The 138,275-nt window shown below is 53.7% G+C and overlaps 4 protein-coding genes and 2 long non-coding RNA genes across 16 annotated transcripts; 3 read left to right on the top strand and 3 right to left on the bottom strand.

Annotated features, from left to right (window-relative positions):
- Positions 1-7,381: 7,381 nt before the first annotated feature.
- LOC103563264 (uncharacterized) lies at positions 7,382-16,918 on the bottom strand. 2 transcript variants are annotated; one of them, XR_011533492.1, is made up of 6 exons: positions 15,952-16,918; positions 15,739-15,848; positions 15,403-15,500; positions 13,922-15,273; positions 13,151-13,272; positions 7,382-12,786 (listed from the first exon to the last, which is right to left on the bottom strand). It is a non-coding gene; the product is annotated as an uncharacterized lncRNA (long non-coding RNA). The 2 variants fall into 2 exon arrangements; XR_011533491.1 differs by having other exon boundaries at positions 15,739-16,918.
- On the top strand, positions 11,291-23,925 carry TINAGL1 (tubulointerstitial nephritis antigen like 1). Of its 3 annotated transcripts, none has more exons than XM_070596026.1 (12): positions 11,291-11,359; positions 13,952-14,243; positions 16,028-16,091; positions 19,718-19,810; positions 20,027-20,141; positions 21,253-21,376; positions 21,462-21,612; positions 21,745-21,934; positions 22,042-22,087; positions 22,348-22,471; positions 23,247-23,292; positions 23,399-23,925. In XM_070596026.1, exons 1-12 carry the CDS (start codon positions 11,306-11,308, stop codon positions 23,537-23,539), a joined length of 1,440 nt encoding a protein of 479 aa, XP_070452127.1. In that variant the 5' UTR covers positions 11,291-11,305; the 3' UTR covers positions 23,540-23,925. The 3 variants fall into 3 exon arrangements, 2 of the variants coding, with proteins under 2 accessions (XP_070452127.1, XP_070452137.1); XR_011533487.1 differs by lacking the exon at positions 11,291-11,359 and adding an exon at positions 14,771-15,088 and having other exon boundaries at positions 14,112-14,243; positions 22,348-22,836; XM_070596036.1 differs by lacking the exon at positions 11,291-11,359 and adding an exon at positions 14,771-15,088 and having other exon boundaries at positions 14,112-14,243.
- A 25,152-nt stretch (positions 23,926-49,077) lies between these two features.
- HCRTR1 (hypocretin receptor 1) lies at positions 49,078-68,271 on the top strand. Of its 5 annotated transcripts, none has more exons than XM_070595986.1 (9): positions 49,078-49,288; positions 50,208-50,261; positions 50,426-50,760; positions 50,955-51,133; positions 52,318-52,561; positions 52,997-53,112; positions 54,646-54,872; positions 55,889-56,010; positions 57,648-58,499. In XM_070595986.1, exons 2-9 carry the CDS (start codon positions 50,233-50,235, stop codon positions 57,836-57,838), a joined length of 1,443 nt encoding a protein of 480 aa, XP_070452087.1. In that variant the 5' UTR covers positions 49,078-49,288; positions 50,208-50,232; the 3' UTR covers positions 57,839-58,499. The 5 variants fall into 5 exon arrangements, with proteins under 5 accessions (XP_070452087.1, XP_070452090.1, XP_070452095.1 ...); XM_070595989.1 differs by having other exon boundaries at positions 49,097-49,288; positions 50,548-50,760; XM_070595994.1 differs by lacking the exon at positions 49,078-49,288 and having other exon boundaries at positions 50,155-50,261; positions 50,548-50,760; positions 57,648-57,968.
- On the bottom strand, positions 60,762-78,670 carry PEF1 (penta-EF-hand domain containing 1). Its single transcript, XM_008538562.2, has 5 exons — positions 78,305-78,670; positions 68,471-68,786; positions 64,054-64,209; positions 63,423-63,566; positions 60,762-61,762 (listed from the first exon to the last, which is right to left on the bottom strand). Exons 1-5 carry the CDS (start codon positions 78,326-78,328, stop codon positions 61,533-61,535), a joined length of 870 nt encoding a protein of 289 aa, XP_008536784.1. The 5' UTR covers positions 78,329-78,670; the 3' UTR covers positions 60,762-61,532.
- Positions 78,671-85,167: 6,497 nt separating this feature from the next.
- On the bottom strand, positions 85,168-136,024 carry COL16A1 (collagen type XVI alpha 1 chain). Of its 4 annotated transcripts, XM_070595956.1 has the most exons (72): positions 135,562-136,024; positions 133,865-133,971; positions 131,834-131,908; positions 131,609-131,726; positions 130,669-130,792; positions 130,094-130,360; positions 129,406-129,486; positions 129,111-129,236; positions 128,276-128,329; positions 127,951-127,977; positions 127,370-127,405; positions 126,291-126,317; positions 125,107-125,169; positions 124,843-124,884; positions 124,673-124,717; positions 124,540-124,575; positions 124,107-124,169; positions 123,707-123,751; positions 123,524-123,619; positions 123,307-123,345; positions 122,649-122,693; positions 122,453-122,488; positions 121,839-121,949; positions 121,395-121,430; positions 121,132-121,167; positions 120,944-121,054; positions 120,530-120,574; positions 118,652-118,687; positions 118,463-118,507; positions 118,039-118,170; positions 117,257-117,292; positions 116,943-117,050; positions 116,506-116,628; positions 116,346-116,399; positions 116,090-116,131; positions 115,725-115,760; positions 115,594-115,647; positions 115,357-115,425; positions 113,230-113,283; positions 113,112-113,138; positions 112,276-112,332; positions 112,040-112,087; positions 111,857-111,910; positions 108,426-108,479; positions 108,189-108,221; positions 105,935-106,051; positions 105,810-105,851; positions 105,630-105,716; positions 104,766-104,810; positions 103,780-103,824; positions 102,004-102,057; positions 101,364-101,417; positions 100,776-100,829; positions 99,176-99,220; positions 99,007-99,060; positions 98,653-98,688; positions 98,248-98,310; positions 95,745-95,816; positions 95,470-95,523; positions 94,816-94,860; positions 94,576-94,620; positions 94,219-94,272; positions 93,705-93,758; positions 91,554-91,604; positions 91,131-91,220; positions 89,562-89,597; positions 88,897-88,941; positions 87,784-87,972; positions 87,354-87,420; positions 86,452-86,628; positions 86,231-86,308; positions 85,168-85,508 (listed from the first exon to the last, which is right to left on the bottom strand). In XM_070595956.1, the coding sequence occupies exons 2-72, from the start codon at positions 133,935-133,937 to the stop codon at positions 85,306-85,308; spliced, it is 4,875 nt and encodes a 1,624-aa protein (XP_070452057.1). In that variant the 5' UTR covers positions 133,938-133,971; positions 135,562-136,024; the 3' UTR covers positions 85,168-85,305. The 4 variants fall into 4 exon arrangements, with proteins under 4 accessions (XP_070452057.1, XP_070452076.1, XP_070452066.1 ...); XM_070595975.1 differs by lacking the exon at positions 112,040-112,087 and having other exon boundaries at positions 135,562-135,959; XM_070595965.1 differs by lacking the exon at positions 103,780-103,824 and having other exon boundaries at positions 135,562-135,946.
- On the top strand, positions 102,347-105,065 carry LOC139079679 (uncharacterized). Its single transcript, XR_011533485.1, has 3 exons — positions 102,347-103,462; positions 103,998-104,139; positions 104,676-105,065. It is a non-coding gene; the product is annotated as an uncharacterized lncRNA (long non-coding RNA).
- Positions 136,025-138,275: the final 2,251 nt, after the last annotated feature.

Below are 138,275 nucleotides of genomic sequence, written 5' to 3'. Positions count from 1 at the left end.
CAACACATTTACTCTACTCCAAGATGCAAGAATTCGTCATTTTATTGTGATTCACTTTATTGGTTTCACAGATAGTGTGTTTTTTACAAGACCCTCCACCAGCAAAACGATTATGACTTGCTGAAGGCTCGGATAATGGTTAGCATTTTTTAGCAATAAATTATTATTATTTAAGATTTTATTTTTTCCTTTTTCTCCCTAATGTCCCCCGGTACATAGTTGTATATTCTTCATTGTGGGTCCTTCTAGTTTTGGCACGTGGCACGCTGCCTCAGCGTGGCTTGACGAGCAGTGCCGTGTCCGCGCCCAGGATTCGAACCAACGAAACACTGGGCCGCCTGCAGTGGAGCACGCAAACTTAACCACTCGGCCATGGGGCCAGCCCCAGCAATAAATTATTTTTTAATTAAAGTATGTACATTGCTTTTTTAGACATAATACTATTGCACAGCTAATAGACTACAGGATAGAGTAAACATAACTTTTATATGGACTAGGAAACCAAAAGATTTGTGTGACTTGCTTTATTGCAATATCCACTTTATTGTAGTGGTCTGGACTCGAACCCACAATATCTCTGAGGATGGTGATACAAAAACATTACAATAATTTAATCCCATTTTCTCACCTTCTGACATCATTTTTGTTACCTATTTTAATTATATATTGTTTTCTGTTTTAAACACCACAAGACATTATTATTTTTTCCTATCGTCATGCTTCATTTAGATTTGCCCACATATTTGCCATTTCATTACTCTTCATTCTTTCCAGCATTTCTGACCTTCTGTCTGAGCTTTTTTTCTTTCTACCTGATGTCTGCAGATGGCACACTCTTTCACTTTTTGTCTGAAAATGTATTTATTTCATCTTCATATTTAAAGGATTTTTCATTGAGTAGAAGTCTAGGCTGGTGGTTATTTTCTTTTAGCTTATTGAAGATAATCTTTCTGCTGTCTTCTGTCTTCCACTGTTGCTCTTGAGAAGTCAGTTCTCAGTCTTTCTTAGTCCTTTGAAGGCAATCTGTCTTTTTTTCTGAAGATTTAAAATTTTTCTCTATGTCTTTGGTATTCTGCTGTTTCACCATAATGTCTAGGTGTGAAATTGTTTTTTTTTTTTAGGAAGATTAGCCCTGAGCTAACATCAGCTGCCAATCCTCCTCTTTTTGCTGAGGAAGACTGGCCCTGAGCTAACATCCGTGCCCATCTTCCTCTTCTTTATATGTGGGATGCCTGCCACAGTATGGCTTGCCCACCAGTGCCATGTCCACAGCTGGGATTCGAACTGGCAAATCCCAGGCCACCGAAGCAGAACATGCGCACTTAACTGCTGCACCACCAGGCCAGCCCCTGAAACATTTTTTTAATTAATAGACTTCAGTTTTTTTAGAGCAGTTTTGGGTTCATAGCAAAATTAAGTGAAAAGTACAGAAAGTTCCAATATGTCCCCATCTTTCACCCTCACACACAGTCTCCCCCACCATAAGCATCCCCCATGGAATAGTGCAGATGTTATAATCAATGAGCCTACATTGACACATCATTGTCAACCAAATCCATAGATTACATTACAGTTCACTCTTTGTGTTGTATGTTCTATGGGTTTTGACAAATGTATAATGACGTATACACCATTATAGTATCATACAAAATAATTTCACTGCCCTAAAAATTCTCCATGCTCCCCCAGTCATCCTCCCTCCCCCCAAAGCCCTGACAACTACTGATCTTTATTGTTTCTATGGTTTTTCCTTTACTGAATGTCTTATAGTTGGAATCATACAGTATATAGCCTTTTCTAGATGCAAATTTTAAAAAATTTATTTTCCTTAGGATTTGTTGGGCTTTTTGAATCTGTAGATTAATGTCTTTCATCAGTTCTGGGAAATTGTCAGCTGTTGACCCTTCAAACATTACTTGTACCTCACTCTTTTACTCCTTCTGGGACTCCAATTAAATACACATTAAATGTTTCTCATCTATTCTCCATGTCTTTTACCCCTTATTCTGTATTATTTTTTCATCTTTATGTCTCCCCATGCTCATTGTGGATTATTTCTTCTGATCTTTCTTCCAGTTCATCAGTTCTCTTTTCAGCTATGTCCAATCTGCTTTCAACTTGCCATTAACTTCTTAATTTGCTTTATTGTGTTATTTGTTTGTAGAAGTTCAATTTAGCTCTTGTCAAATCTACCGTCACTTTTTATAGTTTCCCTGTCCCATGCAAATATTTTCAAGCTGGTCTTTTGTTTAACACGGTTGTTTTATATTCTGTGTAAAATAATTCCAATGTCTGAATTCTCTATGGGTATTTTTTTGTTGCCTCTTGTTTCTTCTGGTTCTTGCTGTGGAGTCTTATTTCCTTGTATGCCTGATTATATTTTACCATGTGCTTGCCATCATACTTGAAAATGTATTTGTGTGACTAATTTAGAGTCTGAGCTGCAGGCACCTCCCTCCAAAGATTTCCATTTCCTTTTTCCAGGAGCCTGGAGGCACAAACAGTCTGGGGTCCCCTCAATCCAAGTTCAAGGCTTGAGGTTACAGGCCATCTAGGGGATACAAACTCGGGCTGCAAGTCTGTCCTAGGGCTGGCTTACTAATGGGAGTACGACTCTTTGGGATCCCGCTTATCGTAGAGAGGGTTTTCTTTATGACCTTTCACCATGTGCTCTGTACTTTTATTTGTGCCTCTTGCCCAGAGGCATCATCAACACAGTAGTTCCAATTGGCCAGAATCAGGAAATGCCCTCAGAGTAAAGGTGACTTTCATGCTTGGTTTATCTGCCTAAGTTTCTGTTTTCTCTTCAGTTTTGTTCTGGTAACTCTTTACCCTCTTGGTTATACGAATACACCAGTGTTTTCAGTTTTCTGTGGGAGAATTAATCCGAGTAACTTAGCCTGGCAGTACCAAAAAAGAGAAGTCGGCCCAATCCCAGACTCCATTTTACAGAGTTGGAAACTGTGTGGCTTTTCCAGGGTCTTACAACTGGTTGGAAATAGAGCCAGGCTGCAAACTGAGGGCTGTCTTATACCAAGTCTAGTGCTCTCATCTCCCCTCCCTGGCAGGACCCCTTTTGAGACTTGCTTTCTCCATTTGGAATGAAGAAGACAGACCAGATCATCTCTGAGGGCCCATTGGACTCAGACATTCTCAGACTAGGATTTCTCGGTTTTCAGTCCTCTGAGGGCCACTCAGCCCCCCCCCCCGCCCCCCCCCCGCCCCCCCCCGGGCCCACCCCGCGCCCACCCCGCCTTCAGTTCTGGGACTGGCTCTTAGACCTGACACCTGAGGCTAGTCACGGAGAATTCCCAGACCGGCCACAAGGGGGCAGTGATGTGCAGAGAGCGCCCAGGTTCTGAGATGCCAGTGCAGCCGACAGCTTCTTTTTTCTTGGAGGTCTTGCTTCGCACTGTCACGGTAAAGGGAAAATGATTTAACCTTGGATCATAGCCCCGTGTCCTTTCTGCTTCACTTCGTTTGCCACACTCTGGCTAATGCACGGAGATAAGCCATACTCTGTCCCTACCCGTGAGGACCTCATGGTCCACTAGTCTTCCTCTCTGGGCTAGACTTCCCGCTGAGTTTTCCACCTCGCTGTATTTGCGCCTGTTATTCCTCTTCCCCCATCACTGCCGTTGCATTTCCCCTTATCCTTAAGGCTCAGCTCAGATGCCAGCTCCTCCTGGAGCCTCCTGAACACCCCATCAGAATCCCCCTCTCTCTCCTGTGCTCCCAGCCCTGGCTCTCTATCTCCAATTCTGGTCTGGCCTCCTGCTCGTCTCATGCTCCAGCCTGGAAGCTCCTCAGGCAGGGCAGGGTGCCCTGAACCCTGGGCTCGCTGCGCCCGCCCAGGACACAATGAGAGCCCGACGAGGGGGAGTGGGAAGACCTGCCGACAGAGCTGACAGAGGCTGGGGCCCGGCACGTAGAGGGCTCCACCATGGCAGCTCCTTTCTCCACCCCAAACCCCAACCTTTTGGGGGTCCAACTTTGAACTTGCTCCTGAAAAATGACGAGAGAAGCTTCGAGTCCAAGAACCAGTGCATAAAAAACGAAACTATAAAAGCACCAGAAGAAAACATGGGAGGGTTTCTGATTAACTTTGGAGTTAGAAAGACCTTTCTATGACTCAAAACCAGGAGCCAGAACGAAAAAGAAATGTAAATGGCTTTTAAGCTTTTGAAGAAATCTCAGCCTTATTCATTAGAGGATAAGCACAAATTTAAAATACATTGAGATTCTATTTTTCACCTATCAAATTGGCAGAAATCTAACATTCTTTAGCAAACTTTTAGACACTGTGGAAAAGCAGGCATGCTCATCATTCCTGGAGAAGGAGAAATCCTTCAGCACGACTGTTGTGGGGGACAAGATGGCAATATCTACTGAAATTACAAATACACCTGTTAGGCGGAATTCTAAGGTGATCCTCACTGACTTTCACCTTTGTGCGATCCCTTGCGTGTGGGTGGAAACTGAATCTGATGAAAATCTGAACTCAACGATTATGTTCCACGAGATAGCAAAAGAGAGTTTGCAGTCTAAGTAAGGTCCTAAATCAGTTGATTTTTAAGGTAGGGAGATTACCCTGAGTGGGCTGAGCTGATCAGGGGAGCCCTTTAAAAGAAGAGAATTTTCTCTGGCTGGTCTCGGAAGGAGACGTCGAGATCTGAAGCATGAGAAGGATTCACTGTGCCATTTGGAGGAAGCCACATGGCGAAGTGTGCAGGCGCCTAGGAGCCGAGGGAGGCCCCCCGCAAGAACCAGAGACCTCAGTTCTCCAACCACAGTGAACCAGATTCTTCCAAGGACAGAAGCGAGCTTGAAAATAGATTTTCTCATAGAGCCTCCATGAGAACTAAACCTTGACAACACCTTGATTTGCCTCTGAGCAGAGAACCCACCCACGCCAGGCCGGACCTCTGACCCATAGGCTGTAAGCTGATAAATGGGTGATGTTTAAGCTGCTGTGTTCGTGGTAACTTGTTAGACAGCAATAGAAAACTATTACAATACCTTCAACCCAGCCAACACTTTGGGGAACTTATTCTGCAAGTATCCTTGCATACGGATGAAACAATGTATACACATGATTATTTGTTGCAGCATTGCCGTGATACGCCCCCTCCAAAAATCTACAAATGACTCAAATGTCAATCAATGGGGCATTGGTTAAATGAATGATCTCAGTCTATACAACAGAATGTTATGCAGTGATATGAAAGAATGAGGAGGCTCTGTTTCCTGATAAAGAGCTCTATGTGTGACTAGTGAAAAAAGGTACAGCACCGTGTGTGTGGTTAGTGACCTTTTATGTACAAAGGGCATTATGAACATATGTTCTTTTTTGTGCTTGCATAAAGAAACTCTACAAGAATACTTGAGATACTAACAAAAACTGGTGATCTGTAAGGGATGGGGAACAGGAGTCAGAACAGGACAGATGAGGCCCACAGCTCAGAGTCTATGCTTTTTATATATATTTTTGAACCAAGAGAATGTGTTTATTAATGAATGAAAAAATCAAATAAAACTAATTGTTTTAAAATAAATCCCCGGGGCATGGTCCTCCCAGCTTCTTTCTGGGCCCCAGCCCGCTCCCTGGCCTTGTCCCGACAAGCTGATTCTGGGGTGTGTCCTCCACGGAACCTTGACCTCTGGCATTCCCTCTCATTCTCCTTTCTGCCCTAGGGGAACTAGAGACAAGGATTCAGGCAGCTGTGTCTGAGCGAGTCACGTCTCGGGGACTCAGTTTTCCCATCTGTGAAGCAGGGATGATAATACCACGGAGGGCTGTTGGGATTGAATGAGATAATCCATGTCAAGTGACCAGCCCATAGGAGGTGCCCAGCCTGTGGCAGATGCTCACGGCATTTGTGCTGACTGCGACATAGGAAAGGCCATTCTAGGGAGAAGGAGTTTATCAAGCACATAGTAGGTAGACAAGAAATGAGAGTTCCTTTCATTTCCCACTCACTTGCTGTGCAGCTGTGGCCCAATTCTTCCCTCTCTCTGTCTCTGTTCATTCGGTTGCAAACGAGAGGGTTGGACTGAATGAGCTTTATCTGATTTATCTGTGTTTACAGCCCTTGGTGACCACGGAGGTCTCCCTGTCATTTCAGATATGGATTCAAGAGGCCCAGACAGAGTGGCAACTCGTCCAAGGTCACGTGGCATGTCAGAGACAGAGCCAGGACTGGGAGTAAAGGCCTCTGACTCCCACCCAGGCCCTTGACCTGTGCGCCTCTCTCTGTCCCAGCACATCTGTGTCCAAGCCGCCATGTGGCGACACGGGGGAGACTCTTCCCTTATCGTCCCAGCTTCTGATTGATACCACAGAAGGGCTGCCACCCACCCAGCCTTGAGCTTAGAGGGCCCAGCGCCCCTGCAGGCCCTGAGCCCCCTCAGGTGTCTCCTCCAGCCCCTCACCAGCGTCTGCCCGCACCAGCAGGAGACATAGAGTGACGCCAATGCATTCCTGGTGTCCCTTGGAGAAAGCACCCCTGGGGGCGGGGTGGAGCCACTAGAGGGTGGGGACTTCCTATGAGTTGGGGCACTTGCCACGCTGGAGTGAGCTGGCCGATATGACAATCTCTAACTTTTGGTCTCTCAGCTGAAACTGCCAACCTCCCAGGGTCTCCCTCACCTCCTCAGGCCGCTCCCGAGCTGCTGGTCTTGAGGGAGTCACTTCCCCTCCCCGGGCCAGAGAGAGCTCCCTTGCATTCTGACGACCTTCCAGATCCCCATGGGCTCCAACTGCACTGCTTGCCCCTGGGGTTCATGAGATTCCTCAGGGTCCTCGGGCAAGACACCCCATCTCTTGTCAAACTAGTGTGAGTTGGTCCGTGGTATCTGAGCCCTGACCTGACACAGTAAGTTGACTGTTTTATTTAGACGTTGACTATGTTTCTGATAGGGAAATATGTCTTGGTCTATCTTAGGTGTGGACTTACTTCCACGGCCCTCTGCCTGCTCGTCACTGCTGGCTCCTGTTACTGCCCAAGCTGATGCACACGGAGACCGGAAAGAGACCCCTTGAGTGTGCAAGCATGTGTGTACAGTTCCAGACCCGCCCTGCTCCTGAGTGATGGATTTATCTGGTTTTAGGACAGGTTGACCCCAGGGGTCTGAGCAGTTTTACGTTAGTTTCACTGATTTGAGTCACTTTAGGTCAGTTTAAGCACATTTGCATCTACAGTAGTCCCCCCTTCTCGGATGTTTTCCATGTTTTAGTTGCCTACAGTCAACCGAGGTCAGAGGTCAATAGTAGCCACGTCATTCACCTCCCTTCATCTCATCACGGAGGCGCTTTATCATCTCGCAGCATCGCAAGAAGAAGGGTGAGTGCAGTACAATAAGGTATTTTGAGAGAGAAAGAGACCGCATTCATATACCTTTTATTACAGTATATGGTTATAATTGTTCTACTTTATTATTAGTTATTGTTGTTAATCCCTTACTGTGCCTAGTTTATAAATTAAACTTTATCACAGGTACGAATATATAGGAGGAAACATAGCATATATAGGGTTTGGTACCAAGCGCGGTTTCAGGCGTCCCCTGGGGGTCCTGGAACATATCCCGCGCGGGTGAGTGGGGACTGCTGTCCTTCACTATTCCGAGCTCATTTGTTCTGTTTTGATTTGGGGTAGTTTAATAATAGCAGACACTTATCTTGTCCTTGTGATATGTCAGCACTGCCGAGTCCAGATGCTTTATATAGTGTCAGGAACCCTCACAACTAACCTGCAGGTAGGAACTGTTATGAGCGTCCTCGTGTTACACATGGAGAAACTGAGGCACAGAGAGCTTAAGAAACTTGCCCCACATTTCGCGGTTACTGAGAGGGGGAGCCGGGATTTGAACCTGCTCCTTCTGGCCCCTGAGTCTGTGCTCCGAACCTCCAGATGAAGCCGTACCACCGCAGACAAGGGTTTGAACCACTTCGAGATAAAGCGATTTTGTCTGAGCCGGTTTGTTCTGCTCTTGCCAACACGAGCTGCTTGGTGCTGGCTCCATCTGCATAGAGCCTCGCATTCGGCACAGTCCAATGGACACAGAGCTCAGGCCACTTCCATCCTTGACATGGAAGACCACTGTGTCAGTCTCCTAGGGCTGCGCTAACAACGTGCCACAAACTTGGCTGCTTAACACATTCTCACAGTTCTGGAGCTGGAAGCTCGAACGCAAGGCATCAGCAGGGCCGTGCTCTGTGGGGAGAATCCATGTCTTGCCTCCTCCAGCTTCTGGTGGCTCCAGGTGTTCCTGGGCTTGTGGCCACATTGCTCCAATCTCTGCATCCACGGTCACATTCCTCCTCCTCCTCTGTCTGTGTCCCCTGTGTGTCTCTTATAAGGACACTTGCCAGTGGATTTAGGGCCCACCCAGATATCCAGGATGATCTCATCTCAAGAGCCTTAACTTAATTATCTCTGCAAGGATGTTTTTTCCAAATAAGGTAACGTTCCCAGGTTCCTGGGGTTAGGACATGGACATATATCTTTTTTGGAGCCTCCATGTGACCCATTACAACCACGAAGGTCACATCACAGGATGTTCCCTCGAGGACCCGGCTCTTAAAAGTGCCTCTTCCTATTGGGTTGGTATTCACCCAACTTTTGGGGTCTGATCACTTTCTGCTCAGGGATTGGAAGGTGAAAGGAGAAAACGCGCTTGCAGCCTTGGAAGAGCCTCTTGTACTTTTCAGGACTATTTATTAACACTGCGGGCTGGGAAGATCAGGACTTCCCGGAAACATCAAGGGAGGTGTGGAATGTTACTGCAAACAGGCACTCGAAGATAGTACCAGCTTTCTAAGATGTTTGCTGGTGGTAACACCAAGCTCACTGTGCCTGGGAGAGCTTTCTTTAGGGAAAGTGATGCTGAATTGAAGAGGGCCAGATAACTCAGAGATGAAGGGGAGCCGTTCACCCCAAGTATCCCTGGGCCTGGGGTTGAAAGAAGCTGGCAATTCAGATAGAGATAGAGAAATAGACTGAGCAAATAGACTTCGCAAAGAAACCGCACTCCGAGGTCCTTTGTGCTCAAATGGCCCCCAAATGCCAATGATGCAGAAATATTACCAAAAAGGGAAAGCTGTGTTTCCATTTTCTGCACTCCCTACTTGCACTGACAACCGACAACCGATGACTAAGGGTGCGAGACAACTCAGTCGTTGGACAGTTGTGGCCTCTGCAGGGGCTTGGGCTCCAGGTCCTGCTCTGCCCCTAACAGCTGTGAGACCTCAGGCAAGCCAGAAAGTCTTTCAGAGTCTTGACTTTCCCATCTGTAAATTGCGATAATTGGATTACCGGGGAAACAGCCCATGTTTGGCACATGCTGTGTCTGGCAGGGAACACACTATCAGACAGATTTGCAGGCCAGGGTCATTACAAATTCATGGTCAGCAACCTCAACTGGGCACCCGCACTGCCGGAAATCCCACTGTTTCTCTATCGGGCTGGCTTGTGATAACTGTGTCACCTCTGATCCTTGGTCCTCTTCCCCTCCTCTTTTCCCCTCTCACGTAGGCTGTAACTTGCTCCCACCCCACTGGAAAAATAGAAGCGGCCAGAGGAGGCAACCTCACCTTTTCAGGGCTGACGCTACAAACCTGTCTCTTCTCTCTGTCTCGCAGACGATTGTCCCTGCTTCTGTCAAAGGCCAGGTCTGGCTTCCTGTGCTCCGAATTCCCTCCCCTCTTACTTTCTCAAGGACTTTTGCCTGGGTAATCCCCTCTCTCTGGATCATCAGTTCCTCCCCTCCTACGGGTCACTGCCATCAGCACAGAGACACGGTTCTGTAGCTTCCCTATTTGGACGAAACCCTCCCTGACCGCTCTCTTCCCTTCCAGCCACTGCCCCATTTCTCTGCTTCCATTTGCACCAACACTTTCTAAACAGTCGCCTGTGATGTTCTCTCCAGTTCGTTGGCTCCTGTTAACTGTTCCGCCCATTCCAATCCAGCTTCCATCCTCACTCTTCCATTAAGACCGCTCTCATCAAGGTTGCCCCAGTGTCCTTGTTGCCAAATCTAGTGGCCACTTCTCCATCCCCCACTTACTCAACCTTTCGGCAGCATCCACAATGGCCAGCTCTTTCTCCTTGAGACACTCTCTTCTGCTGGCTTCCTGGCCCCTCTCTCGCCTGGCTTTCCTCCTCAGCCACTCCTGCTCAGTCTGCTGTACCATTCCCTGCTGACTGCCAAAATTCCACAAGGAGCCTGCCCAGGCTCCGTCCTCCTCCCTCTTTTCCAGTCTGAGCTGGAAAGCAGCATAGGTCCCATGGTACTCTACCAGTCCATGAAGACCCAGAGACCGCCCGGGTCCTGGGGAAGAGGATGGTGTCTGCCTGTCAGTGGGAGGAGCAGCCCACCAGACTGGAAACCCAGAAGTCTTCCTGGATGTCTCCTCTCTCTCATCCTCCACATCGGATCCTTCAGCAAGTGCTGTCAACTCCAGTGGTGGTCTCAAATAGGTCCGCTTCTCTTGATTTCACGGCCACCAGCCTCGTTCAAGCCTCAGCATCTCTACCCTGTAGACATCTGTTCTCTGCAGCAGCCAGAGTGGGCGACTGCACGTGTGGATCAGATCATTTCACTCCCACACTTAAACGTCTTCAGTGCTCAGAAGGCAGTTTGAGCTCCTTACGATGGAGGATCCTGCACAATGGGCTCCAGCCCACCTCCCAGCCTTGTCTTGCTCCTCTGTCCCCCTCATTCACAGAAGTGTGGCCGCTCTGGGCTTTCTTCTGTTCCTCAAAGAGACCAGCCTGTGCCAGGCCTCAGGGCCTTTGCTTATGCTGACCTGGCTTCCTGAAGCACCTCCCCTGGGCTCTAGGAATGGCTGCCTCCTTCTTATCTTTCCGATTTCAGTTCAAATGCCATTCCCCTCCGAGATCTCCTTGACCACTGCATTTCTTCAGGTTCCTGTGCCATGTGCATATCTTCATAGCACTGCACATTGTGGAATGACTTATTGATATGTTTCTTTGCTTATTTATTTGTGTGTCTTCCCATTAGATTGAAGGCTTCATGACAGCAGGATCTGTGTCTGTCTGGCCCAACCTTGAACACTCAGCACCTAGCACAGAGCCTGGCACATAGTAAATACTCAACCCAGTGAATGAATGAGAAAATCAGACAGTGCAGCGTGCCACGGCACAGTCCAACACTCTGCCACGGGGTCCCGAATCGGATCTACCACAAGCTCCAGCATGCTACAGTGGTGCAACATTCTCTCTGTCACATGGCCCTGCAGACAGTGACAATCCAACAGGCCCCAGGCAGCCCCGCATGTCATGACATGGCCCTACATACACAACATTCAGCCTGGCCTGGATCCCAGACTCAGTCCCAGGTATTGTGGCTCCAAGCTCTGGACATGTCCAGCTGACCACAGTGGGCCACAAGGGATCCCAGCCTTAGCTGGAGTGCCACCTGGCACCCAAACATCTGAGCCCCCAAGCCTCAAGTAGTGGGTCCTCGGCCAGGAACCTGGGTCAAGCCGAGCACAATGGGTCTTTGTCTTCCCAGAGGGCCCTGCTCAGCCTCCGGAGGAGAATGGCCCATTCTAAGCATTCGGAGCAGCTGGAGGGTGGGAGGCCTGGACCCCTGGGGAGAAGAGAAAGTCCGGGCCTCTGCTCTGCTGTGTGACTTTAGGCATGTCACTGCCCCTTTCTGGTTTCACCTCCCCTTGTAGAAACAAAAGAGCATCAAAAGGCCTCTAGGGAGCATCCAGGTACAGATGGGAAAGGCCCAGAGAGGGCCAGTGGCTGCCCAGGGTCACAAGGGAGGAAGGACAGTCACTGCCAAGACCCAGGCCGCCTGCCTCCCAGGAGGCTGAAGGGCTTGGAGGGTTAGTCTTGCTGTGTCTCCTCACCTGTTGCTTTGCTCCAGGCCCTTGGACAAGAATGAGGCAAAGAGTGAGTCACCAGGAAGAAGAGGGCCATAGAAAAGGAAAGTGAGGTATCCAGCCCCCCCCCAGAGCCCTGCCCTTTTCCTCTCCTTTGGCGAAGGCACCCAGTGAGTCACGAGATTCCACTGGGGCAGACTCAGCACAAGCTCAGTGATGACGAGGGACCCCCAGGCCACGCTCTTGGCTCTGTTCTCTTCCCTGCTCTGTGTTCCTGCCTTCTATGCACAGACAGACCAGCAAGGACAGGCAGACAGCCAAAACCCCCAAACAGACACCTACACAGACACACAGACACCCAGCCAGCCAGGCAGACAGACAGACACCTAGTAGATAGGCGGACACAGACAGGGAGAGTCACAGAGCTATACACACAGACACACAAGCCAACAAGTACACAAATGCAGGCAAACAACACTCTGATGGACAGAGAGAGACCCATGACCCACACAGAGGCAATATCCAGACAGAGTCACAGGCGCAGAGCAGACAGAAAGGTAAACGGAGAGACAAGGGACTCAGACAGACAGACAGACGCTCAACCAGAAACACCCCACAAACACAGCTCCTCAGATACATACACACACACACATAAACGCACACACAACACAGACTCACATGGATGGCCTACAGGGGGTGATTTGGGGCAAAGGACAGGCCAGATGCCCCTGGGCCAGCCCCAGCCCCCAGCCCCGGAGCCATTCTGCCACGGACGCGTGGAAATGGGCACTCCATGTGCGAGCTCCTCTGAAGGCAGCCTCCGTAGCCCACCTGAGGGTCCGATGCATCCCGATCCTGAGGGGCCGCCTCACCGTGAGATGACTGCACGCTGGGTGTGAAAAGGGCCTTCCCAACCAGGAGGGTGCTGAGACCTGTAGTGGGTGACTAAGGTGACTGGGAGGAAAGGAGTGTGACCTCCAGTGTGCTCTTCTGAGCCTCAGTTTCCCATCTAGGCTTTGTCCTCCCAGGTCCCTGAAGAGAGCAGGTGGGCCAGCTCCTGGGTGTGTCAGAGCCAATGCAGGGGCCCCAGGACATTACTCCCCCATCCTCCACCCCCTCACCAGGGCAGGATCCCCTTGGTGACTCACTGCCCAGTGCCCCCTGGCAGGGGGTAACCCAGTCACAGTTGCCCGTTGTCCTGGTCCCTCCCCTCCCCCAGGAGCTGGCCAGCTGAGGATCCCCCTCGGCTGGGGGAGGGGTGCAGGAGGTCAGAGAGAGGGCAAAGGGAATCCCCACACTTGCTGCGTCCCCTCCCCAGGGGTGCTGTGTGAGGCTCAGGCCTGGAGAGGGGAGGCGTCTGTCCAGGTGTAGTCTCTATCATCCTCCCGGGTGGGAGAATCCTCTGGCCTGGGCCCAACCTGTTGGAATAGAGGGCATTGCGCAATAGGGAGGTAAAAGGTGACGGCAGGCCTGGCAGGACAGAAGCCCCATTGTTTGGGGCCCAGGCCAGCCTGGGCAAAGGAAGGGTTGATGCCTCGAGCAGAAAAGGGGGGCTCTGCAGGGGGCGCCAGCTGGCAGGGCTCTTGCCATTGGGCCCTAGAAGGGGACAGGTGCCAAGCAGGATGCCCCCGGGGTTGGTAGAGGGGGCAGTGCTTGGCAAAGTGCCCAGGTAGCCTGGGGAGGGCGGACCCAAAGAGGGGTCCCCGTGCGGGAGGCTGGCCCCCACACCACACCCACCCCACCCACTCGGGAGGATGAGCCGCCGGGGAGGATAAGGCGTCTCCAGGGTCCTAAACTGTCTTCTCCGGATTCCAATCATTCCTGGGAATGGGGGCGGCTGGGGGCGGCTCCAAGCCCTCCCAGCCTGGGGGGCATTGTGAAGAGGGATGTGCGTGGCTGTTTTTATTACTGAGGGGTCAGAGGCGGGGCTTAGGGACTTTTGCTGCCCACACCCTCGCCATCATTTCCCAATCTTAAGTCTGAAACTCGGAACTCGGCTGTCTCCCCTCTCCCTTTCTCCGCGGGAGACCCTCAGCCCCACGGCGAGGCCCCCTGGGAAGTCCTTACCGGTGTCAGACCACAATCCTTTCTGCTTAGGTTGGAATTCCGCCTAAGGGAACAGCTGCCCTCGGAGACCTAGGAGGACAATCAGGTGCTCCCAGTCCCTCACGCAAGTCCCAGCTTCGGAGCTACGCGACCGCAGGTGCTAACGCGCCGGAGCCCGGCCCTCCCGCAGCCCGGCCGGGGCGGTGCGGCGGGCGGGACGGTACAAAAGGCGGTCCCGCCCCGCGATCCTCACTTGACTTTGAGTGTCCGGCCGGCGGCGGCGCCGGAGCCAGGAGGCGCAGGCGCGCGGGGCAGCCCGGGCCCAGCCCACTCCCCTCACCAGGTAGGGACGCTCCCCTGCTCAGGGGGGAGAGGCGTAGAGAGAAGGAACAGAGAGGAGGAGGGGGGACAAGCAGAGGGACCAAAACGGATGGCAGAGAGGGAGAGTGGAGGGGGGCAGAAGGACACGGAGAGGAACAGGAGAGAGGGCGGCCCTCCACACAGAGTTAAGGACCCTTGTCAGGAGTGGAGGCTGAGGGTGGGGCAGAGGGACCCAGGACAGGAGAGGAGACCTGAGGTCCCAAGTATGGGTGTGGAGTGGGGGCACCAAGAATGCCACAGTCCCCAGTCTGTGATGGTCCCCAGACAGGTCAGGGAGGGGCGTCATTTCTCGCCCAGTCCCCTTCCCCCTGTAAGCCAGGGCACATAAACTGTGCCTCCTCTGCCTGGGGACGCAGGAGTCAGGGTCTCTGACCCTGCTGAACCCTCTTGACTCGCAGCCCCACGAAGCCAAGATCAGTCCCTGGGGTGCCAGGGATTCTCTGCTGCCTACGACCTCTGACCCCTGACCTCTGCCCTCCCTGGGCCCAGGAGGCACCATGTGGCGATGTCCACTGGGGCTGCTGCTGTTGTTGCTGCTGGCTGGCGAGTTGGCCCTGGGTGCCCGGCGGGGTCGTGGGCGCCGGGAGCTAGCACCGGCTCTGCACCTGCGGGGCATCCGGGATGCAGGCGGCCGGTACTGCCAGGAGCAGGACCTGTGCTGCCGCGGCCGTGCCGACGAGTGCGCCCTGCCCTACCTGGGTGTTACCTGTTACTGTGACCTCTTCTGCAACCGCACCGTCTCCGACTGCTGCCCTGACTTCTGGGACTTCTGCCTCGGGGTGCCGCCCCCCTTTCCCCCCGTCCAAGGTGGGCACCACACGGCCAGGAGGGTGGGTCACTTTGTCAGCCCCAAACTCAGCAAGGCTCAGGAGCAAGGCCGATGCAGTGACATTTCCAGGGGAGGCTTTGTAGAATCTGGGAGAGACCCCGCCCCACTCTCTGCACCTCTGGGAAGTCCCTGCTCTGGTCTACCTTGGATCTCTCCAGCAAGACTGAAAGAAAGGAGATCCTTGGTCAGTGGGATTCTAAGCGGGCCCAGGAGAAGGGCAGCCTCCTGCCCTTTCTCCGAGTCCCGTCTCCATTCTGGACATGGAAGGTGCTGGCCCCGCCTGCTGACTCACCCTCAGGCTGATAAAACACGCAGGGGTTGGTCAGGGTCCTCTTAACCATTCCTTTGCCTTTGCCCAGGATTCTCTATCCCTGAGATGGCTGGTCACACCTGGGAGGTGGGTCAAATGTGTTCAGCCCTCACCGCCATGCTTTCCTCTGCGCTTGCCCCAGTTCATTCCAAGAATCACTTGAATTCCTTCCCACAATTCCATGGGGCCATGGGCGTGAGACTGCCTACCTGGGTTGTCATCCCAAAGTGCTGTGTTATCTTTGGGGAGTCACTTACCTTCTCTGGGTCTCAGCTTCCCCATGCCCCACCCACTCCCCATCTCCAAGCCCCAACTCACTTAAATGGCAAAGAAGCCAAGGAATGTTGTGGGCTGCCATCCAAGTGAAGCAAGAGGGATCCAAGTTAGAGTCATTGAAGAACTTCCCAAGTAGCAGTTGGGGTGTGACCCTGCAGGAGATGTCTCAAGTTATAGTTTGGCTTCGGTTTCAGTGAGGGCTGGGGTCAGTGTGCGTGTATACGTGAGTGTTTGGGAGAATTTGGGGCACCTGACCTCTGAGGACCTGGCCATCTCTGCCCATCATCTCCGGTCTCGGTTCCACTTCTCTTCTGCTCTTCTCTCCCACCAGGATGTGTGCACAGGGGTCGTGTCTATCCAGTCTTGGGAACCTACTGGGACAACTGTAACCGTTGGTGAGTGTTTGGAGCTTGGAGGGGGCTTGTCTTGTGGGCCATGTAGCCAGTAGACTTGGTTCAGATCCTATCCCTATCACTTACTTGCTGGAGGCAAGACCTTTCCCTTCTATGAGCCTCAGTTTCCTCATCTATAAAATGGGAATTTTCACACTGACCGTGTAAACTTACATAACAACATTCCCCAGGAGCGGTCAACCGTGGATACCTGGCCCGAGGTGCAGCCCTGACCTGGTGCAGCCTTTCCTGCCCTTCTTGACTCGGGCTGGGCTGCTGCCCCTCCCCACCTTTCTCTGTGTCACGGGAGAGTCCGAGAAGGGGGCGCCAGGAAGGAAACCTCTGACTGCAGCATCCGCTGCCCCGGACCGGACGAGGGTCAGGGATGGCCGAGCTGGAGGCTGGCCCGCCTGTAGTAGGACCTCCCCTGGAATGTGCCCCCCACACCCCTCCCTGGGAGGAAGCCGAAGGGGTCGGGGTGCCCGCTACTCTGATCTGAGGCCTGAGCTGGGAAGTGGAGAAGGGTTGGGTCAGAAGCCTTGAATGCCCGAATGGAGAGAATGGGGACCCCACGACTCAGAGGAGGAAGCCCCGCACCCACTCCACCCCGTGCCCTCCTTGCCTGGGACTGAGAGGCCCCGGGGAGGACGGATTGTTTTGGAATGCATTACGCACAAGCTGTTTCCATTGCCTCGCTGGCCTGAGGGGTGCCTGGGTCACAGGGAGAGTGAGGTCTCATGCGTTTCAGCGTGTGTCTGGGTGAGGGAATGTGTGTGCGGGTGTGTGGCGTGAGTGCATGTATGTTCAGGAAGATGGAGTGCACCAGCGTGGTTCTGCCGGCCCTGACAGGATGCCTCTGGACTCCGAGGGGTTAACTCCCTCCCCCTCCGGTCCCTGGGGCCCGGCCACCCAGGCCCCTTCTGGAATGCTGGGACCTGCAGCCACCAGCCCTGTCCAGACCTGCTTGGGCAGCCCTGGGGACATAGGGGGAGGTGGCAGGAAAGGACTGACCTCCCCCTCCAGGCCAGCTCTGGGCAACTGTGTTCCCTGCAGTGCCCCACACCTGAGTGAGGGTGGGGGGCAGTATCTGTGGACCTTCCAGGCTGTATGAGCCCTCCAAAGTTGTTTAGAGAGCCAGATGGGGAAGGGAAGGACATGGGGAGCCCCCCTCCCCCATAGTCTCCTGGGGCTGGAGAGCCCAGCCATACAAGGTTCCCCTTGAGCCTCCTTAAAAGGCAACATGGGAGGCGGGAGCCTTGGGCAGGCTTGGAACGACACAGTTTAGCATCTTGTAATAGCAGAGTTATGAGCTTGTAAAAGCAGCGTAGAATTCAACTGTTGAGATGACACCTACTTATTAAAGGCCTACTATGTGCCAGGCACTGCACTGCGTCAAGGAGATTCAGCCAGAATGCACCAGACAGTCCCCTCCTTGCACTGGGGCTTCCAGTCTAATGGTGAAGGACCACGCACGCAGATAAACATGTCATTACCACCTGTTAGACGTGTGACGGGAGAAAACAGAAGAACGGGGTCCCAGTTTAGAGGCGGGTGAGGGTGAGGGAAGGCCCCTCGGGAAGAGACATTTATGCTGATACCAGGGAGATGGATGGACTAGGGGACAAGTGGCCCAGGCTGGGAAGTGGGCCCCAGCTCACTTCAGCTGGAGCTGCGAAATGGGGAGAGAGGTCCCGAGGAGGCGCAGGGCCCATCCCATGGGTCTCAAAAGCTGTGCAGAGGACTTTGTATTCTGTTCTGAGTGTCATGGGAAGCCACTCAGTGAGCACACAGTCTGACTCGCATTCTTCAGAGATGTCTCTGGCTTTAGAGGAGGTAGGGAATGGATTGTGGGGGTGCTGTGGGGATCTCGAAGAGGCAGGGAGCCTGGTTAGGAAGCCATCGCCTGGGTGAGGCGAGAGGTGACGCGGGAGCGGAGAGGGGGGTGGCAGGGCAGGGGTGGGAGAAAGATGGATTCAGAGCCTCCTGTGATGTGTGTCCCGGGACCTGCTGATGGCATTGGGGGTGGGGGGTGAGGCTCTGGCTTGAACAGCTGGGCGGTGCCATTTTCTGAGTGGAGGGTGGAGGGGGAGCTGGCCTGGGGGGGACAGTTTTGGCTATTTTCAGTTTCAGATGCCTTTTGCACACTCAGAGAGTGTCAGGAGGCCAGTTGGACATGAGTGAAACTCAAGAGGGGGGGTCGGGGTTCCTGTCATGAGAACAATAATAGTAGATAACAGTTCTTGAGCACTTAAGATGGGCCAGGCCCTGTGCTAAATATTTTACAAGCCTGCTATTTAATTCCTGGAAGGTAGTACTATTATCGTCCTCATTTTACAGCCAAGAACATCGAGGGAGAGAGAGTTTAAATAACTTACCCGAGGACACATGACCGGTCAGCTAAGATCAGAACCTAGGATTTGCATTTCAGAACCCGTGGTTTTAGTCACTTCTGTATATTGCCTCCATTCATTCAGTCATTCAACAAACATTTATTGGGTGACTGCTATATCCTAGGTTTTGTTTTCTAGGCACTAAAGATACCAAACAATACTGGACCTCAAGGACCTCAGAGTGTATGAGGAAACAGTTATAAGCACTATAAATAACTAAATATATACTATGTCAGATAGCGATGACATGCTAAGGAGAAAAATAAAACAGGGAAGCAGGCTAGAAAGGGTGGAAGATGTTGAACTTTAAGATGGGGTGGCCAGGGCAGGCCTCCCTGAGAAGGTAACATTGGAATAAGGACTTGCAAGATGTGAGAGTGAGCCGTGGGGATGATGGAGGAGGAGCCGCTCAAAGGCCCTGAGGCAGGAGCACGGCCGGTGTGAACAGTCAGGGGGCCAGCCTGGCTGGGGCCACAGGAACCAGGACAAGGAGAGGGTCAGAGAGGGAACAAGAGGACAGATCATGCAGGGCCTTGGCAGCACGGAAAGGACTTGGCTCTTATCCTGCGACATGCGGCCAGTGGAGGGTTCTGGGCAGAGGAATGACATGATATGACTCGGGTTTAACAGGATCACTCTGGCAGCGGTGTTAATAATGTACTGGAAGAGGGTACAGGGCAGAAGCGGGGGGAACAGTGAGGAGGCAGCGGCGTAACCCAGGTGAAGGGTGAGAGGACCACGGTGGCTGCAGGAAGGAATGAGACGTGGTTTGGATTCTGGGTGTGTTTTTAAGGGAGAGCCAAGAGGACCTGCCGATGAATTGGATCGGCACGTGGGAGAAAGCGTCCAGGGTGACTCCCAGGTTTGTGGCCTGAGCTCCAGCAAGGATGGAGTGGCCATTTTCTGAAGACTCGGGGAGGATCAGGCATGGGAGGAGGGAGTCAGGAATTCGGGTTGGGATGTGTCCAGTCTGACCTGTTGGTAGACACCCCCGTGGTGAAGACGAGTGGCAGCAACATTCTTGAATCTGGAGTCTGGGGAGAGATCAGGCAGCAGATACAAACTTGAGAATCGTGAACGTGAAGTTGACATTTAAAGCCACCAGGCCACAGGGGATCCGCTAGGGGTCTTCCCATGGACGCTGGTGCAGAATCCGGGGCTCCTGTTGGCCTCTGAGGCCTCCTCCCTTCACAGGGTGCCAGCCCGCACTCACCTCTTCCTTCTCTCCTGTTGTCCCAGCACGTGCCAGGAGAAAGGGCAGTGGGAGTGTGACCAGGAGCCATGCCTGGTGGACCAAGACATGATCAACGCCATCAACCAGGGCAACTACGGGTGAGAGGCCCTGGCGATGCCCCCGGTGGGCATGCATGCACGAGCATGTACCACACGCGTACGTTCCGCCCGAGATGCATGCCCTGCCAGGCACACCCACACTCCCATCTTATTCATCTGTACACTTAGCCAATATGTGTCTCCTCCACCCACATGCGTGTACCTCCAGGACCCCCAACCTTGGCAGGTCTGTGACTTCCATCCCCTCTCTTTCAGTTGGAGGGCTGGGAACCACAGTGCCTTCTGGGGCATGACCCTGGATGAGGGTATTCGCTACCGCCTGGGCACCATCCGCCCCTCTTCCTCCGTCACCAGCATGAATGAGATTCACGTAAGTCCATCCTTGCCCACAATCCTGCCATCTCCCCATGGCCTAGGACCCCAGGGCCCCTGCACTCTGTGCCCTGTTCCTCCAAGGGCCTAGGCCTATCTCCCACCAAAAGGCTGTGTGCCACTGAGCAAGTCACTCCCCTTCTCCGGGCCTTTAGTTCCTGCCTATAAAAAAATGTGCTGCATTGGAAGAACTGATGCTCAGCTTCTGAGATTTGTGGTCCCAGCATCAGTCCCTCCCTGGCCTCCCCAGCCTGGGAAAAATGCTGTTGGTCCCAGTATGGCTGGGTCAGGGCCCAAGGGGCCAGGAGGTCACTTTGGTATTTTGAGAAGGAGGGACAGATACTCCTCCAGCTCTGGCCAGAGAGCAGCAATTCTCGGAAACAAACGCCGACTCAGTGGAACTGAGGGAGGAGGGGGCTTCTTCCTTCCCACCGGGGGACCCTCTAGGAGGAGAAATGAAACCAGACCCAGAACAGTCAAAGGGTAAAGAAGGGACGCTTCAGCGGGACAGGGCTGGGGCACATGCTGGAGGCTCCATCCATCAGTGGTGGGCAAGGAGGAGGCAGCTGCTGGCCGGAGTGGCCCTCCCTGCAGAGGGACTTCAGCTGAAGGCTGGGGTGACCAGACCCTGCCCCTGCCCTTACTCCCCTGGGCCTCTGCTATTTTCTGCCTCCTGCTGTTTACCTTGGCAGCCTGCCTGGTCACGAGACCTTTCTGCTTCTTCCCTCCCCTGCCCTTTGGGGCCTGAAGCCCAAGGTCCTGGTGGGAAGAAGGATGAGGCAGATCAGAAGCCGCAAAGCAGGAATGAGGCACAAGTTGAGGCTGGAAAGTGGGGTGACCTTGGCCTGGCCACTTCCCTGTTCCTGGCCTCCGTTGTCCCATCTTTAAAACTAGTCACCTCCTACCTGACACTAGAGAGGCACTAAATGGTGCCTGGATCTTCCACTTGAGTCAGCGTGGAGGCTGCTGGAATCTCTCAGCAGGAGGGCTCAGGATCAGGAGGGCTGCAGGAGGCCCTGGACTCTTGGTAGCCCTCCCATGCCACCAGGCTCCTGAGGGTCAGGTCGGGTCAGAGGCAGGAGGCAGACAGAATGACCTTTGCTTTGCAGACCGTGCTGGGCCCAGGGGAGGTGCTACCCACAGCCTTCGAGGCCTCTGAGAAGTGGCCCAACCTGATTCATGAGCCTCTCGACCAGGGCAACTGTGCGGGCTCCTGGGCATTCTCCACTGCAGGTCTGTCCAAGGTCGGGGGCTGGCGTGGTGGGAAAGGGGCACCAAGGCCTGAGCCCCCTGATGGCCCCTCTGCCTCCCCCACCAGCCGTGGCATCGGATCGCGTCTCAATCCATTCTCTGGGGCACATGACACCCGTCCTGTCACCCCAGAACCTGCTGTCTTGTGACACGCACAACCAGCAGGGCTGCCGCGGCGGGCATCTTGATGGCGCCTGGTGGTTCCTGCGACGTAGAGGGTGAGCAGCAGGGGGCAGTGGGCAGGGTACGAGGGCACGAAGCGGGGCTCTTAGGAAGCATCCTGCAGGCCAGGCCCGGGCGGTGGCGCACCGTGCTCACTCTGCTGTCGCTCCCTCCTGCTGCCCCACCAGGGTTGTGTCTAACCACTGCTACCCCTTCTCCGGTCGTGAGCGGGATGAGGCTGGCCCCGCCCCCCGCTGCATGATGCACAGTCGGGCCATGGGTCGGGGCAAGCGCCAGGCCACTGCCCACTGTCCCAATAGCCGTGTCCACACCAATGACATCTACCAGGTCACTCCTGCCTACCGCCTCGGCTCCAGTGTAAGTCTGCTCTTGGGTGGGGGGCAGAGGGCGGAGAGCTGGGAGGTTAGCCACAGGCTGGAGCCTCCCCCATGATGAATCCTCTCCTCCCCACCGCCTCCCTCCAGGAGAAGGAGATCATGAAGGAGCTGATGGAGAACGGCCCTGTCCAAGGTAAATGCCCCTCCTCCTGCCCCCTGGTTCCAGAAGCTCGTGCCTGCTTGAGACTGGGCACAGCAGCACAAGCAATCTGTACGGCATTGAGCAGCAGGTCCCCTGGGGCCGGGAGTGGGGGATCTTGTCCCCTTCTCTCGAGCAGCACCGGAAGAGGCACTTCGAGTCTTGCTCCCGAGAGAGGATGAGTGCCCTGGGGCCTGGGCATGGGTGCCTGTGCTAACAGGCGGAGCCAGCCCCACTCTGACCTCTGCCCACAGCCCTCATGGAGGTGCACGAGGACTTCTTCCTGTACCAGGGCGGCGTCTACAGCCACACGCCAGTGAGCCATGGGAGGCCGGAACGCTACCGCCGGCATGGGACCCACTCGGTCAAGATCACAGGGTGAGGGGCTTGGTGGGCAGAGGGGGCTGAGGGCTCTGAGCCTGCCTTGAGTCCTCACCATCTCTCCGCAAAGGCCCATTTCAAAGAGGAGGAAGCCACCCCGAGACTCAAAAAGAGGACGGACTCGTCTTGGGTCGTACCGAGAGTTGGGGGCCTTTAAGGTGTTCTAGGAAGTGTTCTTTCCTTACACACTGGGATAAAATGAGCCCCAGTGAAAGAGACACAAGGATTCAAGAACTGCAAGACCTCCCCCCATCTCGGCACCTGTCGGGACTCTGCCTGACTCACTCCCCCAGCCCTGTTTCCCCACCTGATATAAGGGGAGATGCTAGAGTCACCGATTCCAATTGTCCAACCAATGAAAGGTACTTTGCAGTGGGAGTTTGGGGTTTTAAGATACCCACGTTCTCTGAGTCTCTTCCTTCTGGTCCCTAGCACCCCAAGTGAGGAGGGAGGGCAGGCAAATGTGTGAGTCCCCACAGAACTGGTCCCCAGGGTGTGGGTCCCTGGAGGGTGGAGTCCCAGGGTCCCTCCTTTTCTGCCTGGCCCCTCCAGCTGTCCCTTTGGTGCCTTCCCCCACCCTGGGCGCATACACAGACTTAGAGACATGCAGACTGGGGGAAGTGCAGAGAGGGACGGAGACCCATCCAAGTCCTAAGGGTGTACCCACTGTCGCCAAAGGCAACAGGGGCCTGGATAGGGAAGGCCCCAGGGGGGTTGAGCCCCTGAGAGCTGGTGGAGTCAGCGTCCTTCCCCTCCCGACTCCGCCCCGCAGGTGGGGAGAGGAGACGCTGCCAGACGGAAGGACGCTCAAATACTGGGTGAGTCCCTCCGCCGCGTGCCCGGCCGCGCTGTCGCCGGTCCCGACCCTCCCCTCCTCCTCCCTTTACTCCCAGTCCCCTTCTCACGACCCCTCCTCATTCCCAGACGGCCGCCAACTCCTGGGGCCCAGCCTGGGGCGAGAGGGGCCACTTCCGCATCGTGCGTGGTGCCAACGAGTGCGACATCGAGAGCTTCGTGCTGGGCGTCTGGGGCCGCGTGGGCATGGAGGACATGGGGCACCACTGAGGCCGCGGTCACCACGCCGGGCCTGCAGACAGAAGAGCCCCGGTGGGGCGGCGCCCCCCGCCCCGCGCGCCCGCCGGAGCTGGGGGCGCAGCGGGCGCCACGGGTCTAATCCGCCGCGGGTTCCGCTGACGCAGCGCCCCGCCTGGAGCCCCGGGCAGGCGAGGGTGGCGGAGCCCCCGGACCTCCCAGCGGGGACGGGGCAGGACCTGGCTGGGAGGAGCCGGCCTGCAGATCCCAGGCCCCTGGCACCCCCGCGCAAGACCACCGAAGCCAGGACACCCCCAAGTCTCCAGCCCCACCTCCCTACCCCTGTACTCTTATTCTTCAAAGATATTTATTTTTCTTTTCACTGTTTTAAAATAAAAACGAAGTATTGATAACTATCACACCTTGGGACCTCTGGGAGTGGAAAGCCATCCCAGTTGGGGTGGTGTGTGGTTAGACAGCAGAAAGGACTGCCTGAGGCCTTGCGGGTTGGCAGGGGTGGGTGGACTAGGAATCTTAGCCTCCATTCAGCCTGTCAGTGGCCCTGGGCACTGACCCACTTGGAGGAGGGGCATGGATGGCATAGCCTTTGGCTCCCAGGGAGATGTGGGCTGTGGGAACCACCTTTCAGACGCTGAGTCAGCGCCGCCTGAGGGGGTAGCCCAACCCACCAATCGGCAGAACTGGCGCCAGTGCCCAGCAGGCAAGGGGGGCACAGCCCCACAGAAGCTGGAGCCCCTGTCTCCGCAGATCAGCCTCTCCAAGCCACCCAGGCGAAGGGGTCCCCCCTCTCCTTCCGCTGACCCTGGGCTGGGCTGGGCCTGCCTCTCCGAGCCCTCTCTCTACCCCACCTCCCCAGCCTCTCAGTGCCAGCAAAATAACCCCAGGCCTCAGTCTAGCTTTCAAGGCCATCAGAACCTACCCCGTGGGCCTCCTCACCAGCTTCTTCACCCAGTGCCCAGGCACCTGCAGAGTCCTCACGGCTCCGCCATGCCAGTACTCATGCGGACCATCGGACATTTGCATATGCTGTTCCCCTAGTCCCTGTGCCCTTCCGTTCCACCCACCCCTTGTCCCACTGCTATTTCAAAGCTAACGCCAGGATTCCTTCGTTCAGACAGTACCTGTGGAGGGCTGCTGATGCGCCAGGGGCTGGGCAAGGGACCCGTGCTTCTCCAAAGCACCCCAGCCCCACCCAGCACGGCGCAGACAGGCCCTCCCTGAGCTCATCTGCACCCTGCCCTTCCACCCAGTGTTTCACTCATCTGGGCGTCTACCTACCTCCTCTGTAGGACATCCCTTGAGGGCAAGGACTGGGTCTGGTTCATTAGTGGGTCCTGGTACCCACATCTGTGCCCTGATAGAAGGTGGCATTACAGTTGTGGGATGGTTGAGTGAATGTGACCTGTCTTCCTCTTCCCCTTCCCTCCTAAGACTCGGCCCCAGCCCATCCCTCTAGGAACAGATGTCACCATGGTGTCCCTTCCTTTCAAAAGCCCAGGGAGGGTGTGTGGGGAGGGCTCCCACGGCAGGAATCCTCCTCACCCCCACCCCCGGCTGACTGGAAGGCAGGGGTAGCCTGAGTCACGGAGGGGAGCGGCTCAGAGGTCCTTCCTCCCTGGCGGGCAGCCCCTCAAGGACAGCCGTGTCCCCCGGGCCACTGGGGCATCACCTGAAAGGAATGCGGGGGCTCGATAAGCGACTGCCTTTGTCTCATTTCCTGTTTGCCAGGACGTCCCGAGCCGGCTCCCTCGGAAGGCCCGCCCGTCCCCAAGAGCCAAGGCTGGCCGGGGGCCCTGGGGACAACGACGGGCCTGGAGCCCCGAGCAGGGGCCGTGGGGGCTGCCTGCTCGCCACCCACTCCGGGGCCTTCGCCGGCCGCTGGGACGTGCCCTGCTGCTCCCACCCCACTGGAAAAACCCAGTCCAGGGGCTGGGCGGGCGCGGCTGGAATTTTCTACAAGGACCTTTGACGGAAGCAATGGGGGGTGGGGAAGGGAGGGGAACAGGGGTGCGGCCAGCCGCCAGGCCCTTCCTTAGCCCTGTTCCCGGGCCAGGGAGCCCCAGGCCCGCCTGGGCCCGCCCTGGAGTGGGAAAGGGTGCGGGGGGGGGGGGGGGGGGGCGGGGCTGGGAAGGGCTTAGCTGGTCCCTCAGTAACCTCCATCACTGCTCCTGGTTCTCGGATGCTGGTAACAGACGTGTTGTTATAAAGAGGGAGGCAGACCTCGAGGGCCCCCCACCAGATTACTGCCCTTGAGTCTGGCACCCCAGCCCCTTGCTGTGTGTTCTCAGGCTATTCCCTCCCTCTCTCTGGGCCAAGGGCCAGGGTCCTTAGATAATACTGGGTTTGAACCCCTGCTGTGTTTGTTCCACACAGACTCGAGAATCCTGACCTCTCAGAGCCTCTGTTTTTCTATCTTTGACGGGGATAATAGTACTCTCCTCCTGGAGTTGTTGGGAGGATTCAGTGAGACAAAGCATGCTAAGCATTTAGCACCATGCTTAGAACTTATTAAGGGCTCAGTAAATGGGGAGAGCTATAATCATTTTAAGTGGATTGCATTTGATGATGTCAAGGCTTTGCTGAGCTAAACATTCACTGAGTGCTTAACCACAGCTTTCTGCCAGAGCATTTTTCTGAGTGCTTTACATATATTATCTCACTTAATACTAAAAGCAAATCCCTATTCCCTTTTGCAAATAAGGAACAGAAGCATAGAAGAGTATGAAGATTGGTTGAGGCAGAATTCAAACCCAGGTGGTCAGAATCCCCGTACTCATCAGCTCTGTACTAATAGTAGTGGTTGATTGATAGTGATAGTCCAATGTCCCTTCCCTGTTTAGCAAACTCCTACTCATCCCTCAAAACCCAGCTCAGATGTCCCTTCTCTGGAAAGCCTTTCCTGGCACCCATCCAGAAGATGGGCCTCCAGGGACCCCAGCATACATCCCTGGCACAGAGGGAGTACCTGTTGACAATTTTTCCTTCCACAAATGGATAGGGCAGGAATTTTTTTCTTAGCCCTATCCTTTCCTCTCCACCAAATACTCTGCTTGGGCCTTCATTCTGGTCTCCTTTGGGGCTCTGCAGGGGTCCCAAGGCACCTGATTCCAGTTTCCCAGGAGCTGCTGAGTTACATTACTTCACGAGGGCTAATGCCTCACATCTTCCTGGTGTCTTGCCAAACCCCCATCCTTCCCTGGTGCCCATTAAGGGAAAGGAATTCATGCCCACTGAGCCTGCAGTGGGCCAGGCCTTAAGCTGAGCGCTTCACACACTTTAGCTCATTTTATCCCACGCACATCCTTGTGAGACCGTATATCTATAGAAACCAATGCCAACCAGCGAGGTGACTCTCAGAATCTAAGGGAGGGGTGAACTTCCAGACTGTGGGCAGGGCTAGTGGGCCCAGGCACAGCTGGAACCAGGGACCCAAATCCTGCCAGGACTGCTGACTCTCTCTCTCTCCTGCCTTTCTTTCCACAGACTAACTCTGCCATGAGGAAGGACACGTGGCCGATGACAACTCCTGAGCTTCTCAGCCCACAGCTGTTTTCTTAGTTCTGATTCAAAATAAAACTGAATAGAACAGGGAAGGCTTCTGATTGGCCTGGCTCTAATCAGGTGTCCACCTGTGGGCCAGTCACGTGTAGCCAAGGGACAGGATCATGGAAGCCAGACAGCCCTTGCTGAACCAGAGTTTGGAGGAGAAGGAGATCCCCAGAGAGGGAGAAGGCTGTCTGGAGAAATTGAACAAATGACAGAAATATGTCCACAACAGCCTGGGACTCCTGTTGTTGTCATTTGACGGACAAGGAGACCGAGGCTCAGGGAGGGGTGTGACTTGTCAGTCACACAGCTCGTAAACGGTGGAGCTGGATACAGACTGGGCTTCCGCCGAATGTGTGCGTTAAGCCGGAGAGATCCCCTTTGCAGGTTGAGCAGTGAGGGATTTCTCCTCCCACCCCCCCCCCCCCCCCCGCCCCGGATGACTCATTCCTGAGCCCTGGGAGATAACTTTTCTAGAATTCCACCCACTTCGTGAAAATTCTGTGGCTCTGACACAAACACCCAAGGCAGTCTCTTCCCAAAGCAGAGCAAAGCTGAGTCTGAGCAGCCCTTCCAGGGGAACGTCCCGCCGCAGGGGGCACGGCGTGGTCCCCACCAGGGGATGCGATGAGACGGTTCACAGAACACGCCAGTTTATAGATCAGAGAGATGGGTGCCGAGAGCGCCACACTGGAGACATGCGCTGTATAGGTGAGGACTGTTGTTACCCCCATTTACAGAGGAAACGGAGGCTGGGCGTGGGGGGCGAAGGAAAGGGAGGTGACTCGCCCAAGGACACGTGGCTAGGGAGTGTAGGAACCCCACGTGTCAGGCTCCAGAGCCTGGGCTTTCTCTCCCCTCTGTGCAGGTGCACACTTGGCTCCTCTCCATCTCGCACCCGAGCAGGCTCTTTGGCCTCCAGCTCTGTGCACGGAGGGCTGGGACATGGAGTTCGGGGCTCACAGAAGCTGGTGACCTGGGTGGAGGCATGGGGGTGATGAACACTCAGGGAGACTCTGCCTGGGGCTGCAGGGAGGTGTGAGGGTCTGCAGAGTGGGAGCCAAACCGCCGCTCCTCCTGGAAAGTCACCTTCAAAAGCCTCCTCCTCCGAGAAGCCTTCCTGCCTCCTCTGCACGTCATCGTCCGTCCTCTGAGCTCCCGCTCCCACCCCACCTTCTCCATCACAGTGCCTCTTCCTGACTGTAGGCTTCTCCAGCACGGGCTGAGCCTCCCGTCTCTGCTCTTGGAATTGCCCAAAATGCTCCTGGGTACCAAAAAGACACGAGAGCTGTTTGCTGGGAGGATGGAGGAACGAGTGAATGTGGTGCAGGGCCCAGAGGCGCTGGCGGCCTCGGCAGCAGGGCCCCCTGCTGGCTGCATCCACACTCCGCCCTGCCGCAGCAGAGAGAGGCGGCAGAGAAGGGACCTGTGCAGACTCCCTGAACAGATCGGCTGCGATGAACGCCGCTTTTGCACACACCCCCTGGTTGAGTCCTCTAACTGCTCTGGGAGGCCTGGAGATAGGCCAAGGGGACAAAGCAGGCAGGGGCAGAACTGGGAAAGGATCTCAGAATGTCGGACTTCAGAGGCCAACTCATTGCTGTGGTGCTCCCTCCACACCTCTCAGCCAGATATTGTGCCCTAGCCCAGCGGGGAGAGGGTCCGAGCTTGGCTTTGAGGCTTCCCCACCTGTGGCATTGTCCTCCGCTCATGCCTCCACTCTGGCTCCCCTGTCCCCCGCAGCACACACAGGCCTCCCTTGGAAAGCCCCTAACTCAGAGTCACACAGACCCAGGCTCAAATTCCAGCTCCGCTGGACTCCCTGAAGCTCACTTTCCACTCTGAAGCTCAGTTTCCCTGTCTGTAACATGGGAACAGTGACCTCCGCTATCTCTGTGTCTCTAGACTGAGGATTTCCCTAAGAATGAGGAAATGAGGGAAACAAGCTGGGCTCACCGAGAGTTAGATGAAGAAATTGGGACCTAGCGAATCAGCAGAGGTGTGCAAAGTCACCTTAAAGGGCCAGCCCGACTCTGGGTCCTGCAGAAACTGACAGGCACTAGGTGAAAGTATTGACCCATCTAAAGTAGTAAAGCATCCTCAGACAAAGCCGAGCCCCTCTGGCCCTGAGATGCTGAGCTGGTCCAGGGAGAGGCAGTTCTGGCCACGGACCCAGTGGGCAAGCTGAGCCTGTGTCGAGACAGACAAGGTGGGTGTTACTGATGGGCTGTGAGTAGTTCCTTTCCCCATGACAGGATGGTGCTCTGGAGACCTGGATGTGGTGGCCGTCTTAGCCTGGGGCCTTTAACCCAGGGTCTCAGCCTCAAATGTCTTTGCAGGGAGGCAGATACAAGAGTGAGCCAGGAGTGTCAGAAAAGGCAGGGGTGGGGCCTGTGTCCAGCATGGATTGGAGGGCGCACACTTGCCTAAAGGCGTTCGGAATCAATGACTTTTAAAAACGAGATGCCAGCCTGCATCACTTGGGTCCCAACAGGATGGTGCGCTTTAATTAGGAGACTCTGGGCAGACAAGCAGGGCCTAGAGGAGCACGAGAGCGTGCAGGACTCTGGGCTCGTAGCCACATAGCTCTCACTCCTCTAGGCCTGCAGGGCGAGGGGCGGGGAGGTGACCAGCACTCTGATGGGGAGAGTCGCCTAGAGCAGAGGTGACCTCCTAGTGGAGGAGCTGGAGGGTGAATACCTCACCCTCACTCTCTTCCCTCCCTCTCATCTCCTGGCTCCCGGTTTACCAAATCCCACAGGAACCGTGACTGTGGACTTTTAAAGGAACAAGAATAAACTTCTATCTTATTTAAACCACTGTTATTTTAGGGTCTTTTGTAAGAGCAGTCTGAGCTTGGTCAATACTCTCGTAAAAGGGAGCATCTGCCAAGATATACCAGTCTTGAACTTCTAGGCTTCATGAACTTCCATTGTTTTAGTGAAACAGAGAGAGCAAACCTGGCAGGATTGTAAGGAGAAAGTCACGAATCTATAAACAAATGGGAAATTTTAAGTAAATTTTCTTAAAACCAATGGATGAAGTAGCAAGTCGTTACTAAGGATACGGAAGTTTGAACCATATAAATAAGGAGCTTCATCGACCAGATAAACATGAACTTTACACTCCCACACACAGAATAGCCATTGTTTTCAAGCTCACACGGAACATTTTTTAAAATACCACATATGTGGTCATAAAAGAAGTCTAAAATTTTTTCAAAGAATCAATATCATTCAATCATGTTCTCTAATCCCAATATAATAAAATTAGGAACCAACCATAAAAAGTTGTCCAAGGAAATCTAATATGTTTGTTAACTTAAAAACTCATTTCTAGGGGCTAGCCTGGTGGTGCAGGGGTTAAGTCTGTGCGCTATGCTTCTGCGGCTGGGGGTTCACAGACCCAGATCCCAGGAGTAGACCTACACACTGCTCGTCCAGCCATGCTGTGGCTGTGTCCCACGCACAAAATAGAGGAAGAATGGTGCAGACGTTAGCTCAGGGACAATCTTCCTCACCAAAAAAAAAAAATTCATTTCTAAATATTCATAGGATACAGACAACACTATAATGGAAATGATAAGATATTTAAAACTGAATAACAATAAGCTAAAGTGGAACTTGGAAGGAAAATTAAAGCCTGAAATACATTTATTGAAAACAAAACGGATTGGCGAGAAGTGAGTTAAGCCTCCATTTAGAGACTTTAGGAAGAGATCATCGGAAAACCCAGAGAGAGTAGAAGAAAGGCAGTAAGAAAAATAAAACAGAAAGCAGTGAGGCGGAAAACAACGAAAAGTTGAACTAATTCTTTCAAAAGCCTTAATAAAATAAACAAATCATTAGCACAAAATACACACTATTGAGAACAAAAAGAAAAATATGACTATGGATGCAACCAAAGTACCAGTTTTAAAAAACCATTTAAAGGCACCATGGGGATCAGGCAAGATACCAGATTAAAACAACCTGGAAAACCCAGGAAATAAACCCAGAAGGAAGAAGTAGCTTGCAAGAAGAGTGGCGAGCAAATAATAATAATAATAATTAATAATAATAATAAAGCTTGGGAAATTCAAACAAGCATAGACTTTATTAAAAAAAATTTTAAAGACTAATTTGGGTGATGAAATAAACAAGGTAAGACTAAAAACTGGGAAACAATCAAGTTACAGGCAGGAAGCTATGATCAGAGTTCGAAAGCATTCTAAGGTCCTGGATTGTTCTAGAAGAGGACGTTGATTAACTTTAGACTTTGTTAACTGAGGTATGCATGTTAAAAATTTAAAGACGACTAATGAAAGAATAGAACTTCATAGTATTTGCAGGTGACCTACGCACAGCCTCCCATACCTTAAATCATCTCCAGATTACTTCTAATACCTAACACAATGTAAATACTATGTAAGTAAATTTATGTAAGTAAATGCTATGTAAACTATTGTTTAGGGAATAATGACAGGGAGAAACAAAAAGTCTGTACACGTTCATTGCGGCAACCATGGTAGGCCTTTCAACCTGTGGTTCGTTGATGCGGTCAACCGATAAGGAGACGCGAATGTGTTCGAAACCAGCAGAGAGGAAACGAAGGGAATGAAGACAGTCCAATTAGTCCACCTCCAGTGACAGATGCCCGAAATGACAGATTAAAAAAAGCAAAGGAAAAGCCTGGTGCAGTTGCCAGTTTCCAAGATGGCCCCAGTGATGGTTGCCTCCAGGGACCCATGCCTTTGTGTAGTCCCATCCCATAATGGGCCGACTGAACTTAGTGACTTGTTCCTGTCCAATAGAATAGGGTAGAAGTGATGGTCCCTCCCAAGCAGGGCTGGCTTTCTAGGAGTGCGACCTGCACTCCGGCAGAGGGCCCCGTCCTCAGAAGGGTTGTGCTTGATTTAAGGGTCTGCTCTCTCCGACTTGAAATTCCTAACCATTTTTTAATTATGTACAAATTACGTAGCCAGTTTTGCTTCCAAGATCGGGTTATAAATAGGGTTGCCAGATAAAAAATTCAGGAAGCCCAGTCAAATTGGAATTTCAAATAAGAATGAATGATTTTTTAATATAAGTCTATCCCATGCAAATATTGAAATATTACTTGAAATTTAAATTTAACTGGGCATCCTGTATTTTTGATTGGCTAAATCTGGCAACCCTATTAGAAGAACTGTGGCTTGCATTTTGGTTGCTCTCTGCCTGAGCTCTCTGTCTCTCTTGGGTCACTTACTCTGGGGATACGCGTCGGGAACAGCCCTGTGGAGAAGCCTTGGGTAGGAGCTGAAGCTTCCTGCCCCAGCCAAGTGAGTGAACTTGGAAGCAGATCCCCCACAGACGCTTCAGGTGGCTGCAGCCCTCACGGATGGCTTGACTGCACCCTCCCGGAGAGCCGAGCCAGCATCCCCTAGCTACATGGCTCCCAGCCTCCTCACCCTCAGACATTGTGTGCAAGAGTAAAGGTTTGTTGTTTTGAGCTGCTCAGTTTTGGGGTAGTTTGTTACATAGCAATCAATAACTACAGATTTTACACATGGTAAATGGAATGCACAAAATAAGATTTAGAAATAAAATTTTAAATGCTGGTAATCACAAAAAATGTAAATAGACTGATTTCACCAGTTACTAGATTGTCAGGGTGAGTGAAAATACACAGTCCAGCTATATGCTGTTCATGAGAGATACACCTAAAACAAAAATATGGAGATACTGAAAGCAAAGATAGGAAAGAAGATACTCCAGGTGTAACAGACACTGCCCACCGTCTGATCAACAGCGTGCCCCAAACCTTTTGCACTTTGCTAGAGAGTTCTTATTTTTTTCTCAGGCAGTAGGCTGAAATCTGTTCGTCCCAGGAGGAGTGCCTTTACCCCAGGCCTAATTTATTTCTCGTAATACAAAAGTACCAGCCCCAAGGGATGAATTATGATTTGGTCTAAGCCTATCACAGAATCTCATTTTTCTTGGTCAATGATTAGGGAACATGTGCTCGTGTGACCCAGTTCTGGGAACTGAGATGTAAAGAGAAATCTTCTGAAAAATGTTTCCTTCTGTTTTCCTTTCTCCTGCCTGGTACGTGGACTCAATGCCTGAAAGGACAGCAACTTTTTTGCAGCTTGACGTGACACATGTGAGCACAAAGGCCCACCAACTAATGCTGATGAAGAGGAAGCACAGAGCAAGCCTGGGTACCTGATGACATCGCAGAGCAGCTAAGATAATGCCTACAACGGTCTAACTCTGGAATTTTTGTTATTTAAAGAAAACATACCCCAATTTGTTTCAGCCGCTGAAGTTGGGTTTTGTCACTTGCAGCTAAACGCATTCCTAATTGGCACATCAGGCAAATAATAAGCCAAAGGAAGCTGGCATAGCTTTATAAATATCAGACAAAATGGACTTTAGGTCAAAAGACATCATTTTGGATAAAAAGATTATTACATAATGATTAACAAGGAAAATGTTACCAGGGAGATATAATTCTGAACTTCTTCCAACCTAACAGCATAGCCCCCAGATTATATGAAGCAGAGTTGGCAAACTTCTCCTATAGAAGGACAGATAGTAAATATTTCAGACTTTGCCAGCTATACAGTCTCTATCCCAACTTCTCAATTTTGCCACTGTAGTGAGAAAGCAATCATAGATAACACATGAGCAAAAAAACACGGCTGTGTTCCAACAAGACAGACAGAAACAAGCAATGGGCCACATTTGGTCCACGGACCGTAGCTGGATGATCCCTCCTGTGAAGCAAACTGGAGACAATTTCAAAGAGAGAAGGATGGATCTACAATCCTCCTAAGGATTTTATCTTTCTTCTCTCCGATAGTTACTAAATCAAGCAGCCATAACATTGGTAAATATACAGAATATTTAAAAAAGGCAATTAAGAAGTTTGATTAATCAGAAAATTGACATTCTTTTCCTGCAATAAGGTAAAAGTTGCAAAAATCGATCACATATTAGGTCATGAAGCAAGCTGCTCCCAGAATGCAGAATTGATATTGTAGGGACCAGCACCGTGGTGCAGCGGTTAAGTGCACAGGTTCCACTTTGGTGGCCCAGGGTTTGCCAGTTTAGATCCCGGGTGCAGACATGGCACCGCTTGGCAAGTCATGCTGTGGTAGGCATCCCACATATAAAGTAGAGGAAGATGGGCACGGATGTGAGCTCAGGGCCAGTCTTCCTCAGCAAAAAGAGGAGGACTGGCAGCAGATGTTAGCTCAGGGCTAATCTTGCAAAAAGAAAAAAATTTGATATTGTATAGGTAAACTTCTATGACCACAATACAATAAAATGAGAAAACCATAACAAAAAGACAACCCTATGTTTAAAAACTAAAATCATATCTCCAAATATTTCATAGGACAAAGAAAAAAATACAAAATGTTAGGAATTGACTGACAATGAAAGCATTGCATTTTGAAATTTGAATTCAGCTAAAACAATCCTTGAGGGGATATGTATAGTACTCTTAAATGCACATATTAAAGGTTAGACATTAATAAAAATTGCACACAATAATGAGCATCCAGCTTGGGAAATCAGAAAAAGACAACATCATAACACTCTCCCCAAAGAAGAGGAAATAATAAAAGTAAGAGAAAAATCAATAAAACAGAAAACAAAGAAACAATACAGATGGTCAATAAAACAAATTACTAATAAACTAGATATATTTCTAGCAAGATGGATAAGAGAAAGGAAAGAAGGCCCATCTAAATAATACTAGGAATGAAAAGGGGAGTTAACTATAGATTTTTAAAAATCATGACAAACAACTTTATGCAAATAAATGTGAAAATGTAAATGTAATGGGTGTCTATGACATACAACTTATCAAAATTGACAAGAAATGGAAATGAGAAATAAATAATAAGATTAAAGAAATAGTCATTCCGATTGTTCTGTTTTTATCTCCTGAATTGCTCCTAGATCTGTGTTTATTGTATCCGTTTCATTCTTCATGTTTATTTGTTTGTGCCTTTCCCTTTTCATAAATCAGTCTCAGAGTGTTGATTGTTAATCTTTTCAAAGAACCAACTTTTGGCAACATTAATCTTCTCAATTATATCTTTGTTTTTGCTTTTTTAAATTTTTGCACTTATCTTCATCATTTCTTTGTCCTGTCGCATTCTACTTTTTATTCTATTGTTCTTTTTTATTTTCTAAGTTAGAGGGAGATATAGAATTTTTCAGCAGCCCAGTCAATGATCACCCCCATTGCCCCAGAGGTAACTACTATTCTGACTTTTATCACCGTTGATTAATTTCCCCTACTTTTGAATTTTATGCAAATGGGATAATAGAGCATTTACTCTTTCTGGCTTCTTTCACTCAACATTCGGTCTGTGAGGTTCATCCATCTTGTTGCCTCTGATAACAGTTGTTCGGGTGTGAGGTATTTTGGTGTATAGCACCCCATTGTATGAATACCCAACTTAGGGACCCATTCGACTGTTGACGACCACTTGGGTTGTTTCCAGAAGTGTGTTTTTAAATTTCCAAAGATGTGGGAATTGTTTATTGTTACCACTTCCTAATTGCATTTTGGTCAGAGAATATGGTGTATACGACCGATTCTTGCCGATGGCTTGCCTTATGGCCTGGTATGTGGTCAATGTTTGCAAATGTTCCACGAGTGCTTGGGAAGAATTCGTGCTGGGTGTTGGTTTCTCCTTACGTCAATAAATCAAGCGTGTTCAAATCTTCCATACCTTTGCTAATTTTCTTCTGATTAGAAACACCAGTCAGTAATGAAGAGAGGTGTTTTGAACTATCTTGCTTCAAACTGCGTGTTGCCATTTTATTATTATTACTCATTATTTGGCTGGTCTCTACCACTTTGCCTTTTGCTTTCTATTTGTCTCCTGTTTGCTCTGCTTTTGCTCTCCTTTCTTACCTTTTTCAAAGTAGACTAGGTTTTGGTTTTCTGATTCCATCTTTTCTGTCTACTGGTTTGGAAGTCACTGACTTGACTATTCCTGTTTTTAGAGTGGTTAACCTTAAAATTTTACGTTGCACGCTTACCAAAGCTTAAACTTAATATCCCAACCCTCCTTCCAAACAATAAGGACCTTGGGACCCTCTAACTTCAACGGCTGTCCCCTTCCACCTTGCACTCAAGTTCATTGTAGCCTGTCCTTTTTTTTCAGCCCACAGATTTGACATCATAATCATTATCATGCAACGTTTGTTTAGATTTATCTACATGTTTATCATTTTCTGGTCTCAACAATCCTTCTTGCATCTCAGACTTGTCTTCTGATCATTTTTCTTCTTTCTAAAGTACGTAGAAGTTTTTTTAATGTAGGTCTGTTGTTGATGATATTTAAACATCTTTATTTTGAGATAATTGTGTCTGGGGGCTGGGGAGAGCCTCGGACCTGAGACTGCTTTAGCACACTTCCAGGATCCCTGTCCCACCTGCTGTGGCCCCACCAGCGCTCCTGATTATGGGGCTGAGGAGGCATTTACCTCTAGGCAACATTCCTCTCTAAACGTGTGCCTCTCGTAGCTCCGGGCTCAGCTCACAATTTTGTTTTGTTTCATCTCCTTAGAGATTTCACGTCCTGGAAGACCAGCAATAAGATACAAAACGATGGCTTTTTTGCAGCCTCTGGTTCTTTCGGAGTGGGAAGGCCTTTCAGAGTCACCTAGTCCACTATGCTACCAGAAGTGGATGTCGTTTCCATGCAAGTTTTTATAATTTTGCTCCTCTTGTATGTACCCTTGAGCAGTTGATAGTATTATTGTGCCTCCTGTAAAACTTCATGTAATGTATCATATGGTACATACCTTTCTGCCTTTTCTGTTCAATATTGTGTGTAAGCTTTGTCCATGTTAACACACAGCATCTCACTTAGACTTGGGCAACGGGGGCCCAGGGCCCCACCCTGGCCCTCCTCCACAAGTTAAGGAGTCAGGACCCACCCAGAACCCTTCCCTCCGTCTCCTAAACCAAAGTCTGGGTACCCAGAATCCTGGAAATCCCCTGCCCCAAGGGCCCAGAGCCCGTTTCCAAGGCCAGAGCAGGCATTTTCCTAGAGTTCCTCCTGAGGGTGACCACGCAGCCATACACACCCTAATCCTAAGGCGTGGCCCCAGGTGCCTGTCAGCAGGAGACGGGGTTAGTGGACAGAGCTTGGACAAATAGGCTGAAGTATCCACAAGCATGTAGTTGAGGTCCCTCACTGTGTGGGATAGAGCCAGAGTGGAAAGAGAATAGGAGTGGGCTCTGAGCCTTCAGATTGCTCTTGCCTTGGGCCTCATAAATATTAGGGGTAGGCCTGTCAAAATATATATATGTCTCCAGCGCATTCATCTTAATTATCTACTTTATAGCTCCAACACGATTGATTTATGTATTACTCTACTGTTTCTAATTTTTCACTATACGCAGTGCTGTAATGAACTTTCTTATATTTGTCAAGAGTTAGGATTTCTTTCCAGAAGTGAGTTGCTAGGTTAGAAGGTATGCACGTGCTGGACTTTACTAGATTTTGCAAATTGCTTTTCTAGGTGGTTATAATTTAAACTCTCTCTCACATTAACAAGAGCGCCCACTGTTCCACATATTTTGTTGTTAGTGCCGTCAAAATGCTTCTGACTCACAGCGACCCTGTGTACAGCAGAGCGGAACCCTGCCTAGTCTTTTCACTCCATCCTCTCACCTGACGGCACTACTTCAGGCAATTCTCTGCTGCTCTTTACAGGGTTTTCATGGCCAATTTTTGCCGAAATGAGTGGCCTTCTTCCTCGTCTAAGTCTGGAAACTCTGCTGAAACCAGGTGGGTGACCCTGCTGATATTTGAAATACCAGTGGCATAGCTTTTAGCATCACAGCAACAGGGAGCCACCACAGTATGACAACCAACAGACGATGGTGTGGTTCCCTGACCGGAAACAAACCTGGGCTGTGGCTGTGAGAGTGCCGAATGTTAACCGCTAGACCACCTCCACACATTCACCTCCACGATACAGTCAGATCGGAAATGTTGCCAATCATTGCATTATCAATTTGAGGTATAAAATTATATCTCGTTGTTTTAATTGGCATTCTAATAGTTACAAGTACAGTTAAACATCATTTCATACATATTTGTATGGTTTGCCTATTTATATCTTTTACTTGCTTTTCTGTTGGGTGTTTGTAATGTTTGTATTGATCTGCAGTTCTTATGTAGTCTGGATACCAATGCTTTGTCTGTTGTGTGCATTACATACATATATAATATATATATATGGGAGATATATCTATCTTCTCCCAGCCTTGTGGCTTGGCTTTTAGTTTTGTTTATCACATTTTTGCTATAGAATTCTTTGGAATTTTAATGTCGTCAAATCTGTCAGTAGCTTCTTAATTGTTTATGCTTCTTATAGCTAGTTTAAGAGATCTTTACATCATAATGTCCAGAAAAGTGTTACTTTTCATATTTAGTATCCTTATTTAGAATCCCCTGCACTGACTTTTGTGATCAGAGTGATATAGGGGGTGATTCTCTTATTTCCACATGGAAAACCAATTTTCCCACCACCACGTGTTGGAGGGAACTGATTTAAACGCCACCTGGGACAGATACTGAATTTTTAGTCTGCACAGCTCTGTCTCTGAGCTCTCAATCTGGCCCATTTATTAGCGTGTCCCTCTGCCAATATGTCCCTGTCTTCTACGTCTGGAGGGTCATCCGCCTCACTTGTTCATTTTCTTTAAAGTTGCCTTGGCTACTCTTGGCTATTTGTTCTTTCATATAACTTAAGGATAAGCTTGACATGTTTCCCAAAACACTAATTTAAAAAACCCCGCATTTAACTCTTTACTGAAATTGAAGTAAGTTTATAGATCGATTTGAGGAGAACTGACATCTTTACAATTAAGCTTTTCCTTCTACCAGCAAGTTACACCTCTCCATTTATCTGTGTCTCTTGAATGACCATCAGTCAAGTTTTTAAATTATCTCCATAAAAATTTTACATCTCTGAGATTTACTCCTAGGCACTGAATAGTTTTTTGTGTCTTTATAAACAGTACCTTTAATAAATAGCATTTTCTGTTTGGTGCTGGTATTTAGAAATGAGATGGCTGAACTCTCAAGAATGTAAAGAGTCAGGGAGAGTCTGGCCCAGTAGCTGAGTGGTTAAGTTCATGCACTCCACTTTGGCAGCCCAGGGTTCACCAGTTTGGATCCTGGGCACAGACCTACACACTGCTCATCAAGCCATGCTGTGGTGGTGTCCCACATTGAAGAACTGGAAAGACTTACAACCATAATATACAACTACGTACTGGGGCTTTGGGGAGACAAAAAAAAAGAGTCTGGGAGTTTGCCGTACTCAGATTCTTAGCTATCACAGTGTCATGGATGCTGGCAGAAGACATGAGACTCCCGGGTCAGAGACAAAGGACTTTATTACACACGGCTCAGCAAGCAGCATGAGCTTCATGTTTGAGTCAGCAGTTCCACTTGTCCCCTAAGTCCCACAGGGATGCTGCACATGCAATGAATGAACTTGCATAATCACTGAGGAACCCTGAGCTTAGGGGGCCCAATGCCTGATCTTTGCTGCAGAGGGAGACATTATCTTCATTATACTGGACAGAAAGCAAATCTGCCTTCTGCTCTAGAGGGAGTCACTTTATATTCTGAAGATGGTTGACATACAAGCATCCTTTTAACAATTGCTCAAAAAATATATATATATATACATATATATAGTCCAGAACGAAAGGGCAGTTAGTGCCTCTGTTTGCAAGGCATCCAGAAATGCAACAGATTCATGGAAAATTGTCTCTCAACATGACTCCTCTCAATAGTTTTAATAGTTTGTCTGTAGAATCGCTTAGATTTTCCAGGTAAACAATCACATGACCTACAAATGTATACTGGCCGTTTTGTTTCTTCCTTTCCAATGCTTTCTACCATTTACTTCTTTTTTGTTTTCTTATTACACAGGCTAGGAAATCCAGTACATCTTTGATCCGAAACAGGAATAGTGATCATCCTTTTTAGGTTTCTGACTTTAAATGGAATGCTTATAACTTTTTACTGTAAGTGGAATGTTTACTGTGAGCTTTAGAAAGATATCCTTTATCCTGTATCACATTAAGGAAGTTCCCTCCTATTCCTAGTTGGCCAAGAATTTTTATAAATTGTTTAACTTTATGGAATGCTTTTTCTCCATCTGTTTTATTCTGGGCTTTTAATCTGTTCATGTTGAGACTTAAAATGACAATTTTCTAATGTTGAAATACTCTTGCATCCCTGGAATAAATGCAACTTGGTCATTACGTATTTTTAAAATACATTGTTGTATTCAGTTTGATGTAGTTTGATAATATTGTATGTAGGGTACCTGCACCTATAGCCAAGTTAAGATTGATCTAAAATCTTCCTGTCTCCGACTGTCCTTGTCTAGTTTGGATACCAGCATTATGCCAGCTGCGTAAAATGCAATGGGTAGTTTTTCCTCTTTATTTTTTTGGAGCAATTTGCTCTAAGAGATGGACTGTCTGCTCTCTGAAGACGTACCTGAGCCCACACTTGACCATCATAGCCACATGCCACCAAGAGTGGACAGGAGGGGCAGGACTGAGACCGTGAGCCCACGCCATGTGAAACGGGGTCAAACCGTCTACTTCCCCAGGCGGTGATGGCCGCAAGGGCGGTCAGGTTAGAGGATCCCTGAGCTCTCCCCCTAAGCTGAGGCCTCCCGCTTCACATCACCAATAACAAAAGTGACATTTTGTCTTCCACAATTACTCTTGCTTCATTTCCCAGCGTGTAGAATCGGGCCCGGGAGGAGAGGTACTATCTAAAGGAGACCCCCTTGGAGCCCCAACCTGGCAGGCACACACAGAAAGCTCAGGCAATCGATTAGAGGGAAATCATTGCAGTAATTAATTAGAGAACTAGTCTCCAAAGTATGGTACAGGCACCCCTGCTGTCGATGATATTTAGTGGTGGATGAATAAACTTGTTATTTTAATAGTTATATGTCTATTTTAATATAGATTGGAAAATATAACTATACAATTACAAACAATAAGAGATGGAACTATCACGTCCAACTTGCAATTTTTCAAGTGTAGTGTTGGACCGGGATAGTCAATTTAGAGAAAAATAATACCATAAGTAAATATTAATACAGGTAGTAAGAAGACATGGCAAAAATTGAGACGATGGTATGAAAATAACCAAAGTTTGGAAAATATTCAAGAAAAGGCCTATTCAGTGAATAACTAGCCAGCATCAGCCAGTAGCTCCCCTTGCAAACACACCTACTGGGAAGACACAGGGAGGGGACAGATTTAAAAATGAGAGAGAACTACTTTCTACAGAGATTGAGTGATCTTTCTCAAAAGGACTAGAGTTCCTACTGGGGTGCTGGAGTCAAGAGTAAATCTCGGGGCTGGCCTGGTGGTGCAGTTGTTAAGAGCGCACATTCTGCTTCTTGGTGGCCCATGGTTCGCCGGTTCGGATCCTGGGTGCGGACATGGCACCACTTGGCAAAAGCCATGCTGTGGCAGGCGTCCCACAGATAAAGTAGAGGAACATGGGCGTGGATGTTAGCTCAGGGCCAGTCTTCCTCAGCAAAAAGAGGAGGATTGGCAGATGTAAGCTCAGGGCTAATCTGCCTCAAAAAAAAAAAAAGAGTAAATCTCTCCTTATCGTGGTCCAGGGTGGGAGTCTGAGTGTCTGCTTGTCTGTCTGCCTCCCTTCCACATGCCTGCTTCTTGATCTCCCCACCCAGTAAGTGTAAGGACAAATTAAAGACGTTTTCAGAGGCACAAAGATTCAGAAAGCTTTCTTTCCAGGCACCTCTTTTTAAAATGTTATATGAAGATATAGTCCAGCAAAACAGAGACAAAACCAAAGAAAGAAAGAGAGAGAACAGATTCACGAAACAGTGGCATTAACCCAGGAGCGCAATGAATAGAAATTCCAGAGGTCCATAAAGCCATCAGTCAGAATTAGAACAGGAAGTCAGAGGATTTGGAGAAGAACATTTTTAAGAAGAAAATGGGCTTCATTCAACAAATAATGTAATTAAGAAGCTGGAAGATTTTAATGACCTGATTAAAAAGGCATATGTTTCTTTTCTCGAAAAGAAACGAGAAAAGCAATTAGGAACTCCAGGAGAACAAAAAGTTGTATAAGAAAGTCATGGTCCAAGTATGAAGGGAATTAAAATATTCCATGACTGAGTGTCTGAGGGAGAGAAGGAAAATACATTTGGACTTGAAGCCTGCAGCCTTTCCCTTGAAGCAGCATTTAAACCACAAGATTATATAGTTCTTTCTTTATGGGTCACGGGATGCTGGTTATCTGCGCAGAGAATGATGTTTACACATCATAATATTAAAAAAAATACTTTATTGATTTTCAATTTCTGAAATTTGCAGATAGACAACACACAAAACCAGAACCTTTGAATTATGGATACAGAAGTAGATGCAAATGTAGTGGTTTAGGGAGAAGAGAGGAGGAGAGAGAGCGAGAGTGATAACAGATGTCTCCTCTCATGCAGCGGGGAACCAAGACGTGCCGCACAAAGTTAGCGGCACAAAAAAGAAGAGCTGGAAAATGCGTAGCTGACCAAACTCCGGCGGGGGGCTACCTTTGCTAAACTTCTCATCGTTCATAGTAGGCCATGTACCAGACGCTGCTAGCTCTTTAGTAACCACCTCCCCTTCTGCCTTAAGTCATAGAACCCTTGGATTTCACTGAACACATGGCTACACACAGAAAAATTGTATCCCCTAGCTTCCCTTCCAGCTACCTGTGACCAGGTGCCCAAATTCAGGCCAGCTGGATGTAAATAGAAACAATGTGCCTCTCCATTAGCTGGAGTATGGATGAGATCGGCCATCTCTGACCCAGGCCAAGAGTTTTTGCCATAAATAATAATAGCTGCATTGATATATATGCTAACTATGCATCAGGCCCTTTTCTAAGTGCTTTGCGCATAATAACTCATTTGACCTAATGAGGATGTGTACGTATTAGTTTCCTGTTGCTGCTGTAACAAAATGCCATGAACTTAGTGGCTTGAAACAACACGAATCTATTCTCTCACGGTTCTGGAGGTCAGAAGTCTGAAATCAACATGTCAGCTGTGGCTGCTGCTTTCTGGAAACCAGGGAGAACCCACTTCCTTGCCTTTTCAGCTTCTAGCAGCCACCTGCCTCCTTGGGCTCATATTTCCATCCTCTTATCAGCATGATCTCTTGCCTCCACCACGACATCTCCTATTACTACTTTGCTTTCTTGTCTCCCTCCTAGAAGGTTGCTTGTGATTATATTGGGCCCACCTAGGCAATGCAGGATAATCTCTCCATCTCAAGATTCCTAATTTAATCACGTCTGCAAGTCCCTTTTGCCATATACGGTAACATTCACAGTTCCCAGGGTTTAGGATACAGACATCTTTGGGGGAACATTATTCTCCCTACCTTAGATTGGTACTATATGAAGATCATGGGAGCGCCCTCAGGCCACACTAGTGTTACTGTGGCCCCAGAACAGACCTTCAGCCACGCCCGCCCCTCGCCTCTGCTCACGCTCTCCCCTCAGAATTCCACACCTAGAATCTCACCCCTTCTTCCTCTACCACTCCTGCCCAGCATCTCACTCAAAGCCTGTCTGTGAACTCCTATTCATCCCTCAAAATCCAGCCCAAGTTACCTCTGGAACTTTTTTCTGCTTATCCTGGTCTTTCTCTGTCCTGTTAAAGATTTTCCTCAAATGTTTGGTGATCCAGGTCATAGTTAGAAATCCTCCAGTCTAGACACACACACACACACACACACACCCCCCTCCAGGAAGATCAGGCCTCTCCTTCTTTTCTTTCCCCTTGCGTGTTCCTGTGTTGAAGTAACCACAGCAGCACACATTTACTACGATCATTGTTTGTTACTATCATTACTTATTATTTTAGGATTTAGATCTTAATGGCCTCCAGGACCAATGTATGACTCAAAATAAAAACAATACAAATGACAAGCACAAGGAGTTCTGTCAAAGTCCTGGTTCTTGCCATGATGACCATTCTGATTTTTTAAATATTAAATTATTTTTAATAATACATGTGTACGAATGAGGGAGTCTCCGTCTTGCTGGCGCTCAGCGCCTCCTGCTCTGTACACCTGCCTGTTCCCAGAGTCCTTACACAGCCCTCCACGGCAAAGGCTCCCGTTGGTCTCATTCTGTGCAACGAGGCACAGAGAGGTTGCACGCATTTCCTATGGCCGCTGTAAGAGATGACCACAGACTCAGTGGCTTAAAGCAACAGAAATTTTCTTCTCTTCCGCTTGCAGAGGTTTTGTTGTTAGTGCTGTCAAGTCGATTCTGATTGTTCGCCACACCGTGTACAGCAGAGCGGAACCCGCCCGGTCTTTTTGCGCTATCCTCTGACCTTCCGGCACTGTATCAAACAACGCTCCACTGCTATTCCTAGGGTTTTCGTGGCCATTTTTTTCGGAAGTGGGTGGCCAGGTCCTTCTTCCTAGTCTCTCTGATCTGGAAGCTCCGTGGAACCCTGTCCACCATGGCTGACCCTGTTGGTGTTTGCATTATCAGTGGCATAACTTTCAGCATCACAGCAACACACAGCCACCACAGTAGGACAACTGACAGATGGGTGGTGTGGTTCCCTGATCGAGAAATAAACTGGGGCCACAGGGGTGCGAGGACCGAATTTTAACCACTAGACCACCAGGGCGGCTGGTGTCCAGAAGTCCAGAATAAGTCTCACGGGGCCAAAATCAAGGAATGGGCAGGGCTGCGTTCCTTCTGGAGGCTCCAGCGGAGAATCTGTTCCTCACCCTTTCCAGCTTCTACTGGCTGCCATCATTCCTTGGCCTGTGGTCTCTCCCAGCATTGGCATCTCTTCAACCTCTGCTTTGCCATTACATCTTCTCTTTCTGACCCTCCTGCCTCCTTGTTAAAAGGACTCTTGTGATTACATGGGTCCGACCTGGATCATCCAGGATACTCTCTCCATCTCGAGACCCTTAGCTTAGTCACATCTGCAAAGGCCCTTTTGCCAAGTAACATGTTCACTGGTTCTTGAGACTAGGACCTGGACGTCTTTGGGGGCCATTATTCAGCCTGTTACAGAAGTAAAGTGACTAGTCCAAGATCACACAGTAGCAAGCGCAGAGCCAGGAGGCTCACCTTGGCCCCAAAGCCTGTACTCCTAACCTCTTTTCAACACGAGACTGAACGGACTGAGGGGTTCGTTCTTTCTTTGGGTTCACATGTGCTACCACTGTTGGTCCCATCCCGCACCCTGCCCTTATTCCACAGGCTCCCACCCTAATGTGTTCGATACCCATCCCCATCCATTTGTTTACATGGGGGTCTCCCCAGCCAAACCAGGAGGCCCCCATCTCCGCAGTCTACCTGCCATCAGTGTTTGTTGAGTGAATACATGAATAAGTGAAGACAGAAGACTACTGTCTCCAGCTCCTCCCCTCTTGCTCCTGCCCCTGGCTTAAGATGCTCTGTAGCTTGTGAAGCCACCAAGGATGGCTGCCTGTGGGCCCTGGGCCCCCTGTTCTCCCAGTGGATATCAGTCCCCTTCCAGCCACCCAAATCCTGAAGGAGGGCTGGCCCTTCCCAAGGAGAAAAGGCAAAAACGCTGAGTGCCTGGCTTGGAGATGGAGGTCATGAGGTCCCAGGGTCCCTCCCATGGGCATGACACTTTGTTAGGAGCTCCAGAGGTCAGTGCTGTTGGGCCCAAGGACCAAAACACTCCTGCTGCCTCAGTGTCCTGCCAAGACTCAGGCCTCAGAATCCCCCTTTCTGGGCCCACAGCTCAGCCACTGCTGGCCCTCCCCTCACCCCACCCTGCTCCTCTGCTTGTTTTCTAATCTCTGTTCTTCTAAGAAGCACCTCTGCACTGCCCACAGTGTTCCCATCCACGTCCCAGGCCTGTGGCAGCATTAGCAAGTTGAAAACCCAATTACATTTCGATTACTCTAGTCCTAGCCAGACAGAGGTTACTGTAAGTCACACTGGAATTGGGAGGGAGGGGCAGGTAGCAGCTGGGGCCAGTGCCCAGGCTGACACTTGAAGAGAGATGTGACAGGGACCTGTGGCTCAGAGGCTCAGGATTAGATCAACAAGCCTGGAGCTGGCTGGTTCCAGGAAAGAGGTCTTACGGCCACCAGTTGACTGACAGCGTGGGCAAAGCAAAGGCTTCAGGCTGGCTCTCCCTGGGCGCAGGAGGCGCCAGGGCTGAATGCCCGGCCTGGAGATGGAGGACACGAGGTCCCTGGGTCCCTCCCCTGGACGGGGGGCTTTGCTGGGAGCTCCCAGAGGCACTGCTGTTGGGCCAAGGAGCAAATGACCATAGTTCCTTTTGGGTCTTCCAGAGCACCCGTGGCCCCCGGGGACCCCGGGGTTTTCTCTGAGCATGCGCCCTGGGGTCTCTCCCTTGTGCTTACCCAGACCAAGTAACCAGCCTCTCCCATTCTCAGGCCACCGCTGAGAGAGACCAGAGAGACCTGGGGCCCAGACCTCCTGCCTGCCCAGGGTCTGATAGGAGAGGAAGAAAGATTTGCTGCTTTGGGGTGGAAAGAATCACTCATAATCCCTGTCCTGGGGAGCAGCCATCTCTAGGGGACCAAAGGGGGAAGCGGTGGTGTGACAACTGGGAGAGAGGACAGGCTCCAAGAAATTGGATACTGTGGATGTGGGTATGGATTCTCAGCTACAACTCCTTCCCCACAGACACATTCACCCCTATGCATAAGATTTGGGGGGACCTGGGGAGCCCCTTGCTCCCTCCAGCCCAGAGTGTCTGGGGGGCCCTCAATGACACCATGCTGAGCTCGGGACTGGGTTCTAAGTCTGGGCTGTGCTGGGCTCAGCTGTTGCCCACCGCCCACGCAGACACATGGCTCTGTACCTTTCGAATCACCGGCTGCACCTTGCGTGCTGCAGCTGTCATCTGAGCGTCCTCGCACGCTCTGCTTCCCATCCCCCACGTGCTGCAGCCCCCTCCCCAGCCCCAACATTGCAAACCGTCACAGCTCTAGATGGGGGGGTTAATGTGGAGGGATTAGATGAGTCATCGCTGTGGGGGCAGATGCTCCAAGTTCCACACATACACACTCACAGAGCCAGGGACACAAAGGCAGGCCCACACTCCCATTCTCACACTCACAGGGGAACACACTAGCCAACGCTACTCAGAGTCACAATTGCACATTCAGACACAGACACAGATCCTACACACACACACACACACGCACACATGCATTCCTCATAGACACAAACACCAACACACAGAGACAAATCAAGACCCATACAGACACATCCTACCCAGGGTGACCACCTGTCACCAACCCAGAGCCTGTCCCCTACCGATAAGCACACTCAGAGACACAAACACACACACAGCCAAATGTTGTATTCCCCAGACACACACTCAGAGCCCTTACTTGAATACAGACACACACACACTAACCAGCCTCTCCTCTCTTGAGTCCCCTCATCCCCCCTCCCTCTGCCAGCTCTCCGGCAGGCAGCACAGAGCTTTGGACCCCCAGGGATGCTATGATCCATCGTCCGCTGTGCAGATGCCGTACCTGCCCAGGGACAGCTCTGCCTTAGGGCGAGCTTCTGTCCTCCCTCCCATTCCGAAGAGGTGAAGGAGTCGCTGACCGGTCCCCTGTGCTGCCCCAGCTCCCCTCCCACACACTGTAGGCCTAACAGCGCATCTCCAGCTCCTTTGAAGAAGGGCTTTGATTTCAACAGTGAAGACGGACATCTCAGGAATCACCTCCCAGGAGGGAGGGAGTCTCCGAGGTAAGAGAGGAGGGTGGGTCTGATGTGTTAGAAAGACCCTGTCCTGAGGCAAGGGACAGCTAAGGCCACTGCCTGATGCCCAGGAGGTCACCCTTCCCTACCTGTGCTTCCTGAGGGGCCCAACCTTTTCACCTGTGCACCTGCTGCTTCCTCTCCCTTGCATCCTACCCCACATTCTTCAGGTCTCCAGGTTCCTGCTCTGGGAAGCCTGTCCTGATGCCCTGGCTGAACTGATCTGTCCTTCTGGGCCCCAAAGCTCCCTGGGCCCCCTCACGGCTCTCCTCACACCACAGAGGATTTGCCTGGCTGTTAGCCCACCTGCCTCCAGCCAGCCTGCTCCCGTCTGGAGGGCAAGGCCCCTCTGTCTGACAAGGGAGGCAGGTCGACCTGGACAGGAGCACAGGCTTCACTCCCAGCTCTGCCTTTGCTGTGTGACCTTGGGCAAGTCACTGAACCACGCGAGCCGAGTATGCTTATCTGTAAAATGGAAATGGTAACAACCACCTCACGGGGTTAATGTGAAGATTAAATGAGATCATGCGTGGCGGGGACTATACAAGTGGCAGCTATATTATTATAGCTCACTGTCTGGCACACAGCTTAGCAAATGTTTGTTGAATTAATCAGGCCCTCTGGCTCCCTCCTTGCCTTCACCTATCGTCCCTGTCTTGGGAGAGAGAAAGTAGGTATGACCAAACAGGATTTGGGGGCAGATAGACTTGCCGGCTGGGAGATGGGCCAGCAGGGCCTTGTGGCATTGCTGGGCACTAGCTGCTCCAGCAGCAGCTGGCGCTTGGCTGGAGGCGGCGCGGGCATCTCTCACCCCTACGACCCACCTGTGCCATCATCCTCATCAGCTAGCGAGGCAGCGAGGAGAGGTGGAGCTGGGATCCACCTCTGCACTGAGGCTCTCCGAAGCTGCCCAGGGCCCACTGGCACACAGTAGGTGCGCTCTGAATGCGGAGCGGCCAGAGGCATAAATGTTGAATGAGGGCGAACGATGTGAATGAACGGATGGACGCATGAATGGAGGTGGGATGGAAGCGTGAAGCTGGGGGCCAGGAGGAACGAGCCTCTCCCTCCGCCCTCCTGGTCTCGGGGCTGGGAGACATGAAGCCGAGACCGGCTGGGGGCTCCCCTCCCCGCCCGGCCCCTCCCGCTCCGGCCCCCCCTCCCCACGGCGCGCAGCCCGGCGGAGCCCGCGCCGAGCCACAGCCCGCGGTGGAGCCGGGGCTCGCGTCCAGCCGAACGCGCCGAGGCAGCGCAGCCTTGGGAGGGGGCTGCCCCGGCCCCCTCCCCGAGCCCCAGCGCCCAGGAGCCCGGCCTTCGGGGCAGGGGGAGAAGTCCCCGGCGCCAGGTCCGGGTACCAGCAGCCGAGGACGCCGGGGTCCCGGAGCCAACAGGTGCGGGGATTGGGGGACCCCCAGGCCTGGGCGGGGGTTCCAAAGGACCCACAGCGGGAGACAAGAGTCTCGGGGGATAATCTGGGTGCTGGGAGGCTGGGTCCCCAGCAGGCTCTGCCCTCCTCCCTACAGAACCCCTAGCGCCCTCACTCCCCCAAGCCCCTGCAGCCCCCCGCAGCCCCCGAGGTGCAGGGGGATCCTGCTTAGGGAGTGGGTCCGCCGGCGCTCGGTGGGGATATGGAGTCCCCTCCCCCTCCCCCAGGGCACCGGCAACCCGCCTACACACGTCCCGGGTCGCCCCTGCCCAGCTGGGGGCGGGAGGGTCGGAGCTAGCGAGGAGGGGCGGGGAGTGAGGCCGGATTTATGAATGGAGAGAGAGGCCTGCGCGCCGGCCCAGCGACCCCTGGCGGCCGCCGGGGCGCACCGCGGCCCCGAGGACTCACGGGGGGACCGGCCGGGCCTGAGGGGCCTGGCTGCTGGGCCTGGGGCTCTCGCCTGGCTCCCAGGGAGGTCTTCAGTTCCTCCCTGCACCCCTCTCCTCACCGCGCACGTGTGTGTGTGTCTCACCGGCGAGGGTCTGGCCGACCTGGTGGGCGGGGTCTGGGTCTCCAACACGGCCCTCGACCATTTTTTCAATCAAAACTTCAGGCCTGTGAACTGACTCGGGAGAGAACATATGCAATCGGGATGGCTTCCCCTCCCAATCTGTGGTGTTCGGTGGATTCAGACAGACCTGGTATAGCAGCTTTGTGGCCTTGAGGAAGGGGCTCAACCTCTCTGAGCTACCATCTCCCCGTCGGAAGGCAGAGTTCCCTGATAAGGGTAACCAGCAACGGCCGGGAAGCCGGCGTCCCGCGCCAGTTTCTGGGCAAAGCACTTGGTGTGCTTTAGAGCTCATTATTCCTCACCGCGGCCCTAGGTACAGTTCTGACTCCATTGGACAGATGGGGAAACCGAGGCTGAAAGGGGCGCGGTAAGTTACCCAGGAGTAGCTTGTGTGGACTTGGGATGCAAGCCAGGTCTGTCTTTGTCCACTGATAACCCACACCACTGTGAGAATTAAGAGGGAGCTTATATGCAAATACCTGGCGCACTCCCTGATGTTTCCTGTCTTCCTTCCTCCCTCCCTTGCTTCAGGAGGTTTGGGGCTGGGACCCCAAAGACCTGGGTGCAAGACTCTGGGTCCCCTGAGGGAAGCGGGCTGAGGCCGGTCCGGGCTCCCCTCTCTCCGCGGAGCCCAGGATGCCCCTCGTCCGCAGACTCTCCTGAGCTCATGGAGCCCTCAGCCACCCCAGGGGCCCAGACGGGGGTCCCCAGTGGTAGCGCGGAACCGTCCCCGCTCCCTCCCGACTACGAAGACGAGTTTCTCCGCTACCTGTGGCGCGATTATCTGTACCCGAAGCAGTACGAGTGGGTCCTCATTGCAGCCTATGTGGCGGTGTTCCTCGTGGCCCTGGTGGGCAACACGCTGGGTAGGTGTCTGGGTCCCGGTGGTGCGGGGGGGGGGGGGGGGCTTCCCCTGGGGACTGGCAGGGGTCCCGGGCGTCGCCTCTCTCCCCCTCCCCCCAGCCCCTACCTCAGGCCTGCGCTGGTGGTGTGGGGGAGGGGGCTCGCCGGTGGGCGTGGCTCTGCCCTGGCTTCTCCTCATCGTCGCCCCTCCCCGCAGTCTGCCTGGCAGTATGGCGGAACCACCACATGAGGACGGTCACCAACTACTTCATCGTTAACCTGTCCCTGGCCGACGTGCTGGTGACGGCCATCTGCCTGCCGGCCAGCCTGCTGGTGGACATCACTGAGTCCTGGCTCTTTGGCCATGCCCTCTGCAAGGTCATCCCCTACCTACAGGTGAGCTCTGCCCAGGCGGCCCTCGTCATCCCGCTGGCACATCAAGTGTAAAAACCATGGCCTTGCATAGGTCTCAGTGACCCTCAGACTTGCCTTTCAGACAGGACCTGGTGGCTCAGTACCTCTGCAGTGTCATCCTTTACTGTCGGCAAGGGCAGGCCACTAGGCCTGACACTCGAGGACACAGACACAGCCCAACATACTCACACAGAGATCCCCTCCTGGACCACAGACATGCACACAGGCACGTGTGGGCACGTGCACAGTCACCTCCAGGTACATGTACACACAGCGGAGGACAGAGGCACAAGCCTGCAGTGACAAACACAATACACACTGGGCCTGCTTCCTGACCCCAGGGGGGCCGGATTTGAGGGGTCCTGCTGCAGAGTCTCCTCCCCTCCCCTTCCACCCCTGGCCGGGGCCGTCCCTCCCCCCCGCCACTCCCCGTGGTGGAATCAGGATGTGCAGACAGGCTAGCAGGGTGGCAGGAGAGCTGGCTAGAAGGGACCCTCACTTGCATTCCCCGACCCTTTCCCTGTACCCCAGAGGGCAGGGGGGCACTCCTGGAGGCAATGCCCACCTATGCCTCTGGCCTACACTCCTCTCTGCCTCCCAGAATGAGGACTCTTTTTGCTAACAGTCTGGGGAAGGGCTGGCACCCAGGGCAGAGAGAAATGCCTCTTGGATCTCTCAGTTTTGAGGATTTCCACTCAACTGATTAACTCTGGCCCCTCAGAATAAAGACAGGCAGGTGAGGAAATTCACCTCAGGCAAGTTATTTAACCTTTCTGTGCCTCAGTTTCCTCGTCTGTAACATGAGGGTAAGAGTACCCACTTCATGGGGTCATTGTGAGGATAATGAGAACAGTGTCTGGCACATAGTAGGTTCCATAAATGTAAGTTAGTATTCATAGATGTGCCAGGTCTCGAGCTGGACCTTTGCCATCCGTGATTTCACTTCTTCTCACAAGCATCCTGTCAGGTGGATGGTATATTCCCATTCTGCAGATGAGGCTCAGAGAGGGGGTGTGATTTGCCCAAATCTACACAGCCAGTAGCCGGTGGAGTCAGGATTTGCACTGCACCTGGCTCCCTGCTGTTTCTGGGCTGTGAGCCTCATCACTCATCCCACATCTCTGGGTGGCCCCCAAGAGGACTGACCTTATGTCCCTGTGGGGCAGGCCGTGTCTGTGTCAGTGGCAGTGCTGACTCTCAGCTTCATCGCCCTGGACCGCTGGTATGCCATCTGCCACCCGCTGTTGTTCAAGAGCACCGCCCGGCGCGCCCGTGGCTCCATCCTGGGTATCTGGGCTGTGTCACTGGCTGTCATGGTGCCCCAGGCTGCTGTCATGGAATATAGCAGTGTGCTGCCCGAGCTAGCCAACCGTACCCGCCTCTTCTCTGTCTGTGACGAACACTGGGCAGGTAACGGCGGGAGGCTTGGGCTGGCATCGCTGAAGGGGCCCCTCTGGGGCACAGACCCCAGGGCAGGCATCTGTCAGGGTACTTCTGGGGTGGGCACCCCCAGGGTGGGTATCTCCCAAAAGAACACCCTAGAGTGGGCATCTACCAGGTGCACCTCCAGGGTAAGTAACCCCTTGATGGACACCATAGAGCAGGTGTCTTCTGGGGAAACCTCTGGGTGGGCACCTCCTCTAGTGTAGACATCTGCTGGAGTCCCCCCAGGATGGACACCCCCAAGTTGGGCAACTCCCGGGTCTCTAGGCCATGGGGCCTGTACAGGCCCAGCTGCCCCTAGGCCTTGCTTTGGCCCTAGTTGGGGCAGGGTGGCATTGCTAAGCAGAGCAGGCTGCAGGCTCCCAGATTGGGCCCAACCCTTTCATCTCTTGGCCCCTGCAGACGACCTCTATCCCAAGATCTACCACAGTTGCTTCTTCATTGTCACCTACCTGGCCCCGCTGGGCCTCATGGCCATGGCCTATTTCCAGATCTTCCGCAAGCTCTGGGGCCGCCAGGTGAGGCCCACTCTGGTGTCACTGTCTGGGCTGGGAGGGGATAGGGGTCGAAGGGAGTAGACAGTCTTCTGCCTTCAGAACATGCCATCCTGGCTGCAACCAGAGAGAGGCAAGGCTCAGGGACACGTCAGACCTGAGGCAGAAAGTGCTAGCACCGAGCCTGGAACCTAATGGTGCTTGAGGCCATTCTGATATGGGTCACTGCTGTTTCGGGTACCATGCACTCCCAGCTAGTCTGGCATCCTCTTAACTACCATAAATTACCCCCAACTTAGTATATGAGAAAACTGAGACCCAGAGAGGCAAAGCAACTTCCCCTGAAGCCCTCAGCCAGCGAGTGGAAGATCGGGGACTGAAACCCAGCTGTGGGGGATTCCGCTGCTCAGTTCAGTGCCACAGCAATAATAGAAATAGCAGCTCCATGTGCTTGCCAAATTAGGCACTTTGCACGCAACATCTTCACAGCTGTCTAACCAAAGAAGCAAGACTACTCACTTTACAAATGCTGAGTAAGGACAGCCAACTTGCCAAAGCTGACGACTGGCAGAGCCTTTTGGGTTCCAGGGTCTGCCTTCTTTCCTCCATTACGCACTAACCCACAGCAGGTTTTGTGGGTTTTGGTGTTGTTTTTATTTGCAGGGGGAGGGGGGTTTAGGGGCCCTTGGCACTAGCGGGAGTGAGTCCTGGGTCAGTGCCCGGGCAGCGAGAGGATGCAGGCCAGAACATGACCAGCCTTGTAGTCCACTAACACTTGCCATCTGCTCCTCATAGACCCCCAGTCAAGATGGCAGGAGTCGCTATCCTCATCTGACAGACAGGAAACTAAGTCTCAGAAAAGGAAAGTGAGTTGACCAAAGTCACATAGTTCATGAATGGCTGAGCTGGCCCTAGACCCCATCTCCTGAATTCTAGCCCCGTGCCCCTCTGTTGTGGGGTGATTCAGGTGTCCAGTGCTGGGAGGGGCTTCCAGGCTATCTGTGGCTGTTCCAGGAGCCTGGAACCATTGTAGGCTTATGGGCACCAATCTGGGCTGTGCCCTGTGCTCTGAGGTCCAAGCCATTCTGCTGCCCACCTGCTCACCCCTTGCTGAGGCCTCCCCACAGACAGCCACGGGCCAGGGTGAGACAGAACTGGCCCCCTGCCCCCACCCCCAAGCATGGAGGTGGTGATTAAAGGAGGATGGACGGAGAGCAGGAAGGATGCTCAGGGCCCCCTGTGGCCTGGGGCCTTGTCAAGGGTCCCCTGCCTCTCTCTGTTGCAGTTGCCTCCTCTATAACTAAGGGCCAATAACAGCTTCCCAGAAGGCCCACTGGAGGTGGTCTGAGAGTGAGCTAAGGGAAAGTAAAAGAACATTGTTCAGTCTCAGTCCAGAGTCTTGGTCTTTATCGTGAATACTAGGTTCCTTCCTACTGCAAGGGTTTGTTCCCTTCACCTACCTTCTGCCCCAGGGTCCAGCCCAGAGCAGGGCCCAGCAAAGAACCATTCCCCCAGGAAACTCCACCCACCGCTGCTGTCTCTGTGTGCGCTGGACAGATCCCCGGCACCACCTCGGCCCTCGTGAGGAAGTGGAAGCAGCCCTCAGACCAGTCGGAGGACCAGGGGCAGGGCCTGAGTGCGAAGCCCCAGCCTCGGGCCCGCGCCTTCCTGGCCGAGGTGAAGCAGATGCAAGCTCGGAGGAAGACGGCCAAGATGCTGATGGTGGTGCTGCTGGTCTTCGCCCTCTGCTACCTGCCCATCAGTGTCCTCAATGTCCTCAAGAGGTGAGGGCATGCAGAGAGCTCGGGGGTGGGGTCAGAAGGAGGAGGTCTCTCTGCTTTGGAAAAAGACCAGGCTCTATCGCTCATCCACTGTGTAACCTTGGGACAGGTCCTTTCTCTTCTCTGAGCCTCAATCTCCTCATGTGTAAAATGTAAATAATGACAGTCCTGGCCTCCTTGGGCTGTTGTGAAAATGCATTCACTCAATCATCAGATGGCAGGGGCTGGGGACACAGTGCACAGGAGCACAAGTCAAGTCCCTGCCTTCATGGAGCTTACACCTAGCAGGAGAGAGAAATAAATACACGTATCATGATGTCAGGCAGTGATAATTGCTCTGAAGAAAAATAAAATGGGGAAAGAGGTTAGAAAGTGACAGTGACAGAGATTGGATTGTTTTTTACAAATCTTTTTTTCGATATAATGTTTTTTTTAAAAAAGGCCTCTCTGAGGAAGTGACATTTAAGACGTGAAGGAAGGGAGGGACCAAGCCCTGCAAGTGTCTGGAGGAACAGCCCTCTAAGCAGAGGGAACACAGGGCCTAGCAAGTGAGAGGCTACCAGGTGCCAGGAAAGAACGTGGGCTAGTTGACATGAGACGATGTCAGTGTGAGTTTGTGCTTGGCTACTTTCTGGCTGTGTGATCTTGGGCATGTCACTTTACTTCTCTGAGCCTCTGTTTCCCTATTTGAAAAATGGATGATGTCTGTGACTCATCATGTTGCTATGAGGATGGATGAGAAAGTGGATGGGGAGCCCCAGGGGATCCGAGAGCAGTGACTGAGCAGATGTACTTGCTGCTAGATACCCCTGGGCCCACTGAGTCATACTGTCTGTGCTCAAGAACCCAACTGTGGTCAAGACCCCAGACCCAGAGGCCTAGGAAAGGGCCTCCTGGTGGACGGAAGTGGGCGGTAGGAACTCTTGTACTTTGCAGCCCTGCAGCTTGAGTTCTATGAGCAACACCACAGAAACACACACATGGACAGCACTTCTCACTGTCCTGCCTCCTTGTCCTAGGGTCTTTGGGATGTTCCGCCAAGCCAGCGACCGAGAAGCCGTCTACGCTTGCTTTACCTTCTCCCACTGGCTGGTGTATGCCAACAGCGCCGCCAACCCCATCATCTACAACTTCCTCAGCGGTGAGTGGGCTGGGCAGGCAGAGGGACGGAGGGTGGCCACAGTCCCTGGGATAGTGGTCTTCCCATCCGCAAACCAGGCTAAATAAAGGATGGGGGGAAGGATATACCTGCTCCCCCATGGGGGATCATGACCTTCCTCTGGGAACTCCCACTCAGGCAGAAGACTCGGCCCCACCCAAGAGGTCTGGTCTGAGTGGGAGACAGGCCACATTCCCAACAGTGGCCAAAGAAAGCGGACCGGCACCTAGGAGCTAGTGTTGCAGATTATGCAGACCAGTAAGCGGGTAGGAAGGGCAGGGAGTCGGCCAGCTCATCCCCACCCCTGCCTGGTGCATGCACAGCAGGACCTCCAATCAGCCCGTCTGGTCAACACAGGCTTCAGAGGGTGCCAGGGCCAGGAGCCCCTGCCTAAGGGGATGACTGCATAATTGAGGCATCAGGGGTAAGGGAGGTCACCAGCTCAGGCAGCCAGGACCAGGAAGGGGTGCATGGTGCATGCCCAGCTAGACATGCACTGGCAGACTGGCCAGAATTTTGGGGGCTGTCCCTGACTTCACCTGCCTCCAGCAGCAGCCCTGACACTCTCTCCTCTGGAAGTCCAGGCATCCCCGGTCCCCCACCCCACCCCAGGCCTCCTCTCCCAGCTGTACCACGGCTCCCATCCCCTCCCTCCACCTCCCAGCCTCAGGGTGGTAATGCCCACCCTCCGCTCGGCTCAGCAGAAGTGTGACTCACCAGACCTCTGACTTTAGGACTAGGCCTAAAGAGCTGGTCCAGAGGACTGTTCAAGCCTGGACACAATCTTTGAGCAAAGGTTGAAAGGTTAAAGAAGGGGCCAGGGGTCAATACTATAACCCTCACTGAGACTCGAAATTACTCAACAAAGGCTAGCCAGATGGTTTCCAGCTCAGAGGAGAGAACAGAAGAGATGAGCGCTTTGGGGGAGGAAACGTCAGACAGACTTCCTGATGTGCGCTCCTCTGTTGGGTCTACATTTACTGAGCACCTACTGTATGCTTGGCTCTCCAGAGAGGCTGGCAGGATGATGAAACATGGAGGAGGTTTCAGTTCCAGACAAAATCTCTGTCTCCCTGGTGTCCCTCGGCTGAACCAGGCAGCTGTGGTCATCTCTCCTTCCCCACTCTGTCCTCCCCTTTAAGCAAAGGGCTTTGGAATTAGAACCGGGTCCAACTTCTGGCCTGGGCAAGCCACTGCACCTCTGTGTGTCTCATCTGTGAAGTGAGGATGAAGGACTCCAGCCACTCAAGGGGTGGGGATGAGCTGGGAGACAAGCTCAGGCACCTGGCATAGTGCCTTATGCGAAGGCTGCTGCTGCTGTCATTTTCATCACCCTGGGGCAGAGACGGGGAAAGCCTAGCCACAGATGGTGAGCCCTGGGCCCCTCCACGTACACGGCAAGGAGGGCAGAGGCGACCTGAGGCCCTAGAGCCAGACACCACGTTTTGAGGCAAAGAATCAGATGAAAATTGAGTTTCTCCTTGGGAGCCTGCTCTGGGGCCTCTGTCCTCGTTCTCCCGGGCAGCTTGGGTGGAGCTGCGTGGGTGTCCCTGGGCCCAAGGGACAGCCCTCCGTGCTGCATCCAGCTCCTTATGGCTGTCTTCTGTCTCCCAACCAAGGCAAATTCCGGGAGCAGTTTAAGGCTGCCTTCTCCTGCTGCCTGCCTGGCCTGGGTCCCTGCAGCTCTCTGAAGGCCCCCAGCCCCCGCTCCTCTGCTAGCCACAAGTCCCTGTCCTTGCAGAGCCGATGTTCCGTCTCCAAGGTCTCGGAGCATGTGGTGCTCACCAGCGTCACCACAGTGCTGCCCTAAGTGAGGACTGCCCTGGTGGCTCCAGGCAGTACAAACTGTTCCCAGCTGGGCTGTTCCTCTGGCTCCTGGGGGACCCATCTCTACTCCTGTGGAAAGACTGCTGGATGTAGTCGAGGCTGGGGCTCCAGTCCTGGTTTACTGCCTGTTTGACTCTGGGCAAGTCACTTCCCTTCTCTGAGCTGTGTCCCCTAAGCAGGAGTGATGTGAGGATTAAGCGTGCTCAAGAAAATGGAAAGCTCTTTGTAAACCGTAGAGTATGGTGGACAAGATTCTCACTGTAGTCGTCTTACTTGGCCATCCCTCACAGTACTATCCGTCCCCATCATCCTTCCAGAGCTTGGCCTTCCTCCCAAAGACCCTCTCCTACCCAATTACAGGCCTTCCCCTGAGTCTGCTGTAAGGGTCCCAGCAGGCATTTCCATCTGGCCCAGTGGCTCCTTAAAGCTCGGGCTGCACTTGCCAGCTACTCTGAGGTCTGTGTGAGCTAATCTAGGCTCGGCCCATCCCCAGGGGGAACACAGCCCCACCCTCACCAGGTGCCAACTGCACGCACCATAGACTGAACCCTGTTGGCTTTGTGGTGTGATAAAACTCTCCATGTGGCCATTTGGCATGGAGGCCAGCAGCCTGACGCAATTGTAATTAAAAGCCTGGCACCGAACGTTCCCTTTCCTTGTCATTGCACAAAATCTGTGCTGCTTAGGTTAGGAGTGAGAAGGTAGGGATGCTGGGGAGGGGAGAAGACATGGCAGCACTGGGATGCTGTTCTCTGCTGACCACTCCCGCCTCCCATCCCCAACACTCCAGGCCGATGGGCTGCTAGCCAGGCCTCAGAGTGTACGTGGGGCTGCCTCCTCAGGCAGTGCCCAACCTCTGATCCCAGGCCCTCGACCTTGACACATCTGTCTGCTCACCGGCCCAGCAGCCTATGGAAGGTAAGGGGGTAGGGTGGGCACACAGTGGGGTTAGAAGACTGATTATCACCTTCACCTTCTTGGAAATCAGGGCTTGCATTTATTTTCTACGAACTCACAATATAAAGACAAAGCCAGAGACTTGGCTAGACATGCTCCGCCTGCCACCAAGAGGATTAGGGACTGCCAGAGGCCCTGATCCTTGGTGCCAGAGCAGGAGGTGCAATGAAGCACTACTCTTCTGAGAGAAGCGGGAGACATCTGGCAGAGCCAGCTTGGCCATGCGCACCACCCGGTCTGCTTAACTTGATTAATGGGGCTGCGGGTTCCTTCTGACCTCACCCGTCAGGAAGTGGGGCAAACCATGGTCCTGGCAGGGGCCCAGCCCAGGAATGCATAAGCACCCCTCTTCTTAGGCACCACACTTTATCCAGAGCGAGTGGAAGGCGTGGTCTAAGTATGTCATCCCACTCTCCACATGGCTCACCAGCCCAGCTCTCACGGACACTTCTACAGATGTGCAGTTGGTGCCAGGCAGGATGGGCTGTCCTGCCCATACCACACTCCTGCTGACCTTAGGATCCAAAGCTGTTGGGAAATTTTGTAGCCAGGCTTGCAGGTGCAGAGTGCCACATGAGGTGAGGGCTGGTCCCAAGCTCAGAACCAACCATGCCCACAAGGACCAACCCAGGCACTGGGCTCCTCAGGCCTTGCTGGGCACAAGGGCGAGAGACGATGATGGGCACAGTTTTAAAGACAGATTTCAGTAGACACTGGGCTCAGTGGGAGCAAAGAAATAACAGAAGATTCCCCTAAGGTTACAGTGCTACTCTGCTCTGCTGGTTGAACCCAGCACCACAGTAGGCCTCAGGCTGCCATTTTGGGGGACTGGTGAAAATTCAGGGGAGGTGATCAGGATGCCAAGGGGAGTGATGCCCAGTGAAGAGTTGCTGAAGAGCCTGGGACTGTCCAGCCTAGGGAAGGGAGGACTTGGGGGGAAATGTGGTGGCAGGTTCTAGATATCTAGAGGGTTGACATGCAAAAAGGGGTGATGTATGTTCTGGATAGCCCAAGAGAGAAAACCATAGCAAATGGGTGGTGTTTTCAAGGTGGCAGGATTTGGAATCCACATCAGGAAGAAATTTCTACCAGTCAAGAGGAAGTGGGCTGCCTGGAAATGCACTGAGTTGTCACTGGAGCCTGGCAAGCAGAGGCCAGATGCACTGGGGGGCCATGGAGAAGAGTCTGGCTCCGGATGGAGGCTGGCCTCTGGGAATGGATGCCATCTAATTCTAGGATCCCAGCACTACAGAGAATGGGGCTGACGTGGCTGAGCCTGACAAACCTGGTGGGCCTCACTGAGCTGCCAACAGTCATAGCTACTTCCCCGGACCCCCCAGTGCAGGGAGTGGTGCCGTGATCAGGGCCCGGAGTTCTTATCTTCACCCCCCAAAGCAAAAGGATTCTCATCACACCATTACCCATATAAGGTCCCCCAGGCAAACCGGAATGTCTGGTGTCTTGACTTTTGATTGAAATTTGTCAGACCACCATAGACATTCAGAGCAGACTGGTTATCATGCCGATCTGAAAATCCAGCTGGCAAGTACAGATGTCTGTGCTTAATAAAAATGGGGGAGAAGTTATGACTTAATAAATGCAGTTGGTCTGGGAGATAAAACTAGGGCTTGAGATAATAAAAAGGCCATGCTGTAAAAAGCGTGGGGTGGCTACTTCCAGGCCAGAATGCCAGCCCGAAAACTGTTATAAAACACACAATCAGCTTCTTGTGCTGACCCCCAGCCCGTACTGAACTGAACCTGGCAGACCCCTACTTCACCCTGGTAAATAAGAGCAGCCCCGTGTAGACCATGTCCCCCGGAGCTGCTTCTTTCTGCATGGCGTGGTATACAGTATGTACTTAAATACTTGTCGAACGAAAGAATGGTGACTGAATGGATAAGCATATGAACCTGTGGCTGGGAAGGTGTGGTGGAAAAACACGGAACTTTATATTTTTTCTATTTTTATTGAAGCTTACAGTTTCACTGAACTTTTGGCCCCAAATGGAAAAACCACAAATAAAAAAAAAAAGCATTGGCAGTGGGAGGTGGCAACTGTCCCTGGGGACGAAGTCAAGCAGAAAATGGCAGGCAAGAGAGGGGTCCAAGCTGCAGAGGGCAGTAGCCTGGCCAAAGATACCCAGAGAGCAGACTGTCCCAACTCCCCAAGCAGGGACAGCCCCCAGGCAGCTAGAAGTGAACACACACACGGATTTATGGGCATGGGGGTGGCGGAATCCAAGCCACTGGTCCCGAGAGCAAACCTCTCTCATGCTTGGTCAGATTCTACCTCTGGAGAAACTGGGTTCATCTGACAAGACAGCATGGGTGAGGGAACACAGGTGGGAATGGTAAGAGGCCCATGAATACTCACCACTGGCCTCAGGGCACAGAAGGGAAAGCTAGAAGCTGGAGCCCAGCCTAACACTGGACATGAATGCCATTGCAATGACTGGCATCTCCTGCTCCTGGTGCAAGGCTGTGCCATTTAAATGCTCAGGACTGTAAGGAGACTCAACTTCCAGGCCTCTCCTAGGTCAGGCCCTACCTGTGTGGCCTCCACTCAGGTCCCCACTCTGTGGCAGCTATGACGCAGGGCTCCCAGCCTTCTTTGGGAATAGTGCTGCATCAGGCAAGGGAGAATCTTTTTCTAGGAGAGGCAGGAAAAGAAGAGAGGCCCACATGCTTCTCCCACTCTAAGGAGCCAGATGGGCTGGGTCATAGCATCCGAGAAGCTGTCATGGTGACGAAGTCCTCAAAGCTGAGCCGAATGTTGCCCTGCACAGCTGTGTCCTTCTCCCGGAAGGCCTCGGTCAGCACCTGCAGCTGGGTGCACACCTGGATGAAGCGATCCAGCTGCATGGCGGGATTGGCGGAGCGCGGGCAGTAGCGGGAGACCAGGAGCTGGGTGAACTGGGGGCTCAGGTTGTAGCCCATTTGGGTCAGAGCTGGAGAGGAGGGGCACACAGAGCACACACAAAAACCTGCCATGAGCACCGCCATCGACCAGCGCCATGGAGCACCGCAGCTCAGGGGACTTTGAGGGAATGGGATCAGCATGGAAGCAGAAAGAGGAAAGGAGTCCTGAGGGTCTGTCCGAGATGGCAGGAGCACAATACGGCCTCTGTCTGGATGCTCCTCTCGGCTGGTAGGTCCCCATCCCTCTTTCTCCACATCTCCATTAAACCCCGTTCAACCAGGGGCCCATGGGGTCCCAGAACACCAGCCTATCTGTGCTCATCCCTGACTCGTGTGCACTACACAAGGAAGTCTGAGACCCCTAGGACCACCTTGTCCAGGGCACACATCAGAGGTGGCCCGGCATAGAGGTTACGAGGGCCTGCTCTGGAGTCAAGACAGCCCCTCAGCAAGTTGCTTACCCTTGCTAATCCTCTGTCATCACCTCTAAAATGGGGATAATACCTACCTTGGAGCTTCTAGTAAGGATTAAAGGAAGTGATCATGTAAAGCACCTGGGACGCTGCCCAGCACATAAGCACTCAGTAAGTGTCATTTATTAAAAATAATAAAATCATCATCTCCCCAGGCAAGGCTGCTAGGCAGCTCCAAAGTCACAGCCTACATGTTGCTCTGCCTGTCCCTCTAGCTGGGATGCCTCCTCCCTTCCTCTCTGCATAATCTACCAGCTCAGGCTAAAATCCCAGCTCCCCTTTTGCTATGTGGCCCTTGGGCAAGCTACCTATACTTAGCCTGTTTTCTCATCTGTAAAAAGGCAATAATAAGAGACTCTTCATTTAAGGGTGAGGAATAAACAGTACCTACACACGGGGAGAATGAACGAATAACATATTCAACAAACATTCGTTTTGTTGTGATTGTATCACCCTTCCCAATCTCCACGACAGCACCCGACAAGAAAGCAGGGTGATCAGTACAGGTCATCTCCTTTCTGGTCTACCAGGGTACAGATACCATGAGCTCACCCCCACCCACAGAGCCCCTCGGTCTGATGGGAATCCATGGCCAGGGCAAGGGGCTGGGTTCTCTGGGGAGCCCTTTCTCCCCTCTAAGTGGCAAAGCTCCTCGTCAGGATCTCATAACCCCACGAACCACCCATCCCCTAGAGTCAGAATCGGAAGCAGACCTGGAGCTGTGGCTTCGGGTCATCTCACACAACTGCAACTTTCAGAGTAGTCTGCAGCCCAGAGTTGGGAAGAAAACTGCCTTCTAACAGAGCTAGCAACAGAAATCATCTTTTTGAGCCCCTACACAGGGGCATGCTAGAAACTAGAGAAAAAAGCGCCACAAAAGTCACACATACTGGTCTCGATGAGCACTGGGTTGCTGCGTCTCCATCCCCAAGGATCCCTGCCAGCTGGGCCTGTCTCACCAGAAACTGCCAGGAGTCCCATCAGCAGGGAGTCCAGCCCTGAGCCTGATCCCAGGTGTTTCCTTGCTCTGGATCTTGGCTCAACGCCCTAGCCCGGTCATGGAAGGGGTGGGGAGTGGGCCTGTGCTGAGGACAGCATTTTGTAATGCAGCTGGACGTTTGGTAGTCAGAGACTAGAGAAAGCCCCTTGTTCTGTCTCAGGGAGTAAAGAGAAAAGTCTAGCTCTGCCTGTGCACGGGCCCTAGCCCCGCCCTCACCTTGCTGCAACTCTGTGTAGCTGATGGAGCCCGAGCGGTCCCGGTCATACTGCTGGAAGAGGTTCTTCCACTGCTGGATGAACTTCCACAGGGCCGAGAACCCGTAGACATCGATGCGGCCTGACTTGGTCTTGTCAAACATGTCTTGGTGGGGAGGGAAAGGAGGGAAGGAAAGTTTCAAGACCGAGGGCCAAGGATCCTTGGGTACCACTGAGGCAGCCCCTACTGGAGGAGACTCCAGAGAACCAAAGGCCTGAGGCCTAGATGCCTGTCCCTAAGACGCACCCTCATCAAGTGTTACACCAGCCCCACCCTGGCCACCCTAAGCCCCACCCCTTCCTTCCAGAACTGCATTTTCTCTGCAGGCTTGGCAGCTGACACCCTCCCTGCCCTCTCCTACAGGGCAGGGAGTCTCATTCTGCAGAACAGGAAATGAGTTAGCCTGTGATGCAGCGGGGTCTAGAACTTGAGAAAAGATCTAAGGGAAAGAGCTCTCAGTCTAGCGGATCTCACCTTGAACCCAGTTTCCTGGCCAAAAGATCTCTCCTCAGAAGGGTTGACCACCCACCTACTATCAGGTATCAGGTCCCACTGGCCCAGCTCGAGCCCAGGGGGAAGGGCAGGGACTCACTGATCATCATGAGGCATGTCTCATCATTGAACGAGGACCAGTTGGAGTTGACCAGGGCCTGCTTCAGCTCCTTGATGGAGATGTAGCCACTGCGATCAGAGTCCACTGACTGGAACCAGGAGTAAGCCTCGGGATCCACATTGGGAGGGGCGCCACCTGCAGGAAGGGGCACAAACCAGGGGAGTCAGACACAGGTCTCAAGGCCAATCCACAGAAATGCTGGGAAGGGCCAGCCTCAGTGCCACCCTGGCTACAGGTTTTTCTTACCCACCAAACCCCACAAATCCACCTACCCCCATCTTCCATCAGGCCAACATTCTTACTCTGATGGAAGAGGACCTTTGGTGTCAACTCACGAGTATCTGCGTTTGATGTCTACTCTGTGAATCTGTCCCGCTATAGCGTTCTGGTCACATCTCTATTTGACTTTAAGTTTTTAAGGAACAAGGACTTGTCTAGCTAATGAAGAATTCTCTGAAAAGAGAGATTATCTCTTCCCCACAGACTGGGGACCCAAAAATGTTTGCTGAGCACCTAACACACACAGCCCAGAGACCAGTATTCCGAGTCACAGGAGCAGGCAGCTCTCTGGGGTGGGAACTAGGTCTGGTCCATCTCTGATTTCCCTGGCCCATATTCTATCAGGAGCTGCCAGAGTGTGGGTGGCCATGGAGCTCTACCTCTCTTCCTTCCCCATCACCTCCCATGCACCTCCCCATCTCCAAACCTCCCTGGAGACATCTGTGACGCCTCCTCATCCCACACCTCCAAAGAGCTGTCCAGTTCTGGCAGTTCCACACACAGGCATCTCCTCCTCCCTATTCCTACTGCACCTGTCCTGGCTCAGACGCCTCTCACCTGGATTGTTGTAACAAACCAAAAAGCCTAACCAAATCATCCTCACAGCTATTCTCCTCCACTCTTCACTTGTTACTGAGCAATCTTTCTAAAATTCAACTCTCTTCTCATCCATTTTCCCCCAACTCAACTCAAAACTCTTCAAAGGTTCCCCATTGACCACAAAATAAAGTCCAGCATCCTTAAAACAGCATTCCGGGTCCCCCCACGATGTGGTACGCCCATCTCCCTCTCACTCTCTTCCATGCTGTACCTCGACACCTCTGTCCCCGCCCAGATGAAATATTGCCCTGCTCTCACCCACACCCACGCAGAGCCTCCACTCACCCCCTTCCCTCTGCTTCGGACCCCTTCTCCCTCATCCCTTTGCATCCATTTCCTGTCCACCCTTCAAAACCCGAATAAAATGCTGTTCCTGCCTCAAAGCCTTCCCTGTTCTTCCGCCCCAAGACAGGCCTCCCTCCCCTCTCCTCCGTACTCCTCTCTCGCAGTCCTGATCACTCCGCTGTGATCCTTCTCCCCTTCCAGGTTAGACTTGGAGTAACATGCAGGCAGGATCCCAGACTAACCCACCGCTGAATACCCAGAGCCTAGCACAGAGCTGGACACAGAAAGGGAAGGTGCTCAATTCATGCTAGAGTTGAGCTCACGGTTCAAGTCCCAGCTCCCCCATTTTGCAGCCATAGTTACCGAAGTTTTCTGATTTGGTTTTCTTATCTTTAAATTGAGGACATAATAGTATCTACTTCATTATTGTAAGGATACAATTAATATATGAAAACCCTTAAATTAGCACCTGTGCAATCTGCGTACTATCTGATTATTAGCATTGTTGTTGTGTTTCAAATAGCTCTGTGTGTCTGTCTGGAGTATGTAAGTAGCTTTAAGTATGTATGTAAATCAGGATCATTCATGCGGAAAGACACGCAGGGTAAGCTGGGGGGTAGAGGTAAAGGCTGGGAGATGAAAGTGGAGAAGCACAGAAGATTGTCTGTCTTAGGAAAAGCCAGAGTTACACAGTATTGTAAACCTTCTGAGTTAACTGGCCACAAAAAGGGCCCCTTCACACAAGGCAGTATCAGACAGCCACGGGCAGCTGTGGAGCATAGAAACCACCATCCCGTCCCAAAGCTGAGGCCACAGGAAAAAGGTCTGCTGCACTGACGGGCTAGTCTGACCTCCTTAGATGCGAAATCGAGGCAGGCCCCACTACCTTCCTAAAACAGCAGCTGTGCCATGGGGGAGCGCGGGCCACAGTGTCTCTAATACATGTGGTCTGTGCAGTTTGCATAGAAGAGTTCAGGCTCTGGAATCAAAGAGCAGAATTCGGATTCAAATCTCGGCTCTGATCCTTACTAGCTTGTGTGACTTTAGGCAAATTAATTCTCTGAGTCCTGATTTGCCCATTTCTAAAATGGACCCACTTCCCAGGGCTGTGTGATGATTAAGTGAGATGATAGCAAAATGTTTTAGCCAAGGGCCTGGAATGTGTGCAGTCACATTTTCACAGAGGAAGGGATATTTAAACTGGCTCTGAAAGGATGATAAGGAGTTGAGATGGGGGAAGAAAAAGCACATGGCAAAGACACAGAGTGTGTTCAGAGCACTCCAAGGGGTCTTGGGTTGATGGGGGAGGGGCGGGGGGATGGCAGCTGAGGAGGCTGGAAAGGCCCTCTGGGTCTCGAGTGCCTTTGGGATCTTTCCTTGAGCAGCACGGCACCTTTAAGGGTCAAACCTGCCTTGCAGAGTGCTGGTGCTCAAAGTTGAGATCCTGGATTCAGTGGGGCTGAGGTGCCACCTCCAGGGGACTCCGATGCAGGTGACATGGGGATCATGCTTTAAGAAGCACTGCCCCAGGGGGTCACCAGATGCACTGGAGGAGGCAATGGTGGCCACACGAGGGGAAGCTGCAGAGGGTGAGCAGCTGAGAGTCTGAGGCACATCGCTCCTCTCCTCTCCAGCCCCAGAGATTACCTCTGGCCCCAGGCCCTGGAGGGATAAGCCTCATAGCCAGCGGCTCCCTTCCCTGCAGTGACCTCATGCAGGCTCAGAGACAAGATTTTTAAAATATGAGGAAACTCACCATGAGGCTGCTGAGCTGAAAGCAAACACCCGGCAGCTCTGGGCTCTGACAAGATAAATGCCACTGCTCACAGTGTTTAGAACCCCCAAGGTTTGAGCATCTCTGTCAGGGCCACCTGCCTGGGCATGTATGCTAAGATGCTGCAGCTTCCCAGCAGTGCCCTTCTATGCAGGCGCTTCAGGCGCACAGGAGTGGTTCCAGGCTGCCTTGCTGCTGGCTTGGTCTTCTGGGAACAAGCATTCTGAGCAGAGGCTAACTGAATGAGTTTGGGAGGAAGTAGGGGGCTGGGCACTCACCTTCCCTGACCCTCTACGACAGCTCAGCAATCTTCTTGAGGCCAAAGCCCCTACCCAGGATTTTCTGCCTCCACTGAGTCTCCAAGCCCCGGGTCCCTCCCCCATCTTGTCCAGTACCTCACCTTTAGCATCTCTGCTCTTTATCCTTCCCCTATGGGACCATCCCATCATTCTCCTGTCCACCTCAGCATCTTTCAGTGGTAAGGCCCTTGGCACATCTGTCATCACATTAAATGCTGAATACCTCTTTGCTGAGAATGCTCCAGAACGAGTCCTTTCACAGAATATTGTTTATTAATCCCTTCCCATGTGCCAGACACTGTGCCCAGTGTTCCCCTGCACCTTCTCACTTAATCCATATCAACAACCATGTGAGGTAGTGACACTGCCCTCATTTTGACACTGCCAGATGTGGACACTGGGGCTTAAGGAGGTGAAGTAATCTGGTAAGGTCAATAAGTGATTGCAAAAAGCCCAAGCTTTCACCAACTACACTATCTTGCCTTTCTACATATAGCAGTCAGTCTCCCTTCTGCAGGATGGGGTTTCTCCGCATGGCAGACTGTATTATTATCTCCAATTATTTGCTAATTCTGCCCCCCTTCCCTGTTAGAGCGCTGTACAACCTCACCACTGCCTGGTGGCTGGCAGAGCACCTCCATGGGACAAGTATTATTCCTATCCTATAAATATCGGGTTTGATCAGATGAGGATTAGCCAACAGAATGTGAGTGGAAGACAGATAAAGTACTTCAAAGCAGAAGCTTTAAGAGCATTGTGCATTCCTGTTAGCTCTCCTGACCTTTTTCTCTGCCACAAGAACAGCATATCCCTAACAGAGGCTGCTCCTTCAGCCTGAATCCTGGAAAGAAAAGACTCGTGGAGCAGAACCTCAGTCACCAAAGCCACAGCTGCCATCACATAAGCAAGAGGAAATACGTGTGAGCAAGCAATAGAAATAAATGTTTGTTGCTGCAAGCCAAAGAGATTTTGGAGTTGTTGTTACCACAGCAAAGCTAACTAACAGACTTCTCATTCTGCTGATGCAAGCTGAAGCTGGAAGCAAGATGCTAAGGCACCAAAGACCAGGCTGCCTGAACATCCACCAGAAGGGTCAGGATGGGCCCTGGGTAACTCAGAACAGGGTCAGAGGCACCTGGAGTCCAAGATCTCTGCTTACCTGGAGGAGGGCCCTGTCCATAAGGCCCGGGATGCTGGGCACCATAGGAATTTGGAGGTGGCTGACCATAGGGGGCCCCTGGGGCTGCACCACCATATGGTCCTCCTGGAGTTCCAGGGGGGAGGCCCCCAGGGTTGGGGTGTCCATAGGGCCCTCCACCAGCTGGTGGTCCATAAGGCCCTCCAGGGGCAGGACCTCCTCCATAACCACCACCAGGGGGTACCCCACTGCCATACTGCCCTCCACCATGGGGGGATCCAGGGTAGTAACTCCCCGGAGGGGCTCCGGGCGCTTGTCCTCCAGCTCCTGGGCAGCCCTGCAAGAAAAGCAAGACATCAGTCAGAATGATAAGGCCAGAAACTAGCCACAGTACGGCACTTTACAGTTATAATACACTGCCACTGCCACTCTTCCAACTGATCCTATAGGCAGAGCTGGAATTATGATCCCATTGCTCAGATGGGGAACCTGAGGCTTCTAGAGAAGATACAACTTACCCAAAATCGCACCACCAGTAACCTGCAGAGTCAGGGCTGGAATCCTGCCCTCCTGGCTCACCTTCCCTGCACACCAAGGGGCTCCACGAGGTCTGGGATCATGTTTGGTTTGCCACTTTATCCCCAGCCCCCAGTGCGGAATGGATGCTCAGTAAATATTTACTGTATAAATGAGTAGGCAAATGAATCAAACCATTCCACATTCTCCCCCTGTGCTACCTCATCTCTATTTGTGGAATTCACGTGCAAACGTGACCTCCACCACACAGCCCTGACCCTCTTCAATCACAAACAATACTTCCAGAGCATGGAGTCATCCAGAGCATGCTTTTCTTAGCGCACTCGAGCTCGTGATACAAAAACACTTTCCCCATCCTCACTCATGGCTCTGTGAGATGGGCAGGGGAGAATCAACTCCTAAGGCAATATAGTACAAAGGCTAAAGTCAAAAAGACCAGTTCAAGTTCACGTTCTGCCACTTACTAACTGGACTAATGACTTACGCTCTCTAAGCCACAATATCCTTTGCTCTAAAATGGGAATGAAAAATAATAGTGCCTACGTCCCAGGTTGGTTTGTGAATGAAATGAGACCAGCCACATGAAGTGCTTTGACACAGGCCCTGGCACAGAGAGGTTAAGCACTCACTACACATTAAAATGATTAGTAACAGCACCTTCTACGGAGGAGGAAACTCGAGTCCAGAAAAATCACACACAGGCTGCATGCAGGGGCTGGCCCCAGAATCCAGGTCTCCCGGCTGCTAAGCCCAATTTGTACACTAGGGCATACACAGGAGCATTGCCTCTCTTGTCCAGGTCCCCACGCCACGAGCCAGGTGTCCCCAAGGCTCAGAGTGCTCGGCTGCATCTCCCTAAGCGGCCAGCAAAAGGCCTGGCAGAGCGCAGCCCGAGCAATACGCAGACAGGCTGAGGTAAGGGCACGGAGAGCCGCTGGGCCCAGCTCTGAGGACGGGACCAGCTAGACATGTTCGGGTCAGCCCGTGAGGCACAGCAGCCCGCGGCCTAGGCACCGAAAGCCTGGCCTTTCTCTTTTTACCGTGTTTGACAGCTTCTGGAACAGCTACCCTCAAGGCTCTCCCAAATTCACACTTCATCTAAAGGGGGTGTGCTTGCTCCAGGAGGCGAGGCTTCTGGGGGGAGGGCAGGAAGCAGGCCCTCCACCTTCCCCATTCACCATCCTCCGCCCTGGAAGCTGCCTAGCCAGCGGGAGGACTCCTTCACAGATAATGAAGTCACAGCCAAATCTCACCGCAAAACTCTGCTCTCACCAGCTGAGTTCACGACCGGGGACCAGGGGCTTAATCTCTCGAAGCATATTTCTTCACAAATAGAATATAATAGTCGCTTCTTCACTGAATGGTTTTGCAGATTACAAGAAATAAATGCAGCAGAATTTCATTAGTTTAATTTTTAGCTAAAGAATCTTTTGATAAGATAAAATTTTTAACATTGATAAAAGAGGGGCCGGCCCAGCGGTGCAATGGTTAAGTGCACACGTTCCTCTTCGGCAGCCCGGGGTTCGCTGGTTCGGATCCCGGGTGCAGACATGGCATCGCTTGGCAAGCCATGCTGTGGTAGCCGCCCCACATATAAAGTAGAGAAAGATGGGCATGAATGTTAGCTCAGGACCAGTCTTCCTCAGCAAAAAGAGGAGGATTGGCAGCAGACGTTAGCTCAGGGCTAATCTTCCTCAAAAAAAAAAAAAAAACCTGATAAAAGAAAGTCACTCTAGCTGAGGGAAGGTGGGGGTTCCTGAGCCCCGACCATGTGCCACTCCCCACCCCCACCCCCCCGCCCCCCCCAGATTCTGAGAGAGCTCTGCAGAACTCTCATAGTGACTCAAAGGCAGTTTGAGAATCATTAATATAAGAAAATAAGTTCTTATAACAGTGCCTGGCATAAAGCAAACGATCAATAAATCATAGCTGCTATTGTTATATTAATTATCAGCAAAGCCCCGGGCCAGGTAAACAGGAGGGTTGGGGGCAGGCATATAAAGGAGAGTAAACCCTTCTGAAGGAGCTCACAGTCAATAGGAGAGGCACAGACACACTGTCTGTAACATCTAACAAAACAGCATAAGGAAATAGGCATTTAAAAAGGACATGTATCACAGGACCATGAAGGAGAGAGCGTGAAATCGGGGAGCGTTTCCACGAGAAAGCAGCATTTCCACTGGAATTTAAAGAATAAAAGATTCCCAAGGGAGCTGGAGAGGCGTGATGGCAGAGGTGTGCAGGAGGCCGGTCACCGAACCTAACCCTTCAGGTTACAAATGGGAAAACCAAGGCCGGGAGAGGGAAGGGACTTGCTCAATGACACTGTGAGCTGGAGGCGGAGGCAGACCTAGACCACCGCCCCCCGAACCCAGTGACCACCACAGCCTCCTGCTCCAGTGCTCTTTCTGTAGGCAATAGGGCACAGGAGCCCAGCGGAGGCCAGGAAAGGGGTAGGGACTCCGCAGAGGCTGGGCACACCCATGAACAGGGTGGACATCGAGCCAGGAAGTGGCCGCTCCACAATAAGCCCTGTGAGCCATAAACTGAGCCTGGCCTATGGCACCTGAGGCACGGCCCTTCCTCCGGGGAACGCCCTCAGCCAACAAAGCAGGTGCTGCCAGGCAGGTCTTCCGACCTGTGCTATCTCATTCCAGGGCTCTGGTGCAGCCTGGCAGCAACTAAACTCTTTCCTCTCCGCCCTGCATTAAAGCCCTCACGTGTACGGCTTACAAAGCACTTTCACATGCACAGAAACACTGCTGGCAGAGTCCTGCTGACAATCCTCTAACAGAAAAAAGGAAGACGTTAGTAGGCTTATTTTCAGATGAAGACACTGAGGTGCACAACTGTTAAAAGACTCCATTCAGCAAGCGTTTACAGAGCGAAAACATTGTGCTGGGCTCAGTGTGAGGCCTGGGGGCACAAAACTAAACAGGGCCTGTGCTTGAGGAGCCCACAGATAATCTGATCAGTGCCATCAGAAAAATCTACTTAAATGCTATCAAAGAGGCATAGGCAGAGGAATCTGTTGGCTGTTGAATGATAAATGAGCAATTAAATGAACAAAGGCATGAAGTGGGTCAAGGAAGGCTTCCTGGAAGAGGCAGAAGTAATACTGGAGCTGGCACTGAAGGATGCACAGGCATTCTCCAAAAGGAAGGCAAAGAAGGACATTCCAGACAGGAGGGAGAAGAAAGACAAAGGCGGAGATCTATAAGTGAACACGGGATGGTCAGGGAACAGGCTAAAAAGCAGGGGGCGGAGGCAAGAACACAGTGTGAACTCAGAAAGGCAGGCTCTTTACACATCCCCTGTCCACATGCCTCTCCTGATGCATTTCAGCTAGCCGGCGAGTACAAGTGTCTCAAAGTAGTTTCTGTCTATGGTCTTCTCTGCGGAACAGTGAGCTCCCCAAGGGCAGACACTGGGCCTCCTGCATCACGGTACCCCAGGGTCCAGCACAGTGCCTGGCGCCTGCGTGCTGCCATAAATATTTGAACAAATGAATGCCACTCCAAAGCGTCTGGGCTTTATGCTGGAGGAAAGAGAGCGCCACAGAAGGGTTTCCAATAGGGGAAGAACGTGATCAGGGCCTTATGTGGAGAATGAACCCGCGGTGGGGTGGAGGATGAGCTGGCGAGGCGGGCGGCAGCCCAGGTGCAGGGCAGGCAGGGCTTGAAGGAGACAGCAGACTCGGAGATGGAGAGAACAGGATGAATTCTGACACTATTTCAGAGAGAGACTAGACATGACTTGGCAACTAATTAGGTAAGGGAAGAGATGGAGGGGAGAGTGAGGAAAGGCAAGTGTTTAGAATGACTCAGGTTTCTAGCTTGCACGAGAGGAAGGTAGCAGAGCCATCAACTGAGGCAGAATCCAGGCTGCGGAAGATGGTTCTCTGGGTCACCGGGTTGTTAGTAAAGGTCCGAACCAGAAAAGAAAACCAGAGTCCCTGACTCCATGTTCTTTTATACTACTCCACGCTGCCAACTCTTTTGAGAGTTTTCCCAAGTGCATTTCATGCAGACAAACATAAGATTGTGAAAGAAAAAAAGACAGGAAGAGTTAAGTAACCATGGTTTCCAAAGCATCACAGAAAACTATCCCTAGGTCTCTACTGATTGCAAATAAACTACATTTGGTATATTGGGTTGGGGGAGGGAGCAATTAACACTTTACTGAAGCTGTGCTAGATGCTTCCAGTTCAGCTCACTCTCACCGATCCTCAGTCCTGTGAAGTGAGTGTTATTATCCCCACTGTACAGAGGAGAAAATTAAGGTGCAGAGAATTTAATAATGTGCCTGTGATGATGCAGCTAGAATGGGTGAGTTAGGATTCAAAACACGGTCTGCATGACTCCACTCCACTCCCCTCCCCTCTGCTGTGTGTTCACTCAGTAAATGAGTGAGCAGCTCCCACGTGCTGGTGCCAGGGACTGTCCTAAGTACATCCGTCAAATATGATGGATTTCTACGGTGGACGGGGGTGAAGGGTGAAGGGTTGGGATTGGATGATCTTTCAGAGGCTTCACGCCCAGAAATCAGGGAGACTCAGAAGAATCTTATTCTTTTTTCCCCAGCACCTAGACCCAATTGAGAGCTGCAGTATTGCAGGAGACCCCAAAGACCCTCTAGGCAACCGCTCAGTCGACGATGGAATCTCTGTAGCCCTATCTGGAATCTGTTTGCATTCCTGCAAGTGGTGGGGAGCTCACACCCTCCCAAATAACCCACTCAGCAAGTCCCATATTTTCTTTTGGCTCTGAGGGCTCATTCTTCCACTGCTAAGACCCTTGTGAAGCTCAGAGGTGTCAAAAGTTGGTCCATGCTGAGTCCTGATGGGGAAGAGAGCAGGCTGCATTGCAAAGACAAGCCTGTGCTCCAGAACTACCCCTCCAGTGCCCGCTGCAGCAGGCTAGAGACCATTCCAAGGGTCTAAACCATCACAAGAAGACAGAGGAGTGGCTTGGGCATTCACCAGCAGAGGCTCCTAAAATATTTAAAGGCTGGAAACCTGCAGCCAATAAACAGTGAGCCAAGAACTGTCCCAAGACTTCAATTACCACCTCTGTGCTGACACTCCAAAATCTCTCTCTCCAGCTTTCTCTCTCCTGAGCTGCAGACCCACATATCCAACAACTTCCTGACCTTCCCTCCAAATATATCCTCCCTCTGTGTTCCTATCTCGGTGAATGGGAAACCCTAGTGGCCTCCTGGGAACCTCCTCTTTCCTCCCCTCTGTCACCTCAATTAGGCACCAAGATTTCTCAATTCTACTTCCCAAATGCTTCTCAAGTCCATTTTCACCAGCTCACTGTTCTCTCTAACTGACATTACTTCAATAGCTTTGAGACTGGTCTCCCTGCCTCCAGGATCTCCCACTTCCACCCATTCCCACAGTGCCCCACGGTAAGGGCTCCAAAGCACAAACAGGAGAAAGCTCTTCAGCGGCGCCCTCATTACTCTTAGGATGAAGTCCACACTCCTCAAAAAGGCATATAAGGCCCTATCTGCTCCTTGCTTACCTTTCTGGTCTCATTTCTTACCCTCTCCCCCTCTTCACTACAACTAGAATGATCTCCTTAAATTCCTCCAAAATACTGGGCTCTCTTGCTTCCTGGCCTTTGAACATGCTATTCCCTCTACTGGAATACCATTCCTTTCTTCACCCAGCTAACTTCTATTAGAGATTCAGTTTTTGGCTTAATTATCACCTCCTTTAAGAATGTCCTGGGGCTGGCGCCGACCCTGTGGCCAAGTGGTTAAGTTCGCACTCCACTGCAGCAGCCTACAGTTTCGCCGGTTCAGATCCTGGGCGCGGACATGGCACCGCTCATCAGGCCATGCTGAGGCGGCATCCCACATGCCACAACTAGTAGGACCTGCAGCTAGGATATACAACTATGTATGGGGGTAGATTTGGGGAGATAAAGCAGAAAAAAAAAAACAGATTGGCAACAATTGTTAGCTCAGGTGCCAATCTTTAAAAAAAAAATCATTAAAAATAACAATTAAAAAACAAAAAGAATGCCCTGGGGCTGACCCCATGGCTTAGTGGTTAAGTTTGGGGCACTCTGCTTTGGTGGCCAGAGTTCGGTTCCCAGGTGCAGACCTACGCCACTTGGCAGGGGGCCATGCTGTGGTGGCAACGCACATACAAAATAGAGAGATGCAGATCTTAGCTCATGGCAAATCTTCCTCAGGAAAGAAAAAATATCCTTTCTCCCTGAGACTCAGGTATCCCTCTTGTGCTGTCCTAGTACCTTACACTTACTCTCATTTAATACTTATCACACTGATTCTACATTTTATACATATATATCACTCTTCCACTTGGAGTATTTATCATATGCCAAAACAGCATATCAAGCACTTCATATGGATTATCTCATTTAATCTTTACAGTAACTCTCGAGGTAAGTACCCATTTTAAAGAAGGGGAAACCAAGCATCTGACTTTTGTAAGAAATTTCTGCAAGGAAATGGCAGAGCAGGGATTTAAAGCCAAATCTCTCTGGCCTCAAAGACCATGCTCTTAACCACTGAAACCATCAGGCTGGCTCCCCTACAGGACCAAAGGGTACTTAAGTTTCACTGCTCCAACTCCCAGTCCATGCTTGAGGACCCTGGGGCTGGGGCAGCGGAAAATTACAGGAATCTTGACTCCCAGCAATAGGCTGGAATCCTCCATGGATATGTACCGAGTGGAGGGGAGGCAGCACTGACAAGCCTTTGGATGCTTTGAAAAAAATCATCTCCTGTGTGGGCCCGGTGGCATAGTGATTAAGTTCGCGCACTCTGCTTTGGCGTCCCAGGGTTCACCGGTTCAGATCCTGGGGGTGGACCTACGTACCGCTCACCAAGCCATGCTCTGGCAGCATCCCATGTGAAAAATAGAGGAAGACTGACACAGATATTAGCTCAGCAACAATCTTCCTCAAGCAAAAAGAGAAAGATTGGCAAGAGATGTTAGCTCAGGGCCAATCTGCCTCACACACACACACACACACACAAATCAGTTCCTTTCTTGGAAAACCATAGACCAGGAGCTGGACAGGCAGACAGGACATAATAGGGGGAAAAGAAGCATTTCTTCTTCTATTCCAGACACGTGCTCCTTTTCAATATTTCACTGAGCATAAGCCCAGGCAGCATGGCATGATAACAGTAATCGCAGCAGCACTGTGCACTGGCACACACTATGTATTAGTAATGTGCCAAGCTCCCCATAGAATTTATCATATTTCATCCTCATTTCAGTCCTATGAAGTACTATTCCTCCCTTTTTACAAGTGAGGAAACTGAGGCTCAGAGCCTTTACATGCATCCAAGGGCATGTAACTATTAAGTCGTAGAATTAAGATTCTAGCCCAGTTGTGTCTAACCTGGGAGTTCAGGCTCTTAATTTCTATGTCACTGCTTCTCGGATGCATACAAATTACCTCCAAAAGCTGATTAAAATATAGATGCCTGGCCATTCCCGGGTGCAGAACACATCTGAGGTGGAACCCAAAAGCATGCTTTTCTAACAAGCTGCTAAGTGATTCTGATGCAGACCATCTACTGAGAAACAATGCACTAGGGCAATATTTCCCCAAACAGGGTTCCTCAGGAATACCAGTGTTACTGAAAAACGACCACTTAAAAAAAGGGGGGGGGGGAATTCCATGGTTAAGTAAGTTTAAGAAATACGGCATATTCAATCCCTCCTTGGCAGATTTACAATGTATATTTACAAAGCAAGAATTCTGAGACAGCCAATGGCGAACAAACTTAGCTTTTTCTAACAGAGCATTTCCCAAATTTACTTAACCACAAAATCTTCCTCTATTAGTGATAACCTATTAACAGCTCACAAGACGCAGCAAATGGAAGGGAGCTTGGGAAATACTGCTAGGTTATACTTCCTCCTAACTCTAGCCTAGGCCGGCCTCTCTCTTCTCTACCTCTGCTAAGCATGCAATGAAAGGATTTCTAAGTTCTAGCCCTGGCCTCACCCGCTCACTTGCTATATGCCACCTTGGGCAAGCCACTTAACTTCTCTGGGCTCGTTCCTCAGCTATAAATTGGGGGTTATAATCCCAGGAAGCATGCCTCAGGGCCTTGGTGATTGAGATAACAGAATTCCATATCGTGTACAAAAACTGTACAGGGCTGCATTCCCTCAGAAGGCTCTTGCCACACCTTTTGGCATGTGACTGTACTCAATCGAGTGCTTTGTAATGTCCCATATGAAGTTGTCTTCCAATTTTTCCTGCATGGGTTTTATCTCCTAAATTAGCATGATCTTGGGCAACTCAGGAGCCCTCTCTGGGCTTCAGTCTCCTCCTTTTACAACGAAGTGACTATTCTGAGGGCCCTCCCAGCAATGATCTTCTAGGCATCTGGTAAAAATCAAAATACCAAGAGGGAACACCTGTTACACTCTCAGTAGTACCAAATACTTTACAAGCATCACTTCCTTATTCTTCATAACAGCCCTCAAGGTAGACCCTATTATTTGGCCCTATTTTACAGAGGAAGCTTCAGCTCAGAAAGGCAAAATCCGTTGCTCAAGGGCTCAAAACTATTTCGGTGATGGAGCCAAGGTGTGAACCTTCCTCTGACTCCAAACTGCACTTAACCCCTCCATCGTTCTGTCATCCCACAAAGGCTTCTGGCCACAGAATCACCTTGCTGCGGTGTTCTTGGCTGGATCAAGATGGGTTGGCAAGCGGGGAAAATGCATTGGCTGACAGCTCCGGGATCTGCTGCCTAACTGCTTGGTAACTTCAGCTAAGTTCCGTGTCTTCTCTGGGTTTCATTTTTCCTATGTGTGAAATAAGGTGTTGGACTAAGCCAGTAGTCAAACAAGCGCACTTGTGGAGCCTGCTAAGCCACAGATTATCTCCTGATTATCCGGATGCAGTACGTCTGGGGTGTATTTTTATCCGACGCCCCAAATGATACCGACGGAACTAGCGGCCTAAACGCTCTATTCGCGTTTATGACCCTGCTCAGGGTCCCCGCGGGAGCCCTGGGAAGGTGTGGGGCCAGGCCGAGCCCAGCCAGGGTATATGGGGTCCAAGGCCCCCAAATCCTCGCGCGCGCCACGTCAAAGGGGGCGCGACACGACCTCCCAGACGTGCAGTCCTGCGTGACGTGAGACAGGCGCGACCGACCACCCCTTTTCCCTTTTGCTCCACGCGACACCTCGCGGAAGCCAGCCTCAGCGTGGGAATGGCGCGGAGAAAGCGAGGGCAAACTCAAATGCCGGTCCTCAGCCTGAACTTGGCGAGGCCCCTACCTGGATTCGCCCGCCCCTCACGCACTCACCTGCCCATACGGATAGCTCGCCATGGCGACTCTGACGTCACACGTCGACGAGGGGCGGGGCTTCCTGGTCTCAAACCCGCCCTTCGTCTGGGCCTGGGGGCGGGACCGCTTCTGATTGGAGGTCCCTGGCTATCAATCCTGGGCGCATGTGTGGACGGAAGTGACGGTGTACGGGGGCGGGCAGGTGACTCCAGAGAAGCTCGAGGAGCTTCTTTAAGCTGGATTGGTTGGCAGTTTGTTGTGATGGCGCGGATGTTCGTGCTGCTACTGCTCTAGAGTAGGCGCCCAGGCTGGTCAGGCCCGGGTATTTAGTGGGAAGGTTGGGTGGGGTGTTGCAGCAGTGGCCATGTTATAACCTGGCAAATGGGACGCACGATAGTGGCGTAGTTGCTATCATCACTCAAAGTTTCCGCCCCAGGAGGGCCCTAGCGGTTGCCGTGACAACCGGGAACCGCCCGAGCCCTACTGCAAAGGCTAGAGGCAACAGCGGAAGTACAGATGTTCCTGACTTGTGATGGGGAGCCCATCCTAAGTTGAAAATGCATTTAATACACCTAACCTACCTAACATCATCGCTTAAGTGTGCTCAGAACACTTACAGTAGCCTACAGTTCGGCAAAATCATCTAACACAAAACCTATTTTATAATGAAGTGTTGAATAGCTCATGTAATTGATTGACTACTGTACTGAAAGTGAAGAATGGAATGGTTTTATGGGTACAGAATGGTTGTAAGTATGTCGGTTGTTTACCTTCGTGATAGCGTGGCTGACCGGCTGCTCCCCAGCATCATGAGAGAGTATCATACCGCATATCGCTAGTCTGGAAGAAGATCAAATTTTTAAGTAGGGTTTCTGCTGAATGCGTATGACTTTGGCAACATCGTAAAGTTGAAAAATCATTAGTCAAGCTGTGATAAGTCGGGGACCGTCTGTGCTTACACTCTAATATTGAGACACCACATGCCAGTTAGTAGCATTGGAGTAGGATCTGTGGTCTTTGGAAAAGAAAGTGCCAAACCATCAGAGTGGGAGGAAAATTAGATCATCTAGGGCCTCTTTCATAAATGGGGAAATTGTGGTCCAGAGAGACAGGGACTTGCCCTAGTTCGCGGTGGGTTAGGGCAGAGTGTGACCTAGGACTGAAGTCAGTGGATGCCCGGTTCTCAGCAGAGAAGTCTTGGCTGGTCCCCAAAGAAGGTCAAATCCTGGTTACTAAGTGACCTTCTAGACAGGTGTTTACTTGCCTCTTGGTAGTTCAGGCTCTACACTTGTTTGAATGCTTATTGACTAATTTGTTAAGTTCTTTCGTGTGGGCACAGATTGTGTCTGTTTTTGCCTGTCATTATATCCCCAGTTACCTAGTACAGTGCCTGGCACTGTATTTTTTAAAAAGAAATAAGTGAATAGTGTTATGAGGTGTTATCCGTTAGCCGTCTTTGTAACCATCTAGCCAGGCACTTTCCAAAATCGCATTACCGGTCATGATGCTTGCCCACTGGTCAGCCTGCAATGGCTCCTCTTCATGTACACCTACAAAATAAGGCCCAGCCTCTTTATTCTGGCACTCCAGGCCCTTCACCTTTGGCCTGACCTCACCTTTCCAAACTTATGTCTTACAGCCCCTGTCTGTCTTCCCCTCTGTACTCCTATGTTCGGGTCCACCAGTCAGCACCCTTGCTTTGGAGTGAGGATCTTGATTTACCCCTTTCTAACTGTGTGACCTTGGGCAAGTTATTTAACCTTTCTGAGTCTCAGTGTCCTGGGCTGCCAGAACAAATGTGTAAGGAGATTTGAAAAAATGAGCTTATTGTACCTGCTCATGGCCAGGCTTTTGCTCAAACCACTCCTTTCACCAGACCAGCAGCCTTCCCATCTCCAGGCCTTCAAAGCTCAGTTCTGGTCCCATCCCCCAGCTACCCCTCCCACATTCCCCCCAGCTCCAGAGTTAGCCGCTCTCCTGTCTGCCTCCCTTTGCACTTGGTACTGTCACTGTGCTATATTCCAGCCTGCCTTGTGTAAGAGTTCTCTTTGATATTTTTCCTAAAACCCATTCCTCTCTTTCATCTCAGAAAATCCACCCCGTCTCTCAGGCCAAAGACTAGGATCATTCTTGTGTGGCCCCTGTTTCTCCACTCACTCCCCCACCTCCATTTGCTCTGGTTCAGAAACAAAGCCGCATCTGCTCTTTTCTCCCTGTTTGCGCCATCACCCTAGCCCAAGACACCATCGTCTCTGGTGTGGATCCCTGCAGTAGCCTCCTGACCAACGGCCCTGCTTTCACTTCCTGCCACACTCTGTTTTTCATAGGGCAGCCAGAGTGATTGTCTTAAATGTAAATCAGATAATATCATGCCTGGGCTTAAGCCCCTCCAGAGGCTTCTCGTAACTCTTGTAATAAAATCTAAAATCCTTATGACCTTCATGGCCCTATATGACCAAGACCCTGCCTGCATCTCCAGTCTCACTTCCTGCCACTGCTGTCCTTCTCAGTTCACTCCAGCCACACTGGCCTGGTCCCCAGCCCAAGCTCATTCTCACCTCCGGACTTTTGGATTAGCTCTTCCCTCCGTCTGGAATGCTCTTCCCTTGGCTCTTTACTGGCTGGCCCCTCCTGGCCATGTAGGTCTCAGTTGAACTATCACCTTCTTTGGGGGGGGTTCCTTGACACTGCATCTAAAGTAGCATTGCCCCCACCACCGCTGCATTCTAGTCATCATATCAATCTAGTCACATCATATTTTTTCATAATAATTATCACTACTTGAATTGTCCTCTTTAAAGTTTACATGTGTATTGTAGGACTGTCCTTTTCTTATCTGCGCCCCTATCTGCAGTGCCTAAAATAATGCGTGGCATGAATTCAATAATTGTTAGTAGTTATTATTATTATTACCCTGTATTGAATGCTTACTAGGTGCCAGACATTGTGCTGAGTACAATGTGTTGCTTCATTTTCACCACAATGCTTTGAGATAGATCCTATTACCCATTATAAGGAGGAGCTGAGACTGAGAGAGATTAAGTGACTTCCCTAGTATCAAAAAGACAAGTGGAGAAGTCAGGATTCGAACCCAGGTCCACAATCTTTTAACTGCTCAGTACTTAGTAGGTCTTGTCCTCTTTACCTTTGTAACCACTCCCCCCGCAAGTCCAAAAAATAGGTAGAATCAAAATGCAAAATCTCCAAAGGGAAGAAGTCCTGTAGTCTGGGCTGAAGGTCAGGGGATATTTGCTGGGAGAGAGAAGCGTGACCCCTGGCCTGCAAACTGGGGTAATATGACGCACGCTCATTTTATTCCACAAACATGTTAACTTACTGAGTTCCCATCACTTGCCAGGCTCTGTTCTAGGTGCTGAGGATTGGATTCCTATGAGAATTTCACGCCCCCAGCCCTCTCTGCTCAGCAAAGGGCTCTTAGGAGAACGGTCTGTGGGATATGTGTGCTATCCGGGGGCAGGGCATCCGAGTCATCTCTCAGGCAGTCAGAGACCAGCCAAAGCCAACGTCCGGGGCTTGCTGAGGACCTGCAGCAGGCCCAGATGTGTTTACTTTGGAGAGGGCTGGATAAGAGGGAGATGAGGATCTTCCAAAGACTGAAAAACTATCAACTCATTTCCAAAGCCCCAACTACCTGAGGCAGACAGAGGTGGGTGGGGAGGTTCCTGTTATTGTTTCAGCTTTAGCCAAAGGGGAAAACTGGGATTCCAGCCCTTTTTAGAGCACAGAGCACTTTCCTGAGTTCACAGAAGGCCTGTGGTTGAGCCATTAGAGGTGAGGCAGAGCTTGGTAATGGAAGGACCATCCACTGGAAAATATCGCCTCCCCTAGAGACACAGCACTCCTCCCAGGCATCCTGGCTCCGCACCAAGCTCCGGTATTGCTTACTGAGAAGGAATACCAACACCCACTTAATTATTGTGGAATTAATTCTCTTTGATTCTGACTAGCTCCAGTTCTGAAATTCAAAATCCACTCGGATGCTGTGGATCAGAGGGTGATTTTCAGTTTTCCACAGAACCAACAGAAAATGAGAACAGCAGACATGGCAATTTGGCCACGCTCCCCTTCCATTATGGGATCATATGGAGAGTACATTGATACGTTCTATTCCCATGGACTATTCAGGACAACAGCAAAAAGATCTAGTCTTGTAAGGGGTTAACAGACCACATGTGAAGGAAGAGTCTAAATAGATTCTGTTGAATTCTGGTGAGAGGGGAAAATATGACAAAAAGGAAGATTTAAATTCCAGAAGGCATCAAATTTTGGGATTTTTCTTTGCAGAATAAATATGCAGCAGCTATTTCTCCATCTTACAGTGCAGAGGGCCTCTCAAATTAAGGACCCTCCAATCCACTCTTCCCGCTGTCATCGGTGAGTTCTCCGTGAGGCAAACCTGCCCCAACACACCCTCTCGTAAAACCCTGCTTCCCTTTGTCTCCCCTGCTCACGCTCCGCATCCCGACCACACTGCACTGTCTCATCACTCAGCGTCCTGTGCTCAATCACCTCTGGCCCTTGGCACATGCTGTTCCCTCTGCCTACATCCATCTCTGTGTAGACAAGGTCAGGTCCCTCAGCTCTGTGCTCCCCTGGCACCTGTACTGCCCCATCATCCCGCTTTATTGTAACTGCCTTTTTAACTCTCGGGTCTCCCCATAGACACTGTGGGGGCAGGGACCATATCTGTCTAGTTTGCTTCTGAATCTCCAGAGCCTAGTACAGTTCCTGGCACAAAGGACAAGGAGGAAATGGACTCAACAGGTGAGACGTTGCCAATCTGAATGATCTGCGTGTTGCTTTCAAAGCCTGGAATACACTAAGAAGTGAAGACAGAAGAATAACAGGGCGGGAATGTGAGAAAGCTGCCTAAAAGGAGTGGACGGCTTGAGAGCCTCCTTCCTTTCTCTCCAGCTCACCCAGTACCTGAATTTAGGAGGAAAATCCATGGATTTTTTGCTGACCGCAGTAAGAAAAGAGACTATAAAATTCAGCTTTCCATCTGGTTCTTCATGGTCCAAGAAGATACAGCAATTTTAAACTCCAGGGAGACAAGTGCTCAAATCATGAAAGCTTAAACCCAGCCTGTCGTGGAATCCCCTAAGAGTGGTAGGAATTTGACTCGGGAAGAAAGTGAAGAAAGCATCATTTACTCTGGAATGCTCTTTTCCCTGGGGGCCCTCAAAGAGGATGAGTTTGATGCTTCCTCATAGCAATTTTCCCCTCTGGCCTTCAAAGCCAACCTACTCAATTCAACAGCTGGTCCTTGCTTCTCTTTCTTTCTACTCGTGCCAACCACTCCTTACCACGAGGCCAATCATCAGCTAGCACTTTGCAGACTGGGCTGAAAGAGAAAGCTGGCCTTCCAATGGGAGCACTTTAACATCTGTCCTCAACCACTGTCCAAAACTGGCTGCTACTTCAGTGCAAAGATGATGCGTTTGCTTTTTAATGTTTTATGTTAGAACCAGGGTTCGCTGAGAATCGCTGGTGAGACTGAAAATAAGAATTCCCTCCTCCTTTATCTAAAAACATCATGTGAGACACCCAGGCGTGTTTGGGAGTCCGCCTGATTTCATGCCACTGGCACACCTCTGCTCCTGGCAGGCGAAAAATAGGGCAAAGGTTCTGAAAAGCGATCAGTAGGCTGGTCGCCTGGTATTTGGGGCCTAACCGCCCCAAAGGGAATTTTCTGAGCTGTGCTGGAAATGCCAGCTCTGGAAGGATTTGACAGGCCGTTTGAAGACTTCAGGCATTTTGGATAAGCATTTAGACTTGGTACATTTCTCAGCCTGCTCTGTGATCCCTTTGAAGTTTATCCAACTTGAATAAACTTTCCAGAAGGCTCAGGCCAGTAAAAAGGCTTTCTTCGGAAGTCTCTCTGGATGTGCCCTGTTGCTTTCTCATGGGGCAGCCAGCCCATCAGGACAAGAGATCTGAAAAGTAGAGAAGGAAGAAGCTTGAAACAGAATGTTTCTATAATATTCAACTTGCTGTCTTTTTTTTTTCTTAGCCTTTTTACATATGGAGGAGACAGCAGATAGATCACCAAATTCCCAGTGGACTTTGAGGACCATGAGCTTAGCTTGGAGCCTGGCTTGCCATGACCCCTTGGCACTGATGCAGCCTGTCCCTGAAAGCCTAGGCTAAGATGGACAGAAAACCACGCATGTTAGATCAACAAAGAATAACAAAAGATGCCATTTGCAGTCCAGGCGAGCTGGTGACAGGGCCATGCAAACAGGAGGTTCCATCTCACTTCCCGGAGAAGCGTTGCCTGGCTGCCTAGGCCAGGGGCTGGAGCCTCTCTTTCCTCCTGTTTGCACAGGCTGTGTAATCACAGAATTACTGGAGCAGCAAGAAGAGACTGTGCACTTGGAGGTGCTGCCAGGCAGGTGAGCACACCTCAGCACTGGGCCGCAGCTCCCAGGGTGCCACCTGGATTGGCTTTGGGTCACATTCAAGAAGTGAAGAGGGTAGGCAGAGGAGAAGTGTGGTACCAAACACTGATTTCTTTAGGGAAGCGACTACGGAGGGGCCTTTATGAGCTGGAAGTGGGGTCTTCAAACCTGCTTTTGGCCCATTGTGGGGAGGGGCTGAGTGATTCCCCTTCTCTGACAGTGTGCTATGAAGGACAGGACACAAGGTCCAGAGGACCAAAGGATGATTCTGAAGCACCTGGAGAGGAGAGCTGAGCTGGGGGACACCCTATACAGCGGCATCCCACAGCTCCACTGGGTGACCACAGACAATGAGGGAAATGCCCTTTTTTGACCCTGGGACCAAATGACAAAAGGAAGATGACAGGGAGATACAGCTGCAGCCCCAGAGAAACCCCCTGGAAGTAGGACTGCAGATAGTTTTGTTTCTTTATTTATTGATAAAAAAATATTAATAGCAATTAAAAAAAACCCAAACATTCACAACCCATCACAGAGTCCTATAAGTTTTAGCCATTTGTGCCCAATGGAGTCCTTCATCTGACGGAGATGGGGATTTCAGCCAAAAGGCCCCTTCATGTTTTTCATGGGTGGGTACTGCTGCTCCATTGGCATGGCCCCAAAGCAGTCAGCGGGGCTACAGTGGCCAGCCTTGCCTGGCTGGCCCATGGGGCCTGGGGGACCAGGGATGCCAGGAATGCCTTGCTGGCCCATTGGTCCAGTTGCCCCCATCTTGCCATACCCTGGAGGACCTTGAGGACCTAGGGAGGGAGGAGTCAGAGAAGGACAATCAGGAGACCCAGATCATAAGAAAAGACAAATAATGGTCATAGTAAATAATACCTGACATTTGATGACTATTTCTCAGGTTATGACACGTTTCATGAAGACCTGACCGGATCCTTACATTAATTTGACAAGAACAACAATACTACTGGCTAGTGCTATTGAGAGCATCCCTGGGCCAGGTGCAAGGTGAGTGCTTTTAATGTGTTATTCATCAAATCTTTACAACAATTCCGTGAGAAAGGAACTAATCTCATTTTGGAGATGGGGACAGAGGCTCAGAGAGGTCGCACATGTGGTGAGCAGTGAAGCTGGGTCTCAGAGCCAGGCCATCAGGCTTTGTTCATTCTCTTTGAGGTTATACGGCCTGGCTTAATTTGACCTTATCAAGGTCATACAGCCAGTAAGATGCAGAGCAGGACTTGAACTCGCATTCCCTGGCCCCACTACGGTCCGCTGTCTTCCATTGCACCATCCTAGCCCAGTTTAGGACTTGAGGGCAAGCCCGGAGTCTTCCACTCCCCTCCTCCCCACATGGCCTAGTAGAGTGTCTTGCACACAGTGGCATTACTATAAAATGTCGGTTGATAGGCCTGTAGTTATTTGAGGTTCTACACAACTCTGTTACTGGAGGAACAGAAAGAAAGGAGATCTCTGCCGCTCTAGATTCATGGTCTCAAATGTTGGCTTCTCCTACCTGGGGGACCAGGGAGACCATTTTCTCCTGCGATGCCAATACCAATGTCCCCCTTTTCACCTTTGGTACCGGGCAATCCTGGGACAAAAGAAATAAAATAAGAAGTCCTATCCCAGAGCAGAAAATGACACGCCCAGTCGGATTATTTGAAACACACATGTACACACGAATATCATATTCACAACAGACCTGAAATGCTCATATTTGCCCAAAAGAGCTACCTCTCACTCCTGGCAAGCCCTGCCGTCCTTCTCTGCCAATCTGACCAGGGAGCCCAGGTGATCCTGGAGCGCCTGGCCGGCCTGGAGCACCGTCCTTCCCTGGGGGCCCCGGTCGTCCTGGAGCTGCCACCATCTCCATGGGGAACTGCATCCTGGAGGTGTAGTAAGCCATCCTCTCTGTAGGAAAGGACAGGGACAAGTCACAGAGCACCCCAGGGACTCAGAATGACTGTAGATGCTGCAGACAGGCCGCCAGCATGGAGTCTGAAACAGCCTTTCTTCAGAGGGACGTTAAAGCAAGGAACGTGGGGGTTCATCTCCTAAGGGGTCTCCTGTGCCCTCGCCTCCTCACTGCCATCCACGGTGATCTTTCTGAAGCACAGATCTGATTACAGCCTCGCTCACCTCCAGCACCCTTCATTAGCTCACCACTGGCTTCAAATAAAGACCAGACTCCTTATCTAGCATTCAAGGTCGTCTGCTTCCCAAGCAAGATGTCTGGCCCCTTCAGCATACACTCCATGCTTTCCCCAGTCCCTAGCAGCCATAGCTGGATGGACAACAACAGGAAGAAAACCTAAACTGAAACCCCACCAGCCATCTTACGGCTGCTGCTCGCCCCTCTATTTAGAGCTCGCTTCATGCAGACTCGTTTGATGTCGATTTTCTTGTCTGTCTCCTTTGCTCCAGTGGGAGCTCGGGGAGGGCAGGAGGGAGTCATTTTATCTCTGAACAGAGCCAGTGACAGGAAGGTCTGCAGTCAAACTGAACAGACGCCTGTAAGTGAGGGGCGGGCGAGTCGGGGAGTATCCTGAGCTCAAGGAAGAGGAGGCCAGGGCGGGGCCGGAAGCAGCTGGGAGGGGCAGGCGGTCCCCACTGCCACCCAGCCAGCTGCCAATTACCATCGAACATTTTAATGATCTCTTGTCTGATGAACCTCTTGATTTCATCATAATTCACCATGTCTCCCTGAGGAAAGAGAATAAAACCTACCTCAATTATACTTTCAAGCCTGGTGCTTTCCCCCGGGAATAGACTTTATGAAAATAAAGGATGGGGAGAGGGGCAAATGTCCCAGAAGCCTTCCACAGATACTTAATCCAAAATCCTAACCCCCCTGAAATGGCACAAAATATTTTGTGCATAAGGGTATCTTTCTGGAGAAAGGATCCACAAACCCCCCAACCTCCCCCACACAGTTAAGAACCACCCATATGGGGGTCATGCTCTTTCCCAGAGAATGTCAGCAGGAGCGTCTAAAACAGTCCATGCTCCACCCCACATGCCTGCTCTGTGAGACAGTGCCCATGGCTGCCAGCCCCTCCCCCTTACCATGGAGCCAGGCACCCCGGGCAATCCAGGGCTCCCTGCAGGCCCCGGAGATCCAGGGTGGCCTCTCTCTCCTGCGGGACCCGGTGGCCCAACAGGCCCCATGGAGCCACTCTTGCCGGGCCCACCAGGTATGCCAGCTCTTCCCTTCTCTCCTGCCTGGCCCTTCTGTCCTGAAGGTCCCGGATCACCCTACAAGGACAGGAAGACACAGTCTAGCATTGCCAAGGACTGCCAAGTCTACCTCATGCCATCTCAGCAATCTGCCCCTTCCTCTCCATCCCCCTGGCGGGCCCCCAGCATCTCCCTCTGGGCTCTGGCCACAGCATCCTGAAAGGTTGCCCTGCTTCACTGCCCCCTGGGTCAGTCCTTCTAGAAGACAGCTCTCATGGTATTACTCCCTGCTTAGAAATTCTGATGGTTCCCAACTGCCCTCAGGATAAAGCCCTAATTCCTTGGCCAGGCATTCAAGACCATTGGTGATATGGTCCCGATCACATCCTCTCCAGCCTCATGTCACTGCAAGGAAGTCTCCAGCCAGACCTCACTGGGTATAACTCTCTGATTCGGCCAGGCTGTCTTAGTCCTCCCTGCCTGGAACGCCCTTCCCCTCCTCTCTACCTAGGGCACTCCTCCTACTCAGCTGAAATGTTCCTGTTCTTTGCACAGCCTCCCTGGTTCCCCAGGCCGAGATGCTGGCTCCCTCCCTCTGACCCCACAGTGCTATGTCTAACCTTCCTCTGGACTTGCCATGCTCTAGGGTAAATGTGACTGGACTAAGTGAGCAGCGATTGTTCAGGGACCTCTGTTTACCCAAGACTAGGACAGAGGGCCTGGAACAGAAAGAAGATCAGGCAGATGCTTGCAGAATGAATAAATGAATGAATCAATCAATCAATGAACTGGAGATTTCCATTCTCCCAACCATAGCAAAGAACCCCGAAATAGCTCCATGTGAGAAGTCTTCAGAGATGAGGTTGTTCCAAGTTCTGCCCACTTATTTTCCCTGCCCGCTGGCCTTCCTGTGTCCCCTCTCCACGACGAAAGTCATGGTTTGGTGCTAGGCTTAACCAACTCATGAGCTTCTTCTCTCAAACCCAGCCAGTGCCCACTCACCTTTGGACCAGGAAGTCCATAGAGTCCCTGTTTTCCAGGGGGTCCCTAAGAGGAAAGCAAAAGTCAGAGGTCAAGTCTAGGCAACATCTCTGAGCTGTCCTGGGGAAGCAGGTGCCGTGAAAGGGCCACCTTCCACAGCCCCAGGCCCCTAGGCGGTGTCCAGCTGGGCGCTGTGTGAGAAAGGATGGCAGCCTCCCTGCCAACAGAGGGGTGGACAGGTGGAAGGGAGAATGATGTCCCTAGGGCATGGCCTTTGTAATCAGATTGGTTAGGTCCCTTGTCGCAGACAAAAAGAAGCGAGAAGTCAGAATGAAAGGGCCCGTCTGTGGCATATTGGAGGGCCTGGCAAGAGCTGGTGCCCAGGAAATGTTTGTTTGGAATTTATTATTATTATTATTATTATTATTATTATTATTATTATTAGCTCTTTCTCACCAGGTACATGGTAAACAAAATTAGTGAACGACAAGTCTCACTCTCGTCCTTGTCCCCTAGTCCCCAGTTCCTCTCCCCAGAGCAACAAGGGCTACCATGTCCTGCACATCTGTCCAGAGCTGATCTGTAAATACAGGGAACATTTACCAAATGAACAAAGAAGGGTCAGGGCAAGGGAAGAGCAAGAAGAAGCAGCCCCAAGAGAAAAGGAGAAGCCGGCACATCGGTACCTCTTTGCCAGCTGCACCATCGGCACCAGGTTCACCCTGGGGAGTAGAGAGCGATGGAAATACGATGAGTGCCAACCCAGCTTGCCTCACCTTGCCCACCAGACATGCCCAGCCCCCGTTCCACCAAGGAGCCATGATCCTCCCCCGCCCCCCCAACACTATGGGCACAGGCTGTGGAAACTTAGGCCCCCACCCCACACTCCAGCCTGGTTCTGGAGCCCCATGCTGATACTCCACTCAGCTCCCGGAGGCCCCACGCTGACAGCTCCCGGCCACCTCCCTGACTGAGCTCTATGAGGAAAGAGTAGACTGCGCCTGCCTTGCTCCTTGCTTGAGATCCCAGCATCTTGCACCTTCCCTGGCTCTGAGTATATGTTAAATGTTTGCTGAATGAAGGCGTGAACTGTGAACCTCTGTCCTCAGTGAGGTCCCACAGATTGGCCAGGGCGAGCCTGAGCCTGCTCCCTCCCCAGGATAGGAGGCTGTCTCCCCCGTCCAGCCCACTTCCAGTGGCGTGCTGGGGAAGAGGAATCTGTGACTGCAAAGCAACTGGCAGCTTCTTCCAGGGACCCTGGAGGCTTCTGAGCCTGTAGGCAGTGATGGCGTGGGGTTGGAGAGACCTGCCTGCCCAGATTCCACGGCAGAAATCAGAGTGAGTAGGAGGCGACACTCAACCCTCCTGGCAGATGGGCCCACAGATCGCCCCTGCACTGGCTGGAGTCATCCACCCATTCCAGGTCCCCAGCCCCAGGGTCATTGCTACTGCTTTCAGAAGAGAGTCTGCTTTGATGGAAGGCACCCTGAGCTGGGGGCTAGGAGACCTGGGCTCCTGCCTCAGCTCCCCAGCAGACTTTTCATCCCTGAGACCGGCAGTCAGTTCCACCTGGTGTGGTTCACCTGTCTGGAACCTTTGAAAGAGGGAGTAGTGCAGAACTGCTAAGGATGCAAGTTCTGGAATCAGGCAGACTCCTCCACTCACTAGCTGTGTGACTTGGGGCGGCCTACTTAACCTTGCTGAGCTTTTGGTTTCTTCTGTAAAATGGGGGCAATCTGACCTACTCAGTAGGGTTGTGGTATAGATTAAACGACAAAACGTCAAGCACTTAGTTGGCCGTTCAGCATGTGGTCAGTGACCAATATATTAGAGCTCTTAGCATTAAACAGTAGCTGAGACCAAGGAGCGGTTTCTGAGCCGCTGAGAGAGCTACAGTAAAGGCACTGCGGTTCTGGTTCCTGACATTACTGATTGTCTGTGGTTACCAACAAGTGCCCCTGGGGAGGGGGCAGGGGGAGGCAGGCAGAACAGAGCCAGGCGTCCCCTGTCTGACACCTAGTGGAGGGATCTGCACCAGTGGTGCTGGTGCATGGTCAGGCAGTGGCCTGGTGTACAGCTCTCTTGCAGAGCTTGTCTTTTCTTCTAAATATGATGCAATCCTCAGGCACAAGCTCCATGCTACCATCTTCCACCCTAACAGCCTCTCCTTCCCTGGAGACCCAGACATGCAGTGCTGCGCTCCAAGCCAATTGGCCCCTCCCCCTGGGGCTGTGCCATAAGATGTGGGGTCTTACCGGGGGCCCAGGGTGTCCAGGTGGGCCCGGCTGGCCTGGAAGGCCTAAAAGGCCCCTTTCTCCAGTGGGTCCCCGGTCTCCTTTCAGGCCCTAGAGAAAAGGAAGGGGCATGGGGAGAGGGAAAAGTGAACCCCACACAGCAGAGGCAGACATCCCATCATGTACCAGGGCCCACGGCCCCCACCCCCAAGCCCCACAGGAGCAGATGGCACTGCCTGAACTTGGGGCAGGGCCCTAGAATGGCCTCGAGTCCTCTCTGAAGGCCTTCACCACATGCCGGTTGGGGACCTCTCTGGAGCAGGAGAAGCTGATGACAGGGAAGTGGGGGGATGTTCTCCATCCCTCAGCTCCCTCTGAAAGGAGCCCACAGCAGAGCAGGGCCAAACGCCTTGGAGGGAGGGATGAGGGGAGTATGTCACTCACCACTACAGAGATCCCAGCTGGGCCTGGCTGGCCGGGAGGCCCCGGTGGCCCCTAAAGAGAGGCGAAGTCAGTGGGATGGAAAGGGCTCCAGTAATAAGGCCCCTGGGAGGCAGCGAGGGACCGACAGCAAGAACGAGCCCTGAACTTTGGCAGCTCCATTCTCTTCCCTAAATCCTCTTTCCCTTCTGGTCTTGCACTTGAGCTTCTGCCAGAAGATCTGGGCCAGAGCTGAGGCCTGGGGTCCCTGAGCACACGGGGCCCTCACGCCAGCCGCACACTGAGTGGTACCCCTGGGGCTGTGCTGAGGGGACGGCCTGGGAGCCATAACCGGAGCCAAGTGCAGAGGGCACAGGCCCGAGGGAGCTAACTACGTGGGCCTGGGTCTTCTGAGGCCCCTCACTTCCTTCTGCTCTGTGGGAGGAGCAAAGACCGGGAGCTGGGGCTCTGCGTGCAGCATGGGATGGGGGGGTGCGCTCAGCACCAACCCCAGCAGCCACAGAATAAGCTCCCAGCCGGCACCCAGGCCTCCCTGGTCTCCTGCAGCTCCCCAGCACTGGAGGGCGATGAGACTAAGAGGCGGCAGTGCTCCGGCCTGCCTGCGCTGCGCGGTGTCTGAATGCCCTCCCGTCCCTCTTCACATCCTCACCTCTGAGGCACCGCTCAGACATCACCTCCCTGGTCAGAGCTACACCTTCTCTGAACCCCAGGGCACACAGGTCTCTCTCAGAGCACTTCCCTCCACACTCCCAGATGGAAAGCTCCAGAGGCACAGACTCTGTGCTACTCATCTCAAGTCTCCTGGGGCAGGAATGTCCTGCTTGGGGACTGGCACACAGCAGGGGGCTGGGCTGGACAGACAGAGGTGAGAAGAGGAACCTTGTGCTCCCCTCGTCCCCAGGCCCTCAGTGAGTTTCCAATGGGGACACAGTTCAGAGTGTGTGACTCCTTCTTTCATCTGTAAAACGAGGCAGGACTGGGCTAGACCTGGGGTCCCCAGTCCAGCACCTCTGGACCCCTTGAGATCCATAAAAATAGTGAAGAGGCCCTGAGAGTTCCTTTTATTGGCCATGAACTATTTTTAACATTCCCAAAAGCCTCCTGGAAATTGTACAGCCAGCTGCAATATGTCTGCAATAAAATGCCAGTGCACTCGCTTCTCTCTGGAACCCCATCAGCTCAGCGCATCGCACTGATCAAAGGTGCCCATTGGCAGTTGTCTACGTTGCTGATGAGGAAAGTAGATGGGAAATCCATTAGTGCTGAATAAATATCCTCTCCAAGGCATCCTACCTCAGCAAACATGCCACCCACTTACCCAGTTGCTCAAGCAAAATCCAGGAGTCACCCTTGACTCCTCTCTTTCCACCCCCCGCCCCCTCCCCATCCAGGCCAGGAGCAAGTCCTCACCTCCAGACACATGCGGGGTCTGTCCACTGCTACCCCGCTCCACCACCACCATCCTCCAGTGCTGCCAACGCCTCCCGGGCGATGTCTCTGCTTCCACGTGCACGCCCACCCCTCTCTCAGGACCCCGCCTCTGAGGCCCTCCACCCTCTGCATCATGTCCTTTCTAAGGTCAGCTTTCCCATTCCCACATTGACCTTGGAGTTCCCCAAACACACCAAGCCCCTCCCAGCCTCAGGCTCTTTGAATCAGCTCCCCCCCACCCCAGCTGGCTCCTTTTTAACATTCAGGCCTCAGCTCAAATGCCACTTCTCCAGTAAAGGTTCCTCTAACATCACCTCCTAGTCCCTCCTGTGACATCACATCACTGCCTGATGCTTTTGTGTTAGTTTCTGTTTCTTGTCCCTGCATGGAAGCCCTGGGATCAGGGGCTTGTCCACCTCGCTCACTGCCATAGCCCAGTGCTTCGAACAGTGCCTGGCATGGAACAGGGCTCAAGAATTATTTGTTGAATAAGTGAGTGATCTTTGTTTGATAAGTAAACTCTAATATGCCCAGAAAACAACAAAATGGCAAAAAGCCTGGGAACCACTGGACTGGGTGAGCCCAAAGCCCCTTACTGCCCCACGTGGCTGCGGCTGCTCCAGTGGCCAGATCTTTCAGACCATCACCAGCTTGCCCACCACCATCCAGCCCCAGTGGAATCCTAACTCTCACAGAGGCAGAGATAGAAACAGTTTAACTCACAACATGGCCGGGGGGGCCGGGTCTTCCCTGGGGTCCCATGGCACCGGGCTCACCCTGCAGGAGCCAGAAAAGGGAAGAAATGACACAGAAGAGCCTTACACACATGGGCTGTTCGGTGGGAGAGGGCTGAGCAGGGCAGATGGAAGGCCGGTTGTCAGAGGAGCGCAACAGAGCCCTGGCCTCCAGGCTTAAGCCTTCCAGGGCCTGAGGGACCAGCCATGCCCAGGGGTCTTGTTGGAGAGAGAAAGCAGGAGCTCCCGCTGAGAAGGTCAGGCCCTGCCTTTTACATCAGTGACCCAGTAGCCTGGAGTGAGGGGAATCAGTTATAACCCTTAAGAGGAGGGAGACAGTCAAGATGTGCAGTGTTGGGCAAAAGCTCGCCCCCCACCCCCGGCCCAGAAGGCCAATGACAGCACAGCCCCTCGGACAGTGAGCAGGAGGAAGTGGCTGCGTGCCAGACTCAGCAGAGCCCAAGGGCTGTCTACAGGCAACAGTGCAGACCCCAGGCCCTTACCTCTGCTCCCGGCCGGCCACTGCTGCCTGGGGGGCCTGGTTTTCCACAGTCACCCTGGAAGAGAGAGGGGCAACTGGAGCTCACCAGACCTCCACTTGACTTCCCCCACACCAAGTTGACCCCACATCAGCGGGGTCCGGACACCTGCCCCGGCTCTGGCAGCAGCCCTCTGATGTCCTCAGGTTGGTAGACGGTGGAGGCCAGGCGCCAGTGGCCTCGGAGGCTTGGAGGCTGGGAGGGCATCTCAGCCAAGGGTCAGGTGGCACATCTGCTCAGGCTAGGCTGCCACGTCTGCCTGGGGTCAGGCCTCCAGGGGAGCTGAGAACACTTGCTTGGCAGATGGCACCAGGGCCTTACCTTGGGCCCTGGAAGGCCAGGATGTCCTGTTTTCCCCTTGAAGCCCTGGAAGGAAAAGCAGGGCTCAACCAGAGTCCACGTCCCACTCCTCCTTCCTCAAACAGATCAAACCCATCCAAAGTCAGAGCGTGGTCCACGGAGGATCTGGATTCGAGCTGCCCCACCCGCCAAGGCAGAACCTGCACCTACTCAGCTTTGGGACCCCCGAGCCCCCAGCTCCTTCCTGCAGCTGGCACTTACCGGGGGTCCCATGAGTCCAGGCGGGCCAGCAGGACCAGGGTCCCCCTAGGGAAAGAGACCAGGGGCACTGTGACAGGAGCTTTGTCTGGCTTGTACCCATCTCATTCACCACTGTCTTCCCCTTTCTCCATCTCCTCCCCCAGCTATCCTAGGATGGAGGGAATGTCATGTGGGGGCAGAGGGACGAATCCAGGCTGGGCTCAGCCTGCCTGCCTGTGGACCCTGAGTGAATCCCAGGCCCTCTCTGAACCTCAGTTTTCCTTTTCTGGGGGGCTGAAGGGGGTTGACCTTGGTACTCTGCTCTTTGCCATGTTCCATCCCTCTTGGATTCTCCAGCAAAACCAGACACAAGGAGCCAGGGCCACTCAAGCCCTTCCATGTCTGCAGCCTGTTCTTCCTGACACCAGCCTAGTTCCATTAGTTGCCTGAGTTTCTAGATATAAATTTACTCCCTTCACCGTCCTGCCTTGGTGAGGCCCAGGTCATCCAACCTGGCTAAGGCTGCCAGGAGAACTGAGAAACCAAGGGGCTCTGGGGCCATCTGGGAGGTGGGGTGTGCTGAAAGGCAGAGGGCATGGCACCCCCTGACAGAGGTGGGCGGTTCCCTTGACTTTGGAGGAGGAAGGGGGTGGCCTCCTGAGCCCGTCTTCTCACCCTCAAGCCAGGCTTGCCATCCTTTCCATCCAGACCATCCAGGCCAGCAGGGCCCTGAAAACCAGAAAAAGGCATTTGTGCAGGCCTGAGCTGGAGCCCTGGGAGGTGGGGTACCTGACCCAGCCCCTCCACCCTCTCTACCCCACACCCAACTCCCACCCCTACCACACACACCCAGGAGCACACACACACATGCACACCCCCCCACACACACACATATGCCCCGCCCCCCCCCCCCCCCCCACGCCTGTCAGGCTAAGAGGGCACACACGCACCTGAATCCCAGGAGATCCTGGTGGCCCAGGGGGACCAGGCATGCCTGATGGGCCTCGCATTCCTTCACTGCCCTGGAAGCAAGCCCCCCAACAAAGTCAGCGGGGCCTTACCCCGCCCCGGGAGATGAGGCCCTGGGCCGCAGGTTCTGGTGCCTACTGGAAGTCAGGACAGCTGGCTTCTAACCCCGGTTCTGTTCTGGCCTAACCGGATATATTCCACACACCACTCCCCCAAGAGGACCTGTTTTCATCTGCAAAGCATCCCCCTTTCTTCACTGCTCCATGAGGAGGAGACTGGGCCTACTCAGTCCAGCATCTTCTTCAGGGTTGACCAGGGACTGGCATGGTGGGTGCTCAGGAACATGTGCTGAACTGACAGCACACATTCAGTTCATATTGGTCCCAACAAGGCGCCCGGCACTCTGCGGCTCTGATTCCCCAAGGTGAAAACAAGGTGGCCCCTGTCCTCAAGGAGCTCCCAGTCTAGTGAAGGTCACAGACCCACCACAATCAAGGGAAATACAACAGTCCATGTGCTCTGTGTGAATAAGGAGCTGTAGGAGCTCAGAAGAGGGAGCAGCTTGCTCTGGCTGGGGTCAGGGAAAGTGCCACAGAAGAGTCACCAGATGCTAGACTCTGAAGGCTGTCCGGGATTAGGGCAAGTGGAGGAGAGAAGGGCATGCCAGAGGGAACTTCAGAGAAGGATGAAGATTTGGAAATGGTCCCCTGCCTGGCTGAGCCGGGGTGTCTGAGGGGCCTTGTGATGGGCGGGGTGGGAGAGGAGGCAGGAGGAGCAAGAGCCTGGTTGGGGAGGGCCCTGAACACCACACTAGACTCTATCCAACAGACCAGGGGTTTTCAGACTGTACTTCTCAGAGCCCTGGGGGTTCCTGGAGGAGCCTCGGACATGGGAGTACCAAGAGGAGGCCCAGAGGGTGGGACTCCAGAACCCCTACCTTTGCCTTGGCCAGAGCAGCTCCACTTGCATCTGTTTTATAGATCAAGGATTCACATGAGCTTTTGTGTGATGAAAAGGCTCAAGGACTACAAAATAAAATCTGAAAACCACCGCTACAGGCACTGGGGAGCCATTGATGGTTCAAAGCAAGGGAGTGATGAGAGCAGATGTATGAATTAGAAGATCTACTAGAGAAGGGAGGGGGAGGCAGGCAACTTAGTTAGGAGGGCTGTTGCATTCCCCAGTGGGGAGAGGGTGGCTGCCCTGCCACAGTGGCTGTGGGGGTGGCAGAGGGGAAGGGATCCAGCTAGAGACCCCACAGGGGGAAACAAAGAGCTCTGGATGGCACTGCAATGCCACCTCCTACCAGGAGGGGTCAGCACAACCCCAGGAAATGTCAGCCCCACAGGGAGTTGGCATGGAGAACCACTGGCCAGAGGTTTGGGATTCTCTGCAATGACCAGCCCAAGGAGAGCAGGCAGCACTGGGGTACAGAGCCAGCACAGGGGCTCTGGCAGGGGCTGTTCCTCAGGTGCCCCACCAAGAAGGGAAGGGAGGTGGCACCCCCCACTGCCTCAACCGTGGCTGATAGGCACCAGCTCTGGGGAGGCAGCCAGGGGCCTGGGGGCTCTCCTGGGCAGGGAAGGACGTCTCAGTTCTACTGCTAACTTGCTGTGTGCCCCTGGGAGGCCCCTGACCTCTCTGGGTCTCAGTTTCCTCACCTAAACAGTGAGAAGTTAGACCAAGATGGTGCTTCTATAACCTATTCCAGCTCTGGAGGCTGTGCTGCATGCATCCAGGGGAAAGAGGCGCCCCGAGGCTGCAGGCCTCCTGCCTTTCCCTCTGGGCCATGATCTCTGCCTACCCCAAGCTCAGAAGTCAATCTTGGGGCCTCTTACACCACCTACTTGTCACATCTGGGGGGCCCAGAGGGTGAGCTGAGACAGGAAGGCAGAGCTAGTCTCTAAAGTTTACTCAGCCAAGCCCAGGGGCAGCCAGGGTGAGAGCCCCCCAGACTCTGCCTCTTCCCACCCTGTCACCAGGTCACAGGCTGCACCTGCCCTCCTGGGTCCTTGGGGACCACCTGAGCACGGCTGCCCGAGAGGCCCATTCCCCCTTCCCATGTTGTCAGGCACAAAGGCAAAGGCCCAGAGCACCTCCTGCTGTACGGCTTCCCCCCACTCAACTCCTCGCCCTCCCCTCAAAGAGACGAAGCTGGCCTGGGCTGGCCGGTCGCATTCTAGTCACCCACCTCCCCTTACACCCCTCTGCCTCCTCCCCACCCACCTCTCCCAACAGGCAGGGCCCTCAGCTGCACAGAGGCTGGCGGGCATCCTGGTCCAGCTGCCATCCCTAGGGGCCCATGAGTCCACCCGGCCTGTTGCCCTAAAGCAGTTGCTGGGCCCTTCCTGGAGGTCTCCTTCCCCACCCTTGATATGACGGAGTCAGTTCCTGAATTTCCAAAGGCCTGATGCTGGGGTGGCCCAGGCACGGGAACTGCATGGCTCAGATCTGTGACTGTGGCCAGCTTGGGGTTCTTCTCACCTTCTCTGCTTGGGGGCCGGGTGGTCCAGGTGCTCCAGCTTTGCCTGGGAATCCAGGGGGACCCTATATCAATAAAGGAGAAGGTGGGAATGAAAGTGGGGCCAGAGGGGGAGCTGCCTTCCTTCTTCCTCCTGCTTCACTGTTGTTAATGTGATGCATTTTGACTTCCTGGAAACACCACCAGGAACGTTGAGTCTGGCTGGCCTGTGGGGCTGAGGCCCACCCAGGAGGCCCTGCTCTCCAGGTCCCAGCTCCTGGAATGAGGCCTGGCCACCCAGGCCGTTCCTCCCATGCTTCTTGCCTCCCCTCCCCTCCCCAGGCCTGTCCTTGCTCAGCCTGGCCTGGTCAGGCCTGCCCCTCCCAGACGGGATGGCGTCAGACAGAACTGGCTTTGTGTTCACTCACCGGAGGGCCTGGAAAGCCTGGCTGGCCTTGAAATCCCTAGGGGAGAAGCAAGGGACAGTTGCTGTGCTGCCCCCTCTCTCCTGCTTTCCCGCCCAGGTGGAAAGAGTGACAGAGTGAGGCCGCCTCAAGCCATGTGGCCTTGCCCTCCCCTCTGCTCAAGATGGCCAGCAGGCGAGGCTCCGGCCATGAGGTGGGAAGTCACGACTCAAGGATGGGTGGGGCCTGGGAGGCCAGAGCTGGTCACCCCTCCCCACAGGAGGGTGACCACCAAGAAAAGGACCCAGTCCCTTCCCTGCCTCCCCCCAGCCATCCACTGTGGTCAGGACAGCCAGGTAGGTCTCTGTCGCCACTCACCTGATCACCCTTCTCACCCGAGTTCCCTTGGGGTCCTCGCTCTCCTCGGGGACCCTGTCACCACAGAGAATAATGCAGCTGGAACCCAATCTTCCTGCCCTCAGACCCCAGGGCAGGACCAGGGTCAGGCATCCCCATGTCCACAGCTCCCTGCCCCTCCCTCACTCACCGCTGGGCCTACGGGACCAGGGAGGCCTTCGGATCCTGGCGGCCCCTGGGGACACAAAGGGGCAAAATCAGTCACTGACTGGGGGAGCCAGGAGATCAGGAGATGGGGCAGGGAACAGGGCACAGAGCAGAGGCAGGGGACGTAGTGGGAGGCCCTCTAGGCCAGCAGGACTCCTCCCCCTGCTCTGTTCAGGCCTCCTTTCTCTTGCCTGAGCTACTGCCCCAGCCTCTTAGCTAGTCCTGCCACCTCCTGGCTCACTCCGATCCAGCTGGCAACTGGCTGCCATCTTCTCTCCATCAACACAGCTCTGATGATAACACTCTCTTGCTCCAAAACCTTCCATGGCTCCCTTCTGCCAACTGAATGACCTGCACACTTTCCAGCAATGCTGGGTTTTGAGGCATCCTGTAATCTGGTACCAACCACCCTTCCCACTTCCCTTCCCTCTCCCTTTCTTACCTTCTGCCTTGCTTGGTCAGACTGCTGTTCCCGGAACATACTCTATACATCCATACCTCTGAGCCTTTGCATGGCTGTTCCCTCTATCCAGAATGTCCACGATTCCCCAACCCTTTCTAGGTCTTTTGAAACCTTACCAAGTTGTTAGGTGGCTCGAATCTGTTCCTGAGGTGCCCTCACCCATGGTTTCTCCCTCCACGATTCCCTAGTACAGACAACCATGTGCCTCCCCAGCCCCATTCAGGTCTCAGCTCAGTGCCACCTCCTCAGAGAGATCTCCCTGACCCTCTAATAGTGTCCTGCACACTGCCCCAGCCCCTTAACCCACTCTATTTTCTCCATGGGTCTTATCTCTCATTTACATATATTTGCTTATTATCTGTTATCTGCCTCCCCCAGTGGAATGTGAGCTCCATGAGGGTGAGCGGTACGAGAATGTTCTATTCATCACGGCATCCTCAGAACGGAGCCTGGGACCCGCAGGCCCATGGGAAACATTCGTTACTGAATAAACGCACAGCGGGGTTTGCTGCAGCCCCCAGGGCCTCACTGACATGCGTGAGGGGGAAGGTAAGACGGTAAGATTTGGGAGGTTTGTCCCAAAGGGACTTGGGTTCAAGTGCAGGCTCCACCCTAACTCACTAACTAGCCGCGGGACCCTGGGTGAGCCTCAGTGTCCTCATCTGATAACAGCCCAGCACCTGTGCTCAGCACAGGGCCTGGCACACCTGGCTGCAAAGGGCAGCTCTGGCCTTGCCCGGGACAGGCCAGGGGTGAGCTGGGTCTGGAGTCCCAGGCCTGGCTCTCTCTGGCCCACCCTGGCCCACTCGCCTACATGGGGGAGGAGGAAGAGGTTCTGCTGCCAGCTGACTCTCGGCCCCCCTCCCCTTGGCAGCCCCGGCCAGCCAGGGCTCCACGAACCCCACTGGGAATCTCCCCACAGGTCCCACCTCCGCAGCAACCAGCCTGCGCTGACTGCCTGAGACGCAGCTGGAGCGGCTCTGGGGGCAGGCAAGCAGGGGTCATGTCGCCCCCCTCACAGGCTGCTGGGAAAATCTCCCGCCTGCGGTGGTGCAGGTGGTGGGGCAGGGAGCGGCGCGTTTGAAGCCCTTCCTTCCGCCCCCACGCTGATGCAACTCACCGATTCCCCCTTCTCTCCTGGGGCCCCAGCGTAGCCACGCTCTCCCTTGATGCCCTGACAAGCGAGCAGAGAGAGTGGAATTAGCCCCGTGGCCCGCCTGTTACAGCGCTAATGCGAGGGGTGGAGACTGCAGCTGCCACACAGACTGGCACGTAGAGGCAGATGGCGCCGAGGATGAGAGCTGGGGAGGAGAGAGGTGGGCTGTTCCCCACCAGCCACTGTGGCCCTCAGTGGAAAGCGGGGACACGCCCACCCAGCAGGCTCCTGCAGGAGGCGGTGCCCCAACACTGTCCCCCCAGCTCTCCCAAGCCCCGCAGGAGGCAGATCTCAGTCCTTGCTGGGTCTGGGCCTCTCAGGGTGCTCTGAGAGTCTGCCCCTTGATATGCAGTGACGGCAGTGGGTCCCCCAAAGCCACACTACCCATGGGGCTTCCAGTGGGGGTTCTGCACGGATGGCCTGGTGGAGCCATGGGCTGAAATGCTTGGAAAGAAGGGAGCCCGATGAGGGACGCCCAAGTCTGGTCCTGTCTCGACTACTCCCCCTCCCCCCCAACTCTGGTACCTCCAGAGCCAGGGTCCCCTTACTCACAGGCAGTCCTGGGGGGCCCATGGCACCTGGGTAGCCAGGTTGCCCTGGAGGACCCTGCAAAGAAAGGTAGACATGATGGACCATCCCCCCAACATTTCTGTTCCCCCCTCCCTGGGTGAAAGGGCAGTCAAAGCCAGAACGCCTGGAGCTGCCATTCAGCAGGTGCCCACTCGCCCGCCCCCAAGTACAGTCACCACTTTTTCCTCCAAGGTCCAGGTTCCCTCGGTCATGACCACCACCCGCAGGCCTAGTGACAAGCACCAGCCTGACCAGGACCCTGGGAGCTGAGCCAGAGAAGGCCCAGAGCAGGGGAGGTTGAGGACCAGGGAGGGGCTGGAAGGGGCCTGTTGAATCCTGTGGTACGAGGGCAGGAGGGAGAAAAGCCCCCAGGGACACAGGCGGAAGCCACGGGCCAGGGGTGTTTGCCCCTCAGAGGGAGTCAGGCACATGGAGATCGGTCACCTTCTACCCTGAGGGGGGTGTGAAGACCTCCATATCAAGGGAATAAGGGCTGAGGGGTAGAGAGTTTCAAAAGAAGGAGTCCACTCCCATCTCCCAGTCAGCAGCCATCCCTGGGGGCCCAACCTCTGTCTCCCCAGGGCTCTTCATCTGTCTCCATCCCCCGCCAGCCTCCTCTTACCGGTTCCCCTTTCTCCCCTGTCGGGCCCCTGAGGCCTCGCTCTCCTTGAAGACCCTTGGAGAGAAAAATCATGAGAAACTGCCGGGGAGGGCAGTCCTCACCCAGCCCCTGACTCCTCCTCCTGCCCAGCAGTCCTCTGTTGCCATTCCAGGCAAAGGTGGGGGTTGCTGGTGGCCCCCCCTAGTGTCCCTGGCAAGGTGACCATAGGGGGTGTCCCCAGAAGAGTAGCCGTCAGAGGTTTCCACTCCCACCTATGGGTGCCTCTCAGGAGCAGAGCCCCCAAGGCAGGTAACTACAGAGAAACGCCCCCAAGGTGGGTGACTCTCAGAGGTACCCCTCAGGAGGGTGACTGTCATTGGTGTGCCCCACTGTGGTAACTGGGATGCACCTTTAGGAGGGTGGCACGTGTGCTCCTCTGAGGGACAACTGTCAGGAGAGGTGTCCCGAGAGTAACGCATCTCGCCAGAATGTATCACTGGAAACCCAACACTTACCTGTCCAATCCCCACCCCCCCAGCCAAAAATCACCTTTGTTTACAGATGCAGGGGAGAGACACGGGAAGGCTCCCTCCAGAGCGGTCCCTGTCACTTTTTAGGGTGGAAATGGACATCAGTGGCAATCATAGCCAGAGCCCCCACCCCTCGCTCCTCATCCTGGCCTTCGTAGATTCATCACACCATTGAGGGGCTGTGTCAGACCCCTCTCCCTTGTGCCCTCAAGAGATGGCGCCCAAACCTTTCCACAACACAAGACAGATGGCTAGACGGACAGATGGCCCCTTCACCCAAGCAAGCAGAAACAGACAAGGTCCGGCCAGGATGAGGACGTGGGGACAGATGGAGCTGCGACAAGGAGGGGCCCTGCTCCCTAGTCTCCATCACCAGGCCTGGGAGGAGAGGAGGCAGGCCCCAGGAACACGAAATCTGACAAACAGGAGGTTAGTTTCCGTGACCCGGGAGGGAGCAACAGTGAGGATGGGGATGATTCAAACACGCGATGATGATGATGAAGGCAGAGCAATTAACGACACCTGGCAGACGGAGCAGGCCAAGACGCGGGGCACAGAGGGGCAGGGCCCCACGACACCCAGAAACCCAACTGGCTGGCATCACATGCCCAGCCTTGGAGCAGATTGGGACCGGAGCCAAGGAAGAGGAAAGAAAGAGCAAGAAGCTGAGAGTTCCCTCTAGGACGATGGGAAGGGTGCGAGCATGGCCGCCTCTCAATTCCTGGGGTGCCTCTGGACAGCCCTGCCAAGCAGCAGGGCAGCAAACCTGTGCCAGCCTGCAATGTGAAGCCCTAAAGCTTTGGCATCTCTGCCGGGCTCTCTGCCAGGTGCCTGGCAGGGCCCCAAGAACTACTTTCAGCAAATCTTCAGTCAACACCAAAGGTGGGAGAAGCAGGAGGCAGAAGGGAGGGATAAAGAGACCCCTAGAGGCACCAGCTTAAAATAAGAAGGTAAAATAGCTCTGGAGGGCTTAGGCGGGTGACGTGTGATTGTGGGAGAGAAAAGGGAAACGGAAGCGGGGAGAAGAGAGATGAGATAAAGAAAGCAGGAGAAGAGGGAGACGGGAAAATGGAAAGAAGTCAGAGATTGGGAGGATGTCCAAGCTGCTGGGACCTCAGGGAACCTGTGTCGTTAGCTAGCGTGCCTGCAGGGGGACAATGACAAACACGGAGGAGGAAGGGAGGGCACGACAGGGAGGGAGACAAGCGAAAGCCACAGAGACCTGGCTGGCGGGGGAAGGGGAGGTCGAGCAGTGCTAGGTTCTTACAGGCAATCCGGGGGAGCCAACAGCACCAGGAAAACCTGGGGGGCCCTGGTGGGAGAAACAGGCAGGTCACATCTCACAAGCACAGTCACCCTGGGGCCCAGTCTGGGGCTGGGGGGTCCTGGGAGAGGAGGTCACGGGAATATTTTCAAGGCAGCTGGAAAAAGAGACTCATTGCAAATCTTGGCCCAGAAGACATCTGCTCCTCCCCTTGGCTCCAGGAAGAAAGGCTCCGCCATCAGCAGAGACGCGAAACAGCACCCCGAGTCAAACAGCCTTTCCTGCGTCTTCCCAGTCCAAGTGAATGCCCTTGCTGGAGTGGATGCCCCTCATGCCTGTTATCTGACCTCCATGTGCCCCCAGGTGGGTAGCTCCCTGCTTCTAAGATGGTTCCCACCAGCCTTTTTTTCTCCATAGAAAGCATTTTCAGTTCTTCCAGTCTTTTCTAGTCACTTCTATTTTCCTACCATGTCAACATCACAGAGGACTCCAGGGTAGATGCCCCTGGTCTGGCCTTTGCAGACTTGTCCTAGAGATGGTCCTACAGAGCAATGGAGGGCAGCTCCATCTTAGCTCCTGGCCCCTCTAGGAACTGGTGTCACGGGGGCATGGAGAGACATGGCCAGGCTGCCACGTGCTTCCCTGGCTGCCGAGACCAGGAGCCAGAAGCCTGGGCTCCTCTGCCCAGGACAGCCAGGTCTGCTGTGCAAAACCCTGCAAGGATAGGGGTGGGGAAACAAGGATGGGCCCCTGAGGGCCTCCCCTAAGCAGGACCACAGGCAGAGCAGGGCGGAACAGGTCAGTTCCAGGGGATTCGGTGGTGGGAGTCCACAGTCCCCACAGATGCTCTGACGAGGAAAGAGAGGGCAGTGTATGTTCCCACTTTCTACCCTGCCCAGCTTCCTGGAGACAAGGCAGCAGAATGGTGTCCGAGCATCACCACCCCTTTGCGAACTTCTCAAGTGGGCCAGGAGACCAAAGATACTTACAATAGGGCCTGGAGGACCCGGGGAGCCCCTCATGCCAGGTGGACCCTGCAAAGGAAGCCAAGAGACACAGATGAAGAGGCTCAGGCCCCACAGAGCCCTGGGGTCTCTGCAGCCTTCTTCCTGGCTCACCACAGCCAGAGTCAATGGAGGGCAGCTGATATCAAAGCAGGATGTGAAAGCTGATGTTAAACCTTTCATTCAGTTGATTCGATCATCCAGCAAACATTTATTGAGCAGCTAATATGTCCCAGGCACTAGCCCAGGTGCTGGGGACACAGCAATAAAGAGAACATGAAAATCCCTGCGTCGTGGCCCTTACAGTCTAGGGGAGAGGTGGACAGCCACAGGTAGAACGGGGGCTGGCACATGGTGCTCAACAGACAGCTGTGGAATTTTCCTAACTGAAGGAAATACACAGTATTCAGAGGGGATGAGTGGACACAGGGAGGGGGATGGGGGTTCCAGGGATGGGGTGGGGGTTCAGTTCAGAGAAGATGGTCAGGGAGGGTCTCCCTGAGAAGGTGATATTTGAGCAGAGGGCTGAAGGGGTGAAGGAGTGAGCCCTGGAGCAGAGCTGCAAGCAGAGGAAGCAGCGAGGCCGGAGAAGGGAGAGTGTCCCGTGGACAGAGAGCAGCCAGGTGGCCAGTGTGCCAGGAGAGCAGATGAGGTCAGAGCAGTAAGAGAAGCCAGGGCACCCGAGGCCCTGAGGCCTCTGAAGGACTCTCAAGAAACAGGGAGCCACCAGAGAGCCCAAGAGGACATTTGGCAGGAATGAAACTGCCCTCAGGAACTGAGAGCCACTTAGGTGGGGACACCAGCTCCCGCGGGGCCCTGCCTGGATGAGGGCCCGGGCCCTGGCTGTACCTCTTCTCCTCTCTGGCCAGGCAGTCCCGGAGGACCAGGCCGGCCAGGGCTCCCGACACAGTCTGGATCTCCCTCATTGTTGTCTCCCTGGAGTGGGATGGAGATGGTGAGAGTGAGTGGCCAGGGCCCCTCTCACAGGGCTCAGGGCAGGGGGTGAGGAGGAGGCGAGGGCCCACTCACCCGGGCCTCCTCGGCTCTCGGGCGCTCCCGCTCTGCGAAGCACTGTGGAGGATGACAAAAGGCTGTCAGGGGAGGCGGTGGGAGCTCTCCCTGCACCCAGGCCGCCCCTGAGCCCAGGCTCCTACCCGGGCACAGCTGTCAAAGCCTGGCACGCCGGGGATGCCCCGGTCTCCCTTCTCTCCTTTTTCCAGAAGGGCCGCTGGGAGGGCCGTCTGCCCCTGGACACAGTCCCCGCAGAGGCTCTGATGAGAAAAATGGGAGGGCAGTGCAGCTTGGGTCTGAGAAGGCCAGGATGGGCTGGGTGGGGGAACCCCACTCTGAACTCAGCCCGGGGCGCCCTGCATGGCAGTCCTCCACCCACATCCTCTCTCCCCGCAGTCACATCCCTGCAGCAGCCCCGCTCCATCCTCAGGGGACCCAATCCCAATACTGGCTCTGAGTTTTCTCCAGGAGGAAGCTCTGATAGGGCCAAGCCAAAGCCACTTTCCAGACAGGCGTGTGGGAGGAGGCGGAGGGGCCCGTGGAGGGACCATCTGTCCCGGCTGTTCCTGCAACCTGCACCCACTGCGAGGACACGCCATGAGGATCTGGGCTGAAAAGGCTGGCTCCAAACACCAGCTTCTCTGCCCAAGGGAGCAAAGGCAGCAGCTGCAAGAAGAGCCAGGCCCTTTGCAGACACCCTTGGGGACGGGGCCTGCCCTCCGTTCCCCAGCAGATCGCACCGGCACAGACTCCCTGTTCACTGGGTCTGAACAGTCTTCCCGAAGAGAAAGTCCTCCTCCTACCTGGACGTTTTAACCTCTTTGGGTCACAGACCCCTCTCAGAGTTTAGCGGAAGCTATGAGTCCCCTTCCCAGAAAAATAAAACCCACTAATGAAAACTAGACTACAATTTCAGAGGACTCGGGAGCCTGGAGTCTATCCAGGGCACGGTGTCCACGGCCCCCAAGGCAGGAGTGCCTGCTGCATCTTCACCCTTCACCGCAAAGCCCCATGATAATGGCGGCCCTTTCCACCTCGCCCATGATGCCAGCCATGGTAACAGGCCTTTGCACATTATCACATCCGATCCTGACAGCACAATGAGGCAGGTCGTCTTGTTAGCACTCTGGAGATGAGAAAGCCGACGCTCCAAGAGACGGCATGACTTGTCTAAGGTAAGGGGGAGCCCGGACTGGACCCTGGTCTGTCCACAGGCCCAGGCTTCCTCTGGGCTGTGGGTGTATATGGTGGCTGGGGTTCCTGGTCAGAACCCCGCGGGGCACCATCTGACCCCTTCTCCAGGCCACATTTATTCCTGTTTGGGGCCCTCCATGGGGCCCCAAACACTTGATTAAGAAGTTGTCAGATGAAATGTTACACAGAGAAATGTCAAATTCTGCATGTGGAGTCACACATCACTTGCCCAGGGACGGGGCTTGGGGGAACCTCGGCTTGCCGGAAGCCTCGGGGAGAAGAGCTGGGGTTTCATTGCCACACTCCACTGTGATTCAGCCTGTAACTGCTGCCAGCAGGTTAACTCGACCCCAGGCTGCTTCTGGAGACGTCTGCTGTCCAGACAGGGGTGGGGCAGGAAGTCCCCACGCTCTGTCCTGACCAGCACCTGCTGGGGTAGTGGGAGGTCCAGGGCACTGACTAGCCAACGCTAGACAGGGGTGACAAGGACAGGGGGGCTCTGGAGGCCAAGGCATGGGAGGGACCCCAGAGGAAGCTGAGCTGGAGGACAGAAGAGTCCAGGCCTCATCTCTAGGGGTGACTGGGCAAGGAAGGACTTGTCACCCTTGGTGCCCAGCTTAGGGGACCAGGCCAGGCCACAGCCCTTGGTGTGCTCTTGACACTATCAGCAGGCCCTGTCACAGGCCAACTCTCTTACCAGGCCCCAAGTCCCCTTTCTTGCAAACCCCATCTCCTTCCTGGGTTCTTTTTGGATTGACCAGAAGACGGCTGACGCCTTCTTCCAGGCGCCCACCCAGTCTCCTCAGGGAAAATAACCTCCACAGCCCCCTGCCTGACCGCCCTCTGATGCACTTTCGCCCTCCCCACTCTGCTTTGGAAGCTGCCGGGTCCTGCCCTGGCATGAGCAGGGTGGTGCTGGGCCTCCCTGGCAGCTGCTGTGGGCAGGCTTCAGGGTTGGAACTGCCGACAGCATCCATCATGTGGGTACCTTCGCAGGATTCCTTCAAACACTCATTCAGCAAACACTGAGGGTCCATTATGAGCTGGCACCACACTGGGCCCTCTTAGACCAGGCGCCTGGAATGCCCCACGAAAAGCTCCATCTGCAGCTCTCTCTCTGCGGGGCCACGCAGCTGAGCACTTACGAGAATCCCTTTAGGGGACACCCCCGCCCGTTCCTACTCCCTCCCTTTACCCCCTTACCTTCAGGAGGTGCTGTTCAATGGGTAAGGACCCCTGCAAGAGATGACAGGAGGGCTCAGACAGAGGAGGGGAAAGGGGATGGAGGCTTATGACATCAGGTGGAAGCTTAGGAAGCCATGTGCCAGCCAGGCTTCTCCCAGCCTCCGAAGACGGAGAGAAGGACCCCCACTCCAGCTAAGGAAGCTGAAATGGCAAGCTGAGCCGTGGGGAAGGAGGGAGGGGGCTGGCGGTACCTACCAGCTCCGCAGTCAGCCCAGGCTGTCCTGGCAAGCCGTTGTTTCCAGGTACTCCCTGCAGCCAAGGAGAGACACGAGTGAGTGGACTCCCCTCTCCAGCTCGTGGGTCACCCACCATCCCCACTGCCTCCTCCCCTCATCCTACAGAGCTGAGAGCCCTGGCTGGCACAAGGCTGACGTCGATTCTTAGCTCAAAATCTCCAGACTGTTTGTAGGGAAAGCTGAGGAGGCCCAGAGGGGTGACCCCCAAAACCTGTCCGACAGGGAGTTTTTCCTCACGTGTTAGGGGAAGGTCAGAAATTGGGCCGAGGGTCTTCTATTTGGAAGGTAACTATTGTTTCTTTCTGTGCTAAGCACATTTTCTATATTTTCTCATTTAATCATCACAGTTATTTTGGTGAGTAAGGCGTTATCTCCATCCTAAAAACAGAACAAAAAATGCAGAGAGGGTACCTAATTTGCCAAAGGTCACAGGATGAGCCAGGCACAGAGGTGAGATACAGAGTGAGGACCACTGGCTTCCAACTCCTCCCTTAACCACTATTTCAGCATCATTCCTCAAAAGACACTTCCAGAACACTCACGTACACAGCAAGATGGAGGCTTGGGAGTCAGACCTATCTAGGTGCAAATCCTGACTACCCGCATAACTTTTGGCAGGTTACTTGGGGAAAGAAATCTCTCTGCCTCAGTTTCCTTATCTGTAAAACAAGGATAGTTTATGGTGAGGCTTAAAGGAGATCATGGCTGTGAGGAGCTTGGTACGGAGCCTGGCACGCAGGATGCTCATGTTAAATGTTTGCCACCCAGACTCTGTTCCCCTTGCAGACTCACAATGCACATTTGCATATTAAATACTCCACGGAGGCAGGGAGTATGTTCCGTTTTAAATCCCCGGTGCCCGCCATGGAGGGGGCACGCATTAACCACGCACTGAGTGAATCACAGCTGCTCACCTTGCTCTCCTCGCACGGGATTTCCTTGGCCCGCTCCGAGAGCTGGCCTCCCTTCAAGTCCCAGCTCCCAGCAACAGGATACACCACCTTCCCCCACCTGGAGTCCGCCTCCCCCACCCCCTCCTGCACCCCCACACACTGTCACCCTGCCAGGATCATTCTGCGCCTTAAATGAGTAAATGCGGTAAAGTGCTTAGAACAGGGCCTGGCCCAGCGAAAGTATTTTGAATGTGTTCCTTATAATTATGCCCCTAAATTATTACTCACCCCCTGCTCCACAATCATTGCCTGTGTGTTAACTCAAGCCTGACACTTGGTGATTTTCTTGGCCTGATCTTCCTCCCAGAACTAAACATCCCATCTGTTGTTCTGAGGAACTGAAGGGCTACCAACTCACTATCTACTAGCTATCTAGCCTCAGGCACATTTCTTAACCTCTGTGCCTCAGTTTCCTCTTCTGGGAAATGGATGAGGATTACGTGAGATTGTATCACTCCAGCAAATAAGAGCCGTCTATCTCTGAACCTGTTTCTGCGCCTGGAGAGAGTAGCTGCTGAGCCCTCCTTTCCTTGAAAGGACCGCAGGAGGTGACCTGGCGCAGAGGACACGCACCCTGCCTGGCACGAGCCGGCCTGTTAGTGGCAGTCTCGGCATGGTCTCCGGCACTGGCACCAGGCAAGGACTCTGGTGCCCAGGACCAGGCTCGGCAGTCACTCTTTTCTGCCTCATTCCCCAGCGTGTCTTGGCAGGGCTCACACTGTATCAGCGTGTGCTTGTTAACAGGTCACTTTGAAATGACTCTCATGCTTTCCCGAGCAAACGGCAAGCCCCCTGCAGACAGAGTCCTGCCTCCTGGCAGTGCCGCAGGAAGCTGGGACACTTGGAAAACGTGTGGCTGGCCCATGGGGGACCGAGAATTGGCTCTACTCTGAGCTCTCGAGGAGACAGAGAGAATTAAGATCCCGGCGGAGAGCCCCATTGGCAATGGGGGCTCCCCAGAGCAGATTCTCAGCCCAGGTGGCAGTGCGGGAAGAGTGTTTAAAATTGTCGGGCCAGGGGGAGTAGTTTGTAAAAAGCTTCCATGTGATTCTGCTCTGCTCCTTCAGATGGAATCACTCTTCCAGGAACTGGGAGCCAGACACGTGGAAGCCACTGTCTGTGCCTCCCAGGACCTCTGGGAAATGGGGCCTGGAATGCAAATCATTGGAAAACAGTCCTGAAAGGCAGAGGAGGGGACGAGAAGGCGTTCTGGATGGGGAAACCCCAGTCCAATGCTGCCAGTTCCCAGCCGGATGACCTCAGACAAGATGCTTCACCTCTCAGAGCCTCAGTTGGCCCAGCTGTGACTTAGGGATCACACCATCTTCCTACTGGAGTTGACATAAGGCTCAAGTGAATGAGAGAATGGATGTAAAATAATAACAGTAGTCAGCATCCTAATGACAGCTAATGCCTTCCAAGCATTTACTATGTGCTAGGCAGGGTTCTATACAATTTGCATGTATTAACTCGTTTAATATTCACAAAAGACCCACGAGACAGGTGCTGTAATTATCTCCCCTTAACAGATGAAGGAACTGAGACACAGAGAGGGTAAGTAACCTGCCTAGCACCACACAGCCAGCACATAACAGAGCTGGGATTCAAAGTCAGGCTGCGTAGCTTTGGAATGCACACTTCAATCACAATGCCACGGGGATCTCATCTCCTCCTGCGCTCCCCTCACTATCTCGGGCCTCCCTGCTATTCCCCAAACATCTCATGCACATTCCCACCTCTGGCCATTTGCACCTGCTGCTTTCTCCCTCAGGGATACACTCCCTCACAGGCTCACTCCTCATTTCCTTTAAGTCTTGATTCAAAAGACTTAAAAGTCTTTTGTCACGTTCTTTTCAACCCTTTCCTCAAATATCTTCCCTGCCCTCCTCCAATTCTCCATCCCCACGCCCTGCTTTAACTTTCTCCTTAGCACACATCACTTTCTAGCATACTATATTTTATCCATTTATCTTGCAATTGTCTGTCTCTCCTGCTAGAATGCAAGCTCCAACAGGATGGGGATTTTTATTTGTGTCCACTGCTGTCTTGCCAGCACCTAAAACAGTGCCTGGGAAAGAGCAGATGTGCAAAAATATTTGTTGCATGAATAATGTGGAATGCTGCTCCAAAACAGTGGAGCTCTGTTCCAGTGCGGGGGATTTTTGTCTGACCCAGATTCTGGGTCCCTGACAGCTGACCGGGGCATGAGCTTGGCATGGCTGTCAGGGGGTGCCTGGGCTAGCACCCAACAGGGCATTCCTCGAAAAAGGGCTGGGAGTGCACACAGCCAGCCCTAAGGGGTCAGTGGGTCCCCCACGCCACTCTGCCAAGCAGAAGCACAGGGGAGTGAGAAATGACCGGTGCGTGTGTGGGGCAGGGGAGGGGCACGAAGCGTGAGCCCTGCCTCCCAAATTCTGTTACTCTTCTCCCCCTTTACCTGCAGCCCAGGCACTCCAGGGGGGCCTGGTGGTCCAGGAACACCGGGAGGACCCTGAGGGAAGAAGAAATAATCAGACCCAGAAGCAAGCTCTGCCCCATGGCTGGGGGCAGCAGCATAAGGCTGGGCAAGCCGTGGGGTGCTGGCAAACAAGAGGAGTGACAGAGGAGACAAGCGACACACCTGCGGGCCCGGCTGCCAGGAGCTGCCCATCCAAAGTCCCGGAGCACCCTGGGTGGGAGTGGGGGTCGCAAAAGAAGGGGAGAGGTTATAGGCAACGTCCACACCAAGCGCAGGGCTGCGTGGGGAGGCAGCTGGCTGGGGCGCAAAGCCCCGCGGGGCCCTAGCACGCTGGGCTGAGGCAGGAAGCCTGGCCTCTCCCCCAGGCTGGGGGGAGGGCTCTCGGCACCACCACTTACCGGCATGCCAGAGAAGACCAGGTCTCTGGAGGGGCAGGAGCACTCCCCCGCCTCGCCCTGAAAAGACAAGAGTCTTTGTCAGAGGGGGCCAAGGATGGAGAACCTTCTGGAAACTGCTATCTGGGAGGCAACGTGGGCTCTAGAGATGGAGAGGCCAGGGTTTAAATTCGGGATCTGCCTCTCGTGATTGTACCTCTGGGCCATCTGTTTACCCTCTCCGAACCTCAGTCTCCTCATCTGTAAAATGGGGATAATAATGCTGAATGCATAGACTGTCATGAGGATGGGCTGGATTAACGTACATAGAGTTTCTGCTACACGGCAAGTGCTTGGCAAACAACGGCTCGTGAAATTACCGAGGTTTTAGTTCCACCATCGCCTGCTGCTGGACAGGTAGTCTCACATCCACTACAGTCACAGCTCACCCCGGCTGCAGCCCCACTCTCCTTGGGCCAGCCTGGCTTCCATGCCCTTCTCTTATGGTCCCATACATCTCTGCCCTCTCACCACTAGTCCTTCCCAGCTCAATTCCTGTCCCTGTCTGCTGACTCAGGGCCCATTAGAAAATGCAGCTGCCCCCTACGGAGGCCTTGTCGCTCTCTGGGTCTCCTGGGATCCTAGCTGAGCCCTGAGCCTGCAACCAGGTGAAGTGGGAATGCGTGGGGCCCCGGCTCCCCGGATCCAGGAGCTGGTGGGTGGCAAGAAGCCCGGGATGACTTCTCAGCTCCCATCCTCCAGTCCAGAGTGACTACCACGTGCACAGATTACCCTGGGTGGTAGGGCTGTAGGGGCTGCTAATTTCCCTACAGTATCGGTCACAGGTCTTTGGGACTTACCTTCTCTCCCTGGGATCCCTTTTCACCCTGCAGGGAAGAAACACAGGGAGCTGAGTAGACAGGGCTGTGGAGGCAGGGACAGATGTGGCTTCCTGCTTCCCTGAGACACTGTACTCACTGGCATCCCTCTGGCTCCTGGAAGGCCAGTCTGTCCTCGCTGCCCCTCAGCGCCCTGAAAGGAGAGAACCTGGGCTCAGTAATCGAGGCTGGATGGCAGCCAGCCAGCTGGCCCGCCTGCAGGGGAGGACGACAGGACAAACAGAAGCAGCGCCAGGCTCTCCTGGTGCCCGCGTCCCAGAGACCATGTTCTAGAGGAGGAAACTAGGCACAGGAGACCAGGAGAGGAGGAGGGGGATAAAGACTGGCGCTTCCTGAGCTCCTCCCGGGTGTCAGACACCATGCAACGCACCCGTCAGAGAGCACAGAACCAAGTCCCCACTGCCCGCCGTGCAGGACAGTATTGCTCTGTTCTACAGGTGAGGAAACTGAGGCTTAAAGAAATTTTGTAACAGATCCGACGGCACAATTGCACCCAGGTCTGTGCGGCTCTCCTCTCGCCCTTTTGTGTGTGACACGCGTTCTCTCTCACAAGTTACCTCAGTTGACTTCGTGAGGAGAGAGGAAATTCAGCCCCTATTTACCAACAAGGAATTGGAGACTCCGAGAGGCTGTCACTTGCCTAAGGTCACACAACTTGTGAGTGTGGGGCTTGGGCTGGGAAGCCTCCTGGATGGGACTCAGCTTGAGGGGAGAAGGTTTAGAGAGGTTAGCCCGGCCACACAAGGGCTTTCCAACAGACGCCTTCCTGTGGGACGTGCCACCTTTGCCCACGGGACTCGACGCTTCCCCAAGGAGCAGGCCCACGTTCACCTCCACCTCTGATTTACCCTGGGGTTCCCTGGGACAGGCAGGGACCCTGACTGACCAGCTCCGCTGGGCAATACAAACTGGTGGCGTGGACCTGGGCAAGTCCATGGCCCCTCTGGGCTCGGTGCACCCTCAGGAGGAAGCCATCCATGATTCCCAAACTAGAACTGGAATTTCTCTAGGGAGCCATCAGGATAGAAAAGATGTGGTTCCCTGGGCTATTTCCACATTACCAAAAGCCCAAGAAAAATTACACATTTGCCCACAACCTGGCACAGCACAGGCTGGCTGAAAGGCAGCCTTTCTTTGATTTAGGCTAGAACTATATCATCTTGTAAAATTCTAGTGGGCTCATGTGGAGTAGGAGCTGATTATTATACAGATCTTTGATGAATGAAAATGAGGAAATGTATTTATTATGACTTAATCTATGCAATTTGTTCAACAGACACATCTTTTAAAACATGGGAATCACGGGTTAGACAGTAATAAAGGGAGGTCTTTGAGAGCAATAAGATTGAAAATATCCAGGCCGGCCCCGTGGCCAAGTGGTTAAAGTTTCACGCACTCCACTTCAGCGGCCTGGGGTTCACGGGTTCGGATCCCAGGTACAGACCTATTCCACTCATCAGCCACAGTGTGGAGGCATCTCACATTCAAAGTAGAAGAAGACTGGCACAGATGTTAGCTCAGGGCTAATCTTCCTCAAGCAAAAAAAGAAAAAAGATGGGAAGTATTGCTGGTCTAGATAGATCTGAGCTGTCCGGTATAGCAGGCAATAGCCACGCGTGGTGATGTAAACCAAAATTAAGTGAAATTTAAAATTTAGTTCCTCTGTCACACGAGCTACATTTCGAGTGCTCAATAGCCACGTGTGGCTAGTGGCTACCCCCTCAGGCGATACAGAATACAACATTTCCATCATCCTGGATAGTTCTGTGGGGCAGCACAGTTTAGATGAGCCCTAATGGCTCCGAGGTTTGAAGCAGTCGGGGGGCGTTAACCAGTGGGCTTTGAGGCAGACAGACCTGGGTTCAAGTTCTGGCTCTACCTCCTCACTCTCTGCCTTTCGATTTCCTTGTCTATGAAAAGGAGGCAATAAAGGCTGTGCTCTGAGGATTAAGGGAATCGCTGTTTAGAGCTGAGCACAGAGGCTCAGCGCAGTCACTGCTCAAAAGATGGTAGTGATCAGTATTGTCATGATTCAGTGCTCCCCCCAAACAGTGCAGTCTTCTCAAGGCTGGACCAGCCTGAGGCCTCTCTCCTCCCATCCCTCCTGCTGCTGGGATGGGCAGGGTCAGCCCTGTGATCTCTTCCCAGCAGCAACGTCCTTGGTCGCAGCAATGCTTCCACCATGGAGCACAGAGAAGACCCTTACCGGAGGCCCAGAGACACTGGCACCAGGAGGTCCCACAGGTCCAATGGCTCCCTTCACCCCTGGAAATCCCTGTGGAAGAGAGGATACAAAGGTTCTGGGGCAATCCAGCAGGTGGGATGCATCAGACCAGGTCTTGGGCAGCTTCTGATGGCTACCACGCAGCTCCCATGTCCCCTGCACCTCCTGCCAGGGCACCACAGCACTGCAGACCTAGTGCCCAAGGAGGAAGGGGCTCACCTTGGCTCCCTTCTGTCCAGTGGGGCCAGGTGGTCCCCGAGGTCCTGGAAGCCCCTGCAGATGGAAGCACAGTTAGTTATCTCTGTCCTAGAGTGGCCCCTTCCCCTGCCAGCTTCCTCGAGCAGACGTACCTGAACGCCAGGCAAACCCTGGGCTCCAGGCTCCCCCTGCAAGTCAGAAAAGGCAGACTGGGCCACAACTGTCTAGGCCAACCTACCCCACTGGCAGACCTGCTCTGGGGTGGGGTATCTGCTAGCCCAAACTCAGGAGAGCTCCCCAAGGAGACATGAGGGTCAAAGAGGTGGGGATCAAAGATATGGTCCCCAACAGAAGCAACAGCAGGCCAGGGATGCTGCCCAATCCCTTATCCCAAAGCTGAGCCCTTGAGCATCTAGGGGCAGGCAGAGCTCTGTGGTTTGGGGGGCATATGGGAGTAAGTAGTCGGCTAATGGAAGTTTTAGGGGGCAAGTAGGCAAAGTTACGGCTGGAGACTCACCTCGGGCCCTTGGACTCCCATTCCTGGAGGCCCAGGCTCTCCCTGAAGAGGCAGAAGGACAATCCTTGGCTTGAGATTCCTACTCACTCTGCACCACTTCCCCAGCCCTTCCTCCTAAACCTCTGCCACCTCCGCCTTCTCCCCCCTCTATAGCTGATCCCCAGTCCCCACTCCAGGCTCACTGCCCCCATGTATCTCCCCACCCTCAACCTCACCCACACATACCTGCAGCCCAGGGCCCCCTACTCACACATACCTGTGTGCCCTTCAGTCCTGGGGGCCCTTGAACTCCTGGTAGACCAGGCTTGCCCTAAAAGACACAGGTGGCCCATGTGTCCCCCAGGGGAAAGGGGGCAGGAGGGAGCAAAGAGAAGCCCAGGTCGGGAAGGACTAGAGGACAGGCAGCCAGAACTCACCGGTTTACCAGGCCGGCCCACACCTTCAGGGCCCGGCTCTCCTTTGGGGCCAGGCTTCCCGGGCAGTCCCGCAATGTTGGTCAACGCCCCCTGCAGGCTGGGGCAGGCAGTGCAGCCATCGCCCTGGTCAGAGATGGGCACAGCCAGGAGCCCGTGAGCCAGGGCTGGCAAAGGCCAGGAGGAGGAATCGGAAAGGGGGTCTTTGTGCCCCTCTGAGAGCTCTGCCCCTCCACTGGCCCCACCTCAGCCTGGGAAATCAAAATAGGCCCCTGACCCTCCTAGCTCTTCTCCCTGCCTCGGAGAAGAGCTGAGGCACCTCCACCCAGCGTTTCTGACATCCTGTAAGGCTTGCAGCCTGACTCCGCAGTCCTCTCCCTCATTAGCTCTCAGCCTGATTTCTTTTTGCTCATGCAACAAACTGCCCCCACCGGACTGACCTTTTCGCCTTTTGGCCCTGTGGGGCCCCGAACCCCAGGCTCTCCTGACAGTCCCGGCTGACCCATGCTGCCCGGCGTTCCAGGATCTCCTGGATTCCCAGCATCACCCTAGAAGGAGTAGGGTTCAAGGAGGGCAGAGGTGACCCAGATAGGGACAACTTGCCCTCTTGGGACCTGCAAGCACTCATGGCCCTTCGCTGGGGCTGGAGACTGGACAGGGAGTGGAGAGTGGGTACAGAGGAATCAGGAAAAGGAGGTGGGGAGGGCATCTGAGAGGAGGTGGTGCCCACCCATGCCCACCGAGGTTCTCTCACCTTCTGCCCCTTCAATCCACGCTCTCCAGCCTTGCCCTGAGGAGAAAGCTTTTCCAGCACCCATTCATTCGTCCTAGATGCCCCTTAGTGTCTGGCACTGTCTTAGACCCAGGAATACAACAGTATACAAAACAGACCAGAATCTGCTCTCGTTCTAGTGAAGCAATATTGTATAGATTAAGAGAAGAGACTTGAGCCAGAGTCCTGCCTGGGTGACTGTGGGCAAGTTACTTATCTGTGCCTCAGTTTCCTCATCTGTCAAATGAGGATGACAAAAATAGCACAGGCTTCTACCCTCTAGGGTTCTCGTGAGAACAGATTAGCTAACAGAAGCGAAGTGTTGCATGGCACACAGTGCACGTTCTGTTCGTGTTCGCTATTATTGCTGAAGCAGTAATAATAATCATTACCACAGTGGGGACCGTCATTTCCTGGATGCCTAGCGTGTGCTGCTAAGGGCTGCACACACATCATTCCTGGGCTTTACAACACACCACGCACAGGAAACAGAGGCACAGAGAGCAAAAGGAACTTGCTCAAGTAAAAGGCAGAGCTGGATTTTGAACCCAGGTTCGTCTTGTGCCGGTCGTGCCCATTCTGCACACTCTGCCAGGCTGTGTCCCAGGACAAAGGCAAAGGCCTGTCAGGCCAGAGACAGAGACACTGACCCCTCCACACTCCCACCTACTCCCCACTGTCCAGGGAGCCAAGGCACCCAGGCAGGGTCCCTCCCGTCTCGTGAGCCCTGCCTGCATCCCGGCGCCAGAGGCCTCGGAACTTACCTGTTTTCCTGGTAGACCGAAGCCTGGAAGCCCAGGCTCTCCTTTCTCTCCAGGAGGGCCAGGCAAGGCCACCATGTGGCCGGCTCCATCCTGAGGCTCGGACAGGGCTGGGCACAGCTCACAAGGCTCCCCCTGTTGAGAAAGGACACAGGTTAGAGGGCCCCAGGCCAGGTTTGGAGTCTGGGGCTGGGGAATGTAGCCGGCCTGACACAGCTCTGGGCAAAGGATATCTCAGGAAGATCGTGAGAGGTCAGGTAAGAGATGAAGGTGGGGGCCAAGTCATCAGGGGTCTTGACTGCCTTGCTAAGGGGTCAGATGTTACCCTCAGGCAGTGGGGAACCTCAAGGGTTTGAAGTGGAGCGAAAGGAGGGTGTATTCAGGAAGTTCACCCCAGCTGCAGAGTGGAGAACGTCCCCAGACTCACCTTCTCTCCTTTGATGCCTGCTGGTCCCACCGGCCCTGGGGGCCCCTACATGATAAAAAGCCATGTGTGATGCCTGGCATCAGCCTGGGCCATGCCAGAGCACAATCCAAGCCTATCATCTCCCCAGCGCAGGCAGCACCTCCCACCTTGTCCTTCTCCGGGAGCTGTCGCCATCTGAAGCACACTTACCACACTGCCGGCTGGCCCTGCCTCCCCGAAATCACCCTGAGAGCAGAGCAGAGAAAATAGGGTCAAGAGGGGAGGCAGAGAAGAGCTAGGTCAATCCCAAACCCCAAGCTAGAAAAGTAGCCCCTTGGGACCTCTAGGCTACTCCCTCATTTCCTAGCTAGGGAAACTGAGGCCCAGAGAGGGAAAGGGATTTCCCCAAGGTCCCCACAGGAGTCTACGGCCAGCCTCTTTCCGCCCCCAGCCTCCCTTCACAGACTCCCAGCCCCACCCTCAGGCCTGACCCAGCACACAGAGATCATTAATTTGTTTATCCAGCAGCTATTCCTGGCTGTCCATATGCGCTATGTGCTGGGCGAGGTGCTGGTATGTAACAGTGAACAGCACAGACAAGCCCTGCGGAGCTTACGCACTTGTGGGGCCAACGGGAACTTTTTAAATAACAGTCACTGTAAATTATGATGAGTGTTATGAAGGAAATAAACAAGGTGATGAGACAAAGGAAGCAGGGGAGGTCATTTCAGAGACAGGGTGCTCAGAGAAGTATCAATGACAATGATCAGAAAGATGACTCTAAGGCCAGCAGTGAAGGAACGGGGGAGGGCAGAGAGGAAAACGTTCTAGACAGTGGGAGCCACAAGCACAAATCTAAGAGGTGGGAAGAATCTTGGCAGGATCCAGAATGGAAGGAGGGCGGTACAACCACAGTACAGGAAACGGAGAGAGAAGAACCAGATGAAACTGACAAGGCAGCAGGGCTGGTCATCCAGGGTCTTGTCAGGCAGAGCAGGACTTTGGCACAAAGACAAGTCATGGAAGGATTTTAAGCAGGGAGATAATGGTACCCTGAGTTCTCCTTACAAAGTCACGTTAGCCACTGGACGACAAATGGACTGCTGAAGAGGTGCAGCGGCTGCAGGCAGGCCAGACAGGGGCTGCCAACACCGTCCAGGTGAGAGATGATGGGGACCAAGACTAAGGTGAGTTGTGGAGGTGGAAAGAAGCAGCGGGAGTTGAAAGATGCTGTTGGCAGAACTGTCAGATGGAGGAGCTGATGAGGGAAAGGGAGGGATCAAGGATGACACTGGGTTTGGGGTCTGAGGAGCTGGGTAGATGCCCTTCACGGAGACAGAGAAGCCTGGAAGAGGGAGCAGGTGTGAGGCAGCGTGGCAAAGCTCCATTTGAGAAATGACAGGTGTGGTTTACCTGGCAGAGCTGGGTCTGAACACTAATTTCAGTGTTTTTCACACCTGAACGTCCATGTACCCACAGAACCCCTCATCTGAGTCGCACTACATTATAAGTTCAATGCTGTCATTTGTCTCCAATGCAATCATCAATACAAATGTGAACAAGGGCACTGAAATCGAGTGACCCAGCCAAGTACTGATTACACACTCTGGAGCTAGACTTCCTGGGCTCAAATCCCAGTTCAGCACCAAAACACCTGTGTGACTTTGGGCAATTTACTTGGCCTTTTGGTGCCTCTGTTTCCTCATCCGTAAAAACGGGAATAATGGAGTACCTACCCCATAAGGCTTTGGGAGGATGAAACAAGTTAATATGTGTACTTGGAACAGTGCCTGGCACATGAGTGGTAAAGAGTGCTAAATATTATTATTTTATTATAAGGTTGTCTCGAATGTGCTTAATTGTTTTAGATTATCAATAAATTAAAAATATAAAACTAAAGGATTCTCTTGGAGAACATGAGGGCTCTCAGAAATAAATTCCTTGACTCCAGTCTGTAGAACACTGATGAATGTATTTCCTGTGGAGGTGCAGTTTGATCTCTTATCTATATTTGCTGCCCAGGGCCCCCCTTTCCCTGCCTCCCTGCCAAGAAGCCCCGGTGTGCCTGACACGTAACCCAGATCTCACCTTCTCTCCTTTTAGCCCTGTTGGCCCCGGAGCCCCAACTTTCCCCTGAAAAATAATCAAGTCACAGTCACAGCATCTCCCCATTCCCACCCTTCCAAAACCCCATGGGTCCCACTGTCTACCCAGAAAGAGAAAAGCAAGCTCGGGATTCCGAATCCCACAACCTGTGAGTGGCTGGACAGTTACTTCTGTTACACAGCTGGGCACTTGGAGGTTCTAAGAGGAAGTCCCAGGACAAGCAACCTGGGGCAGTGCAGGGTTGGAGGGAAGGACCAGGCTGCATGCCTGGGACATCTGCCTCAGGGCCTCCCTCCTGGTCTCTGCCTTGAGAGTCGGGCCTAAGGAGCCAGGGAGGCCACCAGTGTGGCAAGGATGGGCTGGACTGGACTGGGCTAGGAGGAAGCGGCCACTCACCGGAAGGCCTGGCAAACCGAAGCCAGGGGAGGCCACGTCTCCTTTGGCCCCTGTAGAGGGCTCAAGATGCTGGGCCCCTACAGCTAAGCTGCAGGACAGGCAGGACTCCCCCTGGGAAAGGAAGAGAAGGGATCAGAAAGGCTCCCAGTAGTCAGAGGGGGGCAGCCAGGGGACCGGGGCTCCCTCACCTTCTCTCCTTTGAGGCCTTGGATGCCAGGGTCTCCCTGCAGGGAGAAGAGGTTTATGGGCTGAGGCTAGGCATTTTGAGGTACCCCAAACTTCCTAGCCATATATGAGGACAGCAACGTCACACATCACAAAACCTTCCAATGCCCAGGGGTCCCAGGAGGTTCAAGGTCAGCATCCCAGTGCCAGGGCTTATCAATTCATGGAACATATGGAGGCAGTGAAGCCAGGCTACGCTGCCCCACAGGAAAGTTCGTATACATACCCGATCACCTTTTTGTCCAGCAGCTCCCAGGACCTCCTAAAAGAAAGGGTCTGTGAGGGAGAAGGGTGGGAAGTCCAGGCATGGACCCTAACCTAGCCCTGCCCACTCCTTTCCTCCACCCCCAACCAACACCCAGTCCCTGGAGGGCACAGCCTCGCTCACTATAAGGGTTGGCTCTACCCCAGCTTGCCCAAAAGGCATCTTAGCCTCTGTTCAAGAACCATGGGAGGTTGCCATGGAGACCTGGGGTGGCCTTCTAGCCCAGCCCTAAACTCTATGGTTCAGCAACCTGTTCCTACCCTCCCAAGGAGCTAAGAGCCTAGACCCTCTGCCCACAATCTCTCTACGGCTGTGAGAATTACACAGTCCCTCTGCCCAGTCGTCTCTATGATCAAGCCCCCAGTTTTTTTGTGCAGTTGGTTAATGGCCACCCTGGGCACTCACCCTGGCTGGTGCAGGATCACCCGGTTCCCCCTTGGGGCCTGGCTTTCCAGGGAGGCCCATGAAGTTCTGGAACCCTTCAGGCAGCGTTGGGCACACTTCACAGGGGTCACCCTAGCAGAAGGGAGAGACCATGAGTAGACAAGGTGGGGCTGAGACCCCGCAAAGGCAAGGACCTCTAGACATTGGGTGGGCCAGTGCCCTATCCCCAACATCAAAGTGGACAGTAGGAACCCTGGAGGGGCTGTCTGTTCAATGGACTCATTCATTCAAATTGAGATTCCTGGACATCGCAAAATGACCTCACAACAAGCCGTAAGAAATGATTGTGTCTCATCTACAGATGTGGAAACTCCAGCAAAGAGAGAAGCTAATCGATCTGCTGCCTTCATAAATCACATGGGTGGCCGAGGCGGAATTTGAACCCAGCTGTGTCACTGCCAAGCCAGGCTCTTTATTTAGTAATCACATATGTACATCCTAGGGACAAAGAAGGGGTGGGGGTCTCCTGAGGAAGGTCCAGCCGCCTGTGCCCAGGGCCCCTGATGCTCAGTATCACCTTCAAAGAGGGGCTCCCACCCCCAACCCAAGCTGGGGCAACCAGGCCTGGGCCTCACCTTCTCTCCCTTCAGCCCTGGCACCCCAGGCTTCCCCTGTTGGAGAAGAAGCGATGGTATTAGTTCAAGGCAGACAGAGTGGTGTGCCAAGAGAGGGCCCAAGGACCCAGCCCCCCTCCCTCCGGAGGCCTTGAGAGAGCAGACCTGGGCATGGTGGGTGGCAACCCCCCACCCCCACGAGATTGGGGTCACTCACAGGTTTCCCACCAGGACCTTCCTTTCCTGGTGCCCCGGAGCTGCCCTGCGGTCAGAAGAAGGGTTAAGGGGGAGGCTCCTGGCTGGGCCCTCAGCCCACCACCCCCTCCCCATCCAGTCCCCTCTCTGGATGGCAGGACAATCTCTGCCAAAGCTCCAATCTTCTCTTGGTCTGTCTGGTCAACAAATAGCCCCTTCTTGCAGCCTATCCTTCTCCACGCCTAAGCTGAGTGCTTCTGGTTGCAAAGGAAGGGAGGACATGAGGCCTCTGCATACACCTTCCCCAGTGTAGTGGGTTGGGAGGAATCTGGGTGACCCCAGAGGAGCCACAGCAGACAGACAGACATTGCCAGGGCTTTCCACTCATCAAGGCACAAGGCCCTAAAATGGGCTTGGGCCCTCCAGTTAAAGCGACTGTGGTTGTTACTAGACAGGCTTGCCCCTCCCCATTCTTGGAACCCAGGCCAAGGTTCCCATGTCAGCTAGCACTGGGATGGGACACTCCCCCCAAGGGGCCTGGCTGGGCCAAGGCCAGCCTCCTCAGGCCTAGCCTCTTCCCCACACAGGCCCGCTACCCCAGCTTCCCCCGCCCCCATTCTCCTCTCTCCTCCCACCCAGCAGAGGTATCCCCACGTGCCCACACTCCTGCCTGTGCTTACCTTGTCTCCCTTAGGGCCTGCAGGGCCACCTGGGTCCCCCTGAGGGCAGAAACCAGGTCAAGTGGAGGCTTCCCAGGGGCCCGCAGTACAGTGAGATGGACTTGAGCCCCTTCCCCCAACCAGGACCCCTGGGACGGAGCCTCATCTCCCCAATCCCTGGTCAGGCGGGGGAAGGCTCTCTGTGGAAAGGATGGCAGGAGGGGCAAGGAGTACTCACCGGGGTCCCAGGAAGTCCTCTCCCAGGGGGCCCAGGGAGGCCGGGGGGTCCAGGTTCCCCTGCCAGCCCCTCAGGCCCAACAAAGCCAGGGTCTCCCTGGCAAAGATATGAGGTGGGCGTGAGACAGCAGCCCCGCCTCAGCCCTATCACCCACTCTCCACCCCACAGACACTCACAACTCACCTTCTGCCCTTTGGGCCCCATGACGCAGATCTCCCCTGGCCGGCCCTGTCGGGTAGGGGGAGAGGGTAAGAAGGGCCCAGGCCTGGCACCTCCCTGGGGCAGCAGCCCACGCTGGGAGGGGTACATACACACCTGTCCACCCTCACTGCCCCTCTCGAAAGCTAGACCCCACCCAGTGCCCCAAGGTCATCAAATGTCAACCTCAGGGTGACAGAGGTCAGGGCTCTTCAGCTGGGAGCCAGGAGGCCTGGGTTCAAGTCCTTTCTATGCCTCCTGGCAAGGAGCCCCTGCACAGCCCCTCCCCTCTCGGGTGTCTGTTCTCCTGAGCAAGGGTAGCGGGTTCACCATCCCATGCTGAGGGATGTGGGGTTCTCGTGGGGAAGGGTCCCAAGCACCGTACATCTCGGCCTGGCTTCCCCGGCAAGCCCTTGATGCCTTCGTCTCCCTTCTCGCCTTTCTGGCCCTGAAGAAGGAAGAGGCAAAGTGACTGGGGTTGAGGGAAGGGGCTGAAAGAACCAGGGCAGCTCCATCTTGGGGAGGGACATTGCCTTCTCAACCCCTGGTCTCTGCCTCCCCTGAGATGGAAGGGGTTCGGTCTCCATGCGAGGGTAGACAACAGGAAGAACTTCCCAACCAGCTAGGCCACTCACTTTCACTGGCATTTCTTTCCAGGTCTAACGGGGATTTGGATAAGGCAGAAGAACTGGGAGGGTACTGCCAGCTCTGTGTCCAACAACGCCATCCTCTAGGAAGACTCTGGACCCCTCCCTCCTCAGGTCTGTGGGACCCACAGACCTCCCTGGCACCCACTCCTTGAAATCCAAGCCCATTACCTTCTGGCCTGTGGAGCCTGGGTGTCCTGAGGGTCCCTAAGATGAGGAGGGGACACAAAAGAAAAGGTGAGGACAGGAGAGGGAGGCCAGGTCAGGACCCCCCTCCCTGCCCTATCCCTGGTCCCACACTCACCAAGGCTCCTGCCTCCCCCTTCTCTCCCTTCGGGCCTTCTGCACACTGAGCAGGGAGACAGGTGTTGAGAGGGGCCCAGGGTCACCCCATGGGCTGCCGAGGGCACAGCCCCTTCCCCAGAGGCTGACCCCCATATGGGCCCTGAAGCAGGCCTCGCCTCCAGGTCTTACCTGAAGTGGGGCATCCGGGGAGATTCGGACACAGTCATTGCCCTGCAGGGAGGGACCGAGGGGTCAGAAGTGGGGCCCTGTTTTGAGGAGGATGGGCCCCTAGGAAACAGAGGTGTCCACACAGTAACCCCTAGAAAGACCCTGGCCCTCAGCCCCCAGGCTGCAGGTTTCCAGCTGAGATGATGGGGTGATGGCTCACATCCCAGCCCACCCCCAGGGTACAGCTGGGAAGGGTCCTGCAGTGGGCGTGGCTGGGGCACTTACCCGGGCTCCCTTCTCTCCCTTGGATCCTGATGGACCAGGCAGGCCCCGCTCACCTTTCCCTCCCTGTGGATGAGACCAAAACAAGGGCTGGGACCAGAGGGGCCACATGGGAGCCTCGAGGAAGCTCTCCTCACTCCGGTCTTCTCCACCCATGCACCACACATGGGTGTAAATGAGCACAGCGCTGCCCCAGCCGCCCCCCTGCCCCACTCCCCGACGCACGCACACAGCATATGGATTCCATACGCATTCCTCTACATGTCCCTCCCACCCTGAAAGGCTATATTTGGCAAATCTATAGTCTCACGCAGAGGGTGTCTCTTCCCCTACACCCCTACCCAAGCACGCTAGCTCACACACAGCACTCCCAGGGGCGCAGGGACACACGTGCATGGACACACACATGCGGAGAGACAGGAACCCACGACGGTGAGCGTCAGCTGCCTGAATTCAAATCCCACTTCCACCCCTTACTAGCGTGTGACCCAGGGCAACTCACACGCCCTCTCTGAGCCTCCGTTTCCCCATCAGTAAAATGGGATTCACATTAGCACCTACCTCAAGGGGTCATGGTGAGGAAGACATGTGATGTGCTCGGCACGGAGCCGGGCACGCAGTCAGCACTCACATGAAAGTGGCCCCAGGAATCACATTATATGCTCATGGGCACACACAAGCACACAATGTCACACTCGCACGTGTGCTGTCTGCCCTGACACTCACAAGCTCGGCCGTCCTGTCAGGTTCACAGGCATATGGGCTCACCCCCCACCACAGTGGGCCACACACATGCAAACACGTGTCCAAGAGACGCAGGGAGGCACACCCACACACGCTCATTCTGACATACCCAGTCACACACATGGGCACAGCTGGGTCCCAGATTTCCCTGAAGTAAAATGAGAGTACCCACCCCACAGACGTTTGAGAGGGTTCAGGAAGGTGACACACGTGCACACGGGGCCCAGGTCCTGATGTGCAGTAGGGCCTCAGGAAAGACCGTTCTGGACATTCTTGTATACCCACAACCCGCTACTGTCTCCAACACCTACCTAATCACCCCACAAACACACAGACAGGCTAAGTAGCCCTGATATAAACACACAGCCATGGGCTCACATGCTATGGGGTGGGCTGAGGCCACCAAAGAGGGCAGGAGTGTCCTGTTCTCCATCTGGACTCACCTTGGGTCCAGAGGGACCAATTGTGACCTGAGGGGACAGAGGAGAGAGCATTATACCTCAGGGAGGGAGAGGAAACCAGGGCCCAGAGAGAGCAAGCAATTTAGCCAGGGTCACACAGCATGGTGGCAAGACCATCAGCCTGAATTCCAGGCCCTGCTCTGCCTCCTAGGCCAACCAGCAGGCTGACTTCATATCCTAAGGCTGTTAAACTTGCAGAGGGGTCTAACCTACCCTCTCGAACCTACCTGGCTTTGGCTATCCCCTACCCCCACCCCCTACCCCCACCTGCCTCTTGCAAGAATAACATGGCTGCTCAGTTGCCATGGTAACCCCATGCACATCTGGGAACTATCAGCCTTAAGAGCTTGGTTGGGGGTCTGGACGGCAAGACGGGCAAGCAGCACAAGGGGTACTTCCTGATGTCCCCCAAGGTCAGAGGCTTGGGGCTGAGGGGAGCCGGGCTGTGTCCTTTGCGGACCAATAGGGCACGTCAACTCAGAATGTCAGGCCATGGGAAAGCGGTGACTCGCTGCCCACAGAAGAGGCACAGTTGGATACCAGCTGGGCTCACACTGAGCCTCTCTCCCTTGTCCTTCTGGACCACCAGAGGGAGGCTGGGCCAGGCCAGCTAGAGAGGGATAGGATGGGAGGCCCTGAGCCAACATGTGTTTTGGGGGCCAGCACTGGGCTGAGTCACCCTGATCCAGCCCTTCCCCTTCTCTAGGCCTCCTAGATGACATGGGAAGCCTTCAAACAGAGCAGGCCTGAGTCCCTGTGGGGTGCACAAAGCTGGGATCAGCGACCAAGGTCCCGATCCCGCTGGCCCCCACCCTGTCCCCATTCCACCCTGGATCCCAATACACTGCCCAGATCACAGGGTGTGCAGCTTCCTTCCACGCAGCCCTGGCTTGGCCAAGATGGGGGTGGGAGTCAAGCCCAGCTCCAGGGAGGAGCAGGGAGGGAGTGTGAAACTGCACAAAGACCCCCTTGTCCTCAACCAGGAAGCTGCCAAGCTGACCTCTAGCAACACCCCTCCCAGCACCCGCCTACCCGGCCCTGCACACCCTCTATTCACTCACATTGCTCTCCTGGGCACCAGGGACACAAGGTGGGCACTGAAAGGGAAGAACGGGCCGGGAGGTCAGTTCTGAGAGCCCGGGACCAGCCCTCTCCACCCCATTCCCCCCCATACACACACTAAGCACACAGAACATCACATGTGTCCTGGGGGGAGTCTGAGGGAGCATGAAGATAGGAATTCTATCAAACAAGACTTGCCCCTCAAGTCCCACCAACCCAGAGCCAAACCATTTCTCAGCCAAGGAAACTGAAGCCCAGAAAGGAACAGCAGTGGGCTCTGGGTCACACAGCATGTCAGGGCAGAGTAAGGCCCAGAATCCAGGATCCCGTGGCCAAGGTCTGGGCTCTCCCCATAATGCCCATGGCCATTTGCTGCCAACTCAGTAAGAGTGTCCTGAGCTAAACCTTTTCTCCCAAGGAGAGGTGGGGGAAGACAGGGCCCCCACCCAGGAATGCTGGGAGCTGTGTGTCATCCTGCACCCCCATGCCTAGGCTCCAGCACCCCAAAGCCTTGGTCAAAGGGTTCACGCTGGCACCTCCACAACCAAGCTCTCTTTGCCTGTCTAGATGGGAGGCTTACCTCATGGGCTTCTGTCTCCCGATGGGCCTGCGAAGAGGGAGGGCATGGGGACGGGCAGGGAACAGAGGGTGTGGAGCCCTGCTTCCGCACCCCTACCCAAGAACCACCAGGAGCGGGTGCCCCAGATAGTGCCAGGCAGTGTGTCTGTCTCACCCCAACTCATCCTTCCTTCTCAGAGCTGGCGCCTACATACGCTATGCTCTGTCCAGGAGTGGGGCAGGCGGGAAGAGCAAGGCAGTCAAGTCTCTTACTCAAGGGGTTTACAGAGGGCGTGGAGGGCAGACTGAGCGCACTGTGGACTCCTCCACCCACCCACCACCTCTACCTGGGTTCCCCTTTCTGCCTTCTGGCTGATTCTTCCTGTCAGATGGGTATCCACCTGTGCAGACAGAATAAAGGGGAACTCTTGAGGAAGGGGCAGTTCTAGAGCCCACACTGGGAGAGGGCATCAGGCAGGGGTTTGGACCCCAGGTACCTGGGAGTCTAACATCTGGCACCTCCCAGGGCATCAAGAGCCTGCTCAGGCCCCTGGCACCCCTCCTGGCGCCCTCCTCTTCCCCCCACCCACGTGATGTCGGAGAAAACAAGACCATGAATCAATGGGATCCTGTGTTTCTGCAGCCAAGGCTGGGCGTGACGCCCGGGTGGGCAGGGAGACTGCCCAGAAAGGGGGTGGGGCCAAGGGAGGAACTGGGCCTTCCTGCCACCTTATGGAACCTGAGAGCCAGCAGGGCAGCTGGCCATGGTGCTGGGTGTAGAACCAGACTGGCATTGGCCAGGGCTGGGCCCAGGAGAGTGAGCAAGCCCCGAGGCAGGCAGTGTGGCCTGGCCTCTGACCCCAGGCATCCCTGCCCTGGAGAAACTGCCTGTGGGTGCATGCCTGGTCCTGCCCTCACCAGAAGGGTCTGGGGCGGTATTAATGAGGGTCTGGGTTGTGGCAGAACTGGATGGGCACAACCCCTCATGCCAAAAGGCAGATGGGCACAGGGTCACCCATGGGCTGCCTGCCTCCCTGAGTCCTCTAGGAATGGCACACAAATAGGTGGGGCTTCCAGTGCCCCCGCCCACCCCGGGCACAGCTGACCCTGGTGGCAGACTGAGAGGGGTAGTCTGACACCTGCGCCTGCCCGTGTCTGTGTCTACCTGTCTTGCCCACCCACCTTGCTGCTTTGAGGCTCCTCCAGGCAGAAGCAGCGGGTGTAGACCTTGCCCTCTGTCTGTGGATTGATCTCGATGAGCTCATTGTTCTGGGTGTCCCTGCGGGCCTTGGAGGTCTCCTGGGGACACTGCCCGGTGTTGGGGAAGGGCTGGGGTCAGTAGGGAAGGCAGACCCCCTCCTCACCCACTCATCTTAGGATCTCTAGGCATCCCCTCCCTGACCCCCCATGTCCAGCACACTGTGTCCCTGGGCAGTGTCCCAAACCCTCCCAGCTGTGCAGGGGCTGGGTCACTCACCCCGCCCGGTACGATCTCGCAGCAGCCCTCCTCCAGCACGAGCTCTGGGTCACAGTAGATGTGCGCCTGCTGAAGGTCAAACTGCGGGGGACACGCAAGTCAGTTTCACTTGCTTTTATCAAATAGCTCCAGGTCCTGGCCCCTAACGAGGCACAGAGACAGCTCCGCCCCAGGATTTGCCCTCAGAAGGTTCCAGTCTGGCCTGGGAGACCATCAGGAATATAGCTGTCACCAAAGGCAAAACAAAACTGCAAGTGCAGGAAAGAGGGAGAGGAGGGAGAAAGAGGAACGGGGAGGAGGAGGTTCCATTCAAGCTGGGCCTTGAAGGACCAGTAGATATTCAGCAGAGAGGGCTGCAAGGAAAAGCATTCCAGGTGGAGGTAACAGCATAGGCAAAGGCATGGAGGTGTGAAAGGACCAGGTGAAATGGATGACGGGGATGGAATCGACCAGAGCAGAGCTGCCTGGACAGATGGAAAGGAAGACCACGCTACAGACATTTATAGGAATCAGATCACGAAGGGCCCTGACCGCCAGGGTAATATGTTTAGGCTCCATCATGGAGGGCAGTGGGGAACCACGAGAGGACTCTGAACAAGGGAAGGACCCAGTCAGATACAGATTCCGGGGAGCTCACTCAGGCTTCCAGAAGGTGGGAGCTGAGTCCAGAGCCCGAACTCACACTCACCAATACAGGTTTGCCCTGCTCAGAATCCAAGCCCAGAAAGACATGGCCCACGGGCTGCACGGGTCGCCGGAGCCCCAGGGGCTGGGAGGAGGCTGAGGTGCAGTCTATATGCACAGAGGCCACGCGTTCCGCCACACTCAGCACCAGCTTGTGCCAACGCAGGTCGAAGAGCTGGGGCACTGGGAAGACGCAGGACACAAAGTCGCCATCTTGGCCCCGGGCCCGGAGCTCCAGGCTCCGCTCTCGGCTATTGACTTCCAGGGAAATCTGTGTGGAATTGGGAAAGGAATGGGACAGAGAATCAGAGCCCCAGAGTCAAAGCGGGGTAAAGTTAAGGGCCCTCAAGTTCATTTTACAGGAGGGGAAACTGAGGCCCAGAAAGGGAAGAAAGCTGACTGGGGTCACAAACCAGTACATCCTGAAAGAATGGGATAGGTGCTGGTGGAGATGGGGTGGCCCCGAGGCTGGGCATGGGATGGAGCTGGGAGGCCCCAGACATCACAGGCTGGGGTAGTAGTTGGGCTGGATGGGTACTGCTCCATCACCAAGAGCAAGAGGGGTGGGGGGGGGCTCACCTGTGGGTACCCATCTCCATCGGTCACTTGAAATAAATACCACGTGCTCTGGTGAGTGTGTTTCTTCAGCAACAGCGTCAGCACCAGGGCAAACTCATCGGGGAGGCCCCGAGGGAATACTCGTCTGTGAATAGAGCAGGGAGGGCTCCTGGGGCTCAGGTGGGAGCCCACCAGCTGCCCACCCTGGGCCCTCAGGACTGTTGAACCTACACGAGACATGCAGGCCCCCACTTCCAAACCAACACACACATACATATCCATTCATTCTACAGACATCCACTGAGTGCCTACTCGGTGCCGGTGTGGGCCTGACTGCTGGGGATAACAAGGTGAAAACAGAGATGGGGAGCCCTCCCGGTGTGGGGAGATAAGACCATAAACAAGCCCCAGAATGACTATTTCCCCATTTCATTACAATTGTGGTAACTGTGCTTCCAAGGACTCCAGGATGCCCTGGGGAGGATAACCGGGCCTGGGTTAGGAGCAGAGATACTGAAACAAGATGAAGAGGGGTCAGCACAACCAGAGTAGCAGGAAAGAAGGAGGAACATGTGGGAGGTGAGGCTGGAGAGGTAAGCCGGGGCAAGACCACCCAGGACTTGCAGGAGTTTGGATTTCACACGCTGGCACGTGCATGCCTGCACACATGCAACTCTTGCCAGGTTCCCATCCCAATCCTGGGGTCCTCAATGGTGCCCATAGGATGCAGACCTGTTGCCACCCACTGCCAGCCAGATGGGAGGGACAGAGGTAGGGTCTGCCAGGCACCTCCTCTCTGCCCACTCTGCAAGCCCCAGAAGTGGAGACCAGGTTGACTCCCGGCAGGGGGCTGGGTAAAATGACCCACAGGGGCCCCTGGGCTTAGGCTCCCCTTCCAGAGTTGCTGGACGGTGTGGCCGAGGTCAGGATTGATTTCCAGCAGTCAGCCTGGGACCATTACCGTGTGGGCTGGGTGAGGGCGGTCGCCCCCAGTCGCAGGACGAGGGGCCCCTTGGGGTTGCGGATCTTCTTGATGGCAGATGTCTTCAGGAGGTTGAGTCGGTGGATGAGGTTGAAGCCTTCGGGGGAGACACCAGATGAAGAGCTCAGCTGGGCGGCTGAGGAGTGACACAGGCCACTCCAGAAAAACGGTGGAGGGGGACAGCAGGATGAGACTGGCACTCACCAGTCACGTTGGTCGATAAGTCGCTTCTGTATTCCAACTTGAGCCCTTCTTGCTGTGAAGGCGGGCACTGCCCACCTGGAAGAGAATTGGCAGTGGGGCATTCGGCGGGCTCAGGCTGAGGCAGCCAAGCTCTTGGGGGCCCTGGGAAGGAGCAACTTTATAGTCCCCACTCTGGACTTTCAGTCAGGCCCTGCCTTGGAGCTGCTGTCACCTTTTGCCTTCTGACCCTGGCTACCCTGGCAGCCAGGAGGACGCCTAGTCCACAGATGGGAAGACTGAGGCCAGAGACTGAGGCCTGGCCCAAGGCTACTAAGTGAGTTCACAGCAGAGCAGGACCAGAACTCCTAGAACCTAAGACCCCCAAGGCCCCAAGTCAGGGGCGAGGCCAGCAAGAGAGGAAATGAAAGAAACTCTGGCAGCCCTAGAGCTCAGATGGGGCGAGGAGCTATGTATAGACATACACCCAAGGAGGGCAGAGGAGCACTTTAGGGGTAAGGAAAGTCAGGTTCACACACTGGTGTCATATACAAGTGTGTGTGCGTGTCTGCACATGCATGAGTTGTGGATGCTCGTGCCACCAGGGACACCACGTGCAGCTGGTGCAAATGTTCTCAACAACAGGTAGGGTTCCACTTCCTGTGTGCAGACACGCAGGCCAGACACAAGTCTGAGCCAACACATTGACTTTTCACCTGGATAACCACTTGTGAAACAGTGAGAAGAAACTGGGGGTCTGAGGAGACCACAAGCTCAAGGGAACTACCAGGGCCTTGGAACTCTAGACAGGATATATTAAGGGGGTAAAGGCTCCTGGAGAAGAGAATAGCTTAATTCAGGTCTCTAAAACCGTGAAGGGACAGATGGGCAGCCATGGACCTGCCTCCTCCCTAGGGCTGACTGAGCAGAAGTGTTGAGAGAGGTGCTACACCAGGAGAGAGAGATAGAGCCTAGGATCCCAAAGGCCTTCCCACCAACGCAGATGGGGTGGCTGGGACAAGACAGTGAATACGGCTCCTAGAAGGAGGGCAGTGAACTCCCTGGCTGCCTGACCAGAACAAGGAATCCTGGATCCCTCGGCCCGGTGAACCGACTGGAGTCTCCCTCCCCCAGGTCTGGGCAGAAAGACTATCACTGTCTTGAGCATCGGCAGCAGCAATGGGTGACTCACCCCTTGGCAACGGGCCCAGATTCCTTACAGATGTTGAAATTCTCTGCCCCATCCCCCAGGGGACCCGGTGAGGGAGAGGAGAGCCAGGCACACGTGCACACATGCAGAAACACACACCCTGCAGCCAGTCACATGACCCCGGGTGCATACCCCTCTCACATCTGCACCTTAGTTTTTCTGCCTCCTCCAGCTGGATTTGGGTCCTAGGAGTTCTATTTCTGCTCAGCCAGGCGGCTGAGCCACCAAGCCCAGAGGGCACCCAGCAGGGCAGGGCAAGCTGCCCAGTCAACTTCCTCTGGCTTTGGGCCCTGGAAAGCTGCACCCTCTGTCCCATCCAGCGTCTGGGCCTCGAGGCGGGCCCTTTATCTGAGCTCCAGGGCCAGCCACGGAGGAGGAGGAGCACGTGGGCTGGAGGATGGATTCTCCACCATGGAAAGGACTGGAGGGGCCTGGGCTCTTTCAGGATGTGGCTTCCTTCTGCAGGGAGAGTTCACCCTCTGCTCCTCCTCACCCCACCGGCCCTACCAGCACTTTGTGCACAGGCTGGGTTTCCGGATTGGGGAGGGGGGTAGTTCTCTCACACACAGAGACACAGGAATATGGACAGATGCACAGAGTGACTCAGACACAAACACAGAGAGGCCCAGAGACACACAAACAGGCAGACAGAAACACACACACTCTAGCTCACCTCACACAGGCTGCATGTGCAAACACCCCAGGCCACCCTAAGCCCAGCTCCCAGGCTCTCCTATAAATGGACACCTGGCCCAGGAGCACAGTCACATATGTGCACAGGACCCCGGCACGACAGGGAGCCAGTCATAGGCCTATGGTACCCTGATCCTCCTGTGTCATCTCACCTGTATCTGTTCCACGGCTGCAGGTGGCCCAGAGACCAAGCAGCCACAGGCCAGGAGCCCAAGATGCCCACATCCTGGTCCAGAGAGATTAGCCACAGCTGCAGCACCTGAAAACCACAGAGACCAGGAAGGTGGATTCCTGCGCCCACACGGCACAAGCACACACGTGGGCAAGGAGCAGCCAGCCCTGGGGCCCAGGCGCTGGTACTGGGGAGGCAGGAGGTCTGGCCAGGCGTCAGTCCTTCTCAGAGGCCCAACCACAGGCCCTGAGCTAGGATTTGGGCCGGAGTGATATTCAAAATATTTAACCACCGGTATGGCACGGACACTGACCAGCCAGAGCAGAATGCTGGCTGGAGCACTGAAATAGGGTCCAGGCGGCATCCAGCTGTGCCAGGGAATAGTTGCTCCATTGAGGAGAGAGCTACAGTGCCCTAGAAGGCCAGGTCAACTGGGATAGTGAGGGGCCCGAGGGATAGGCTCAACAGGGGCTATTTACCAAGACACACAGAAGGATTTCAATATTTTATCAACCCGTGCACTGTATTGATATACATGGCCAGCTGCACCCAGCTCAGCCAGGTGGCCCTGCCAGGCACCCACAATGTCAGGGGCTGACGGCCGGGCTGAGTCTCCTGGCAGGCATCACAGCGTTGTTGTGTGTGGGCCAAGGAAGGTCCCCCCATGGGTACAGCGGGCGGGAAAGCAGGTCACCGAGGCTCAGGACCCTGTTGCCAACCTCCCCTGCTGATGGATGCTCGTCTTTTAGTTTTATTAAACCCTGATGGATGGGCCCAGATAAATCAATGCGGACTCAGAAGCGGCCAGCAGAGCCATACATCATCCGGCCTCCCTAGAGACAGGCAGCTCGCGCGCGCGCACACACAGAGTCATGCGTGTGTTGGGAGGACACACACAGACACACAGGCGCATATGCACACAGACGCATTCATGCCAGTGTGTGCATACAAACCTACCTGCACACAGGCATGCTCACAGAGACCCGTATTCACCGATATACCCAGACACACCAGCTTGCACATACACATGTGCACACAGCCAGCCTATGACTACCCCTCCAGTAGGCCTTCTTGTCGGGAAGTTCTTATGCAAGTCCAACCTCATTCCCTCCAGCTGTAATGGATTTCTATTTCCCCTCCCTCGGTCCTGGATAGGGAATGAGAGCAGGAAAGACCCCCGCCTCTCCATATATTTGGAGATAGGACCCCAATCCCCTTCTTCCTGGGGTAGAACTGTTCCCTCACCCTATTGGTCCCCCATTCTAGTGGGGCACACATCCTATCTCTCAGACATTATCCCGGCCTCGCCGTCCTGCCAGTCAGTGGAAGGGCTGCCAGCTGTGGGAGGCATGTGAATGCATGTGGAGGCGTGAACATCCATGAGCTCGTGTTCCCTTCCTGCTCCGGATCTCTGGCCTCCACTTCCCCGGCCCCAGCGAGGGGTGGTGGGGCCACAGGGACAGAAGGAGAGGAGCTGATCCCACCCCAATACAAAGGCACAGATTTGGGGGCGGGGAGAGTCAGAACTGAGCTGGAGTTTAGAGCTCATCCGGTTATAGACACAGAAACTGAGGTCCAGAGAGGGGATGCCACTTGCCCCAAGTCACACAGCAAGTCAGGGGCAGAAGGGGCCCTTCAGCCCAGAGCCCTGAGGCAGCCCACCTCACCCCCACTTACCGTGGCTGGGGAGCCCCCCACCTCCCTGAGTAATCCAGGCGGCCCAGGGCAACCAGACAGGAGAAGCAGGGCCTTGGTTCCTCAGGCCCTCCAGGGGCTTCTTGATTACTTCTGTCCGGCTGACTGTCCCCAGCTTCCCGGGTCCGAGCTCTTGGGGCTGAATGCCGCCGGCGCGCGCCTGCCGGGGACTGCCGGCCACTCCGGGTGGGGGAAGAGGGGGCGGTTCCAGGGGGCTGGGGACTTGCCAGGGCCGCTAATGGAACACAGCTGGACCCGCCCCGCCAGCAGGAGGAGGGAGGGCGGGCCGGGAGGGGGCTCCAGCGGCGGCGGCAGAGGCGGCAGAGGCGGCCGATGCACAGCCCCGCTCCTGGCCTGGCCTCGCTCCAGGGCCCGCCCCCTCCCGTTTCCCCCCAGGTGAGCGAGCGGGAGCCAGGCGGGACCCAGCGTGCCCGGAGCTGCCTGCAGGGGGCTCCAGCGGCAGGCGGGGGGTGGAGGGGGAGAGAGGAGGGGGGAGGGGAGGGGAGTCCGGCCCTTTAAGAGCCAAGCCTGGAGCACGAAGGGCCTCCCCTGTGCCACCCCCTTCCCCTTCCCTGGCTGGGCCTCCAGAAGGCTAGGGGGGCGGGCCGGGGAGACCCTCCTCCCCGGGTCCGTGGCACCCGTGACGTGGCTGCTGTCCAAGCCTCCTTGGTCCGCTTTTTCCAGTTTCTCAGCCTAACATTCCCAGTTAGTCTGTTCTTCTGTCTGAACTGGGGGGCAGGGCCCCCCACGGGGGCGCTAAGTTAACCCCTTCTGCCCTGGCCTCATTCCCAGAGAAACGAGTCCCCTTAGTCCTCCTCACTCCGTCAGGTTAGAAGGCTCAAATCCCAGTGTCTTTGTGGCCTCGAACTTACTGTTTAACTGTGACCATTTTCTCATCTGTAATATCGGATGGGACGTATAGACCTCACAGGGTTGTTGTGAGCAGAAAACGAGTTCAAGTCTGTGAAAGTGCTTACTACAAGTCTGGCACAAGGGAGGAGCTCAATAATAGTCACTGTTGTTACCTTTATTAGTGTGAACGCTGGTGGGAGGTCGTGTGAGGGGGTGAGGCTGGGATTCAGGCTTATATACCCGGGACGCAGAGGAGTCACTTTATATTCAGGATCCAAGGAAGCGATGCTGGATGAGAGACTGGACTTGGAGGAGAAAGGAGCAGATAAGGTGTCCAGCTCTGTCCAGAGGCAGGGAGGTGATCAAGGGGACCCTCCTACGGTGTCCCCCTTCAAGCAGCCAATTTCTGCACACCAAGGCTGAGGGCTCCAGAGAAGTGAGTTCAAGAGGTCACGAGTGGTAGGAATGGATGGGAGGGGCAGGGGAGCAACTAGAGCGCCCTGATTTGAGGGGGACTTCCTGTAGGAAAAACATGGTGGAGCCATCGCCCTATGGCCCCATCTAACCCCGAGGCGTGGGGCAGGGGAGCAGGCCTGAGATTTCCCGCCTTCAGAGCCAGAGGCGCTGAGTCAGTGGAAACCCCAACCATGGCCACGGAGGCGCCCCACTGTGGTCCCTGCGCGGAGCCGGTCCAGATGTGGCTACGACAGTGGCGGGACCTGGGAAGCGCTGAGCTCAGCAGGCGGGAAGTGGAAGGGTGGGGCTTTCTGGGCACTCTGGCCCAGGATGTGTGTAGGCACTGGCCCGGCCTGCCCATAGGCTGCTGCCCCAGTGGTGGGCACTTGGGAATGAATAGGCCAAATGAATAGGTCAGGCTTTGCTAAGAACTTCACGTAGGCTGACTTCTTTAATCCTCACAACAGGCCCAGGAGGGAGAATTCTATTCTTGTCCCCATCGTACAGACGGGGAAACCTGGAGCAGAGGAACAATACAATGTGCCCAAGAGCACGTGGTTAGTCGGTGGTAGAGCAGGGACCCACGCCCAGTTAGCCTGGGCTCACGGCACAAGGTCTTAACCACTGTGCCATCCTGGGTGACTCCTACCTTACCCCATTCGTACCCCAGACTCTCCCAAGCAGGAGGGGATGGCTGGACCCAGAGCAGCCAGAGCTGGAGGGACCTGAGAAGGGGGCGTCCAGATACCTTCCCACAACACCCACAAGAACCTTCTCACAAGAATAGCCAAGCCTGGGGTGCCCCCTGGGTCCGGATCCACTGTCATAGACACAGCCAAGAGACGTACCTATGCCCCTTCCTCCCTCTGACACATATGTGCACACATCCAGAAGCATACAGTCAGATATGCTCTCTCACGACACATGTGTAGACTCCACATGTGTGTGCAGGCACTTATATTTACACAGACACATGGACACACATGATACTCCTCCATGTAAACAAACACGGAGACACGTGTGTGAGTACAGGTGAACCCACAGAAATACATCCCTGGACATATTCAAACACAGGTGCATAATTCTCAGAATGCATATACTTGGATATGCACACATGGACACACGCACGCACACACAGACATGTGCGTGCACAAACACACAGAAACACACACATGTGCCCACAGGAATACTTACTCATACATGCAAGCAGAGAAACCGACAGACCTACAGCACATACACGTGTACACACAGACACAGGTGGCCCCACAGACTCAGCTCCCACAGAAAACCCCACTCAGATAGGCAAACATTGACACACATACACGCATGCAGCAATGCTGACACATTTACATGCGTTCAGCCCTAGAAAGCTCTGCATGCCAGCAAGC

Source organism: Equus przewalskii, chromosome 2 (assembly GCF_037783145.1).
Source record: "Equus przewalskii isolate Varuska chromosome 2, EquPr2, whole genome shotgun sequence".
In the NCBI taxonomy this organism is placed as follows: Eukaryota; Metazoa; Chordata; class Mammalia; order Perissodactyla; family Equidae; genus Equus; species Equus przewalskii.
The sequence above is the reverse complement of the archived record's forward strand: the minus strand, read 5'-3'. Positions and strand labels throughout refer to the sequence as shown.

Bases quoted from the DNA above. Each gene is read 5' to 3' on its own strand.
- TINAGL1 (XM_070596026.1), top strand. From the start codon at position 11,306: ATGGCCCTACATACACAACATTCAGCCTGGCCTGGATCCCAGACTCAG. The intron at 21,935-22,041 runs GTAAGTCTGCTC...GCCTCCCTCCAG, and splicing joins CCTACCGCCTCGGCTCCAGT to GAGAAGGAGATCATGAAGGA. The intron at 22,088-22,347 runs GTAAATGCCCCT...CTCTGCCCACAG, and splicing joins GGAGAACGGCCCTGTCCAAG to CCCTCATGGAGGTGCACGAG.
- HCRTR1 (XM_008538561.2), top strand. From the start codon at position 50,364: ATGCAAATACCTGGCGCACTCCCTGATGTTTCCTGTCTTCCTTCCTCC. The intron at 51,134-52,317 runs GTGAGCTCTGCC...CCTGTGGGGCAG, and splicing joins AGGTCATCCCCTACCTACAG to GCCGTGTCTGTGTCAGTGGC. The intron at 52,562-52,996 runs GTAACGGCGGGA...TGGCCCCTGCAG, and splicing joins CTGTGACGAACACTGGGCAG to ACGACCTCTATCCCAAGATC.
- PEF1 (XM_008538562.2), bottom strand. From the start codon at position 78,328: ATGGCGAGCTATCCGTATGGGCAG. The intron at 63,567-64,053 runs GTGAGTCCCTGC...CTCCCCACCAAG, and splicing joins GACATGCCTCATGATGATCA to ACATGTTTGACAAGACCAAG. The intron at 61,763-63,422 runs GTGAGGGCGGGG...CCTCCTCTCCAG, and splicing joins CTACACAGAGTTGCAGCAAG to CTCTGACCCAAATGGGCTAC.
- COL16A1 (XM_070595956.1), bottom strand. From the start codon at position 133,937: ATGTGGGCATCTTGGGCTCCTGGCCTGTGGCTGCTTGGTCTCTGGGCC. The intron at 123,620-123,706 runs GTGAGTTGTGAG...TATCTTTGCCAG, and splicing joins TGGGGCCCAAAGGGCAGAAG to GGAGACCCTGGCTTTGTTGG. The intron at 101,418-102,003 runs GTAAGAGGAGGC...CTTTCTTTGCAG, and splicing joins CAGGGGAGAAAGGGGAACCG to GGTCCTCCAGGGCAACCTGG.